General features: G+C 40.7%; 1 protein-coding gene across 3 annotated transcripts; it reads right to left on the reverse strand.

Moving 5' to 3' along the window:
- Positions 1 to 98,499: 98,499 nt before the first annotated feature.
- LOC147440444 (uncharacterized) lies at positions 98,500 to 102,528 on the reverse strand. 3 transcript variants are annotated; one of them, XM_086530180.1, is made up of 2 exons: positions 102,374 to 102,528; positions 98,500 to 101,481 (listed from the first exon to the last, which is right to left on the reverse strand). In XM_086530180.1, the coding sequence occupies exon 2, from the start codon at positions 101,389 to 101,391 to the stop codon at positions 99,232 to 99,234; it is 2,160 nt and encodes a 719-aa protein (XP_086386306.1). In that variant the 5' UTR covers positions 101,392 to 101,481; positions 102,374 to 102,528; the 3' UTR covers positions 98,500 to 99,231. The 3 variants fall into 3 exon arrangements, with proteins under 3 accessions (XP_086386306.1, XP_086386308.1, XP_086386307.1); XM_086530182.1 differs by having other exon boundaries at positions 102,329 to 102,475; XM_086530181.1 differs by having other exon boundaries at positions 101,738 to 102,465.
- Between the last annotated feature and the right edge of the window lie 41,651 nt (positions 102,529 to 144,179).

Consider the following 144,179-nt stretch of genomic DNA (forward strand, 5'->3'; position numbering starts at 1 on the left):
ATTATTCTTATCATAGACTCTGAAGTTTAAGGTCTTAGCACTATTTATTTTGTAGTGCTTGGCACAAAAGTCGCTTTTGTGCTGAAACTCGATGAGTGTCAAATAGTGAAAGGCCGAAGGTTAGAGAGGCTAAGTGTCACTCTAATGAACGAGGCCCTTCTGCAAACCAAGCGAAGGGATTCAGTCGAGCCATCTCCCACCCCATCTTTTAGCGTGCAATCAGAGAAAGACATTTGGTGGTTGGGTGCTATTGAGGTGCCCAAAGAGACCAATGGAGTACTTTCATGGATTTTTGAGAGAACTCCATGGATCACAGAAGTAATACACTCCCAAATTGCAGGTCAGAAGTTGGAGATTGAGGGTTTTGGTAGTTATGATGTGGAGTGGCACTTAGGTGGGGATTTGAAGACCATAAAGTGTTTGCTTGGCTGCAAACAAGGGGCTTCTTCTCTCATGCCTTGTCCATTTTGCACTCGAGGGTACAAACCTAATGGAAAAAAATCACATAAGAGCACTGCAAAGGCCGGTTCCATGCTTCCATGGCAAGGGCATGGAGAACAAGGGTTAGATTGTCGTGATGTCAGAGATGAAGGTAGATAATGGGAAGCGTCTATTCCGAGATGTCCCATGCTCAATGCCCCAAACCGTGATCAAAAGGACCACGCTTGGAATCCAATCTTTCGATTTCCTCTATCGCATGTATATTTTTGTACATTACACGCATTCATGCGCATTTTTGATAGGCTATTGAAGCTCCACATTGACTATGCTTTCACAATGAAACCGTTGGAAAATTCCGAGGAAGCGATCAAAAGAGTGGAGGTACTCTTGAATTCCATTGGCTGTACGTTGGAAATGTGTCTATCGTTGCTGCAAAGAACACAGGGGAGGGCCATGAAATTGCTCAACAAGTGTCAATGAGTGGACAAAAAGCTAGACACTTTTTGAAGAAAGTTTCCCAAGGGAAGCCAAGTCGATATGATGCTCAAAACAGCTCCAACCAGCAGGCAGGTAACCTTTGGGAGCTTTGGAAGGAGTTATGCAAAGCTACTACCGACAATGATTCAAATGGCGAGCTTGCAAACAAGCGCAAGCAAGTTTGGGCACATTTTGATAAAATGGTCAAGCTTATGGGCCTTAACAGCACAACAGAAGAACAACGCCAATCATTTCAAGAAGCCTTGGCGGATTTTACCAAGGTCTTCACCCTTTCTTGGGGTGAAAATAACATCACACATTACATGGTAAGTCATTTTATATGGTGTATTCATTACAAGGGATTGTTTTTATTTAATAATGTGGATCGTTTACTCATGTAAACAACATATCTTGTTTGCGCATGGTGCATTTTTTATGCACAAGTATGGATCGCTTGAAATTTTTAGCACTCAAGGCATGGAGAAGTCCCATTATCGAGCAAGGGGAGTGTACTTAAAAAATACTCGACATGGTGGTGGAATGGTACAATCCAATTATTTGGAGGAGATGTTCAATTGGTTTTTTCGCACAGCATTTTCTCGTAAGCTCACAATGGAGCGTGCGCGAAAATCCAAGATTTCTATTGAAGTGCGGAAATGGAGTCATCAAGAGAATAGCAACAAGTGGCAAATGTCGCAAGCTCCCACCAAGCATGCTGCATGGCGACCATGCAGAGTGCTACAAGGATCAAAGAGGATACTGCGCGAGTCACTAAACGTGAACGCAGGGTCCAACTCTTAGCGACATGTTTATTTAAAAAATAATACTTTTTAAAAAAAAATTAGTGTGAACAGGGCCCTTTTTAAATGGGCCCTTATAAATATTGCATACTCTCATAAACCACTCATTTCTTAAGAACAGGTGAGCTCTTACCAACGAAATGGCGTGCACCAAACAAACTGTGAAAGAGCATCTACCTGCCAACAAAAACACCCTCCAAGGATGTGAGAAGCCGTCATGGCTTAAAGGCACAAGAAAACGGCCACGAACGCCTGGCTGTTCCAGGAACTCATCTGGTAGTGGGCATGGTGGTAGGGCACGAGAGTCATCGAGGATTGTTGAATCTCCACCTCCTCAAGATATAACACCTAGAAGGAGAATGAAGCAACGTGCCCAGCACTGGAGAGAAGAAGAGGGCCAACAAACAACAGGGTCGGATAGGGAGCAGCCATCGCGCCACCAATCACAAGCAGGACCATCCAGGACTCGGGTGGTCCATACAGACACTGAATCAGAGAGTGAGACACCATGGCTACGAGATAAAATACCGTGCACACACCGGGTGGCCATTGGGGGAAAGACATTGCCTGGAGGCCAGGGAGCTCTCCCCACACGACAAGATTGGCAGCCTAGGGAAGAGGAAGAATCAGAAGAGGCTGCAGAACCAGCCCCTAAGCATCTAAACAGGCGCAAGTCTAAGTTTTTCAAGAAGCCTAAACGCCGCCCGCCAGCAAATGTGCAAGTGCCCCCAAGACAACTGCAGCGGCGCCGAAAAATAGCAAGGGCATTTGCAGAAATCTGCCACTACCAGAAGACGACGGAGCTTTTGATTCGACGCGCCCCCTTTGCTCGCACTGTGAAGGAGGTGCTTCAAAGCTATGGAAATCAGTATAGAATGCAAGCAATAGCGTTAGAGGCTATTCAAGAAGCTGCAGAGGCCCACATCATTTCGGTGTTGGAAGATACCAACCTATGCGCCATACATGCAAAGCGAGTGACAATACAGCCAAAAGATATGCAGCTTGCACGTCTATTGCGACGAGACTTTGAGCATTAGCCGAAGTTACGCCTCTTTTTGTATTGCACACCCTTATCTTTGTAATGATTTGACTTTCCAATGACAATATGATCAACAGTTGTGTCTACTGTGTCTATTATCTTTGTAATGAATTGACTTTGTAATTTCAAGTTCTGTATGTAATTTCAGTCAATTTCGGTAAATTTGTGCTTTTTAAGTACCCTTGGGGGTAGATAAGCCTACAAGGGGCAAAAAAAAGCCTGGCCACAAGGGCGCGCAAATGGCCCATCCATAGTTTTGGATGGGCCATTTGCGCGCCGTTGTGGCCAGGCTTTTTTTTTCCCTTGTAGGCTTATCTACCCCCAAGGGTACTTAAAAAGCACAAATTTACTAAAACCTATTGGTTTTGCAACATTATTTTACATGGATCCTTGTGGACACCCTTTTTTGGCCATTTCAAGCTTTGAATTCCCTATAGGATATAAATAAAAATAAAAAATTGTGAAACCAAGTGTCTATGCAACATTAATTTGGATTTTTCAAATGTCGAATGTAATTGGACTTTTTGGTGCAGGGGTGTACTAGGTAGAGCTAAAGCAGGTGATAGTGTGCTGGAAACTTCATTTCATAATTGACTTCACCTTTTCTAGTGTCCTTGAGTGTGAACATATGCTGGAATTTCCATAGAAAGGGTGCATCTAAATTAATGATGCAAAACCAATTCATTTCAATAAATTTGTGCTTTGTAAGTATCCTAGGGGGTAGATAAGCCTACCAGGGGCAAAATAAAGCCTGGCCACAAGGGCGCGCAAATGGCCCATCCAAAACTGATGGATGGGCCATTTGCGCGCCCTTGTGGCCAGGCTTTTTTTGGCCCTTGGTAGGCTTATCTACCCCCTAGGGAACATAAAATACCTAAATGTACTGAAATTGACTGAAATTACATACAGAACTTGAAATTACAAAGTCACTAATCAAAACAATTTTCATATCACCAATTGAAACAATTTTCAAGATTGACAAATCACATTCAAAATAATTTGCAAGATAGAGAGACAATTTCAAATATTCTTATTACTTCCAAAACGGTGATTTTACATCATGTATCTGAGGAGTTCATAATTTTTTTGACCATTTCCTGGTGCCTATTTTGCGCGTAAGGCAACTCCCCAGTCAAGAGGGACTGTGCTATGGCCTTTGGGTCAGTTGAGCCAATGGAAGCATGTATCCCTATCTGGGCAAGCACTTTACCACGAAAGCCAGTGCCAAACGCTGTGCATACAAGGATCTACGCACTAGGAACACTTGATGCACAGTTTGAGCAATGGTGCTCAAACACAAAAACTTGCTCAAAGCTTTTAATGACCAAGTCATAAAATGGGCTTGGGGAGTAAATTCATTATGGATAATGGCCACATCGCCAGGGGGGAGTTGTCCTAGGTAATGCGCAAGGGAAGCTTGAGGTCCAAAGCCCGTCCGCTTGCCACCCATCCTTGCAGCAAAATCATCAACCTCCATGACATCCTATCATAAACCGATGAAGGTTGAGAAAAAAGACAATGAAGGATAAAATAGTAACATGAAATTTAGGATACAGTTTACCTCCTGCTCCTTGTCGTCCTCCTCCCTGTTGCCCTTTGCATCCAAGTCAATGCTCCCATGCACCACAGATACGACCTTTGGATCATCAGATGGGAGGTTGCATAATGGCATAGGCATCCTAGCAGCCTCAACCTTGGCTTGCGTGGCTTGGAATTCTTCATCAGCCACGTGCAACTGCTCTGCTGCCAGGACCTCCGCACATAAAACTGCAATAGTGTCAACAACAGAGTCCCCATCTGGTAAGAGCTTGCTTTCTAGGGCATCTGGCGTATTGTCTAAGGGACATTTGGTGCTGTTGCATAGCATGCTCAAGCATTCATCCATGCACAAGCCAAATGATTTCTCCAAATCATGCAGGAACACATACTCCTCCCCATCCACTAACACTGAGGAGAAGCGGCTGATTTCTACCTCTGGGATAGCCACATCCGTCAGTGGTAGTGGCACTAGAGTGTCACTAGGGCCAGCCGCAACTATGGATTTCTCAACCACTTCCTCAAGACCCCTAGGGTACTCAAGCAGGTGTGCCTTTCCTTCCGCTACAGGGTTCATGGGGATAACCTGCTGCTCCTTGGTGTCCTTGATAAAGGACCCAACCTGAAGGTGTGGTAAGCGAAGCTTCTCCAAATCAAGTTCCTCGCTCACCAAGAAGATAAATGTTGCGAGCCGAGAAAGGTACTCCACCCCCAACTTGCGCTTCTTGAGCGCTGACACCCCTGGGGCTTGCTCGTCTAAGTAATGGCCTGCATCGGTTGCAATTTCTTGGAATCGTTGCAACTGCTTGGAGAATGGGCGATCACCTTTGTGTATATAGCGCAAAAGATCGCAAGGCACCCAGATCCCTACATGTGGGGGGATAGATATAGAATATTTTATGATGTGCTCCTCCATGAACGCAAAAATCTCGGCAAATGAATCCATGTGAAGGGCAACTGTGGCATCAAGGTTAGGGAGACGAGTAAAAAAGGTATGGGGGTCCAACTTCCCTTTGTATTTGGTGTCCTTGAGGAAGAGGATGAAGCGTGACAAAGGGGTGGATGTGGCTGCAGATGCAGAGGCTGTGGAAGCATCCATGTCTAGCCTGGGGTGTAGATAGAGAGTGGAGGAGCTCAAGAGTTGCAAAAGTGAAAATAGTGAATGAGTTAGGTGGCCCCCTTTTATAATGGACCCTTTTTTTAAGACATTAAAAAAAGGGCACTTTCACCAAAAAATGATTTCTCATCCCAATGCAAAAAATTATATTCAAAGGCATGATTTGCCGAAGAAAATCATGTTGATTACAGCGGGGATCAGTTTGAAAATTGCAAGAGTTACAAAGTTATAAGTTCGATAGCATAGTTCCATCCATCCCCCAGTCCTCCTGGACCTTCAATTTGTCTTCCATTCTCTTCCCAATCTGCGGACATTCATTACAATAAGCATCCAATGATCGACAAACCATGATGTATTGAAAATGTGGTGGAAGGATTCTCACCTTGTGACCTTGTAAACGAAATTTTGCTTGTTGAAGGGCCTCAAAACCCATAATAACCAAATGTTCTCGAACATTACTGAGAGTCCAATGCTTGTTCACTTGGAGTGCCTCCAAAGCATTGTTGTGCATCTTCACTGCAATGTCAAAGCTTGCAATAGCGCCGTCTACACTCTTTAAGGGAGTCCACACTCCAAGCTTGCATATCCAACATTCATAGTGAAATCGTATGTACAAGGAGGTGCGGGATTTCAAATAGCGCATTCCAATACCTGAAGCTCCAACCTTACAACGGTACCGGTCCCCGTTGTGCATGCCCTCCACAAAACCCCAGTCCTCTTCTAAAAGCCTTCCTAATTCCTCGTAATGCGCATCTTTACATATAAGCATTGTGGTAGTCTCCACAAATCCAAACTCTTTAAAAATGTACACAAAACAATGAATATGCAAACACCAACTCAAGCCCACAGACCTAGAAGCTTTAGAGTATTTCAAAGAGTTTTGGACATCCATTATCATCTTTTTCTTGAAAGATGCTGCCGACCACAAATCTGGCACCGGCCACTCCATACTTAATAAGGAAGTTACTTTGATGGGTTCAAGCGTTCCAAACGCTTGTGTAGAAGTAGGGACAATATAGGAGTGAGAATAGAAGAAAATCCTTCTTTGAACCAGTTTGGTTGGGCAAAGATATGGGAACATTATTGCTCCAATATCCGCATGTATAGCATTGAATGTGCCGGATAGACTATGTAGTGGCTGCTCCTCCACCAACGTGGATGGAAATATGACTATAAATGCATGACAAATCTTAAGTATGAATCCATAATAACATTACATTGTGATTTCACACCTAGCTTTGTATTCTCAAAACATGTACTTACAATGTGTTGGAAATCGAGGTGGTTGTTGCAAATGCATGGTTGACATTGAGAAAACATGTTGCACAATGGCTACGGTCCCCTTGTCTTTGCGGTTCTTGAAGCCAAGGAGCTTTCCTTTCCAATGAAGATCCAAGTTTGCACGATTTCGCACACGATGAGGGCCAATAGCAGATGGTTGCATGTATACCCAAGCACCTTTGGTGAACTCTTGTGGCACCCACTCATCATCTATACCTCTAGTGTTGTGGCATGCAAGTGCTGTGACCTCATCCTTTGGCCATGGTTGAGCAAAGAAAACTAGGAGGAGGAGAAGGACCTTGCTTGTTGCTACAATGTACAGAGGATAAAGTGGTATGAGAAGGTGGATAACCCTTGTGGCAATGGGAGAAGAAGGTGGATAACCCTTGCTTGGTGTGGCAATGGGAGGAGAAGGTGGATAACCTTTGCTTGGTGTGGCAATGGAAGGTGGTAGGGGAGGAGAGAGGATCTTCCTTGCTACAGCAATGGAGATGGTGTAGAGAGAGAGAGAGAGAGAGAGAGAGAGAGTGTTGGAGTAGAGGATGAGTGTGATGGTTGCAACCAAGGAGGGGTTGGAAAAGGGGTTCTAGAGAGAGAAAATCACTTTTTGCCTAAGAACTACTTTTGAGGGAGCTCTGGATAGCAAAAAAAGATTTTTCAAAAGTTTTTTAAAAAATTTAAATTTTAGGGTTTTTGGGTGCACATTTTGACTTTTTGAGGTCAAAAAATGTTTTTTTGACCATAAAATAGTTTTAGGGGGGTTTTAAGAAGATGAAAATTGAGTTTTGAAAATTTTGAAAAATTTCAAATTTTTGGGATTTTTTCAAATCCGGATCAAAAAGGAGGGAAGTTGGAGGTTCCATATGGCCCCCCCCCCCCCTCCCCACCTTCTCACTAGGTAAGAGCCCATTTAAGAAGTGTAAGACTACTTTGTCCCCCTACATTTTTGAGGGCGTAGAGTGTGTCCACCACCCTCTTCTCATTGGCTGGCCTCTAATTAACCTTAATCCCAAAGGTCCCCTAGAGGGTTCATATTTTTCCTAATGATAGGTCCTCGTACTCATGTAGCCCCTACCCCTCCCATTTTTTCAACAACCTATGCTCCACAACCACAACACCCAAGATCTTATTTCAATGGGACCATACCAGCTAGCATTAGCATGTCACATTCGACGTCTGTTATGCCTAAGGGCACATATATGAACTTTGGGCCGCCACATGGCACAACACCATACCAAACGTGGAACCCAAGGGCTTCCTATGTGCCAAGCCCAATGCCAATACCTACTCCACATGTAGTCTCTGAAGCACCTTCACCCACGGTGGCGGCTCACATAGGTGACTTGGAAACATTTGCTCAAGCTATCGGTAGATCTATTGCTGAGAATATGCGTAACAGGCCTGATAGAGAACCTAGAAGTAAGGCAGTACAAATAGCCAAGCTCACACACAAATTTAGTGGAGACAGGGATGTGAGAAAGCATATCAAAGTGTTTGAATAAATATGCGATTCTCTAGGAGAACACAATGACCTGCATAAGAGTAATGCTTTAAGCCTAACCTTAAGTGGGAAGGGAGGGGATTGGTATAGAACCCTAAGGGTGGAAGAAAAAACGATTTACCCTACTCTTAGAGGATTGTTCTTGAAAGAACACATACGAGAGGGAGTGCTTTGGGGTGTAGCCTCTCAGCTCCAGAAAGCCCAAGGAGAGTCAGTGATAGACTTTATTAGTTATTTAAGGCATTTGAATTCTCATTGTAATCCAAATGAGCACTTCAATAATAATCAATTGCTTGATAGATTCATTTGGGGTTTACGACATGAGGATATCTACAATGGCCTAGTCATTAGAGGTATCACCACTTGGGAAGCAGTCACCACCAATGCGATCCAATTGGAGGATAATTTAATGATTCAAGGAGAAAGAGTTTCTGTTGAGCCTAAATCTATTAGTTTGCAAGCATTGTTGGGATCGGAGAGCACACACACAGAGAGCCAACACGAAGAAGGAGATAGACACAGTGTGTGGCGGGGCGGTACTCACACTACAATGTGTAGTTATGAGTATAGTTATTATGAATGAGTAAATGAATGGCTGTACATGGGCGGCTGAACAACGGGCAGCCGGGCACACGGGCCTTTAACCCAACAATCTCCCACTTAAAGGCAGTGTGCCTTTAAAGTGGCCAAAGTACAGCAAAAGAAGTCAAGCCATACCCATGAGCGATCTACAGTGTGCAAACCGCTGTGAGGCTAACGACTTCGTGAGTAGATCAGCAGGGTTATCGTCAGTGTGTACCTTGACAAGCTCTATGCGCTTGTCCTCTAGCACCTCTCGTATGAAGTGATACCTCACCTCAATGTGCTTTGTCTTCGCATGGAAGACAGGATTCCGTGCCAACGCTATGGCACTCTGGCTATCACAATGTAGAATCGGAGCATCACAAGCCATACCAAGATCTCCCACTAGTCGTGAGAGCCATACGGCCTCCTTGGCAGCCTCAGTGGCAGCCATATATTCAGCCTCTGTAGTGCTCAAAGCAACGCATGGCTGTAAACGTGATGCCCACGAAACCGGTCCACCTGCAACTGTGAACACATAGCTGCTAGTAGACTTCCTCGAGTCCACTGACCCTGCATAGTCTGAATCTGTATATCCGCAAACAGACATATCCTTCTCACCATAACATAGGGACAACTCTGAAGTCCCTCTCAAGTATCTGAGAATACCTCTCATTGCATCCCAATGACGCTTGCCCGGGTTAGACATGTACCTGCTAACCACACCAACTGCATGAGCAAGATCTGGATGCGTAGCCACCATGGCATACATCAAGGAACCAACAGCTGACGCATAGGGAATCTGAGACATCTCTGTAGTCTCCAAATCTGTCTGAGGGCAGTCATCATGGCTGAGTTTTACATATGGAGGCAACGGGGTACTAATGGCCTTCCCCCCTTCCATATGAAAACGCTCAAGCACCCTGTCAATGTACTCTTTCTGACTAAGAAAGAGCATCTTGCGAGAACGATCACGAGTGATCCGCATACCCAAAATATGACTGGCATCCCCAAGATCCTTCATGGAAAAGGTCTCATGTAGCCTATGTTTCAAGGCATCCACATCAGAAATACACTTCTTTGCGATCAGCATGTCATCCACATACAAAACCAAAACAATAAGACTACCATCTGCAGCCTTGCTAGTATAGAGGCATGGGTCGTCATAACTGCGTACATAGCCCAATGAACTCATGAATGCATCAAACTTACGATACCATTCACGAGATGATTGCTTCAGCCCATACAAGGTCTTAAGAAGCCGGCATACCATCTTCTTTGAACCATGAATAACAAACCCACTTGGTTGCTCCATGTACAAATCCTCGTGCAAGTCCGGATGTAAGAAAGCTGTTTTTACATCCATTTGCTTCAACTCCATGTCTTCTGTAGCTACCAAAGCAAACAACATACGCAAAGTAGACATCTTCACCACTGGGGAGAAGATCTCGTCAAAATCAATGCCCTTCTATTGCTTGAATCCTTTAGCCACAAGCCTTGCTTTGTACCTAGGCTTTGCATCCATTGAACACAGTTTTATCTTGTAAACCCACTTGCATGGTAGTGCCTTCTTACCCTTTGGCAAAGGAGTAAGCTCCCACGTTTCATTTTGGATCAACGAATCCATCTCTGACTGCATAGCCTGCTCCCACTTGAGCTTGTCAACACTAGACATGGCCTCATCATAACATGATGGCTCCCCGCAATCAGTCAACAATACATAATCCATAGAAGGCACAAAACGCTGAGGCTGTCTTGCACGCCGCTCTGAACGCCTCAAAGACTGTGCAGGAGGTGCATCTGGCTGTCCCACATCTACATGATCTCCCAACAAGGGCTGATCTCCCACTTGAGGGTCAATGGGCTGCCCACGAGCAGCCATGGGACCATCATACCGATGTCCATCCTCCTCAAATATCACACGCCGAACCTCAACCGTTCGCGGTGATGCTCTATACATAGAGTCCTCATGAAAAACAACATCATGGCTGTGCACAATCTTCCTGTCAATAGGATCCCACAATCGATAACCCATCTCACCAGAGCTACCATAACCCAAGAAGATACATCTCTTGCTCTTTGGATCCAATTTGCTGCGTTTTGCCTTAGGTACATGTACATAAGCTTCACAGCCAAAAACACGAAGGTGACCATACGAAGGTGTCAAACCTATCCATACCTCTTCAGGCACTTTGAAGCCCAAAGGAACACTAGGTGAACGATTTATCAAATGCACAGAAGTGGCAACAGCTTCAGCCCAAAATCCATTTGACAAACCAGCCATAGAAAGCATACTACGGACTTTTTCCTGTATAGTCCTGTTCATGCGCTCTGCCACACCATTTTGAGGAGGTGTATAGGGAGCACTAAGCTCGCGCCGTATACCCTTCTCAACACATAATGTTGTGAAAGCATGAGACATAAATTCACCCCCATTGTCCGTACGTAAGCACTTCAACTTACAACCTGATTGGTTCTCAACAAGAGCCAACCATTGCTTAAATATATCAAACACCATATCCTTCTTACGAATGGGGTATGCCCATACCTTCCTGCTAGCATCATCAATGAACGTAACAAAGTACATAGCACCTCCAAGAGAAGCATTGGGCATCGGCCCACATACATCACTATGCACCAAAGCTAGCTTTTCCAAAGATCTGTGTGGAACACTTTTCTTATGAGAAGACCGAGCATGTCGACCATAAAGGCAATGCTCACAAAACTCAAAACCACCAAAATCTGAAACGGGAATGTAATCCGCATGTGCCAACAACTTCAAACCTTTTAGTGACATATGCCCCAAACGCTGATGCCATAAAGAAGCAGGAGGTTGCTTAGTGATCCCCACAATGTGATCAGCCACACTAGCTACACAAAGGGAATACAACGTATTCCTGTTAGCACCTTTAACCAAAACAAGGCTGCCCTTAGTGATCTTCCAACCTCCATCACCAAAAGATACATTGAAACCAAGTGAATCCAACTGACCCACACTAATCAAGCTTTTTGCAAGAGCCGGCACATGACGCACACGCTGCAAGACAAACGTAGTAGAGTTTGGCATAGCCAAATGAATATCCCCAATGCCATGAATCTGCATAGAACGCCCATCGGCAATCCTGACAATACCTGTGCTCGAAGCATCGTAGTCATGAAACCACGACCTATGAGGCGTAACGTGAAAAGAAGCACCACTGTCAATGACCCAATCCATAGGCATACTACGCTCATGAGTGAGAAGAAAAGCGTCATCAAAATAGGATGCAAGCAACACATCACCAAGCTCTTCACTAGTAGCACTAGTCGGAGCACATACATGGTCATCTTGAGAGCTACACTCTCCCTGTGTTGCATTTAACTCCTCAATCTTGACGTTGGATTTAGGCTTGTCCTTAGCATCATGGTCTTTCTTCTTACCATCTCCATTTTCCCTTTTCCACTTGTAACAATCCTTTTTGAAATGGCCTTTTCTACCACAATGAAAACATTCCACATCCTTTTTACTTGTGCCTGCACGGGACTTGCTTCTAGATTTACCCCTGTTGGACTTATACTTGTCCATAGTCCTACCTCTGACAACCATTGCACTAGAAGACTTACTACCTGCATTATTCTTTCGATTAATCTCTTCCGTGAGAAGACTAGACTCCACATTAGTACTTGTCAACTCATTCGCAGGAACCGAGTTACTTATGGCTGTCCTAAATGTGTCCCATGACTCAGGCAACGTGACAAGTAAAAACATAGCTTTTACATTTTCCTCAAACGTAATTTCCTGCGTAGCAAGTTGGCTGAAAATTGTATTGAACTCATTCAAATGCGCATTCATGGAAGCACCTTCCTCCATTCGCAAATCAATAAGCTTTTTAATCCAATACACCATAGAAGCAGCCGAATGCTTATCATACATATCGCAAATCCGCTGCCATAGCTCATAAGCTCCACCCTGTGCATCTTTCACATTGTAATAAACAGACTTTGAAAGGGAAAGCCTAATGGTAGACCTGCACATCTCATCCAACTCCTCCCAATCATCCCTCTCCATGTTCTCTGGCTTAACTCCCTGCAACTTTAGAGGTCGAATCTGTTTCTTCTGCACCAAGACATCCCAAATCTGATCTTTCCAATATGGGAAGTTAGCACCATCCAACTTCTCAATATTGAAAACTGTGTCCTCTTTAGTGCCCATTACAACAAGAATGCAACAATGAGAAACCTGTAACCAACCAACAAACTGCCACAACAAAGTAGTGTTGCAAATCTGACAACACCTGCTGCTCAATCAAAGAGCAAACGCATAGAGTATAAATCAGCCCATAATATGGTCAAAAAACGTACGTAGAAATCCACAAACAAATGCATAAACCCGTGACACCTGTAACTCAATTGGCCTAGGCAAACTGTGCCACAAAATGCATCAACAATGAGCTGTCATAGAGGCATAAACATACTCCATGTCTGAATAACCACAATAGAGACATAAGCTGACCAAGCTTACACAAATCCGTGAGCATAAATGGATCCAAGTGAGCATATAACCAATGCACAAGCTCAGCGAAGTCCAATCTCTACTGTCAACCAAGTACCTGTCCGTACTCAAACCGCAACACTGCAAGCAAGAGCAAACCCGCTCTATGTATAAGTGAACCAAATCTCCACAATATCATGCATAAAGAGTGTCTGTCAAACTGCCATATCCACATCCATCAACATACATAGATGATGTAAACCTGTAGCTCAAGAACACGCATAAACAGACTGTCGAGAAGAGTAGAAGCTCCCACTCAAAACCACAACCATATACATGGCTGTCCCACAGTCAAAATACATGTTTTGTAACCACAGAAGAGACGTGTATCCAAAGCTCCTTGTAACCTGTAACCTGTACCCGTACCTGTACCTGTACCTGTACCTGTAGTCGAAGAAGACAATGTCGCCAAAACTCCCACTCTTTCTGTGTGTATGAGGCCACTCCAAGAAGAGGCTACACACTCTCAAATGAGCTGTGGGCTCACGTAAGTGGAAGACACTACAACAATGGCACCTGTAATGGCTATGGAAGCTCTGGCAGCAGAAAACTACCAAAGAGAGATGAAAAACGTAGCTCCTAGTCTGTAGCTCGGATGGGATTTCTAATGGCACGAATGGCTCCGAAAGGGGGGTTAAACCCTAGGACGCCTGATGAAAATACTCGCAGAGTGCTGAACCTTCCAATGCCAAGCTCAGAAAAACCTTCTGCTCTTTGAAAATGCGCGCGTGCGCGAAACCGAAAAACGGCAATGAAACAGCAGCAAGTTTCAACACACTCAACAATGATGATGAAGCGCTCAATGCTCTCACTACCAAGCTCTGATACCACTTGTTGGGATCGGAGAGCACACACACAGATAGCCAACACGAAGAAGGAGATAGACACAGTGTGTGGCGGGGCGGTACTCACACTACAATGTGTAGTTATGAGTATAGTTATTATGAATGAGTAAATGAATGGCTGTACATGGGCGGCTGAACAACGGGCAGCCGGGCACACGGGCCTTTAACCGAACAAGCATTAGAGCTTCAAGAAATGACCCTAAAGCCTATTGCTAAGGAGCCAAAGATATCTAAGATGACTTTAGCAGATCTCACCAAGGCCATTCAAGAGAGTCTTAGAGACAACTGTGCTCCACAAAACAATCATATGTGTCCAAGAAGGGAGCAACAATGGTGCTCAGTATTCTATGGTCCGCATAGTGCCAGTGAATGCCCTACTTTTAGAGTAAAATTCAATGGGAATTGCAATGCCTGTGGGAGGTATGGTCATCAAGCTAAGGATTGCATACTATTTAAGCATGCAATGGAAAATAGACCAACCTTAGCATGGACAGAGACACCTCGAGTGCGTGCATTGATGCCGGCCCCACCTCTTGAATGAACAAACATCACAACACATGGTCCCTAGAGCCCAAAATGTTGTTCAGAAAACACCCTTACCACCTTTAGTGCTGGGACCGCAACCACCACATCCAAGAATCAGGTCTATGAATCAAGTGGGTTGTGAGTCATCTATTGCTTGTTTGGAAGGCTGTGAGGAAGATATAGACCCTAATTTTGCCTATGGGATTGATGCGCTTGAAGAAAGTCCAGAATACTATATGGAGTACTATTGGAGACAAATCAAACCCATCTATCAAGTAGCTGCTCTTGCTGCAAGAGGCCAAAATATCACTTACACTACTAAGAGACCACCTGTTCAATGCTACGAGTGTGGAGGTCCACATCGTGTGGCCGAGTGTCCTATTAGGCTACAAAAGAACGCCATACTAATGCAAACCAATCAAGCGAGCACGTCTACAATGCCGATACTCATGTGTAATCAATGTGGCATAGATCATTTGATTGCCCAATGTCCAAATAATCCAAATGCACCAAAGATCACGCCATTAAACTTGATTGAGGTTATCGAGGAGCCATCACAAAGTACACATGTGGTACCAGTAAACGTACTCACACGATCAATGCTCCAAAAACAAAATTATATTCTTGAAGAAAGAGACACGGAATCAATTTCCCAATCTCAGAAGAAGAAGAAAACACGAAGGAAGAGATCTCAAAAAGCAGCAAAGTCATACCCCAGTTCAAAGACCAACATAGGAACTGGTGATGATCCCGTATATATGAATGATGCTGAACAGGATTGTAATTCAGGTGAAACCATGGAGACCAAAATGACCACTAAGAAAGAAACCAACAAGGAAGATCTTCATGAGCCACAATGGCCAGGATCCAAGAAAAAGATAGGAACTTATCCAAACCCTACAGAGGAGATCGAGCGATTCAAGCAATTAATGAGTTTGGTAGAAGAAACCCAAAGGGATCTAGAGCCAACACCTAGGCAGATCCAAATTACAGACACATTGTTCCTTACACAACAACAACCTCACAAAATCCATAGACCCTTAGCCATACCTAGTGTCATCCAAGAAGAAAGTGACTTAAAGTCATGGGAAAGTGGGCGTACTCACTTCTTGTTGAAAAGAATGTTTACAGAGAGTCTACCTGATCCTATCGAAGAAACGGAGATCTCATCTTCCCCACGTCAAGGGACTGAAGCCCAAAAGGTGCCGTTAAATATTGCCAAATTGATGGACTTCATGGCTTCAAAAGTTAGGACCACCATCATGTCCAAACTATATGGAGACCCTGAGCTATTCTTAGCTCTTCGAGCTTTCCTCAATGGAGAACTGAAGGTCGGGCTACCACAATTTTCACAGATGAATGGAGCTAGGGAGATGTCAATAGAGGAGGAACACTTAGATCTACAACCCAACCTAGATGAGAACCTTGTTGTAGAAATACCTGTTAACAAGTTGGGACAATACTTTCAGGGCGATGAATTCAATACGACCATACCAATCACTACTAAGGGATTAATTGTGAAGGGAATCAATCCTTGATGGTGGCGCTGGGGTTAGCATTGTGACCAAAAGTTGTTGGGAAACTATGGGAAGACCTCACCTTGGGACCACAACCATAGTAGTAAAGATGGCCAATGGGTCTATTGTTAAACCTATTGGGATGCTAGAAGATCTTAAGGTCAAGGTATTTGGACATAAAATAAGAATTACCTTCATTGTTATGGATTTCTCCAAGCACACTATGGCATCTGAGATGATCTTAGGATGTCCTTTCATGAGGGAAGCAAAAATGGTGCATGACTGGTCTAAAAACCATGTCTACTTGCAGTTTCAAGATTCTGTTATTCGAGTAGATGTTGTAAAAGGTCGAGCACATCCTCTAGGAAACAGGTTTATAATTGATCATAGATCTGACACCACAGTTCACTCAACCCCATCGCAATATTGCTACATGTGTAAAGCGGACACTGATGTTGGGGAAGATTCTCCTTATATGGATGTACTACCTGGGATGACTGAGTTGGACAATGTGGGGTGGGTCCACCTAGCAGCAACCATAGACACTTGGGGAAATAGGGAGATAACCTAGGTAACACCTGAGGGGGATGAAATGCTACCACTTGTACCGTTAAATATGCCAGAAGCTATGCATATAGCTTCTGATGACCTACAAGATGAAGGTTTGACTGACATTGGAACCAATAGCGTCTCACAAGACTATATCCCACACGATTTGGGGTCAGAATCATCAATTGAAATTGACTCTGAAGATGAGGAATCTTAGTTAAATCTTAGTAAAAATGTGGAGACAAACCATTCAAGGCCCAGTGGTACCCTAGATGACAATCTATCCAAGGGAGCAGAAGACACAAGTAACAATTAATCTAGTGAATCTTCACTAGAGATCGACCGTAATAAAAAAATTAGACAAGAAGAGTAAGAGATATAAGAGGCGACAATATCGAGCAAATGTGCATGCTAGAATAAATGAAAAGAGATCTACCACAAAATGGATTAATTACATAGGGGCATGTGATGCTCATCGGAAGTTGTTAGATAACTGGGGTGAATACCTTCAAAGCGTTATGTGGTGTAGTCCACAACCCATTCACATTGCACAACTAGAGGCTACAGAGAAGCCAAAGTTGAGCCGTACCGTAAGGAGACAATAAAATCAAGAGTTAGCTCAATAACAAAAGAAATCAGAAGTGAAATCACAGTCCACAGAACAATAGGACCCCATGGACTTACACACTGCACCTGAACATTTTAAATCCTATACCACAGAGGAACGTAAGGTTGTGTATACAAAGGCTCAAAGGTTGTATACAAAGGCTCAAAGAAAACCTATCAATGGAAGCAATGGAGTCTATGATGGTCCAGTGATAGTTAAGGAAATAGAGTTAGCAGACCCAGGAGAAGAGTCTAAACCTGTTTTCATTGCCCAAGATCTGACAAAGACTGAAGAGTGTGTACTTAGAGAACTTCTCAAGGAATTCAGGGATATATTTTCTTGGACATATCATGATATGAAAGGTGTTCCACCTTCTATGGTGCAACAGACAATCCCCATGAATATCATGGCTAAACCAGTTCAGCAATGACCCTACCCAATGAATCCTAAATATGCAAAGATCGTTCAAGAAGAGATTGAAAAGCTTGTGAAATGCGGATTCGTATACCCTATTGAGCACTCAAAATGGGTGTCTCCAATAGTGATTGTGTGAAAAAAGAATGGGAAACTTAGAGTGTGCATGGATCTCAAGAAGATCAATGCCGCCACTAGGAGGGACCATTACCCCTTTCCATATTCAGAACATGTGCTTGAAAGAGTTGCAAGGAAGGAAGCTTATAGCTTTTTAGATGGGTACTCTGGCTACAATTAAATCACAATTGCGCTAGAGGACCAAGCTAAAACAACCCTAACCGAATTTGGAGTGTTCGCATTTTATGTTATGGCTTTTGGCTTAACCAATGCCCCTTCTACCTTTTAAAAATTAATAAACACTGCTTTTAGAGAATATTTGAGAGAGTTTTGCAAAGCTTTCTTAGATGACCTTTGTGTTTATTTACCTCTTGGAAAGAACATCTATCATGCTTACAAAAAGTGTTTGAAAAGTGCAAATTGTATCGCATCTCCTTAAACCCTTTCAAATGCCAATTTTGGGTTAAACATGGAGTCATTTTAGGGCATATAGTGTCCAAAAATGGGATTTTCAGATATGAGAGTAAAATTAAAGCCATTCCTGAATTGCCACCACCTACAAACTATAAAGGAGTTCAAAGGTTCCATGTTGGTTATTACCGACGCTTTATTTTAAACTTTACCGAGATAGCTTGTCCTTTGTACAAGCTTCTTATTGAGTTCCACTGGACCGCGAAGTGTGACTATGCTTATGAGTCATCGAAAAAGACCTTGACTAGCGCTCTTATTCTATGAGTCCCCAATTGGAATGTAATTTTCCATGTACATATTGATGCATCAAACTTTGCTATTGGGTGTGTTCTAGCTCAACCAGGAGAACATAAATTGGAGTACCCCATTAGATTTGCAAGTCGTCAATTGAATGACGCCAAGAGAAACTACACAACTACAAAGCGAGAAGGTTTATGTATGATTTATGTAGTGAAGGAATTTTTCTGCTACCTTCTGGCCAACAAGTTTGTTTTCTATGTTGATCATCGATCCTTGTTGTATCTAGTAAATAAACCTTGTTCCATGGAAAGAATTACACGATGGTTGTTTATTCTCCTTGAGTTTGATTTTATTGTTGTGGTGAGACCTGGTAAAAGACATGTCATGGCAGATCATTTGTCTCGCATACCCAATGGTGAAGCCCCTATTGGAGTTGATTATGAGTTGCTTGATACTTCTCTATTCCTAGTCAAAACCATACCTGAATGGAGTGAAAAGATTGTGAACTTTCTAGTTAATGGTTTTCCACACAAAGAGCTTCATAAGGACATAGCTTGATAAATGTTAATAGAATGTGAACCTTACTCTCTCATTGCAGGAACTCTCTACAGGCTAGGAAAGGATGGTATTCTTAGACATTGTGCCCGTGAGGATGAGTATTCATACATATTGCAAGAAGCCCACATGGGTATAGCCGGAGGACATTTCTCAGGGGAAATAACATCTAGAAAGGTGTTGCAATCAGGCTATTGGTGGCCTACCTTATTCAAGGATGTATCACTTTTTGCAAAAGGATGTGATGAATGTCAACGTTACAAGATCACACAACGAAAGGATAGGATGCCCTTACATCCTGTTAAAGTGACTTGACCATTTGAAAAATGGGGTTTGGACTTTGTAGGCCCAAATAGTCCGGCAGCTTGTAGCACTCAATCTCAATATATTATCATTGCCACTGACTATGAAACAAAGTGGGCGGAAGCCAAGGAGACACGCAAGGATGATGCAAGGTCAACTGCCAAGTTTCTCTTTGAGAACATTATTACAAGATTTAGTTGTCCCTTTGAGATTGTGAGTGACAATGGTACTCATTTTATAAACCGAATGATAAAAGAACTCACTACCAACTTCATGATAGCTCACCATAAGTCCACACCTTATTATCCACAAGAAAATGGCCAAGCTGAGAGTACCAACAAAACTCTCATCTCCATTTTGACAAAGACAATTGAAGCTCATCGCACAGATTGGGATTTAAAGCTGACTTCATCTTTCTAGGCTTATCATACTCTGTACAAAGTTGCCATTAGCTGCACACCGTTTAAGATGGTGTATGGCCAAGAAGCGGTTATGCCATGGGAGTTTGTCATTCCTAGTCTTCAAGTAGAATCTCAAGAAGGTTGGGATGGTAACCCCTTAGTTGAGCGATTATATATCCTTGAAAGGCTACATGAAGAGAGGCAATTAGTTGTGCAAAATGCACTTGTGGAGAAAGATAGAAGGAAGAAATGGTTTGATCGTCATCTAAAGAACAAAGATATCAACGTTGGTGATAAAGTCCTCATGTATGGAGTGCATACTAAAAAGAAAAATTTGAAATATACAGGAAAAGGACCATATAGAGTATGTGAAATCACCCCACAAGGAACCATTTGTGTTGAAACTCTCAATGGAGATAAAACCATTGGATTCCTCAATGGTAGCAAATTCAAAAGATATTATGATCGTTTAAGCCAAGAGGATCTACATGCCATCCATAAAAAAAAGGCAGCCAAGGTACAAAAAGAATTGAAAATGATACAAGCTCAAGCTGAGGTGAAAAAGCAACAACAACGCATAAGACGCCAACAAGATGCCAACCTTGGAGTTACAGATGCATTCCACATTGACAAAGAGGATGATTAGTTGGACTCTGGCCCACCTTATGATACCTTATTGAGCTAAATAGTGCCTATGGAAAAGTGCTATATAACACCTTATTGGACACGCGTGCTAAGTATAATCTACTATCATATGGGATGTGATGTCAGTTGGGAAAGCCACCTCTATCTGAGAGTATTATCCAAGTCAAGGGTGTCAACAAGAAAAAACCTGTGACTTTTGGAATTTGGCACACTTTGTCAATTATGACAATGGGGTTGTAGCTCAAGGCTTTTCAGACATGCCTACTGGACCTATGGAGGTTAATATAAACCTAAGACGCACGTGGATGATAGCCAACAAATGCACTATTGATTGGGGGACAGGGGGTGTCACAACACATAAACCAACTCTTAGCCTTGCCACTCAAGCCATAGTCCCTGAGATATTGCCTCTTAAGGAAATAAAAACCAAAACATTGCATGTCCAAGAGGCAGAACCATATGTCCCCATAGCCCAACTCTCTAGAGCTTCAACTGATGTAGTTGAACTAAATCTTGAGACACACAAGACCCATCCCAATATAACAAAGAAAACATACAAGTGGATCCCTAAAGCTTCTTTAGTAACCATAGCTAGTGCTAAAAGATAGGAGCCTGGTAAGAGACGTCCCACTCGCCCCAAGAAATGTAAAGAAACGTTGTGTTGGATTCCTAAAAAACTATTGGAAGCCCAAGGTTTCTATGAAGGAAATGATCAAATCCGGGTGCTAAAACGTAAATTGTGCTCTTACTTGACACTTGGCCCTTGTGAGTCCAATCCTGTGGCTCCAAAACAAATTGAAGAATGTGGAAAGGAAAAAATCACGGATTGCTACACACTCCCTCCAGAGCTGGTTTGGGTACCAAAGAAAGAACGGTTTGTTCCACCTAGCTCAGAAACAGGGAAGTCAAATGAAGCTTCTTGCTCTTCATGTAGTTCCTATACAAAATCAACACAACCTCCACCTACCATTATACATATCCATACAAAACAAGGAAGAGTTTCCACCTCCCGTTGTAAGTTCACCACCTACAACAACGTTGCAAATAAAATCATGGGAGAGTACCTTACCACCCTTGTAACTAGATGAAATGCATAGGGCGGTCGAAAACTATTGGTTAAAGCCTTTACCCATAGCAACTTGGAACAATTGGTTTCAAAAGGTGATGACATCATTCCTAAAGGTATGATCTACCCAAGGAAGAGGGGAGTGTTTGCTGACAATCATCATTCACTCACTCCCCGCTCAACCTTCCTCCGTGACCTCTCAATCTCCCAATCTTAAGGAATGTATATATAAAGCCTTATACTCACAAAAAACAAAAATGGTAGAGAGCAAGAGCAATTAACAAATGAGTATGCACAATAAAAGTCAAAACGTTGACCCAGACCTACACATTCACATTCGGTACACTGAAACAGAAACCTACGTCATCAAACACCTTTGATCCTCATCACTCGAGTGATGGAGGGTAGGTAGGATTAGTACGATAGGAGTGTTTTTGTTTTAGAGTTTAGTGATTCGCAAAGTTCTTTCTTTCCACTGATGTGCCTCCTAAAGGTATTCTTTGTGGTTCATAGTGTGCACAGGAATGTGTTGCTGTTGTTAGGATTTGGACCTTCATGGAATCTTATCTTGACTCACTCTTTAAATCAAGAGCAATCATCAACACAAACACGTGTTTCTAATCCATTAGAATTGCCCCTTATCTTTTTGGCATCCATGTTTGTCTGCTTTAATTGTGATTGGTAGCATAATATTCTGCGCATTTTCTTAGTATCAAACATTAAATTCAATGTAATTTTTTGTCATATCACTTGTCTAGGTTTAAAAATCAAGTAGTCCGACTAAGCTAGTTTGACCAAGCTAGGCGTTAGAGATCTTATCTTAATACCATGGGGAATGCCTTATTAATAATCAATGGTTACTTAGGTTCTTAATCCGATTTAGGTAGCATTGTGTGCGATGTAGTAGGGCTTTCTAGTGAGCTTAGTCCCTATTGACCTTTAGCTTAAGTATTATAAAGGGTGTTTACTAGTGTGATGAGCATGGGGAGGGTAACAATGTTACATGACCCCCCGAGTTACAAAATTAAAATGCTGTAAACGAATAAACAAAAAAATCAAAGTGCCACAATGTAAAATCTTAAGCTGGAAGAGCAATCTCAGCTTGATTTGGTACTTCACTCACATGTATCACCTATAGTACTAGAGCCCTAGAGGTTCCCAGTGTGGGCGCTTTTCCTTGAAAATCAAAAAACCCCAAGGCATACAAAATAAACACACATCAAAATTGAATCATTGTGAAAAGACTTTGGGGGGTCAAAGAAAAGAAAATACATCAAGCCATGATTTCATGAGCAATTCCTTTTATCATAGCTTAACTACAAGGTCTTCTAGGTATAGCCTCTAGTCAGCCCTCGGACATGAAATACTTGGCTCTCGTGATTAAACAACTTAATTGACGAGTTGAGAAGCTTTCCCATGGTATTAATAGTGGACCTCTAGTGCCTTTCGACCGTTAAATTAGTGACCCCAGCCTTGTTTAGCTTTTGACCTTTACAGTTGTTTATGCGTTTGATTATATTACAATTTAATGTTTATTGTGCTGACAAATGGTTTAAAATTCTGTTACCAATCAATTTGTCTGCCTACAACTGTATATGCTTTTTAATTGTATATGAGAATGCAATTACTGTGCCAATTTTATTTGATTTTGCAGTGACTGAAGAAGGCTAAGGACATTCATCTCAAATGCGCTTCCACCTCCATGAATGAGCTTCAACTCAATAGCTTCCAAGGATGGAATCTACATCAGGAAGGGGGGGCATGTTAACCCTCATGCACATTACTGTCACCTACGATGGACGCCGTATTATTTCACGTTTTTTGCTAATCGGTGGAAGATCCACTTTAGCTTTACCTTTGTCTACAAGATTTATCTTCTTTACCTCTGGTCTCGGTGGCATTCTCTGCTCAATAGCTTTCATGGTTGTTCTTTGCTCTATTTGATATGCAGTTCTTATTGCTTGATTTTCTTTAAGCCCTTATAAAGTTCTGAATGATGGAGATGAATCATCCTCAATAAGATTTGCTTTGATATAAGTATCCATTTTAACTGTGCTTGAGGACTTTGAGCTGTCGTCCGCGGGTGACCAGTCTTGGTCTTCATTCTTTGTTGTCTCTGAAGACTGCATCTTCATTGAACTCTGTATCTCTAGGACCTTTTGGGCCAATGGCATTCCCATTATGATGTTGTCTGCCATATCCTTTACTGTGATCACATGGAATTGAGCTATGATGATTTGTGAACTTACTTCAATGGTGGTGGAGATGTTTCCCTAGCATTCTGCTCGTTTGTTTCTTGATATGCTCACAAATTCAGGAGCATCTTCCAGCTGTGGTTGGCCACATCTTTTCCAAGTGCGAAAAGAAATGAGGTTCTTCTTTAACTAAAAATCTAGCTTTACTTCTCTTGACAGCTTTTCGTTCTCACCAACAATGTTGCACTTGATCATCTCAAGATTTCTTTCTGTTTTGATTGCTTTTGCTATGGAAGCATCCTTTGGTTGAGCTTTATCTGCATTTTCTTTGCTTTGACCACCTGCTTCAATCAATGTTGACTCCATTGGCTATGATATTGCACTTTTTTGCAATTGTTGAGCATTGTCTACCTGCATCTGAGTAACCTTTGATCTTAATAGATCCATGGTACTATCTGGCATAATCTGTCTCTGCGGAGGAGATTTTGGTGGTGATCTTTGTATATCCTTCTGGAATTTAGCTTTCATCGACTTTGACTTATTTTTTTCTTGTTCTGGAAGCTTAAGGTTTTGCATCATCTTTAGATAGTCTTTGACTTTAGTCGAGACTTCAGTCGGGCCATCCATAGGGGTTTGTACAAGGTCACAACCTTGCTGATATTTGTTACCATGTGCATCTTGATATGCATATGTGAGCTTGATCACATGTAACTGTTTGAACACTATTGGATTTGTCGGCTTTTGACTTTGACTTGTGGAGATCAGCTGAAAACTTTTGTCTCTAATAATCTTCATAAAGGCATTTATCTGTAGACTTTGATGCAATCTGGGTCAATTGGAAACTTTCAATGGTTTCTGCTTTGAAGGGGTCTGCTGGCTAGAAGCCCTAGGGCTTCTACTTGGTGTAGCATTTCCTGGTACATAAGCTGAGCTTGATGGATTTACAGCTCCCCCCTTCCTAGGGTGATCACTATAGCCTGCTTCATTATAAGAGTTCAAAACTGTTTGGCTCTGATTTAATCTCACCTTTTGGGACTGTGAAGGTACCCTTTGGGTAGCACTGTTGGCATTTGCCATCCGTAAGCCTTTTGCATAGTTTCCTATGTATCTCCGTGAAACATGACAAATTATTCCCTAAGTCAAGCTGTAGATATAATTATCTTTGCCTTGATATTGTCTATCCCATGGGTCTCCTATGATATGAGCTTCTGTGGTTTTAGGACACAAGGCATCATAGATTCTAGACTCTCGTCTATATCTCCGACTGTTTTGGTCAAAGTATATACTTGTTTGGTCACAACATCGAAGTTTGCTTTTCGATGGAGGAGAGTTTGGCTCTGAAAAGATTTCTGGGTTCACTCGAGTAATATCCTTCAGCTCTAGAGAGGATGGGCTATAATAGATTCTTTCCTCTGACATGAACCATCCTTTCTGATCTATCACTAGATGCACTTCTATGAGCTGGTATGTGGGCCGTTCAAACATTGGTTGATCCTTTTTGTACAATTTTCCTTTTTGGTCTGCATATTGTGCATATGAATTATGTGGACCATACAAAGCTAACAACATTCTGTTTGATGTGTCTCTTAGACTCGTGAATGATTGCACACTTGTGGAAGTGGATGCAAAATCATTTGCGAATCTAACATTCCTTTCAACCTTTGGTGATATCTCGACACCTTGACTAAATTCATGCAAGAATTTATTGTTCAAAGAATCAATTTTAAGCTTTTCAGGTGCCTTTGCATCTTTATACTGATTTTGAACTTGCAGTGCTTCTAATGGTAATGCAGAATCATCCGATTGCATTAAAAGTGACGAGTTAGATGCACTTACATTGAGATTCACATTTCCAATTTGCTATGTAACTTGCTTAGCAGTTGATGTACCATGTTGTCTGGATTTCTTGGACATTCTTTAGAAAAATGTCCACCTTTTCGTCCACAATCTGAGCAATACGCCATGACTGGTGGTAATTCATCTGGTTCTATCATGTCAGGCTCTAGCTGAGAAGTTTCTGCTTTTGTGCTTGTCAAGTTGTCGGCATCTTCTTTCAAAACACTGAGCATCAAGCAGTAGATTGCTCCGTCTTGACCTTTGTACCGTCTTTGGCTCGGTTCTCCAATTAGACTGGCTTCAATTGGTTAATCTGTTGGATCTTGCAATTCTGGCTCTCGATTATAGATCTAACCCATTGTAATCCATGTACAATGACCCTGATTGCATATGCACTAAATGTATGTTTTGCGGACTTGTGTAGGTCTCTGGATAAATGCTTGGGTTGACTTTTTGAACTTCTATCTGCACTTCATCTTTGAGCTTGCAGTACCTGGCTCCATTGAAGTCTCTGAACATCTGGGAATTCTCTGAATCTGGCTTTACCCGGATCAATAGGATCTTGGCTTCTGTGTTGCTTTTGCTGCTCATCAAGTATCTATGGCCTTCTGAATCTGTATATAAGACTTTATCTCCGTTGTAGCCATAAAGCTGTAAAATTTGCTGTATTGCACTGGAACTCTCCGCTCCATTTGAGTCCATGTTGACTGGTTTGTAGAAACTGTCTCCTAGCAGATTTTCGTATTGATTAGCAGAATTTATGCTGCTAGTACGAGCCTAATCTGCAATCACATGTGAGTTGTGTCCTTGTTCGTCCGATTGGAGTCTAATTTTCACTGCTACACTTGCACCTGCTCTGTTCTCGCATGCAAAATTTTTGAATTTTATTTGCCCTTCTACTGCTTCCAATTGGTCATTTTGCTCGCTTTTTTCGGTTGGTTTGATTCGCTTTGCTCGGTGTACGATACTCTTTTCGGATTTTCTTTTTGCTTTTCTGACGCTTTTTGGCTTTTTGTGGCTTTTTGTCTTTTTCTGGCACTTTCGGCGACTTTCTTTTTATTTTTCTCTTTTTTTAAAAAATTTTGAGTTTTCTATTTTTTAAGTATTTTTATCATTTTTTTGGGAAAGTTTTTATTTTTACAAAATTTTTTGTGAATTTTCTAATTTTTCTTTGATTTTTTTGATTTATTGGGTTCTCTCCAACCAGTTTTTATTTTTTTAATGATTTTTTTGTGACTTTTAGAAGAATCACTTATGTTCTTTTTGTGAACTTTTTAAGTTTACTATTATTTTTGTGATTTTTTTTTATTTTAAGGTGATTTTTTTGTGATTTTTCTTTATTTTTTTGGCAATTTTTAATTCTTTTTATGGTTTTTTACTATTTTTTTTGTTTTTCTATGTTTTTGTGTTTTTTTTAATTTTTTATTTAAGTGGAATTTTCTATTTAGTTTTATTTTTTATTTTTTATTTTTTCTTTTCTTTTCTTTACTAATAATAATATATATTTAAAAAGAAACTTACCTGCCTACCTGGTATATATTTAAGTGCTGCCTACCTGGCGCGTTGACTACGGTTGTTGACGAGTCCGAAATCTGCAGGCGCAGGCACCGTTGATTGCAGTAGTTGGCAACTTGGCACTGATAGGAGCGGACTAGCACAAGCGCCGAAAGGTAACACGAGACGTCTGGCGCACAAGAGGAGATGAAGAGAGAGAGAGAGGGACCCGCTGACAGCCGGTTTGCAGAACACGACAAGGCGGAGAGAAGAGAGAGAGAGAGAGAGAGAGAGAGAGAGAGAGAGAGAGAGAGAAGAGAGAGAGTAGAGAGAGAGAGAGAGAGAGAGAGTGAAAGGAAGGGAGGGAGTGAGAAAAAGGAGAGAGAGAGAGAATAAGAGTGTGTGTGAGTGGTGGTGTGTGGAGATGGCGTTCAGTGAGAGAGAGAAGAGAGAGAGAGAGAGAGGGGGGGGGGGGGGGGGGGGGGGGGGGGGGGGGGTAGGGGGGGGGGGGGGGGGGGGGGGGGGGGGGGGGGGGGGGGGGGGGGGGGGGGGGGGGGGGGGGTGGGGGGCGGGGGGGGGAGAGGGGGGAGGGAGAGGGGGGGGGGTGGGGGGGGGGGGGGAGAGAGGGAGGGGGAAGGGCGGAGGGGGTAGAAATACCTCGAGAAAATGTGTGTCAGCTTAATATCATGCCGTTTTCAATTTCAAAAACGCCGGTTGAAGGCAAGGGGGAGAGGAGAAATTCCCTGCCAAAATAGAGGAAATTAGTGGAAAAACCCAAAAAATAAACCTAATTTTTTAAACTTTCCTCTCGGAAATTTCAAAAATGGTTTGTCAAATGAATTTTCCCGAACACTGGGTAAGAGAGAGAGAGAGAGAGAGAGAGAGAGAGAGAGAGAGAGAGAGAGAGAGAGAGAGAGAGAGAGAGAGAGAGAGAGAGAGAGAGAGGGCTAAAGAAGAAAGTGAGAGGTGAGAGTGTGAGTGTGAGGTGGATTCACCTGGAGCGGGAAAAATAATGTCGGCGAGAATTATTTTAGCAGACCGTAAAGGTCTAGTCGACGATTATTTATGCGCCGCAAGGCACGGTACCGAAGCCTGAAACCAATTTTATTAATTTTTTATTTCCAAATATCCAAAAAATACCAAAATTAGGTCGAAAATTAGTCGAAAACTCCAAAATCGCCAAAAAATCCCAAAATTTGGCAAAAAAATCCAAGAAACCTTAGAAAATTATAGTCATTCAGAACCGAACATTTTCAACACGCAAAAGCACACCGAAAATAGTAGATATTTCAAAAACGCCAATTTTGACAAAATTGTCCAACCAGCCCTCGGAAACAGTAAAATGCCCAAAACTCAACCACGGAGGGCACGAATGTAAACAAAATGATGCCGCAAATACGCACACACAAAATAGCTCATAAAGATTGCAAAATATCAAGTTCTATGGAATTAATCGAAAATTAATGCAAAAATTAGCAAAAAATTACCAAAATTTTGTAAAACTTCTCCGTAAAATACCAAAAATTTTCTACAAATTCTCCACACATTGGGGAATAGTGCAGCCAAATAAAATTACACAAATCACATGGATTCAAATGCCAAACAATTTTATCAATAAAATTAAGACTAGACAATTAAACCAGCAAAATTATTGACAAATTTAGGTCAAAATTTGATGCAATTGAAATGTGTAAATCCCTGTTTTGAGCACAAAAATGCAGCATTTAATCATTACACACATCAATCATGCAATCAAAACATTGAATCAATCATGCAAATTAAACACTTTTTAGGCACACACAACACTTAAAAATTGGCAGTTTTTACCAATCTTTAGGTGCGTATACAAAAAGGTTAAACTTGTCCGAGTTGCAATGTGGCTTCAGAAATCATTAGTTGGGCATGAGCACAACACATCAATCATCACAATTGAAAAATCGTAACGCACACATTGATTTTTAGGTGCACAAACATGGGCAAAATAGTGCACACACACCTAAAATTAGCATACACACACTCAATTAGAATGCGCACACACTTGATTTTAGTGCACACACACTTGAAATTAACCATCCAAACATGCAATTAACTCAATTAGGCACCCAATTAGCAACACACATTCACCAATTAGCAATTGAAACTTGTCAAATCATACGCCACAAAATCTTTAAAAATTTCGGCATTACGACAGCATGAAAATGAATAATCGTAAAATTTTCAATCCATAACATCAACATTGCATTGCATCAACATAGCATAGCATTACATTGCATCATGGTGGGATTTCTACACAATTCTACACATCCTTAGATTCTAGGGAGGTTGAGAATACCACCTTAATTACCTTCCCGTTGAAGATCAATGAATGGTCGAATGCTCCAATCCTTCATAGCACATTAGTAAGTTAGCAAAAATTAGTCAAATTAGCAAGGGGTTAGTGTGAAATTAGAGTGTGTAAACACACAATTGGCAAGATACGATTACACATTAGGGAATTATGAACACAATGCTCCATGCACACACATCCAAAATCCACAAAAACATAAACACATAAGTGAAATTAGTGAGGGACGGCCACAATTACACTAGCGTAGGCCATTGGCCCCGGCAATGGCGCCAAATGTTTGGGGTCCCATCGTTCCAATAGCTCCAATGACAAACAAAATTGTCAATAGGGAGGGATGAGCTACCCAGCTAGAGCATGGAAACACTCACACGGTTAGTGAGCTAATCGTGGAAACACAAATGGTTAACTCTATGAGGTGAGCTTCTTGGCCTATGGAGGAGCTAAGCCGCAATGAAGGGCAATCTATATATCCACTTCTCTTCACCTCTAATCAACCCGATCACACACACTACGATTGCAGAACGCTCACAACACTAAGCCTATTATGTAACACACTAATCGCAAGCACACACACATAGATCTATTAGGCACCACACTCCAATCAAACCTACATGCACACACAAGAAAAAGAGGGCAATCACACAAGATTAGAGAGGGATTAACCACTAATTAGTGTAGATCTATCTAATAAAAGCATCATAGGCAATCATAAGAAGCATAAGAGAGGCATAGTGAGAGAGATTGAATCATTGATTAGTGTTAATCAAGTCTCATGAGCAAGGAGAAGCTCAAGGAATCCATAGCCACACACCTCAAGAGCTCTCACCAAAGAGTGCTCTCAACAAATGAGCTTGAGAACCCTAATTTGTTTTACACACTGCCTTATGTACCTAGGGTAAAAATATGCAATGTCCGGGCGCCCAAGGCCTTTAGGGCTCCACCATTTACTGAATCTGCAACCTAGGCATAGTAACTGACCTATTCTTTACAACTTGGAACTCCCATTGAGCACGTAACACATTAAAATATTACAATGGCTTGAAATAATTCGGGATTTACAATACGTGACCATTTTGGGAAAATGTGAAAAATGTAACTCCAATATTTACTGCTTCTTCACTTTGATCTTTGATGTGCATTCGTACATCTTTGGTCTTTAGCAGCTTCTGTTAGCTGACATTGACTTAGTTAACACGTCTTTGTTCGTATTCGTCGCAAAGTTGTCGCCTACACGCAGAGCATCACTAATCGCATCATGATGTCCACCATACATAGGCAAATCTGATCCTTCATCATCACTTGAATGATCACTTTCTTTATCATTGTTGTCCAAGGGTTCGATGGTGATATACTGCCAGTTTTCGACATGTGTGTTGTTAAGGCATCACCTCCAACGTTGTGACATAAAAACTGACAAAAACATGAGAGCTCTGTAGCGAAGTGCACACTTGTCAAATCCTAGAGTGTCCATTCACACAATTCAAAGAGCATGACCCTTCACTCGCTTGCAATTCCATTTCCTCTCCCTCGTCACAGCTGCTGCTTCGATGTCCCAAAAAATTAGAGTCACCTCTGACCGGGTGTTCTCATCATGAAATTTATGTTTCAAGAAACTCACCACATCCTTGGCACACTTCATGTGCCATGCATCAGGTTTCAATTTCTCACGTGTCAAAGCCTTTTTGACAATTGCACCCACCCATCATGCTCTCCTTTGCCATGGCCCGATGCAAAGAAACTCCATAGCATCTCAATGCCAGTCAAAGAGTAGTACCTAGATCAATGACACGTCTCAAAGGTTAGGAGAAAACAAGAAACTGGATATCATGTTCAAGAGATCAGAGAAGCTAGAATACCTTGACACAAAGAAAAATGGCATGGATGCCTTGAATTGAGCAGCACACCCGTTTGACCAGACCCAGTTCCGCTTCAAGGAGTTGAATCCTTGCTCTTGTAGCCACACACTGTGCAACTGCATGCAATGTTTCACAAACAATGTGTCATGCTCTTTGTCATCAGAGATGTAAAAATGTATATACTTCAACACCCTGTTTGCCTCGTCTTGAACATAGGTGATGTGCACCAAGATTGTGACTTTTGAAGAGTACCAATGCGTTGATTGGATTTCATTTTGCTCCTTGAAAGAGTGATTCTCAACAAAGTCTATAATAGAGACTACCATGTCTCTAGGAAACCAAAACCTTTAAATGCAGTCTTTGAATTGCTAAGATTGCCACGCGGCAATAAAATTGTGTCTGATGTAGGTGGTTAGCTGCTTTTTAAGGAAGGATGTAAAATCTGCACATCCCATTTCCTTGACTAGTAAATCCTTGCGCTTCTTGCCTTCTTGATGGGCTGATGCAATGTCTTCAAACACCTTTACTGAAATCTGGAATGCATTTTGAGATTCTTCTTTTGGACAGAGCACTAATCATTGCGATCCACATTGATCACATTCTCCCTTCAAGCAAGAGAGCTTATGAAACGTAGACTCATCTGGCTTCGGACATAATACCATCTCAGCCAATTTGTTGATGCTATTGTGCATGTACACAATAGCTCCACACTTTCCTAGATCCTCTTCTATGAAGCATACTTGACACTTGCAGCCACACCCTTCACTATGCACTCCTGTCTTGCTTTGTCTCATCTGGTTGAATGCATCCTTGAGGTATATCATTTGTATGTGAGCAATGCAACAACAGGTGTACATGTCCTTCAACTTGCGAACAAACCAAGGATTCAATCCCTCAAAACATCTGAGAGAGATCTTGATGTGTGAATATTGCATTTGGAATCTCCTATAAAATTCCACCTGTCCAATGAAAAGAAAATCTCATCAAAACTGAGTCTGTGAAGAGAAGGTTAAAGTCATTGCAACTTGAATATGGTACCTAACATGGTACTTTAAACACTTTGTTAGGTACTAAAGTACCTAGGCCAATGTAAATGGTACTTTATGAAGTACTAGGTTTTGCAAAGTACTTAAATCCTTGAAATTGATAATTTAATGAGTACCACAAAGAGTACATTTAAAGTACCTATATACCTAGAGTTTGTACTCCAAAAGTACATGTTGGTGGTCGCATGATAGATTCTACCTAGTCTCAAGGTACTTCGGAAGCTTCCAAGTAGCCCAAGAGAGCCTATTGGTATGTACTTTCATAGTTGTAAAGGACCTATGAGTTTACAAAGGTAGTTTTAAACTACCATTAAATGTACATTCGTTGTCCAAGAGGACCCTAATAGAACTTATGAGTCTACATTGGTGCTTTTGAGCACCAACCCCTTTGACATGGTAGTATTAGTAGCATCTACATGTAGGTACTCTAGGTAATCTTCAATGTAGTATATTTCTACAGGTACATGTAGCAAAATTAGTAGTGCTGAAGTACCTAGTCTATGCACTTTGGCACAATGCACCTTTTTTTTGCCTTTATGTATACTTGAAGTACTTGTTTGACCTCATGCTAGCTTCTACTGAGGGTGAAGGTATTTCTCATGGTTCTAAGTATTTTAGGAGATCCATGAGTATATATTGGTGGTTGAAGAGTTTGTGTACACTATACCTATGGTGCTTGCTATGGTGATAATAAAATATATATGAGTTTATATTGGTGCTCCAAGAGTACCAAAGGAATTCCTTTTGGAGCGTACACACCTCTAAGGATTCACAGACATCATTATACATGATGTAATACTACCTAAATGCAGTTACTACCTACAAGCATGGTACCTATAGTAGAGCATGCAAGAGAGAGCATGCAAGAGAGAAAAATAATTCAAGCACTTTTAAAGAATACCTAGGACTCGTCAAGAAAATGTATTGGATGCTTTATGTAAGATTTTTACCCCAGACGCTTTTGACACAAATCCTTTTTGTTTGGGGACACTCGCGTCTCCGTCTGCCAAAAAGAAAACACAATGTCTCTTATCTCTTGCGTGATGCAATGACTTTGGGGCTGTTGATGTTGGCATAATTGCAATGCAAATGCTCCTGCCTCAGCCTGCTGTATTCGTAAATTAGCTTGCTGCAAAATTTCGTCGATGCAGACCTCGCCATCTCCGAATTGCTTATAGACCTTGATGGATCCCCTTTGCTATTCACCAACATCATGCATAAAGATCTTTTTAGCTTCAACTTCTCCTCAGACAAGGATGCTTTGACTTTGGTTACTTTGCATTGTATGTTCAAAAGTATAGACTTCTCTAATCCACAGTGCAGCCATAAAAAATCTAGCTTCTCTAGAAGCAATCAAAAGGTGGCTTTCTTAGCTTCACACTTCATGCCTTTTGTAGCTTCTTGCCAGCAAAGCACCATTGTTTTGCAAATTGTACTCATATCTTCAGGCGTTGACAAGCATGATGCATCTCGTTCTCTTTTTCTTTGACGACTCTCTCATTTCATCATGGCTTGAATACTGTCGCATCCTATGTGTGGCTTCCTTGTGAATCGTGGTTGAGTAATAAGTGCGGCCATGAGGGGACATCCCATCATTTCTTGGATTGTCCTCGACATGATCCTGAGATGAGTGAGACCACCCCATTGGATTTGAAGCTTGGTGATGGTAACCAAAGCCATTGTTTGCAATTATTGGCTGCCCGATAATGTGGCGATCATTTTGAGGATGTTGTTAGTGTCCAATTGCTGCTTCCACAGACATGGACTGCAATCCAAGCTGAAGGATCTGCCAATGCTGCTGGTGCAACACAACCCCCTCTTCCAAGGTGCTCTCACCCACACAAAAATGCTGCTACTAAATTTCCTCTCCCAACCTGCTGATGCTTCCATCCACGGGTAGCCATCCACCTTGAGTGTAGTGAGAAGGCTGCTGTTGTTGAATTTTGTGCTGCCACTTTTGAGGCACATCAACGTGGGGTAGAGTATACAAGAGCCTTGCCCTTTTGAAGGTTGGAGCACGCTGGTTGCAACTATCTGTTTGAGTGCATTTGCATCAAGCTAGGACGTAGACATCATTCAGGCGGATGGTTGTGCAAGCCATGCTTGCTTGCTTCAAGAGAAGGAGAGATGAGGGTAGATTGTTGAATAGCATGCAAGTAGAGAGAGAGAGAGAGAGAGAGAGAGAGAGAGAGGCACTCAGCTCTACAGCAGCACGCATGAAAGTAGACAGATAGACATTTCAAGAAAATTGTTAAAGTGATTGGAGCGAGCGTTTCAAAAAAAAAACATAAAGAAAAGTCTCACAAGAACATCTCAAAAGTGTGCTAAAGCACCATCCATAAATGCCTCACAAAGAAGTGTCAAGGACACTATTTTTTGCACCACCTTTTCATGTTATTACCCTGATGCAACTATAAGTGGATTCTTACAGTTAGCTCTTCTTGTTTAAGATGCTTATCATTTATTTTGTTCTCTTATATTTATATCTTACATTTACAGATATTTATCCTTCCTCATATGAGGAAGGGGAGCTTGTGGAGTGCATTATAGACCTCATCTCTCTAACTCATTCTCACATTGGTGTCTTATAGTATGCTGGAAGAACTAGCAAGAACCTTGCATATGAAGACATATTCTTCTATGACCATTTCTACGAACTCAACCAAAGGAATAAAGAGGAACATTAATAAAGGTTTTTCTACCAACTATTTGGAACACCATGAACTGGCAAACTCCAACACAACACTCAGTGAGGCATTGCAAAGTAAGATTTGGTGAGTCTCTTCAAAACTTTGTACCCATTAAATTGGTGAAGCTTGCAACTTTTGGTCCTATTGGTATATTCACTGATATTTTTCACTCCTCCCATCCAGATGTCACTAAGACTATGCTAGTATGCAAATCCCTTGATTATTTATTCTATGAAAAGCTTCTCAATCGAGGTTGATATGTGAAAGAGGTGGATGGAATATGCTGCCATATTGAACTTGGAACTCTGGTTGTCAACTATATGATTGCCACAGGGTTTCTTATCATCTTCTTTTGGTACAAGAGTTCTCACTTCATCGGAGGTTGATATGTGCCTATTGATCAAAAGTCAATAGGTTTGGAGAAAAATATCGTCATAGATGTGGAAGTGATGGATAAAGACCTAAAAATTGTGACAATGATAACAATAAGGGAGCATTGTAATCTACTATAGATCCAACATGACATTGTAGAGGAGATGGGGGACAATGACTCTTGAATTATTTTATGGCAGATGCACAGTAATGCAACAAAGGGAAAAACAATGGCTGTTACCATATACATGTGGTAGTGATCTGTGTGAACACACTAGGTCCATTGCACACTAAGTAATATACTCTCAGTTGTGTGCCTCGAGCTTCCTTCGTCTTCTCCAAGTTGTGTGGATTTCTCTACAATCCTAATTCCAACAATTGGTATCAGAGCAGGTTGCATCCTCCCGGGCTGTCACTAGTAGCTCCAACACATGCCTGCTCACTTTCTTCGATTTTTGTGAGCTTTGGCAAGCGTTTGTAGGTCCACAAAAATTTCAAGAAAGCTCGTGGAGCTTAGTTTGCTCAGATTTTTGCTTCGAGCTCATTTCGGCCTCCGTTTCCACTATAGGCAGGCCTGCACAAGCAATTTTGTCATTTTGTGTAGAATTTTTATCAGTTCCGTTTCTGCATAACAGTCCCATACAGTCTACTGCGAGTTGTGCTATATAGCACGTGCTGGTCTCACTCAATTTCTCCTCATTTAGGGCAGTTTTCATATCAGGTGCAGACATTTTCCATGGCTGACAACAATAGAGATGTGTTCAAGATGTTTGTTGCTGAGGACAAGCTGGATGGCGACAATTACCCTATGTGGGCTTACATGATGCAACATGTTCTTGTGTCAAAGGGTGTTTGGAATATTGTGCAGATCATTGATATACGTCCTGGTTTTGAGGATGTAGGTAATATTGAGGATGTTGCAGGTCTTGCTTCAAGGATTGTTGCTGTTAGAGTTATTATGCCTACGATAAAACAAGCTCGTTGGGATGTAAAGGATGCACGGGCTCATGCGTTGATTGCGTTGTCTGTAAAGTGCACCACTACTCCTCACATTCATTCAATGAAATTTGCAAAACATGCTTGGGATATTCTGGCTGGTCTTTATGCAAGCCGCAATGAGGCAAAAATTTCTTTGTTGCGTAAAGAGATGGAATCGAAGATTATGCATGAGGAAGATGATATGGGCACTTTCCTTGCTGGTGTCAAGGATATCAATGAGAAACTTATTGATGCAGGTGAAGTCATTTCAGACAGTTCCCTTGTGCAGACCGTTCTTGATGCCTTACCAGATTCTTACCAGACTTTTGCTAGTGTACTTGGAGACTTATGACCCAAGGAAATCCTGAAGTTGTCAAGTTTGATGCATTATGCACATTGCTATTGCAAGAGTCACTTTCCAGAAAAAACAGGACTAGGCAGCGTGCAGTTAAATAGGCTTTTATTGCTTCTCAAAGAAAGGGTGGTAACAGCAATGCAGCCACTTCTTATGGTTCTACCGCGAGTGGTAAAACTTCTGTTCCTAATGCTTCTGCTGGTAGCAACTCGTCTGGAAATTTTGGTGATAAGGGCAAAAAGAAGATGCTAACAATACCTTTATCCGCCTCGGTCTTGACATCGTTCGTTGAAATCGGAGAGTCTCATTGTCTTTGCTCGAGTTGCACCAAGAGGATTGCATGCTTTGCCAATCCTATCTGATCTTCCCGATATCGGATCTTCCCGAAAACTGTATGCTTACCTACATGTCCTTGCGGGAATTCCATCATAGGAGTTTTTTTGAATGCAGCTTCTGCTGCTGGGACGTCGTCATGAAACTCGAAAGCTCCTCGGCCTCGGATCTCTGAGCTGGGCAAAGCAAGCGGTCAAACTCTGGAGGGGTGTGTGCCCGGGGTGGGCATGCCCCCTTCACTGTTTTAATTTTCAAATGGCCCCCCCTTGGGTGGCCGCATGTGAAAGAAGCACAGACGAAAACGAAGGCGAGCAATGGCGATGGAGTTTGGCAGTGCAGGAGGCAAAGCTCGCCCTGCCCGCTCTACAAGGCTCAGTTTGCAGAGCTCCATGAATCGCAAAATCTCCAGCCCGCCTACGCGAACACTTTTGGATGCATCTGCGTTGCAAACAACCAACCCCTGCCGAGCTCCTCCCTCCTTGTAAGGATTTGCTCCCATGGCTATGTCGACCTCATCTTCTTCGGGTAAGTAGTCACTCCCACGGCTGCTTGTGTCGACCTTACTCCTTATCGGCTTGTGTCTTCAAGGTGCCATGCCCACAGGCTGTGTCTTCCCACGGCCTCCACGAGCTCCAAGCCCTCCAAGAGAGAGAGAGAGAGAGAGAGAGAGAGAGAGAGAGAGAGAGTTGGGAAGAGAAAGAGAGAGAGACCATGCATGCAACCATCGAATCTCATGCAAACTTCCCCCCTCCTCCATGGCTCCTTCTCCCCTATCTCTGATACCAGTGTAAGACAAGGGAAGCTAGAGCCTAAGAGTCCACCACCCAACCACCCATTATATAGCAAAGCCCCTGGCCCTTTGCCCTAATTGGACTCCCTGTTCCACACCGCCTAGCCCGGCCCTACCCTTGTCTAGTCCGGCCTTGCCAGTGTCCTGACTGGCTATGTATCTTTCCATTGCACACTAAGTAATATACTCTCAGTTGTGTGCCTCGAGCTTCCTTTGTCTTCTCCAAGCTGTGTGCGTTTCTCTGCAACCCTAATTTCAACAGTGGTTTTTTGTAGAGATTTTTGTGTCCGAGTTCAGATTGTTTCATTGTATCTTGGATGTCTTCCAAAAAAATGTATCTTTTGGATATATACAAATCTTTATTTCAAATGTGCATTAATAGTGTTAAGTGTTTGAATCTCTTTCTCTCTCTCTTTCTCTCTCTCTCTCTCTCTCTCTCTCTCTCTCTCTCTCTCTCTCTCTCTCTCTCTCTCTCTCTCTCTCGCAAAGCATTGGCACCAATTTGATAGGTACGAAGGATCCTTTTAATGTGTATAATCAGCCCAACACAGTGCATTTGAAAGTATAAATTTAAAGGAAGAAAAGGGGCCTAAATACAATTGTTGCAAGTATGGGATCAAAATGTCCTCTAGGTAAAAATCATGAATATGTACTTTCAATGAGGACAGGCAGAGAGTTGTGCTAGGTGGAGTAAGCAAGCCTTTGTGTTGTATGTCATCTATCAATAAAGTGGTCTGAGCATCAAAGGGCACAGGCATTTGGTAAAAAGGTTTGTAAAATAGATGCACATTGGATTTTTTATTGTTGTAGTGGCCATCAATCACAACACAATGTTTTTGGCTGTACACAAAATTTAATTATGATTTTTGATCCGGATTTGGTACAAACAATCCCCATTAGCGGTTGGCTGAAGGTTTTGGGATGCATTGATGACTAAATGGTAACCTTGAACTATGAAAGAAGAAAACTCAAAAAGTCCTTGATGCTTGATTGAATGGTAACACTCTGATTGCCCACCCAAAAAGTGTTAAAGCCCATGTTTTCTACATCTTGTATATATGGCTCTCACAAAAACAACACTCCATTGAGGTCCATAATAATCAGTCTTTTTCAGGATAAAATTTAACAAAAACATCTACATGCACCACAGGAGGGAAGGTAGGAAGGAAAGCAAGTAGTAGTTTATTTTCCTCCTACGGTGCATGTGCATGTGGATGTATCAACAAATAAAGAAATCCTCTTTGCATGCTATAGGAGGAAAAGAATATATATCTACTTACATATTAGATAGAGAGATATATTATGCATTGTTTTTTATTCATATAGCCTGTTAATGTAGATATATGTAAAATACGTAAGCATAGTTGTTAGTTGTGTGTGGCAATAGATAGATAGATTGTAAGATTTTGATAGTGAATTTGAATGTATGTGCCTTGAATTTCTCTACGAGGTATTGTTTATTCACAATATATTTGATTTATTAAGAAACAATGCTTTTTCTTGGGCTAGTAGTGATTGTTTAATATGTGTTTATTGTATTTCTAGTAGGATTAAGAGACAACAGAAGGAAGAGGCAAAAGATAGAGCGAGATTGTGTATCTGGGTACCAACATCATGCAGAAGAGGATCCTCCTCAATTGTTAAAAGCTTCCATTAAGAGAAATGTTGACTTCACCTAGCCTATGGATATTATTGGTGGAGATGACCTTATATTTGAGTCTTAAGGGTACAACAAATATTGTGGGGGGCAGAGGACCTTGTCGGGAGTTTAGATGTGGATGTCCCTGAGGTCGACTTAGAATTCCTGCAAAATTGAGGGACATGCATTTCTCTATTATTTCTAGGGGGTCAATGGCAAAAGTTATGGTAGAAAAGGAGGGAAAAAAAGAGGTAGTTGTTGTAGAAGATCCCATAGTCATTGATGAACGACTTTTTGACTTTGCAATGTCTTTGAGAGTTGCTAAAATTTTTACAAGGTAAACCCTATCTTTAATGCACCGTTCACTCTTAATGATCTTCTACCTCAGCACAATGAGCCTAAAAGAGAGAAGTTTGAGGTGGAGGTTCCAAAGGGTTGAGTCATCATTGATGACATAATTGTGGTCCATTTAAAAGATTGTGATGGTAAATGATGGTCATACAGGAAGTACCATCAGCTACCACTTTCATACAGACCCATATGGTGCCTTATGCATGAAGAGATTGCAAGGTAGTCCAAAAATCCTTTGGCTTTATTTTATACATCAATTGCATATTTGCTAATCTTGCAAAGAAGCCCGAGGAAGTTATGGAGGAAGAGAATCTTCCATCGTATGGATAAGTGGATTCAAACAACAAGGAATATAATGAAGTGGCCAAGATTGAGGAGGTCATTAACCTTGAGAAAGAAACAAAATAGGTGTAACAAAGTAAAATGCTATCGATCAAAACATCAAAAATCAAGCTACCTTTAGATGATCTCGGTTCAATGAGAGACAATCTGTGTTAATGATACCTGATGTGCAAGATTTTGAAAACGGAGAGAAGTAGATTTTTTTTTGAAGATAGTAGTGAGGTGGAGAGGCAATGGAAAGCTTCAAAAATCCACTGGAGTGCCTCAAATTCTCCTTTGAGAAGTCATAAAATTATAAAGAGATGATCCTTGATGAGACCACATTCCAAGCAATCCAAAATAAACTAACGCCCTCAAGAAGCAATCAAGAAGTAGAGGAATGGCTTAAGCATCCATCAATGGGGTCAAGTGGGTCACTAGACCTATGAAAGGATGGATTTGGGATGTAAGATGAGAGCTTCATTCTATGGAGCAACCCCCCCACCCCCCACCCCACCCCACCCCCCGCGCTTCTCTCACTCTCTAACTTGTGTTTGTGTCTAGATAGTCGTAGATTCCTAGGAAGGATGACTTTTCTCATTGTCAAACCACGGAGTATTGTGGAAGGGATATAGTTATAGCATATTATCTTGAAAAAATTAGCGAGGCACCAGTCCTAGTCTTTCACAATGGAATGTCACAAGAGGGGACTATCACACCATTTGCCTTAGACCCTCTCACACTTCCTAAGTGGACCAACATTTTTGCCAATTGCAGACAAAGTAATCCTCATCGACAAAGCGTTTGTGAGAGAATGGTTTGGAGACTGTCTTGGGTATATGGTTGGTTGTGCAACCTATTACTATACATACATAGCAATGAAACTCTCATTAGGAAAACACAACCCAAATGAGTGCTTAGAGTATGAAAAACACATAATGATCCGATACAAGGGCAAAGTGCCAAAAGATATATGTAAATCGTCAACAAGTTGAAACACAAATTAGCAATTTTGTAATAGTTCTACTTGTACATGTTGTGTTAAACACTTAGAGTCTCTTGCTACACCTATCATCCACATATTCTATTGTCTCCCTCCACTTTCTTTGGCCTTTACGAGCATTTGAGTTGCCAAATGCCTTTGATCATTTAATCCTTTTTTGTTGTAAATGCTTGATTACATGTGCTATTATTGAAGAGGCTAATAATTTGTTTTGTTGCATGCAGTTAAGTATTTTGCGATAGAGCCATTAGAATACCTCTTTTAACTTTTTTTCCTTGTCTTGAGAACAACCATGCTGTGTGTGTCTAAGGTAGGCATTCCTGGCCATGTAACGAGACTTTTCCAACCCTTCGGTATTCCATTTGCCTAGGTTTCTATACCTTTGAATAAAGTATGATAAATGATTAAAAATGATGTACTACAAATTAAGCAAGTTGTTAAGCAAAGTCAACACTCACATAGTTCTTTCTAATTACAAGAGTTCTTGAAGAATTACAAGAGTGCTTGAAGAATACCATGTTAATGAGTAATCTAAGTGTTAGTCCATGCTAACTTCAATGATTTTTGGTAGCTAAAGGTTCTCCTTAAACTTGTTTAGATGGTCTTGTAACCAATCATCTTTGTCACACATCAAAAAGACATGTGTATAGAATTTCACACACCTCATCGTTGGCGTTGCAAGTAGCTAGTTCCTAATCCATCACTACCATATGAAGTTTTTTCCATTGTAGATACTCAACCTTGCTAACATAGTTGGAGTGATATATCCTCCCACATTTTATTAGATTCACATTATTTATGCCTAGTGGTTTAGATAAAAATTGATGCGTCTTGACCCCATCGATGGATGGTTTGCAAGGTACGTCCTAGTGATTGGCTTTTCTTGCTAGATTTTGATGTTTCCCCCATGGAAACCCATATCTGACAATACTAGTTCAAGGGCATAGAGCCAGCTGTGCAGCTCACTTGACATCTTAATTTTCCAAGAAAAACCAATGTAGAATTATACTAACTTCTACAAAATTTGTCAAAGGGAATGCATGTACAAATGTGGACATTAACAAGTGGAATATCCAGAACTAAATGAAAATTAGAGTCTCATTGTTAGGAGCCTTTCTCCACCACTTTGGGTCCATCACCTTTGTAGACTCCATGTAGAACAAGCATGAAGACCTAGCTATGGCACAAATTTCACAATTTTACATATACTCCAATGTTTTGAGGTTACCTGCAAGATTCCATTGGACTTGAAAGTCTCTCCTACCATGCACATGCAACACCTCTCCCCAATTCATTTGTCTATCAATTCTATGAGGAATCAGGGTTTGATGGAAGACCCAAAACAAAATGTCACAGTCATCTTTCTTTATTTCCAAGAATAATCCTTATGTAGTGTGAAAAATAAAGTAGTTGTTGAGTAAAAAAATAGGCTCACTGAAGCTACATATTTGGCTGAAAATGAATTACCTCAATGGTAACAATCCACCATTTATTTATGTCTAACTGAATGCTGAAACATAAAGGATCCTTCATGGGATATTTCAAAAGTACCCTATTCATTGATGTGATTGTGACTTGCTCTATCTCCTTCTCTTTAATAATCTCACACTCATCTAGCTTCAAAACAAAATGAAGCATCCCACTAGCCTCTGTGAATGTTACATTCTAGAACTGCTCCATTTGAGTTTCAACATAGCAATGTCCATGAAAATATCGTTGTACTTATTATAAGTTAAAGTTTCTCCTTGGGATTTGTAACTACCTTGAATATGAAAGGGACATCTAATAAAGTTAGTCTATGCATGGTTGACCTGAAGTCGCTCTTTCTAGACACTTGCTATTGTTGGTGATCGCTTAGACTTAAACCCCTTCTTCACAAATATGGAGAAGATAGACTATTAAACCCTCTCTTACTCATGCCAAGGGAGTCAAGTGTGCCTTATATTTCAATAGCAGACACTGCATTCTTTGAAATATAATGGTCCACCACATCTCATTGCAATATCTTATTTTTTCGTCATGAATTATATCCTTTGCAAGACAACTACTTATCAAGGGCTTCAACTACTACATTGGATTTGGGATCATTGTTTTCTTCGTCTGGATAGATAGCATGTCTAATACATAAGAAACACATAATTTTGTTCAAATAATCTAGAGTGTTTAGAATCCTTACCTCAATGCTTGGATTCTTTTCTTAAGATTACCAGAGCTAGCCTTCAAGGTTTCAAGATTCCATAGTTTCTTCTTTTGCACACAAGTACCTAAGCTCGTATCTTTCTTTTGTAAGGTCCATACCTTATCTCAAAGGATCTATAATTCATGAGTGTGCTACAATATGGTTTTCTGGTCTCATTAGCATGCAAACAAGAGAGTTGTACAATCTCATTTTCTTGTTGATGCACCATGCATTTATGAATTTCATTAGCTTGGACATTTAGAGATTTGCAATAGCCAAGTAAACCATTTTCTCCATCACTAGAAAAGATGAGAAAACCAGTAGGATTTTGAAAATGCAGGAGAGGCATTAGCCATAGGATTGAAAGGATAGAGTGAGCCATGGGACCAAGTATCTGCATGTTTTTCTCCCTTTGATTTGAGATTTTCTCTACGAGTGTCACTTGTGTGTTAGTTTTGTTTTGCTTATATAATGGATCATATTGAGGATCCAAATCAATGCGTGGATGATATTATGACGTTTGGCCCAAGGAGGTATATGGGTGTGGATGAAAAAGTTACTATTACTAAATGCAAGAAAACTAGGAGAACAACGTTGTGGAGATGTTGCAAATAAAGTGATAAAGCCATGGAGTCCTTGGATATCTTTGCATGACAACAAGGTTCCTTCATTGTAATTGAAATGAGACATTCTTCAATCATCATGGCTATTACGACACTATGGAAAAAATCTACTTGTAAGTACTCTTTTCCAATGGATATACTGAGCAATCCTCTTCTTTTACCCGACCTATTTTCTAGAGAGAAAAGTGTTTTTTTAGAAGGCCCTCTCCAAATGACATCCAAAATTTCCTAATGCCTCACAACGGGAAACATTATACTCTTATACTATGCAATGCATGTATACACATATGCTCCCACATTTACAACCCTTGTAAAGGATTAGACAATTCCCGTTTACACATTGGGTAAGACCTTCCTCATACCCCTCACACATGCATTCAAGTGCACCATTATGGGAGGGGATAAAGGCACATATTGTTAAGAAACATGACGTAGCTAAGTAGATAATTGAGTAGATTACTTAATGGAGAGAGATAATTTTCACACACAAGAGATTATAGAGTAGAGAGAGAGAGAGAGAGAGAGAGTACACACGATATATCTGGTTCACCCAATGTGGGCTACGTCCAGGGGAGAGCAGCCACTCAATGGCTTTAGTACTTCAAAACAAGAAGTAGGTTACAAAGAGATTATACCCTTTTGGAGCTCCCACCTTGCTTCAGTCTCACCACCTCACACCCACCTTGTTGCATCAACTTCACACTATGAAATTTATGTAGAAATGGCCTCCTTTTATAGGCCAAAAGGGCTGCTAAGATGATGAAATTCCCGTCTCCCAAATTCTTTGTGTAGACGCAATGATTTGAATTTCATCTTTTGAATCCATGATCTAACATCCATCGATCGAACTTCAAGTACCATTGTCTTGATGCTTGATTCAAACCATACAAGCTCTTCTTTAATCTGCAAACCATTTTCTCCTTACCTTTTACTTCATACCCTTTTGGTTGAAGCATGTAAATTTTCCCCTCTAAGTCACTGTGAGGGAATGCCGTATTTACATCCATTTGTTCAAGATTTAGATCATGAGCACCCACAAGGCTTAAGACAAGCATAATTGAGTTCATTTTTACAACAGGAGAAAATATTTCATTGAAGTCAATACCTTTCTTTTGAGAAAACCCTTTTACCACAAGCCTAAACTTGTACTTTTTCTTCCCACCTTCTTCTTCTTTCAACTTATACACCCATTTGTTCTAAAGTGCCCGCTTACCTTTAGGAAACTCAACCAACTCTTATGTTTGGTTGTGATGTAGTGAGTCCATCTCCACTTGCATGTTCTTCATCCAATCTTCTTTGGATTTGTGATGCATAGCTTCTTCCTATGATTCTAGCTCTCCAGAATCTGAGATCAAGAGATGATTGAAGGATGGAACGAACCTTTCTGGAGGTCCACTTGCTCTTGTAGATCTTTGGGAAATAGGTTGAGGCTCCTCATTTGGTTGACGTTGTTGCACATTATCACCGTTTGCTGTCCTTGAGTCTTCACTGTCCTCAAGCTCCATGTACTCATCACCTATTTCTTTTGTTTGTTTTCTTTCTAAGTAATCTTTGTACATATTTTGTTCGTTAAAAATTACATCCCTACTCCTAAAGATTTTACCATCTTCAAGATTCCATAGGTGATACCCAAAGTCACCTTCTCCATAGCCAATGAAGAAACACTTTTTGGACTTTGCATTTAGCTTTGATCTTAGGCTTCTATCTATGTGCACAAAAGCCTCACACCCAAACTCTTTGAGGAATGCATAGTTCACCGGTTTACTTGTCCATGTTTCTTCTGGAACTCCCCCATCCAATGCCATTGAGGGTGACCGATTGATTAAGTACACATATGTACTTACAGCTTATGCCCAAAGCCCAAGCGATAAGCCTGCATGTAGCCGTATGCTTCATGCTCGCTCCATGATTGTTATGTTCATCCTTTCGGAAATGCCATTTTGTTGAGGTGTCCTTGGGGTTGTTCGATAAAGAATGCCATTGCTAGCACAAAAGCTTTCAAAAGCTTGGCTGCAATATTCGCCTCAATTGTAGGATTTGAGGCATTTAACCTTAATACCTGTTTCATTCTCCACAAAGGCTTTCCACCTTTGAAATATGGAAAACACATCGGATTTATTCTTCATTACATAAACCCATGTTTTCCTAGTCGCATCGTCTATGAATGTTACATAGTACAATGAGCCACCAAGTGATGGTGTACTTGTAGGACCCCAAACGTCAGAATGAACCAACTCAAGTTTTTTAGTTTTTCTTTCATTTCTAGATTTTTGAAATTTTACCCTCTTTTGTTTACCATAAACACAATCGTCACAAAACTCTAAGTCCACTTCTTTCAAACCTGGTAGAAGCTTCTTTCTTTGAAGGATTTGCATTCCTTTGGCACTCATATGCCCAAGCCGATAGTGCTACACCGCACTGTTCACTTCCATAGCTATTGCACAAGTTGAAGATTGTGTGCTAATAGTACACAAGTAAAGTGTACCGACCTTTTCTCCCTTGGCAACCACCAAAGATTCCTTTGAGATCTTTCACCATTTGCTTCCGAATGCAATGTTGTGACCTTTATCATCCAATTGTCTTGTAGAGATCAAATTTTGCAAAGAGAAGGAACATGCCTAACATCTTTAAGCTTCCATTCATTTCCGTTAGTAGTTTTGACACAAATTGTACCTTTGCCGACAATTTCACAAACTTCATCATCTCCCAAGTATACATACCCAAAATTACCTTTGGTGTAATCTTGGAAATGTTTCTTGTGTGGTGTCGCATGGAATGAAGCCCCGGAAACTACTATCCAGGAATTAGACACATTGTCTAATGAGAGAATTAGAGCATCTTGCTCTACTTTACCTGCCACATTGGCCTCCGATGTTGGCTTGTTGTTGTCTTGAGACTCCGACTCCTTCTTCTTCTTGGACCATCAATCCTTCTTGACGTGGCCCTTCCTACCGGAGTTTCAACATTCAAGAACTGACTTTGTGCGTGACTTGCTCCATCTTGAGTGATCATGACCCTTTTTGTTTTTGAACCTCTCCTTAGGCCTTCCTCTTGTTTCCATTGATAGTGCAGCACTTGATGATTCTCCTATGCTTCTCCTTCACATTTCCTCACTTAGGAGAACACCCACAACATCCATTAGGAAAATTTTGAACTCATTTTTGGGCCTTTTAAGAGTGCCACATCATCAAAGTTGTACAAAAGAAAGCAACCCGGTAGACCCCTCTAAATATTGCTTAGAACCCCATGATATGACCTATCATTGGAAAGTTCTTGAAAAATGGATTCTAAAGAGCCAAGGTCCAAAAAGTTTGGATGACTTCTATGAAAGTTATGCCATTTTTTTTCAATCAGCCAGGTTTTGTTACCGTTACGATAATCTAAAATCACCTTTTTCTAGATCTACATGAAGGCAATGTCCGATACATGCATGCTATATATCAATAGATAGCATTTGAAGAGTAGATTCTAAATATCCAACCTCCAACAAGTTTGGATCTTATTTGCAAAAAATTTACCGATCCCCACTTTTTGAAAGCTATGCCACATCAACAATTCTTACAATGCCCATTTTTTAGTCCAAACTTAAGAGTACTTGTGCCAAAGATAGAATTACTTACAGCCATAACAAGGTTGTCCCAACAATTTGGTAGAGATGATAGTATAAGGAGAGTTCGCACTTCATCATCGAAATTGATTTTCACCGATCAAAGTTTACTTATGTTTGTGTTAAAGTCATTTAGGTGTTCTTCAATTGAACCATTCTCTACCATCTTTAGATTGAATAAGCGCTTCATGAGAAATACCTTATTGGATGCCGATGGTTTCTCATAGAAGTCGTCAAGTGACTTCATCAAGTCCTCTGTGGTCTTCATCTTCGAAACGTTGAAGACCACCATTGACGCCAAGCTTAACCGGATTGTTCCCAGTGCCTTTCAATCAAGGACAATCCACGCTTCATCTTCCATCATTGCGGGCTTCTTTGCAAGACCGCCTAGTGGCAAATAAAGGTCCTTCTGGTAGAGATAGTCTTCAATCTGCATCTTCCAATGTTGGTAGTTTTTACCGTTGAACTTCTTGATCTTGAGCTTTCCTTCCTCCTCCATTACTCCCACTCAATTCAAGGAATCCTTTCCTTGAGATAATTTAGCTACGAGAAAACCTTGCTCTGATACCAGTTGTTAGGAAATATGACGTAGCTAAGTAGATAATTGAGTAGATTACTTAATGGAGAGATATAATTTTCACACACAAGAGATTATAGAGTAGAGAGAGAGAGAGAGAGAGAGAGAGAGTACACACGATATACGTGGTTCACCCAATGTGGACTACGTCCACGGAAAAGCAGTCACTCAATGGATTTAGTACATTAAAACAAGAAGTAGGTTACAAAGGGATGATACCCTTTTGGAGCTCCTGCCTTGCTTCACTCTCACCACCTCACACCCACCTTGTTGCATCAACTTCACACTATGAAATGTATGTAGAAATGGCCTCCTTTTATAGTCCAAAAGGCTACCCTCTCTCATGAGAGGCAGCCATGTGTAGCCACCCTTGTGTAGATAAGTCCAAATCAGACCCTCCAATCCGCCCATGTGTGGCCGCCCTTGAGAAGACAAGTCCTCCTTTGAAATCGGCCATTGGCCATTAATTCGGCTACCGGCCACCGGCCATTGACTTCCGACCACCAGCCACTCGGCCATTGACTATCGGCCAAACCGGCCAATTGATCGATCATTTTACGACCACTTTTCGATCGCCGTCCGGCCATAATATTCCGGCAAAAAGGAATATTCCAATGAGTGAAAATTTTGGTTTTCGACAAGTGATTTTTAGCGAAGTGATTTTTTTGGCGGTGATTTTTCTTCACGCACGATGGCTTCTCCTCATAATGGGGTCCTTACAAATGTATGTTTTCAACACAAAAAATTACAAGGGCTAAATCAGGCTCCATACTTAACACATATAATTTTAATGGTTTGGGCTTCCACACATGGCAAGCCAAGACCAAAGGATATTTAATATAAAAAAAAATGTGGTCTATAGTCAAACCATTGCAGGAGAGTGAGAGAATAGAGACCGGATAGAGCATTGTTCAATTTCACACCAAAGACGAGCAAGCTTTAGGCATCCTCCTCACCTCACATGATGACAATTTTGTGCACTATCTAGATAGTGGAAAAACCTCTTATAAATGAATCTTACATCACACTAGAGAACTGATTTGGAAACAAAGCCAAACACTCAAAAAATTCTCTAAAAATGGAACTCTATAGCCTAATCATGGAACCTGATGAAGATATAGCCTCACTAGTGAACCGGCTTAAAAGCATTTGCACACATTTGCACAAAAGTCACATACATTTAGTGCACTCTAGATGAGGATGATCGACGAGTGTCAATGCTTCTCAAAGCACTCCCAGATGTTGTGTATGGACAAATTGTGTCATAAACTCTTTACATGATTTGAGAAGAAGATAAAAGACAACAAAAACAATGGAGAAGCATTTAAAATGACCAACTATTACGCCACTAAAATAAAAATCAACCTCAAGTGCACACACTATGGCCATACAAATCATTTGTCAAAGGGATGTTATTATGAAGTGAACCCATACAAAAATTGTGGCAAAAACTATTGGAATTAGGGTTGCACAGAAATGCATACAGCTTGGAGAAGAGAAAGGAAGCACAAGGCACACAATAGAGAGTGTGTTACTTAGTGTGCAATGGAAAGATAGATAGCTCGGCATATATACAATGCACAGGGGAAAAAACTTCCTAAAGAGGGAAAAAATGCCCCAGCGGTCCTAGTGTGTTCACACACATCACTACCACATGTATATGGTAACAAATCCCCCCTCGAGTGATGTGGTGAATGAGAGCTGACACATGAGTAAAGGGAAGTTCCATGCCCTGAGGACATGATCAGTCCACAAAGGGGGGCTTATGATCAGTCCACAAAGGGGAGTAAGCCCAAAGCTTTGCAAAAAGCTTCAAGCTTCTCACAAGACAATGCCTTTGTGAAAATATCTGCAAGGTTGTCCTGTGTTGGCACATAAGCCAAGCTGATCTCTCCTGCTGAGAGCCTCTCCCTGACATAGTGGTAATGCACCTCAATGTGCTTTGTGCGAGCATAAAAAATTGGGTTCCTCGCAACTGCCAATGCACTCTGACTGTCAATGTAGATAGTGTTGGCAGTGTCCTGTCCAACACCCAAATCAGCCATAAGGCGTCTGAACCATACACACTCAACCGTAGCTGTGAAGACTTCCCTGTACAACCTCACAACTTTAAGTGTCCACAGTAGGTTTCTTCTTGCTCAACCATGATATACATGAGCTGCCAAGCATGAAACAAAAACCACTTGTGGACACTCGCGTGTCAAAACAACCAATCCAATCTGAGTCCAAAAAAGCATGTAAGTCTAGCGACAATGATCCCCCATTGGGATAAAACAAGCCAAGATATAAGGTGCCACTAAGGTTTCAAAAAATTCTCTTGACAGCCTACCAATGCTTAGACCCTGGACTATGCATAAATCTGCTAACCTGTGAGACTACAAGCTGAATATCGGGCCTTGTGCTGCATACATAAATGAGGCAGCCAACAGCAGTTTGGTAAAGAGTGACATCAGGAGGATCACCAGGATCATGTAGACTTAACTTCAAACATGTTTCCATGGGCGTGGCAATAGGTTTGCAATCCTCAAGTCCAAACTTACATAGCAATGTTTTTATGTAACTTTTCAGACACAAGGCAATACCACCATCACACTCCTTAAATTGATTCCCAAGTAATGATGCAACCACCCCAGATCTTTCATCTTGAAAGTAGCATTCAAATCAGCCTTAAATTCAAAAATACGTCTCTCATTTGGTCCAGTAATGATCAAATCATCTACATAAAGAACCACAATGAGAAGTACATCACCTCATGCTTTACACACAATGTGCTTTCTATTGGACTGTTACAAAATCCTCATTTGACCAAATGAGTGTCAGCCTTCTCATACCAAGCACGAGGAGATTGCTTCAACCCATACAAAGCCTTCTTCCATCTGCACACTTTGTCCTCTTGTCCTTTCTTGACAAAACCGCGAGGCTGCGTTACATAAACTTCCTCAAATATGTCACCATTCAAGAAAGCAATAACAATGTCTGATTGATGTACATCCCAACCAAAATGAGTTGCCAATGCAGATAAAAAATGCACAGTATTCATACGACAAGTGGGAGCAAGATTCTCTTTATAATCTATGTCTTTTTTCTGTCATAATCCTTTGCAACAAGTTGAGCCTTATGGCGATCGATCTCACCATCCAGCTTGCATTTCACCTTGTAAACCCACTTCGTATCAATGGCCTTTTCTCCAGGAGGCAAATCAGATAAAGTCCATGTGTCATTTTCTATAAGTGCATCATATTCTGATTGCATGGCAGCCATCCAATTTTCTAAATTTTGTGCTTCATCAAAAGATAGAGGTTCCTCAACATCATGTAAGCTAGACACAGCCAAAGCATAACAATCTGATGCATAGCTTGAATGAGTATGACTAGACAAAGGTGCATCCAATTTACTGTCACGCAACGTGTGCACCAGCCATTTTGGCATAACTCTAGCCTGCTCATTTTCAGGCCTTTCCTCATCAAATACATCATATACATCTGCATCAATAATAGGCAGATCTATAACACTTTTGGAAATCCCCATAGGCTGTATATTTGCCTCATTGGAATTTACATTCGAACTTCCACCACTAAAAAGAGGTAACAAAGTGTCATAAATGTCCTGTGAGCTTACATTACTGTCTGTAGTACATGACAGCAGGGGTTGAACAGATTCCTCCACAAACACTACATCCCGTGAAATCAGAATACACTTTGTTTGTGGATGATATAACATGTAACCTTTGCTTTCAGCACTATAACCAACAAAAATACATTTGATAGCCTTATCATCCAATTTTTTGCGTTGTGTTTGTGGCATCAAAGCATATGCCAAACAGCCAAAAACAAGCATGTGCTCAATAGAAGGCTTTCTATCATGTCATGCCTCATATGGAGTAATAGACTGCAAAGCTTTCGTAGGACACCTATTAAGTACATAAGTGACACACATGATGGCCTCAAGCCAAAAAGAATGCAGCAAAGCTTGACTTTTGATCATACATCGTGCCATTTTCATAAGTGACATGTTTTTCCTCTCAGCTACACCATTTTGCTGAGGCGTATAAGGCACTACAGATTGGTGTTTTATCCCACGACTAGCCAGAAATGCATTAAATTCATGAGACATATACTCCCCCCCTTTAGAATGAAGGGTGCCCATAGTACATTTTGAGACATTCTCAGCCATAGCCAGAAATTGTTTGAAGCACATAAAAAAACTTCGGACTTCGCTTTAAGCGGAAATACCCATGCATGCCTGGAGTAATCATCAATGAACGTCACGAAGTAAAGATAATTGCCCAAGCACGAAGTTTGCATGAGCCCACAAGCATCACTATGCACAAGCTGCCACTTGCATGTGGCCCTAACTGAACCATCCTTTGGAAACTTTGAATGCTACATCTTATCCAAAATACAGCCTTCACAAACATGTTTGATAAGTGCTTCAAGAGGCGGCAAAGAAGCAACCATATCAGATTTTTGCAAACGCAGCAAACTGGCAAAATTCAGATGCCCAAAACGTGCATGCCAAAGTTTAGTATTTGAAATAGCCCTTGAATCTGCAACTGCATTTGCAAAAAAAATTCCACACTTGTCATACAAAGTGATCTTATACGATTCACGACACAAAAGGCCAGATGAAACAATTTCATCACCCAAACTGAGATCATGAACTGTACATCTGTCATCCACAAATTTGACTACAAGTTCAAGTCTAGCAAGTTCAAGTCTAGCAAGTGCAGATACAGACAAAAGATTCTTCTTGATCCCAGGTACATAAAGTGCATCAACAAGTATGAAAGAACTGCCATTTGTAGCAGTAAGCACAATATTTCCAACTCTCTGAACCGGATAAGAGGCATTGTTGGCACAAGTGACTGAATTTCCATGAGGGACAAACTCAAGAGAGGTGAAAAATTCACGATGTGAGGTAATGTGCTTTGTAGCACCACTATTGAAATATCATACATGTGAATCTACACCAAAATTTGACAAGCATGCATCATGGACAACAGGATTGTAAGTGCACTCTCCACTAAAATCCCATTCTACATCAACATCAGCATCACAGTCTCCTTTCACAGAAGACTCAACAATTATGGATGCATTTGTAGTGGAACTAGCATTTGCAGTGGAACCACCCTCTTTATTCTTAGCCTCTTTGGCCTTCAACTTAGGATACTGCTTGATCAAGTGATCATTTGCTTTACAATAATGGAAACACATCTTCTTTTTTCCCTTATCATCATAATTTCCAGACAAATTGTTGCCAGCAAAAGCATTAGGAACAGAATTTTTTCCACTCGCGGTAGAACCATAAGAAGTAGCTACATTGCTGTTACCATCCTTTATTTAAGAAGTAATAAAAGCCTCTTCAACTGACCGATGTCTAATCCTGTTTTTTTTGGAAAGTGACTCTTGCAACAGCAATGTGCATAATGCATAAAACATGACAACTTCAGGATTTCCTTGGGTCATAAGTCTCCAAGTACTAGCAAAATTCTGGTAAGAATCTAGTAAGGCATCAAGAATAGTCTGCACAAGGGAACTATTTGAAATGACTTCACCTGTAGAAATAAGTTTCTCATTGATATCCTTGACACCAGCAAGGAAAATGTCCATATCATCTTCCTCATGCATAATCTTTGATTCCAGCTCTTTACGCAGCAAAGCAATTTTTGCCTCATTGCGGCTTGCATAAAGACCTGCTAGAATATCCCAAGCCTCTTTTGCAGATTCTGTTGAACGAATGTGAGGAACAATGGTGCGCTTCACAGACAACACAATCACTACATGAGCCTACCCATCCTTTACATCCCAACAAGCTTGTTCTGCCATAGGCAAAACAACTCTAATAGGAGAAATCCTTGCAGCAAGACCTGCAACATCCTCAACATCGCCTACATCCTCAGAACCAGGATGTACATCAATGCCCTGCACAATATTCCGAATGCCCTTTGACACAAGAACATGTTGCATCATGTAAGCCCACATAGGGTAATTGTCCCCATCCAATCTGTCCTCATCAACAAACATCTTGAACACATCAGTGTTGTTGTCAGCCATGGAAATTGCGTGCACTTCATGTGAAAACTACCCAAAATGAATACAAACTGAGTGAGACCAACACGTGCTATATAACACAACCCGTAGTAGACTGTATGGGACCCGTTATGCAGTATTTGGCACTGACAAAAATTTTGCACAGAATGACAAAATTGCCTGTGCAGACCTCGGTGTAGTGGAAACGGAGACCGAAATGAGCCCGAATCAAAAATCTGATAAAGTGAGTAGGCGTGTGCTGGAGCTGCTAGCGACTAAGCCAGGAGGATGCAACCTGCTCGATACCAATTGTTGGAATTAGGGTTGTATAGAAACGCACACAGGTTGGAGAAGACGAAGAAGGCACAATTCACACAATAGAGAGTGTGTTACTTACTGTGCAATGGAAAGATAGATAGCCCTAGAGTGATGGGCGTATATATAATGCACGGGGGAAAAAACCTCCTAAAGAGGGAAAAAATTCCCCGGTGGTCCTAGTGTGTTCACACACATCACTACCACATGTATATGGTAACAAAAACAATCACCCATCCAAGTATTGAAGATGCAAAGATAACTATCAATGCTTTAGGATTTCACCGAAGAAATGTCATTGCTACCAGTTTTTGGTTGCAACATGATGTGGAGGAGGGGGCACTTCCCTTAGACACTTGTCACCATCAACTGCATAGAGGAAGCATCTTAACGACCAAAATGAGAGAAAATGTGTTTCAATATTTGTCGGTGGAAACCCGCATCATCTCACCAAACAAAAAAGATGTTGTTCGAAAGAGATTAAGCAAGAGTGCGCATCTACTGCATCTACTCGATTTGCCTTAGGTATATAATCCTGAACATCTCGGGAGTGTGTCAGAATGCTTTACAATTAGGAAGAAGATGGGGTCTAGGAGGGCCTCTTTATTTTCCATGAGATTATGGAGGTGATTAACACTTTGACAAAGATGCATGCCATGTATGCAAGAATGGTGGGTGTGTAAGAGAGGTGTAAGAGTGGTCAAAGGATGCACTTTTCCCCCCAAAAGAGGGTGGAAAATTTATAATTTTTGGCCTTCCATAACTCCTACATATGATCTCCAATTTGAGCGAGGATTATAGATTTGGAATCTATGCCTTGAACTCATTCCATAGATATGCTACATGATATACTTTTGCTCACTAGATTTTAAATTTCATTTTGGAGGGGAAATTTGAATTCAAATAAACTAGCCATTTTACCTGTTTGAATTCAAAAGCTATCCTTTGATTTCTTTCTTATTTCTAAAGGTTTGACTCCCTTAAACTACCAAATAAAGACGCCCTCCTAGACTCCATTCTCTTCCTAATGCTTAGTGTTATTTAAGTGCTTTACTATGTGATTGTAATCTTTTCAAAATGCATTTATAGCTTGAAGGTTCCTCCAATGTTTTCATGTGTATGGTAGTCCATTATAGTACTTAACCGTGCTATATAGTGCTTGACTGAGATTGATAAATTATTCGAACTGCTCATAATTGCCTATTAGTGCATCCAAGTGCTTCCAAATGTCCCAAAATGATTCCAACTGCTTCAGGGTCTTCCAAGTGCTTGACAATCCATTCTTGTGCATTACCATGCCAAGTGCTTTTGAGTACCTCCATGCGCTGATTAGTGATGATGACTGCTTCTTAGTGATTTAAAAAAAATTTAGAGTCTTCCTAGTGCTTGGAATTTCTTTCGAAGACTTTTGAGTGATTTCAAAAGCTTCTTTCTAAGTGTTTCCAAATAATTTTTAATGCTTCTAAGTGCTTCTAATAGCTTCCAAAAACTTCAGAGTGCTTTCAAGATCTCAATACAAACTTCAAGTGCTTCAAAGTGCTTTTGAAAAAGTCCTTTGAGTGCTATCATGTACTTCCCAGTGCTTCTTGACAGTGATTCCAAGTTCATCCCAGTGATTCCAAATGCTTCTGAGTGCTTTCAAATTCTTACATATGCTTCCAAGTTCTTCCTAGTGTCTCCAAGTGATTCCTAGTGCTTTTGAATGCTTTTGAGTGCTTTCAAATTCTTCCAAAATATTTTGAATGCTTCCAAGTTCTTCCCAGTGCTTTTGAATGCTTTTGAGTGCTTTCAAATGCTTCTACAATATTTTGAATACTTCCAAGTGCTTCCCAATGCTTTTGAATGCTTCTGAAAGCTTTCAAATGCTTCCAAGCTCATCCAAAATGCTTCTTAGTGCTTCCAAAGCTTCCTAATACCTCAGAGTGATCTAGGGAGTAAATAAAAGACTCCAAGTGCTTCAAAGTGCTTTTGAAGGTAGTCCCTTGAGTGCTCTTGTGTGCTTCCAAATGCTTCCTTGTGTTGCTGAATGAATTTTAGTGCTTACCAATGTTTTTGAAGGTTTTTGAGTGGTTGCAAATTATTCTCAATTCTTGAAAGTTCTTTAAAGATCTTTTCAATTGCTTTGAGGTGCTGTCAAAAGCTTTCAATTGCGTCTTAGTGCTTCCAAGTGCTCCTGACTGATTCCAAGTGCTTATAAGTGCATCTCAGATCTAGTGCTATGTGTTTTATTGTGATTTCAAGTAGTGTCTACTACTTAATAATGTGTCTTATATTTCACAGAGAGGCTCATCCTAACATTAGCATCTCCCTTAGATGCTTTGAGGGTCTGAAGCCATACTTCATACGCAAGTTGAAGGACCGCAACACTTGCTACTGTGAATACCATGTTCAGCTTGTATGCTTCAACGAAGCCTTCAATTAGATGTGCCAGGGAACATAAGGGCTACATGGAAGTTCAGGCTTTTGTAGGTGTGTTGTTTGCAATTCCGATGATGGAACAACACATTGAACAACATTGACTGCCACAGTTCCATGCTTCACACATCTATGGGAGTCTGTATTGTGTCCAAAGCCCATTGACAATGCTTATCACCACAAAAAATGTCTTTTGGGAATATGAAAAAATTGTGGCGTTGATAGGCTATCATTGTGTCTAGGCAAACAAAGTGATGATATCTCTAGGCTGATTGTGAAGCTTTTTTATGAGGTTCCTATGCAGGAAGTGGATGAGAAAGGTAACTCAAAATATCAAATGACCTCATTGTTTGACAGGTCAGTTCAATGTTTTTTTTTTCCTTGCTTCAAAGAAAATTAATGAACTTCATCAAACACAACTACGTGTAGATATACAAAGCTCAACAATTCAAGGAATGTTTGTATAACTTTCCTGATATGTAGTGGTGTCTGTAGTGGATTTTGTAGAGAACCTCCTTCAAGGTGCATAATGAGATTCATGCAATGCATTGGTATTCACAAATTTGGTTCACATTTCATAGTTATGTGATGCCCTTGGTGCCATTCAAAAGACGAGTCACTTCTACATCTTTGATGACAAAACACATGACACTTTGTTTGTGCATCACTATTTTCTTTTGTACACTGAATGGATGAAATTTCAAGGCTATAGTGTCAAGCGACACTGGGTGTGGTTTGACATTGATGCTTCACAATTCAAAGCAAAGTAACCATTCTATTTTGTAGTCCGACTCTTCGATATGATCGATATCGAGATGATGCACAATTTATTTGCTTCTAGCCATGGAAAGGGTGAACAAGATGGGGTTGGTGTAATGCTCAAAAGAGCTCTCACACATGAGCAATTGAACTCTAGTGGATGGGTGATTCATAACGCTTCAAGTGATGCTGCATTCCTCAATGCAACCCTTAGAAAAGAATGTCCATAGACAAGCAAGAAAGTCCTTAAGAAAAGAATGTCCACATACAAGCAAGACGGTCGATCATTTATTTTGGGAGGTCAATCTCAATGATGTCGACAGAGACATATTGTGGGATTGCATGTGCATCAAAGGGCCTTGATCCTTTTAGTGACTTAATGGCTATATACAAACAAACATTAGGAAGAGAATGGGGTCTAGGAGGGCCTCTTTATTTGGAAGTTTAAGGAAGTCAAACCTTTAGTGTTAAAAAAGTAATCAAAGGATAGCTTTTGAATTCAAACTGACAAAATGGCTAGTTGATTAAATTCAACATTTTCCCCCAAAATGGGATTTAAAATCTAGCAGGTAAAACCATATCATGTAGCATATCCATGGAAAGAGCTCAATGGGTAGATTGCAAATTTACGATCTCCGCTCAAATTGGAGATCATATGTGGGAGTTATAGAAGGCCAAAAATCATAAAAATTTCCACCTCCTTTTGGGGCGGAAAGTGCATTCTTTGACCACTATTACACATCTCTTACACACCCACCATTCTTGCACACATGGTGTATACCTATTTGTCAAAATGCTAATCACCTCCATAAGCTCATGGAAACCCCATCCTCCTCTTAATGTATGCACGTGCTAAGGTAGATACTCTTGTCTTGGTTTTGCCATGCGGGAGATGCACAAACAAAGAGCACATGGAGGGGTGGGAGTACTTGCAAACATAGTCAACAATTAGGGATGAAAGGGATGGACAAGTGTCAAGCAAGGATGAGGATGAATATGCCTCCATATATGTTGGCCACCACGAAGACTAGAGCGATACCTTGATGGTTGGTCAAAATTTTGTAGTGACTGTAGAGGAGCCAGGGGTAGACTTATACATCCTCAAATGCACTAAGACAAAGCGCTTGACCATAAACTTTGAAAGGGATGAATGGCACAACCATATTAAGAAAAAATTGTTTGTCGTTGAGAGGCTATTTTGTGACAAGGTAAACGGGCGAGATGATACCTATGCCCTTTTGAATAACAAGCCCACTGCTCTTATCTACTCCCACCTAATGCGATGCATTAGGTCTCTAATGTGCCGGAGGGAAGGTGAACCTAGTAAACATGATATGTCAAATGATGTTTTTGAACAAATTTGATGCCCCCAAAGTAGAACTTGTAAGTTCTATGTATGTGATCATTCACAGTTTGCCCACAATTTGTACTCAATCAACAAGAGTAATTTAACCAAGTAACAACATTTTTTCGAAACTTCACCACCACAAAAGCACCACTTTGACAGCACTTTAGAGGACCTCACCACAACTAAGCACTACTTTTCCAGCACTTCACCACAACAAAACACTCCTTGATAACACTTTTCTAGCACTTCACCACCAATAAGCACTAGTTGATAGCACATTTCTAGCAATTTATCACCACAAAAGCACCACTTGACAACACTTTACAGGACCTCACCACCATTGAGCACTACTTTTTCACCACTTCACCAAAACACAACACTCCTTGATAGCACTTTCCAGCACTTCACCACCAATAAGCACTACTTGATAGCACATTTCCATCACTTTACTACCACTTAGCACCACTTGACAACAATTATCAGCACTAATAACAGACACACTCTATCACTTATCAGCACATTCTGTCTGATAACCACTTCACAACACTTTATAGGACCTCACCATTACTAAGCACTACTTTTTCACCACTTCACCAAAACACAACACTCCTTGCTAGCACTTTCCATCACTTCACCACCAATAAGCACTACTTGATAGCACATTTCCATCACTTTACCACCACTTAGCACCACTTGACAACAATTATCAGCACTAAAAATAGACACACTCTAGCACTTATTAGAACATCCTGTCTAATAACCACTTGAAAGCATTAACTATACACTTTGTACTACTTGAAAGTATGTTCACACTACTTGACTAGCACTTTACATCACACTCAAGCTAAGAATAAAGTAGACACCAACACAAAATAATTCCTATATAAGCATGGATTCATTATATTTGGTATGAACCAATGCTAACATATAAATAATATGGAAATTTTCCCATCTTTGGTTGCTTATATGGGGCTTTTGGAGTATGGTTGGGGGGCACTTTTGGGAGGGATAGAGATGTAATTTTATGCTGGGAGCATACCTTATAATGCACAATATCCCAATTCCATTGTGCAAGAGTTTCCTTCTTGGCATCAAATGGACACTAACGATTTTTTCTCTATTAGCACTCTTAGCCCATTGTAACACAAATTTGGCTACATCCTGATTTAGGAAATGTTTCCACTGCCTCTCATTTTGTTGCTCCAACCCTGGAAGAATCACATAGTAGGAAGTATCATTCAAGTACATTTTATACAAGGAGTCATCTAGCACTAATGTGTTTGACTTATTGAACTTAGGGAAAAGATACCAAAAAGATTCTAGCTTTTTGAAGAACATTGGATTCAGAGGGTTCTCAAAAAACCAACTGCTAACATGGCAGCTATTCTGGCAAAGCTAGCCACTCAAGCAACACTTGGTCTGATTTAGGCACATGTTAATAACATGTTCCAACTTCTGTTGAGCGTGAGAGGGCCATAGAAACACCCCTGCTTCTTGACTTAGTGCAAGTAAGAAAATATCTACATCCTACGGTAAGTAGTAGGTAATGTTCTCATCCCCTATTATTTTGGTAAAGTAGAGCATTGATACATCCGTGGGAAACCTTGTTGTGTGCTTATCGTGCACGTACACAACAAGTACATTATTGAAGTCAACAATGACTGCCAAATCCCTATTGACATTGAGGTGACCAATGATGCAAGAAGGAGCTTTGCAATCAATGTGTTGTACCGCATCAGTGGGTGGTGGACATTTTGAACCATCGACATGAATTTTAACTACAAAACAAATGAACAAAATATGAGAGAAAACACTTATATATTATATTGTTTGGAGACCATACAATAGCATGAAAAAAAATACAAATATGCAAGAAGATAAGTATGTTAGTACTTTTTTGGGTTCACGAACTAGCCCATGTCCACCTGCTTTTTTCTTTTCTTCCGCAGATCCCCTGCAACAAATTGCAAGGTTGCATCCATTCAACTCAACAACCATTTTGACCTTACCAATATCAATACTTGGGTTTTCAAGGAGAAAAGGGTGACCTCTTTCTTGCATTTTTCTTCCTTCATTTCCTCTCTTCCCTTTTGGAGTGACAAGGAGAAGGACTATGGGTTGACCGTTTCCACTTGGGAGGAGTTGGCGACCAACTAGACCGCCGTCTTCATGGAGCCACATCTTCAAAGGAACTTAGTGATTCACTTATTTCTTGTTCTTTGGATTCCTCCTCTCTTATGGGAGAGAGTCTTCTTTTGGGAGTCTCATCAAGAGGCCTCCTAAGCTCTCTCTCCTCTTGGAGAGGAAGGGAGATCCCATAAGCACGAAGTTTTTGAGTAACTTTGTCTTGCAAAGCAGAGTTACCCAAAGCTTGTTGCAACCTAGTAACGAGATAAGTAACAACTTGTCACACAAAAGATCTGTAAAGTTTTATTGGGTGACTTTGTTTAAAAAAAGGGCATTTAAAAATTGATGCTCTCTGATAAATTTCACCACATGGGTTGCATCCAGTAGAGTTTTTTTTATGCAAGATATTTTAACAGTCTTTTAATAGAAAATTAAGAGTATGCATTGCACATGCCACCCAAGTAATCTCTGGGTACTTAAATTGGATAGCCCTTCCTTGCAGCCTTGTAGTTGGATGCATTATCTATGACGATTGGAGTCACATGTTTTGGCCCACCTGCAGTTGCTATTGCATGCTCGTATACCCTTTCTCGATAGTCGCTTGTCTTCTCTTTCAATGAGGTATCAATAGATTCTATAAACATGGAACCTCTAGGGTTGATAAGAATCACATTGATCAACGACTTCTTCTGATAGTCAATCTATTCATCTCATTCTATGGTGAAACCATATGGAGAAACAAAGTCTACCATCGTATGCATAGGATGGCTTCAGTATTGTCTTTCACTTCATCTAAATACTCAGTGTACATCTTATTGTAATCAGGAAGCACAAACCCTTTTTCGGTTGTGCTCATCAAAGTATCTTGAAATATGGGATTGCGCATAGCATTGAATGGTATACCACACACCACAAAAGCTTATGTCCATTTCAAGTGCAACTCAAGCAACCATTGCTTATCTAATGCTTCATACAGTGTTTGTTCATTAGATGATGCTTTGCAAGATTTAGTTGTGCTAGGGCTCGCATTTGACATTGAAGCATGCCCATCAACTGGATTTGGCTAAGAAGTACAATCACTTGCGTGTGTAAACACATGATCCATCTCCTCATTGGCAACATACATTTCAACATCCGCTAACACTTCTTTAGGAGAACCACCTTATTTTTAGCTGCAATAATGTTCCTTGCTATGCCATGTACTTTAAAAATCTAACACGAATATCTCTTGGTGGGGTTGAATACTCTTCCACATTGCCAGGGCTTTAAAAAAATTCTCTTTGATTCTAGTTGCATTACCATTGAACCCGTGGCCACATGACTTGCATTTCAACCGAGATGAATGAGATGCATTCTTCTCAGCACGTAGCTCATGCACATAACTCCACTCGTGTCCTTTCACCATGATGCACAAGGATAATCTATTGATAGAAAAATAATTTGGATATCAATTTTGAGGTCAAAAACTATTTAAGCATTAACCACACAAGCAATGCCCTAATCAATCTAGTGATAAAAAATATGCCTACATTATCAATTAGACTCATGCTCTATCTATTTGTCTTATGGTCAAAATCAATATACAATGCTACATTATCAATTTACAATAAGCAATGATTGTATGTCATTCTCTATGTATCAGCTCATGACAATCAATCCACATCACTCCAAACAAAAAATGACATACTGATTTAAAACAAACCATTTTAATCATAGTGTTCTCGTTTTACTACATCGATTTATCTAAAGTGTAAGCTTTTGGCTTTCACATATTATGATAATCGATAATCTTAATCACTTATAAAAAATAATACATATAAATCACATCATTTCACAATGCACTATATCAATCTATCTAAAGTACAAGCTTACGACTTTCACACAGTACGATAATCGATAATATTAATAAAGCGTTGGAGCTGATTATCATTACAAAATGCACAAACTGCAAAAGCTACAAGTGACATTGTTAATTGATAATCAATTGTAGACCTTGATGATTACCATATCTATCTAAAGTGCGAACATGAAGTTCTCACACTCCACGATAAGCGCTTATCTATCTGTTATTCAAGCAGGTGTATGGTCACAATACGATAGATCTTGCAATCCAAATGAAGATAATTAAATATTAATATAGTTTGAGATAATATTCCTAAATTTTAGTTCTAGTGAGAGCATAGAGTGATATCAGGCTCTACACATGATAGAAAAATGTCTACTTATGTTCACTTTCAAGTGAGAAAATCTCTACTTGTGAAAATCGAACGCTGAACTAAATAAAACTAACCTTTATCATATTATATTTCGTAAATTGATTACCTCATGTGAGAGTAAATTGTGCACACAATGACAATGTACCTAAATTATATCACTAATTCACTTCCAAGTGTCAATTAACATAGCATGTGACTCCTATAAAACAAACACCTTGCAAAGAGTGAGAGTATGAGCTTTACACAACATACAAGGTTTATACTATTTGACCCTAAAAATAATTTCACTTCCAAGTGTCAGTTAGTTAACTGAGCACATGGCAAGTGACTCCTATAAAACAAACACTTTGCAAAGAGTGAGAGTCTGAGCTCTACACACCATACAAGGCTTATACTATTTGATCATAAAAATAAATTTTTTGGTCAAATTTTGATCAACAATTTATTTATTTTTTTCAAATTTATTTTAAAACAATTTGACTAAATTTCAATGAATTTGAAAGGTCAAAGATTGCCACATCGCACATGGATTACCTTTTATGTTGTCAAATGTGCCCAAAAGGGCATATTGCCTCCTTACATATAATTCTTTTTAATCAAAATATTTTTCAATCGAAAATCTAAGAAGTTATACATGATCCCGATTTTGCTGACATGGCACCGTATAAAACGAACATATAATTTCAACCAACGAATAATACGTCTATTATTTGTGTATTATTTGTCTCTTGAAATAACAAGTAATGCTACTTTGTCAATCATCAAAGATAAATTTTCATAATAGGCCATGCGGCTTAAGATATGAGCATTACCTATTCCTTAGAATGACAACCCTTTTGAGGAGATCATATGATCCTAGCACGTTTTTGCCAATGACTCTCTAGAGATTAGTTAGAGGCAGACATAGCTACCTTGCAATTAGCCTTAATTAGGGGCTTTGATCTGTTGGGGCTATATCCTACGTGTGCAAGTGAGTTCAAGAGAGACTTTTTATCGGCCTATTATGGCTTCTTTTACGATATCACCCTACAAAGTCTGCATCAAACTGGTGGTACATCATAGAGGTAGCCCCTTGTAGTGCACGGACGTATGAGGGCTACCATGTGCCAATCACGGTGGCATCAATGGAGGAGATCGGAGAAGATGCTTAGTCAAAAGCCACTGAGGTGGTGCCAGACGACCATCAAGCTGTTACTCTCTATAAGACATATTTAGGAATTTTGGAAAAAATGCTCAAATTTGGGACAAATCTTATGTCTTGAAGCTATTCCAAAAGCAAGCTATTCCAAAAGCTTTAGGTTTTAGGACCAAGAAAAAGTAAAAGGAGACTTAAGCCCGGTTCACAAATAGGTGGTCATGTCAAAGATGATATGGAATATCCTACATCAAGTATACATGCCATATACAAGTTTGGCCTATAATCCTCTATGTTCTTAAGGTTTACCTCAACATGTTACTCAATAGCTTGGCTACATGCCATCAAGATGAAGATACCCAATTTGAGCACCAAGAGAAATTATTAACATGAAGCTTAAACGTGTTATGTAGCTAGGTAGGCATGTTAGAGATGCCATGGAATGTCCAAGTCGAGTTTAGATGACATAGGCAAGTTTGGCCAATATGTTCTCAAGCTTTACGTCAATGTGAAGACCACCCAATATGTTACTAAATAGTTTTGGTTGCGTTTCATCAATATGAAGGCAACCAATTTCGCATATTTTAAATGGAAAGTCCTTTAAGTCAACTTGGGCCTTTGATTGAGGTGAAACCACATGAACACTCCACAAGAAGGACTTGCAAAAGCAAAATATAACTTGATTTTGACCTCAAGCAAGCCTCAAAAATTGTGGTGAAAACTTACATTTAAATTTGACTACTCCACAACAATGGCTTACAAAAAAAACCCCTTAGATGACCTTGAGCTCAAGAAAACGTCAGGTCTTGCAATGTGAGGTGACATTCACTAAGACCAAAATTTCAAACCAGATCATAACACAACTACATCCATAAGCTTTGAGGACTTCATACCAATAGGCTACAAGACCAAGTCATCGACCAAAAATGAATATCTACCTAGCCTAAACAAATTGTAGTCCCTATTTCAATGTGACTAATACTACAAACTTGAACTTGAGTGCAATATTTTCACATTCATAACACAATACCACAATAGATTCCAGTGTGAGCATGCTCCCATACCATCATACATTTGTTAAATGTGAGTTGCAAGTGAGAACTTGACCACAATGCAGTAAAACAAAAGCTATTATATTCAATGCAAGCAATGCACATTCATACCAAGTCATTGAGAAACATGCTAGAAACTCAATCAAAACTCCTCATTCAAATTGCAACTCTATCCTTAGACTATAATGCTAGAACCGATGTTCCAAAAAAATGTGTCTCAAGTTAATATCGTGTTGTTTTCAATTCAAAAAATGCCGGTTGAGAGCACAAGGAAGAGGAGAAATTCCGCCCCACAAGAGAGAAAAATAGTGCAAAACTCCAAAAAAACAACCTCATTTTTGAACATTTCATCTTGGCCAATTCCAGGAAGTTAGCTTCAAACTCTTATTTGGGGCTTGAACCAACAAGGCAAAGAACTCGAACCTGAGTTTGAGGCTGAACCAAGGTTCCCTTTGGTTAAGAAATGCAAGAGTGACATCGCATTTAAAGGACGATGTCCAGCTGTAAGCCAACTCAAGATTGAATTTGAAATTTGAAAGTGATCGGTGGCCTCTATCAACCAGTTTAAAATCGAATTTGAAATTTGAAATTGACGGCCGTCAAGTTGGCCGTCAATCATGCCGGCCTCAAGCCTTCTACTACCTGTAGAAGCTCGCTTGTTGTCTGCAACCAAGTACTCTGTGTGAGTGACGGCCATTGTTAAGAGCTTCCCTGAAGTTCAATACTACACCAGATTCAACACACCCAACAAGGTGAATGACAGGAAGACGGCACTGAAATTTTCTTGGACCTAGAGTTGGAGACGAAGGAGGGATGCTCAAAAACAAGGGGAGGTGAAGTTTCTGAGAAGGTGAGTTATTGCTTCCAATGCAAAGAGGAACTCGTCATCTGCTGAAAAACATAAGCAACACCTGATAAGGGGCACTGACGAGAAACTACATACCTTCTCACAGGCAAATAAATAGCTGGTTACAAGCTGCAGGGATAAGAAAATCTAGGAGTGGCGTACATTAGTATTGCTGTCGTTTCTGCTACAATAGTGGCATTGTCTACAGTATTACTATTGCTGTCGTTTCTGCTACCGTATCGTTGCTTCCATTTTTTTTACTATCATGTTGCTCTAGTTGGGGGATTGTTGCATGGCCCACTAGTGGGGTGTTGCCTCTCAGCTTTGCACGTCACTTCGCACAACCATCTGGCATCATAAGGCTCATAGGCGCGTTGCTTCAATGCCAAATCTCATGATGGTGCATGTATTACAACCAGCATGTGAGCCTCTCATGGCGCTATCATTCCAGGCCACTATTGGGCCACGGCCACCCAATTGGCCCTCATCAACCCTGAAGTGATCAAGAGAATAGCTTAATGCCCCCTTTGCCCTACTTTAGAAAATGTCTAAAGCTATGGGTGCATTGCAAGGAGCTCACACATTTTTATTTGAGGGGCATGATGTCGAGGTCCATCTTGGTGCTGGTATGCGTACATTCCTCCATGCCTTGTATCTATGCTTGCATGTTGTACTATGAATTTCCAATAATCTATGGTCGTTTAGTATGGTTAGAAATACCAAGGTTTTCTCAATGAGTCAATATCCTTAGCCTCATTTCGAGGATAAGGTTGGCGTGATTTGATCTGATTTTGAATTTGTACGTTTACTCTTCATTGAATTTTTTTATGGAGTTTCTAATAAGGTTGATTTATGTGGATGGAGAGAGAGAAAGAGAGAGAGAGAGAGGGAGAGATCAGCTTGGACAACTATATAATGTATGTTTGTGTCATAATTAGAAAAAAACAACTTTAGAGTGAAGGATTAAGACAAGGTCAAAGGCACACGAAGGGTTGATCTTAAGTTCAAGCCTCCGTGTACCTCCACCTAGTTAGGTAGGAATCGTCATGAGGCTCGAACTTAAGTTTGAGCCTGAGCCATGATTTTGATCTACCTACTAAGACAAGGAATGCAAGTTTGGGCCTCTAAATACCTATACCCACTCATATAGGAAACATTGTGAGGCGCGAACTCCTTTATGTACCTCCGCCCACTTAGGTAGGAATCATCATGAAATTTGAGAGTCCGTGTACCTCTACTCACATAGCTAGGCACCACCTTGAGGTTTGAACTTAAGCTCGAGCCTTAAAGTGTTTGATCTACCTACTACGATAGGGAATGCATCTTTGAGCTTCTAGGCAATGACCCATAAGTGCAAGCCTCTAATTGGGTGGAGGTTTGCACTAATGTTTGAATCTCCGTGATTGATTGACCCTCTAAATTTGGTCCTGAGCACATGATTTTTTGTTCAAAATGGGTTGGAGGCTCGAACTTTAGTTGGAGCCTCAAATACTTGTTGATCTACCCCCTTGGATCAGTGGAGCCACATAATTGTTTTCTCAAATAGGGTGGAGGTTCAAACTTAATGGAGCCACATAATTGTTTTCTTGAATAGGGTGAAGGTCCGAACTTAAGTTCGAGCCTCAAGTGCTTGACATATGCTCCTTGGCATAGGTGGAGCCATTGATTCTTTTGTTATAGTTGAGGAAGAGGCTCGTACTTAAGTTCGAGCCATTGCTTGGCCCTCGAATTAAGATGGAACCTAACAATGTTTTTCTTCTAAATAGGATAGAGGACCCAAATTTATGGTTGATCATTTGCTGCTTAACCTTCCAAAGGATTCCAAAAATGAAATTGCAATCTCGGGTAAAGTTTGAGCCTTAAGGCTTGAGTATTGCATCTCTTACCCACAAGTGTGAGCCTCTAATGGGGTGGAGGCTTGCACTGTTGTTTGTGTCTCCATGCTTGGTTGGTCCCCTGTGTTTGGTCCAGAGCCACATGAGTTTTTTGCCAAAATAGGTTGGAGGCTCAAACTTAAGTTTGAGCCTCCAATACTGATCTACCCCTATGATTAGTGGAGCACATTATTTTTTTCTTTAATAGGGTGGAGGCTGGAACCTAAGTTTAAGTTTGAGCTTCTAGTACTTGATATATGTTGCTTGGCATCAATGAAGCCATCAATGTTTTCGCTATGAATGGGGCAAAGGCTCAAACTTAATTTCAAGCCATTGGTTGGCCCTCCACTTAATGGGTCGAGGAACCAAAATTAAACTTGATCCTTCACTGCTTGATCTTCCCTTGGGATCGGTGATCTTCCCTTGGGATCAGAGGAGGCCCAAAATGAAATTAGAATCACATGTGAATTTTGAGTCTTAACGCTTGATTATTGCCTCTCTTACCCATAAGTGCGAGCCTTGAATGGGGTTGAGGACTGCACTAATGTTTGAGCCTCCATGATCGATTGGCCCCCTAAGTTTTGTCCAGAACACATGATGTTTTTGTCAAAATGCGTTGGAGGTGTGAACTTAAGTTGCAACATCCAACACTCGTTAATCTACCCCCTAGGATCAATGGAGCCACATCTTTTTTTTCTTGAACAGGGTGGAGGCCCTCAAACTTAAGTTTGAGCCTCGAGTGCTTGACATGTGCTCCTTGGGATCGGTGGAGCCATCAAAATTATTGTTATGAATGGGGCAATGGCTCGCACTTATGTTCAAGCCATTTCTTGGCGATCAACTCTGAGATGAAAACCTAACAATAATTTTCTCGTGAATGGGGTGGAGGGCCCAAAATTAAGTTTGATCCTTGAGTGCTTGACCTTTCCTTGGAGTAAGAGGAGGCTCAAAGTGTACAAGAGCTACAGAGGCCCTAGAATGGGAAGAGGAGCAAGGTTCTTCCAAAATCATTGGTCCCCTTGGCTCTCTAAATTTGGAAGTATCTAGCTTAACACATTTTGGAGAAAAAATGGCTAAAAATATTAACAACAAAGGACTCTGACATTTGGGCCATTTCTTGGACAACATTAATAGGAGCTAAAAAGGGGTAGACCACCTAGCCACACGATTCCACCTCAATGGGATTGAAGGATACTAGCCAACAGAGTTTTGGATGGGCTAGAAAATTATTGTATGCCAATGTGTGAGTTTGTGTTCAAATGAAAGGCATGGCGGTGGCCCAAGGATAGACATTTTTGCAATTTAACCAAAGACCAAAGACATCTACCACTATTTTTTGGTCTCATCTTATTGGTTATGTCCCCTAAACAAGCTCTAGGGAAAATAATGGCCAAAGGCAAGGTGAATGGTCGTAATAAATAACATTCGGAAGACACACTGACCTCTGACGATGAAGATCTTTCTATGGAAAGTGCTATAGGGGGGCCTTTCCATCGGGAGTGAAGATCTCTACCAGAGGGACTGGATCTAATAGTTGTTTGGCATTATACAAAAAGGCTAGTGAGAACCTTGTTCACCTCTTCAAGAATTGCCCGACTATAAGTGGGCTAGCTAGGAAGACGTGCAAATGGGTACAAAAGACCTAGAAGATAGGGTTCTTTAAGAACAACCTACTCCTTGGAGGGATGGGGATGAAAAGCCAAGTGCTAGTGATTTGCATGAAAATTGTTAGATCTTTCTATATCAAGCAAGTATGGAAGGGCATGAATTGTTGGGTCTTCAAGAATTGTCTCTCTTGTGGTAATTTTTTGAGATCATGCAAGAAAGTAGGGAATTGATTGTATCAATTGGTTGACAAATGGTATTGTGGCATCAATGTTGTTTCGTTAGTTTAGGGCTAATCTAAGTCTATGGATTTCTTTGTTGGCTTCTCTTTGAACCCTATGATGTCTCATGTATCTCTATGGTCCTATGGGTGCCTTGGATTGGACTGTGAGTAGGTATAGTATTGTGATGTTTTGATATGTTTAATATAGCATCACTCACTTTTGTGGTTTTTGCAAAAAAAAAAAAAATGGAATGTCAGGTTATGTCCAGCTCGTAAATGTAATTGTGGCCCTTTTTAGGCTACAGGTTATTGGATCTAGGGATCAAGGTTGATGGGGCTCTAGATTTGGACTAAGTTTTGATTGATACGGAAGTCATGAAAGGGATGAGAACTTGTATGTTAATGCAAAGATTTATTGTAAATGCTTAAATTTTCACCACTATATCCAATGTAATTTGCTCAAATTCTCCACAAGTTGGAGATAAATATGCTCTAAAATGACCTTTACTTTAATGAATAATAAGTGAGCTTACATAGACCAATGGTTTAAAAATGCACCTGATTGAAATCCAACATACCCCAATATGCTTAACACTGCTAAGATTCAAGTTGCACTTTTGTAAAATGGGACTTGAATGATTCCCAAAATTCCTAAATTGGTGTTCTATGGGGTGCATGCAGAGGATCTGCAAAATGACACAGAGGACATCTTTCTAAACAGAGAGCTCTATATAGACATAGGGAGTTATGCTATGCAAGGATGAGAGAAAGACCTCTTAAAGCCAGAAACATTGTATTTGAACAATTTTGCTCCATTTTTTAATATATATTGTATTCACATGGATTTTTGTCCATTCCTGTCTATATGCTATACTTGAGAAATTTAAATTTTGTTTAACCCTCATTGCTTCCACTCCAGGTATGCTCCTTCCCACTCCTCCCTCTCATGTCTGTCTTGTTGGGGCGAGCAATATCACTCATACTGATGGAGTCCGCAGATCTTCAATTCCCCAAGAATATAGAAACTTGCATATACAAAATAAATTAGACATACCGCTCTCTCTCTCTCTCTCTCTCTCTCTCTCTCTCTCTCTCTCTCTCTCTCTCTCTCTCTCTCTCTCTCTCTCTCTCTCTCTCTCTCTCTCTCTCTCTCTCGTGATAGATAAAGATCTGTTGCAAGTAATCGAGAAACTATGGCAAATAGAAAAGAAAATTAATTTATGACCAGAGTGTCTTGTCAATGCTACATATAAAAGGCATGTTGTCCAAGACATAGCTTTTACAAGATACGTAGAATGCACACTGGAGACAAATTCACAAGAACTTCACAGGAATCTCTCTACATAGGAATCCCTCCCCCTTTATGAGTCTCCTCTCTCTCTCTCTCTCTCTCTCTCTCTCTCTCTCTCTCTCTCTCTCTCTCTCTCTACACAGGGATCCCTCTCCCTATTATCTATAGTATAGATTATAACTTGTCCATGTTTTCTTCTCCATTCAATAGTAAGATTAAATGTCTGTGTGTTTAATGCAGGTATGGATAATGATGAGTTTCTTTCTTCTTTGTCACCCCAGTAGAGGAGGTGGTACAAGGAGCGTCATCGCTCTTGAGCACCATCACGTCGTTCCACTCCTTCAGCATCTCCCTATGTTTTGGAGCATTCAGCACGCTCCAAAGCTTCAATGTTGACGAGACGATCTTCATACTTGTCTAGGCACTGATGCTTTAGTGGTGGAAGCGGCGGTTGCTGTGGGGATGCCGCCGCTGATGCCTCAACACCGCCTCATGTTCGAAGAGGCTCCTTACCTTCCCCTTCTTTGCACGCCCCCACACCAGCCACAACATCGCCATCTATGCCAGGTTTTGAGTGGCTATCGCCGTTCCTGGCTACACACCACTAGCTACTCCTCCGGGAGTCACCCCAATCGACACTCCTCACTTCAGGGCCCAGACTCCACTGGAGACACTTGACATCTGTAACCCCATCTAGACACCGCTAGAGACCCCTGTCAAGACACCGAGGTTCACGCGTCACAGGCGAGAGGACTTGCCGTACTCGGTCAACATCAACGGCGGCATCATCTTGGATGACGAAGGCAAGAAGGTGATCTCGCGCATGTGCGGTCTTTGCTCTCAGGTGTTTAGACACTACATACTAAACACCTGGAGTGAAGTGCCAAATGAAATAAAAGACAAAGTCATTAGCATGTTGCAGGACGAGTTTCCCATGTCAAGTCAGGATGAGTGCTTCTATGAAGACATGATGAAGGTTCGAATGCACGAATACTGAAAGCACAAGCATTCTGAAGTACAAAAATCAATAAAGCATGGGTGGAACAGACCAGATTGGTTGGCCAAAGAAGATTGGAAGAATGCGAAGCGAGCAGCGCATGAGAATCCTGACAAGTGGAAGCAACAAAAGGAGGCAGCCAAAGCACGAGTAGAGGCAGGGAGCTCGCACCACTTGGGGAGCAGTGGGTGGCCACCATTTGAGGCCAATTTTGTAAGTGTTTTTGCATTGATCTTTAGGTTTGGTAGTTACATCTATTTGTACTTTTAAATTCTAACGTAATGGATTCTTTGTATGTTTTGAACAGTGGTCGATGACAAGAAGTGACCCCACACCGTACAAGCGTGAGTACGTAGGCAAAAAGGGCTTAAACGCCCTGATGGACATTCTGAGTTCTCACGGCGGCATGGTTAGTATTTCACTTTACTCTTTTACATTTGTTGTATTTTAATGATAAGCTAAGAAAATAGATTTTTTTGTAATTATATGTTTATACTTACACAAAGTCTTATTGTTTTTTTCTGCAGAATTTGACAGATACACCGCTTGGACGCGATGAGACGTCTGATTAGACGACGTCAGTCTAGCCGTAGCCAGATAGCATTAGTTTCCTTTTGTCATAGCATGTATAATGAGATGACGTGTATACGTCTTTTTGTAACTATTGGAAAATCATGTATTTTCTCAATAATAACAATGTGTTGTAACTATTACATTTGCAAAGCTTAACAATCAAGTGATTTTGCATATGATTTACTTTTGTCAATTTATTTTCGTCCAATTACTTTTGTCAGTTTTGTATTTTTATTCTATAAACGATACTATGCATGATGGAGTTAATGGTTATATTGTCTTATGGGTGACTACTTTGGGTCTATATCTTGCACTTTCTTTCAAAGGTGAATCTGGGCTTATCTTGGATTCATTTAGGTTTATTCTATTCTGGAAACATTCAATATGGTTGATGGGTGGCAGGGCATCCACCCAAAAAAATTTCCTCTCGGGCGTCGCTATAAGCATCTCTATATAAGGTTCTGCTACGTCACTATAAGCGTCACTACAGAAGGATTGTAACTATCACTATAACCGTTGCTATATGCGTTGCTATATAGTGACATATATAGCAACGGGTAGCGATGCTGTTAGTGATGGTCTTAGCGACGTCGGGGAGTATAAAAACCCAATGTATTTCCGTCGCTAAAAGCATTACAAGTGCACATAACCTCTTGTAGTGTGGGTATTCATTGAAATTCCAAAAGAATACTTTCAATTGTAGCTCGGCCTCATAGATTGCGCATTCCTATTTTCTTGAGGGACTTGCATCCTCCTTGGGTACATTTTCTTCATGAGAGATCTCCTTGTTTTTCTTATTCTTCTCCTCATATGCCTTGTGACGCATATTTTTTTGCTTAATAGTGCAATCTTCACATACAAAAGATTTTGTATCCCTTAAATAGGTCCAACTATATCACGATAATCTTTTGTTTGGTCTCATCTGGCATGGTGCATACAATTGGCCATTCTCCCGAGCGAGGAGCTCCTTGCTTACCCACTCTATGTGTTCCATAAACCATAACCCCTGACATGTCAAAGTGGGTTTTGAAGAAATCTTTGATAACAATGGCAAGAGAAGGAGGTGTCTCTAACTTCTCTTCAAAAATTCCAGGAATAACAATGTTCTTGGAACGTCGTTCCCATTCCTTCAACTCCTCTACATCCACATTCTCAACATTATTTGTTTGGGCCATAGCTTGTATGAGGGAGGAATTAGGAACCACATCAGTGCTTCCACATACATAAGACCAAGACTCGTTTGTGTATACATTTTTCATGTCACATACATCTCTGCTCATGGTGTCATATTTCTGCTCTTTCACTACATGGTCATGCTCTACTTTGCTCATGCGCTCCTTCAAAGCATTCAAGTCCACAAGAGCGTTTACATTCCATGACTTCCTCTTCAAGTTGCATCAAACGTGTTTTTTTAATCTCAAGTTTCCTCTTAAGATTTGTGTTCTCAACCACAAGAACCCTTAGTGTGCCATTCTCCATTGCATGTGCCCGTAAGTCTTCACCTTGTTTGTTTATGGTCTCTTGCAACAATACCAAGTATGCCATGATAATGGTTTTTGATGTCATTGGTTGAGCGGTTGTACTCATTTTCTACAATGGTTGTGGACCTTTTTGAAGAAGAAGAACCCTTGCAAGTGCCGAAAGACATTGTATGTAAAATAAGAGATGAGAGTCAATTTTCCCAAACCTGTTCACTTCAAAAATGTTGTTGCAAAAATGCATTCCATAACTGTAAAAATTTCTATTCTAAATTCAATGCGTAGAGGGAATTGTGCTCTTTGATTGAAGCTATAGATCACCCAAATTGGAGTTCGGATGAAGAAGTTAAGATCACAAAAGAAGAAGAATGAGATGTTGCAACAATTGTGGAAAGATGTCTCAAAAGGGATAGGGAGCTAGAGTAGGAAAGTTGATGCTGCTTATCAAAAAGAGGTTATGGAACTTGAAAGAGAGATGCTAGCTTGGAAAGAGAGCAAAAGTGGGCTAGGGAACCTTGATCAATGAAGGAGATGTTGGAGCTATGGAGAAAGAGGTTGCAGAGCTAGAAGGAGATGTTGGAGCTATAGACAAAGAGGTTGCACATCTGGAAGGAGATGCTAGAGCTATGGAGAAAGAGGTTGCAGATCTAGAAGGGGATGTTGGAGCTATGGAGAAAGAGGTTGCAAATCTAGAAGGAGATGTTGTAGCTATGGAGAAAGAGGTTGCAGGTAGGAGATGTTTTAGCTATGGATAAAGAGGTTGAAAATCTAGAAGGATATGTTGCACAACTAAACTAATGTTGGTAGGCTACTTTAAAAAAAGGTGCCCTAGCATGAGAATAGGATGTGAGAGATATTTGGGTGTTTTAGAAAGAGAGAGTGAGGATAAAGATTGTAGATTACACTTTTCAGGGGAGAGAAGGAGAGTTTGGGACACTTTTGGGGTGGAGTAAATCCAACCACATCTAGTAAAATCTGCATATATTATTCAAGAAAAAAAGAAAAATTATATTTATATAGGCATGTGTAAGCTATCCCACAATTCTAGCCTTTGGTCAAAGATTGATTAAGTTTTAAGTATGTCCTTAAACTTCCAAATATAGAGGCCCTACTATACCCCATTCTTTTCCTAGAATCAACTGCCTTGTCCACCACTCTGTATAAGATAAATAAATTTAGTTGAAGAAGATAAAGCTATAAAACCCAACAAAAGAACGACAACGCATACCCAACAAAACCACCCCAATGGAGGAATGCTTGAAAAAGTTGTAGCACCTTGAATAGAGTAAGACCACATAAGGGGAAATGCCACGCTCAAAAAAGAAATAGAACTAAGCCACTATTAGACCAAGACTCATGCTTTGGTGGAGAGCCTAGCACCAACATCCAAACCAAGTACAAGCAAGCTAATAGGGGGCCAGTCCCGTTCCCCTAGTACAACAAATTACTACCATCAAGGAGATGTGCCTACCACTTTCCATCACCTTGCCAAAACACCGCACAAATGATGCACAAATCCAACTTTCCTCCCAAATAGGGAGGTGGGAGGGAGGCTTCTCCCATGACCAAAAGAAGGGAGTAAGGAGCATGCTTTGATCAGTGGGGTTGAGTCAATCAGGAGCTCCCTTCTTAGAGAAAACCTTCAATCATGGACCATGCCATTGTTGATCCATAGGCGCACATCGTCACCTCCTATCACATGCAATCACTAACATACTACGAGCCTCCTTGTTCACGACCCCTTGCAGGCAAGGTACTTGCATGCCCAATTGGCCACAAGACCTTCTTATATTTCTAAGACAACACATAAGGCCATAGGTACAATTTCCCTACATTGACCATCAAAATAATGAAATTCACTATCTTGTCTTGCTCACAAGGGAAGGTAAAGAGGTGAGGGGATGTGTGTGGGTGGGGAGGTCAAGAGGTGAGGGGACGCATGTGGGTGGGGACCATGATCAATTCCATTTGAAGGGAGGATGGTAGTACTTTGAACCTCGTCTTTGTGGCACTTGCCCCCACATCAGAGATTCTCTCTAGGGTTGGAGGGTCTGGTTGGCAGCACTGCTACTGGATCTCTCCCTCTCAAACCCTTTCATTTTTAGAATGCAAGGCCTAGTAGTGGCCCGCTCATGTGTTCACAAGAATGGAAGCCCACCCTACATTATCGTGGATGGTTTGGATGTTGTTGTGGTGGCTTCTCAGTTTTTCTTGGCCATGGCAGATGGGCATTCTTCATAGGCGCATAGGCCCACCTTACGTGATCGTGGATGGTTTGGATGTTGTTGAGGTGGCTTCTCAATTTTGCTTGGCCATAGGGGGCAACTTTCAAGCTAGATGAGCTCCCCTATTAGCCTTGTCTGATGGAGCTAAAGACTCAGTGGTAGATGTAGACAGTGGTGATGGATGTGAAGCTCTTCTCCTCTTGTAGGATTTCTGGAGGTTTGGGCTCATCTACAAGGTGATGGAGCTTGCAAGCTCCTCCTTATGCGGCTCCTATTTGGTATGTGAAGCATTTTGCAGGGTGGATCCCTTATTAATGAATTGTAGTTCTTTATCTCTAAATTTTTCTTGTGCTACTCAAATCTTGGATATGGAGGGTATGCCTTGTGACAAGAGGTTTGCCCTGAGTGGCAACCATTCAGGGTCTGGAAGTTTTTGTGGAACTGTTGGTGTTCTGGCTTGTTTGAGTGGTACCTATATTGTAATTATTTTTCAATATTTAATACAACCTTAACTCACAATTGTGAGTATTGAAACAAAAAAACGAAATATCTATCTTACCTCAAGGTGATACATTGTATTTTGCATCAACTTGAATCGTAAATAACCTTGTTTGATGTATTTTATTTTACCATAAAGTCTCGAGGGTTCACTCAAAAATATGTAGAATAGCATGTGCGATCAATAGAAGGGATTAATTTCTCTTATGAACTTACATAAAATATATATACAAAAGGGTGTTTTACATTGAAAAAGGGAAAATTTTGGTACATGAGGGGTATTTTATCGATAAAAGTGGTAGATAAGGGGTCTTTATATGCCTCAAAAAATGTAGAATAGGGGGTTTTATAAATGCCTCTTGAACGCACGTGCTATACACAATCTCTCTAAAATGAACCCCCCCCCCCCCCCCCCCCCCCCACCCCCCCGAGCCATAAGTGTGCACGGAGTATATTAAGATAAAAAAAATTACAACTATTATCCAATGGATTTGATCCTATTAGCAAAGCTAGATAAGTTGTGACTCCATATCAAAACAAGTGCATGCCACTTTCCCACATAATCAAGCATTCCTAGGAAGTCCAGCTAAACCTAAACCTAAACCTTGGTAAAGAGAATACAAGATCTTTCAAGAGAAAATTCACTTTCTCTTTCTCCTTTTGCCTAACTACATAGATCTGGGAGACATTGTTATGCTTGATCCCCATCTTTGAGAATTCCTCAATGAACTCTCGGAGAAGTTGCTCAATACTTGGGAATTCCAAGTTGTTTAATGGTTGGAATCAAGTCAAAGCGCTCCCTTCTAATGTCAACCCAAAACCTTCATATTGAGTATGGAAACCAGCTACCTGTGTTCCGCTCTCAACACTTGTTTGAAGATCAAAACATGGGCATACGGATCTTCTAATCCATTATAGTTTTTGGGCATGCATTTTGCCACCTGAGATGGTCGCATACGTTTGGCCTCTACAACCATTCTAACAACACTTGGTCCGCCTGGTGTGGCTTCTCTAGGTTCATAATCTCCTCTTGATACTACCAATGGTATCCTATCCGCTATACGTTTGTCAAGTTGATCTCGTGTAATAGTCAGAGGGATTCTAGTGGTGTAAGTGTCATCAAGAACTGTATTGCCCCTATGTGTGTTCATGGAAGCCCTAGACCCCGTTGGTCCTAAAGGCCCTGTGTTTGGGACTCGCTCATGTCCAAAAGACTCCTCCACCCTGGTTCTCACTGGGCTCACTTGTAAAATCTCAAGTCTTGTGTGAGTAGTCGTGATTTTTACCTCTTCCAGATTTACATAGTATTGGTGGAGTCGTACCCCAAAATATGTATATCTCTCTAATTCCTTACGATCCATTGGAGAGTACTTTCAGCCATACTTGTCTATTATGACCACCTAAATACTTCTCCCCTCCATGTACATGTAAACATACAGGGTTTTTTGGTCAGTCAATTCCTTGATGCGGGGCTTGTCACATCTATAATAGAGTGTTTGTTCTCCATTATTGAACTTCTATAGTCCTTAATACGTGTTGTCTGTATAAGGTGCTTTGTCTCATTCGTGTGTCTGAGTACCATGTTTTGTTTCTCCATTTTGGGCGGTTCATCGGCCAGCTCATTATCTACCTTGTCCTTGGTGCCAGTCATTCCCCATTTATCCACAATAAAAGGGTTATGAACCACTAGGTACATCATTTTCTCTTGGTTGAAATATTTATCCCCGTCATAATCAACATCTACAAAATCTTTGAACTCACTCACCTTATTTTCCAACTTAACACAGTAGCGGTCCATTCCATCCTTATAGATTTTGGCCTTAAGCACATTTTCAAATTGAAACTTCAAATACAGCAATTTTACATCAGATGCAAGCTAAGAAGGACCTGGACCCATCGAAGTTGTTTCCTTAGGGTTTGACTTGTTAGAATCCTCAGTCATGAGGCTGTATGATCTCTCTAACGAAGTGTCAGAGAATCTCTCCTCTAAAATGGTTCTAAAGGCGGCAGTGGTCTCTGATTCACACTTTCTTCCGTAGAGTGATTGCTCCCTTGGTCAAAGATGGTCGGATTCTTATTCTGGTACAATCTTCCTAATCGCAAATACATGAAGAATTGGTAATTCAAAATTCAAACCGAGTTACCTCATTAGATAGTTTGAATCCCATATTTGACCTTGCTTGCTAGGTACTATCCTCTAGTACCTGCAACCTGTCAAAATTTTGCTTGATAGCTATGAGCTTACAGCCGTTCTTTTTAGTTCTTGCTTTTAATCAACAAAATTTAGCTAGGTTTTTCAATAGCACACAATTCCTCACACAAACTCAACAACTTAGGTCCAATTTCAATTTTGAAAGAACCACCAGGATATTGTGGACTAGCTCTTTGTGTGGTAAAATTTTGTTTTTGTTCTGACTCAGAGGTACATGGATTGCGATCCATGTTGGGAAGCCAAATGAACTTTTGTTGATACCATCAGGTTCAACATGATTAGGAGGTCTTATGGTATCAAAATTTTTAGAAATGAATCTCTGAATTGGAAGCTAGGTTAATTTTGTCACTTTGCCAGAGCTCCTACCAGTTTTGGGCTTTTGGGATGGTTTTTTTGCATCCGAATTCAATTTTGGAAGGACCTCTAGACTCTCTTTGATGCCCTCTAGCTATGGTGCTAGTTTGGTATCAAAATGTGTCAGGGGAACATGGATCGTGATCCATGTTCCTTAGTGTCAGTATGCACTGAAACTTGACCCGAAGCTAGTCCTTGGCCTATTGATGCTGGCTATATGGTTTTTGAATGTTTTGGAGTTTTTTAGGTCAGCCAAAAGTCAATTTTAGGGTTTGTTCCAGTGGTTTCCCCCTTGATCTAATTTTTGCCTCCTTTTGACCTCTTTTTGAAATTTTTTGATAAGGGTCCCTTGGGAGAAAGTGCTTCAATTGTTATCACTTTTCTACTTGCCCATTATTAGCTCAAAATTCCAAAAAGGTACATGGATCGCGATCCATGTTTGGCAAGATTTTGGACTGGTGTCCCCCTAGTAATCAGGAGTACAGTGGTCAAATCTTACTGTCAGATGTCTACCTGGAACATGGATCGTGATCCATGGTTGGAAGCATCTGGTCATGATTTTTGGTTATATTGGTTCCCTACTTCTACTTGATCCCAATTCTCTTCCCTTTTTTAATTTGGACAAGTAAAAGTTTAGTTTTTCCCTATTTTCCTCAATTCCCAAGGTTTTGCTTTGCTCACCCCAATTTCTTGATTTTAGTGATCTTCTAGCACTCTATTTTTGACCAAACTCAAGGTTCATGATGCTTGAGAGCCTATTCTAAGCAAGGGAAATAGTTTTAGCACATTTTTCCAAAAAGGTACATGGATGACGATCCATGTTGGACAGGCAAATTGGAAGTTTTCTGCACAATCTGTTTTTAGCAAGTGTTTTTATTCCCTTTTTGAAGGTTTGCTGGATTTGGTTCAGTTTTGAAGCTCTGACCACCATCAATTCGTCAACTTTTCACAGTTATGGTCTTCAACACCAAAATAAGGTTTCTGACAGTTTTTTCCTCAATCCTTTTGGCCCCAAATGATAGGTGTAATTTGTTTCCTAACCTACTCCTATAAACTGAAATAAAATCTGCAAACATAAATGAACTTAACAGTACAAAAATGACAACGAAGTGTGTGGTGGAACAGTCCTTTCCAAGCATGGGAAAATCAAAGAACGAAATACTATCTTGTACTTCACTCACAACTTTCTTTGCTCTTAAGGAGTAGCACTGGCTATTCTCGGACTCCAGTCTCTACCAACCACTAAACCTACGTCTCGCTGCTTCACTATCTATGTGTAAGCAGAACGGGTGTCAAAAGCTTTGAAGGGACATTGTTTTGTACACTGAGTCACTCTCCACCTAAGGATCGGTTTCCCCGGCAGTGGCACCAATGTTAGTGGGTCGCCGCGATGGACGTCTACAGCATAGCTCTTTTGTACTAACATATTGTCAATATGCAAGGAAGCGACTCGGGATGGGGCACGGAGACTTAATGAGAGTGTCGATCTCACCAAAGTGAACTCAGAGGGCTACTCATTCTACAAAAAAAAGCAAATCAACCACTTCCTAGTCAGAAAATCAGAATGCGTCCAATCTCATCGCTCTAGGTCATCACGTCTTTTTGGCATCCAAACAAATTTAGAATGCCACAAAACTTAAGGAGAGGTATCACAATACCTAGTGGCACAATCATACCAAGTTCTATCGCCATCTGGGACGGTACATAAATCACGATCTATCATAAAAAATGTGCAGAAAGCTGAAACAGAACTACTCAAAAAGGTCCCCCTTAAGCATAGAAACACTTATCCATGGTCAAAACATCAAAACCACCATTTTAACCTTCCAATCAATACATTTAGCTCACAAGCAAAGCGTCGCGAACCACATCAGAATTGAAAATAACTATACTTAGATTGTAGAGCAAGAGACAAGGACACAATGTGCTATTAGAAAATGAATTCCGATTACCATTCCAGGAGAAAAGAAGATTACAATTTGTAGCAGCAAGAAGCTCTCACAGTGAACGCTTTTCAAATCCTCCAAGCTAATGATATCTCTTTTGTTCAAACTAAGGGTTTTGACTTGAAGGTTAAGGGAGCTTTCCCATGGCCATTCGGCCACTTACAAGGGTGTAGACTCAGAGAGGTTGAGAGGGTATGTCAAATTACATTACAATTACAAATCATCATAGGCTAAATTACACGGCTTCCTTTCAAAAAATTGAGTGAGTATTTACAGGGTTTTTTGTGCATCCGCTTGTATCCACCAAACACTTAGTGGTACTACAGCCAGGGGCAATTGCTGGCTAAATGAAGAATGATTGGATACATCAATGCCAATAGATTTAATGGCGAGCGATAGGCACCTTGTTATTTTGGATGTCAATGGAGTGCTCTTGAAGGATTGTGTTGAAGAACCCAAAAGTTTGTGGAATATCCCATTCCTAGGGGGATGTAGGCCTCAAGGTGTGCAAGTCTCCCGATACAAATATTGTGTGGTCCGACCTGATGTGGTCAAACTTTGGTATTGTGTACTGAATTTTATATTGTTTTGTACTTTGGTACTTTGGTTTGTTTCTTTAGTACTCTTATTTTTATAGATGTTCTAATTGCTTAGTTTCTTGATCACATATATTTTTTATCAATCTCAATGTGAGATGTGGGCTCCCACACTCAAAGATGTGCCAGCAATTTTGGAGGAGTTCGATGACAAGCCTATTTTTCTAAAGCTCCTACAAAGAGTGTGGTGCAAGCATCTTCAATTCAATGAAGCCAAACACCCTCCTTGTGGATGACAGGAGATACAAGTCCTTGAAGAATGATTACGATTCGTGTTGTTGCATTCGGTCATATGAGCCAAAAGATTATGACTCAAAATCAAAGCATCTTATGGAGGTCACTTTTCCATGGATCTCTGGGTAGCTAGATAAGAAGTTCCCCACTACTTACAGCCACCACCACACCCTTGTTTAATGTCGAGGGTGACATTTCCTTGTATGCTTTGACCCCTCTGATGTGTAAAGGATTTTGTAAGCTTGAACATTGCCTCTGGCATTTTCATGAAAATTATCATTGCACGTGTATCTTGGCCCTTTTACTAGTGCACTTTATCTTTTTGTACACGTATTTTTTCTTGCTACTGCTTTGGTACTTTTCTGCTACTACTTGGTGACAAGGGTGACTTTGAAGTTAGTGACAAGTGGGATTTGCAAGTTTAGTAGTTCCTCTTCAAGGTTGGATAAGAGGGAGGAGGAGGATCACAGGAAGCTAGGGGAGAGAGATGATAAGAGCAAGGGAGGGGAGAATGAGAAAGAGGAAGGGGATAGTTATTGCAGAGTACTAGAAAGGGTTCTTATTACACAATAAGAATGGGCTCTATAATTGTGCCTCCAACAAAGCATTCAGCTAAAACCATTTAGCACAGTACCAAGATTTGATACTATTGTACCAAATTTGGTGGCATATTACCACCAAAGATTGGTATTGTATAAGACAGTAGTAATTGAATGATTGTAAAGGTAACAGATAGTACCAAAGGTGGGTAGTATAGAGTATCAAATTAGGTACTACATTACTATAGAGTATCAAATATGTCTTGGTAACATAGAGTGTCAAATTTGGTACTACATCAATCAACTGAACACAAAAAAACGCATTACCAATATTTAGTGCTACAATAACATAGCATTCAGCTAAAAAATATGAAGCACAACACCAAAGTTTTATATTGTAGAGTACCGGCCTTGGTACTGTGGAGTACCAAAGTTTCGTATTGAGTACCAGATTGATAACACAGCAATGGCATTAGACAATGCTAATCTCAAGTAAGATTTTATCCAAGAGAATTACAATTGTTGATTGTGGTTAGAATTGTAGTTGGAGTAAACATTGTATGGCTCCCCTTTTGCCCACTTTCTTCTTCATATGGCATACTATTGTAGATTTTTTCATATATCTCTAAGGATAGGTTGAATTGGTTATGCATGCCAGGGTTAAACTCCATGGGGAATTGTATGGCTCTAACTAGATAGTAGTAGATCATCATCGGTGGTTTTTTATTCAATAGGGTATAGGTATCAACTTTGCCCTCAACCTCGGCATAGTACAAACCTTCAACTAGAACTCCACCTTTTACGATCTTGTTATGCCAAAGGTCCTTCAGAACTCTTGGTGCTTGGTGCCTAGTACATGGTTTTTGGGCACTTTAGAAGGTAGAAGTCCTCTTTCTCCTCGGCTACCTTCACTATAAAGTTATCCCCAATGGACAGTAATTGGCTCAACACCTCATACATAGGCATGCTTAAATCCTGACTCATTCGGGAGGAAAACAGATAATTGTAGTTCTGCTCATCATCCTCATCCTCGTCACTATCTGCTTGTAACGACTACGTTAATGGCTCGATGGAGACATATTTCCATTCTTCAATGTGTTGCTTATTATTGCATCTCCTCCACTTCCCACTCACACATGGATCACAAAATCATGACAGCATCCAAAAACGCACATTGCATGGATTATGCGTTGAGTAGCCGTCAACACAATGGAATGAGTGAGAGCTTGCAATTGGTTTACATTCCCATAGTGGAGAACGCAGCACCTCATTCATTGCAACCAACCTAAATACCCTCTTTGTGCTGACACTCCCATCTTCTCTTGTTGGCTAAAACCTTGCATTCCAAAAATTGACTACATTAGCCGCACACTTCATCGGCCAGCCATCGGGTTTCACCTCTTCATGCGTAAGTTCTCTTGATAATAGCACATGCATCATCATGCTCTCCTTTTCCATGTCCTAAAGCGGAGAAGTTATGCATCACATGCAATCCTGTCACAACTGATAATACCTAGCTACAAAATAGTGTGGTCGTTGTTCCTTAAATTGTGAAGCGGAACCATCTGACCATACCCACTGATAATGCAAACTGTGTCCTTGTTGTTTCATCCAATTGTCATGCAGCATAAAACAATGCTGAACAAAGAGCATGTTATGGAGTTTACCATCTGATGTGTAAAAATGCAAAGTCTTCTCAAAAACTCCTACTGAATTCCTAATATAAGAGATGTGCACCTGTGTTGACCTCCAATACATGGATTGGATTCTCTACAAAATCAACAACAAAAACCACAACATCTTTGGGAAACTTAAGCAAGCAATCTTTAAATTGTTGGGCCTGCCACCTAAACACAAAGTTATGCTTGACAAAGCTTTTCAAATGATCTGAAAAAAGATGAATGAAAGTTTCACTTTTCATCCTTTCCCTGACCAAGTCCTTTCTCTTCTTCTCTTTTCCTTTGGCATTAACCTTTCCAATACCCACATCCTTAAATATTTTAACAATCACCTCCCTACTATCTGTTGGAATCTCGTATGGGCAAAATGACAACTTTCTTACGCCACATCTAGGGCACTCTCCAAGAAAGCACCTCTTTGCATGATATTCATGATCATAGGGTGAGGGCACAATATGGAATCCTGAAAAACTTCTTAGTTTGCAAAACACTGACCTGTGGCACTATGTGTATCACAAATGGAGCATATACATGGATGTTCTTTTTCATGATACTTAAACTTGTTATGGCACATTTTATTGAAAGCATCCTTGAAGTATACCATCTAAATATGGTAAACACAGTAGCAAGTATAGTGCTCTTTCAATTTTTGGACAAAGAATGGTTTGAGTGTCTCAAAGGACCTAACTGACAACTTCACCACATGATATGTGCTCTTGAATCTTTTGTAGAGCTCCACCTACAAACAAAAAATAATCCACGTTAGAGCTCTTAATATTAAAAAAAAAAAAAGTAAAGCACCAAAGCATTGCAATACCAATTTAGTACTGTAAAACACCAACTCATTTTAAAATACCAAATTTAGCATTGTACTGCCAAAAATCAGACTATAGGTCTCTTGAGTGTCTCAAAGGACCTAACTGACAACTTCACCATAGGATATGTGCTCTTGAATCTTTTGCAGGGCTCCACCTATAAACAAAAAATAATCCACGTTAGAGCTCCTAATATTACAAAAAAAGAGTAAAGCACCAAAGCAATTTACAGTACCAATTTGGTACTGTAAAACACCAACTCATTCTAAAACACCAAATTTGGCATTGTACTTCCAAAAAGCAGACTATAGGTCTTTAACTAACAACTTCACCATAGGGTATGTGCTCTTGAATATTTTGTAGAGCTCCACCTATAAACAAAAAATAATCCACGTTAGAGCTCATAATATTACAAAAAAAGAGTAAAGCACCAAGCAATTTACAGTACCAGTTTGGTACTATAAAACACCAACTCATTCTAAAATACCAAATTTGGCATTGTATTGTCAAAAATCAGACTATAGTACCAAAACGGGTGCAGAAAAGCACCAAAGTTGGTTCTAAATAACCTATGCAAGTCCCCTAAAAGCAGATACTTTGTTTTTAGAACTATACTACCTACAGTAACTGATGCCCAAAAAAATTAAATTGCATATAATCTTTGGTACTATGCTGCTTAAAAGCACCAAATTTGGTACTATGGATCCCCTAAGGTAACATGCACGCACCCTACATAGTACCCAATTTTGTACTTTTCTGTAAACTGCATAGTACCAAGTTGGATCCCTAGTACCAAGATGGATTTTTTGGGTAGAGAAATGTGCCAATGTTGGTACTATAAATCCAATTTGGTATTTTGCAAGATACTCTGAAGGCACCAAATGTGTTTCCAAATTTTGGTATTATACTACCAAGCGTGAATGACGCCATAAAGTACCAAATTGAGACTGTGAATCTCTAAGGTGCTATGCACGAAAACTCAAAGCACTTTGCATAGTACCAAATTGGGTACATTTCTTTACACTTCATAGTACCAAACTAAATTCATAGCACCAAACAAAAACATTTCTGCATACTGCATAGTGTCGATCTTATTCAGTAGTACCAAATGGGTAGTTTCCATTTTTCCAAGAAGCTTTATAATTGGTATTATGCATCTTGTTTGTTACTTTGTAGGTAACATTAAAAGCACCCAAAATCCAATTTGGTACTATACATTTGAGTGCAAGAAGCTCCCAAAAGTATCAAATCTTTATTGTGGATCCCTTTAGGTAGTATGCAGGCAAACCTAAAGTAACCTGCATAGTACCAAATTGGGTACTTTTCTGTATATTGCATAATTACAAACTCATATAGAGTACCAAATTGGGAAACTTTTTAGATACAAAAAAGAGACAAAATTGATACAATTTCTCTAGTTTGGTACTTTGTAGGATACACTGAAGGCACCAAATTTGTTTCCAAAACCTGATTCGGTATTACACGACCAAGTGTGGGTGGAAATCAAAAGTACCAAATTGTGAATGTGCATCCATACCTTCGGGCATTGCAACCAAAATATTGTATTGTGCATCCTCTTGGGAACCATGCAAAATCCAAAGAAGCACCAAATTGGTACTATGGAGCTAGGAAATGGTACCTACAATGGTTGTTGCCCAAAAAGTACCAAACTAGTACTATTTGACCTAGAGTGATTGTTGGCAAAAAAGCTACCAATTTGGTATTGTATAGCCAAACCTGAATGCCACCTAAAGACTAAAAAATTTGTGAGCACTATTCCACCAGAAACCAAGGCCACCAGAATTGCATTGTAGGAAAAACATATTACCTGAGAGTCATCTAGAAGATCTATGGAATGTTTGTGATGACACATTTTGCCTCGATCTTGTGCTTGCAAATATCTTTTTTGTTAGGTGAAACTCTCGTCTCACATTTCCAAAAAGCGGTCACCAAATCTTAGTTTCACTTGTGATACTTGTATGCAGAGGCAATTGTTTGTGAAAAATAGTAAGTGGAAACACTTCATCCTCATCTTTCATTTCAAGTTGACTGCTTGTTGTCGCTAAATTACGTCAATGAACACCCAAGATAGCATCAATTTTGGTCTAGTTCATTGATGTTGTCCTCTAATTACCACTGTTCATTATCATCTCAAAGAGGTTCTCTTCACAAAAGAGCTCACTTGAAGAGTGGGGTACTTTCAGCTGAGTCAATGTGTTGTGAATGCCGGAAAGAAGACTCGATTGCACATCTGAAATCCTCAACTTGAAAAATGGTTGATGATGCATGAGTTGGCCTAGAATTTCCTCTTGTTGTACTATTGTTAGGCCTTGGGTCTGCCGACGCCAACATCTAGCCATAGCTTTGCATATATTGTTCCTTGACCTGTTTGTAGAAAGCTCAGATATTTTAGCAGGGTTGTGATCCTTGCATCGTTGCTCATGCTTCTTTTGCGCCCAATAGCCCTGTAAAGATTCTTGGTTTCTAGTAGGTTCATGAATGCTCATGGTTCCCATTACAGTACCCTCTGTAAATGCACGTGTCCCTAACTCGAGACTGCTGAAGGGATCACGCTCAAATTCCAACATCGTCTCTGTAGATATGGTACTGGCCTAAGCTGCCATAGAGAGAGAGAGAGAGAGAGAGAGAGAGAGAGAGAAAGTGGTGGAATTTGAATCCCACCCACATCTTCCACCCACGTCAATATGTTTTGGGACATTTCAAAAAAGAAGACTAAAGTAAAAAACCTCCGAAAATTTTACATTTGATTTTTCTTTTTTGTTTCCATTTTGCCCTCTTTTACTTAGTCTTGTTCTACTAAGGAACCCACCAAGTCTAGGTGGTGTCAAGGACAACCATTGTACCACCATCCCTTGCTTTCTATTACCATATACATGTGGTAGTGATCTGTGTGAACACACTAGGACCGCCGGGGCATTTTTTCCCTCTTTAGGAGGTTTTTTCCCCCGAGCATTGTATATACGCCCATCAGTCTAGGGCTATCTATCTTTCCATTGACACTAAGTAACATACTCTCTATTGTGTGCCTTGAGCTTCCTTCGTCTTCTCCAAGCTGTGTGCGTTTCTTTGCAACCCTAATTCCAACAATTGGTATCAAAGCAGGTTGCGTCCTCCGAGGCTTAGTCGCCAACTACTCCAGTACATGCCTGCTCACTTTCTCTGATTTCAGTGAGCTTGGCGAGCGTTCGCAGGTCGACAAATACTTCGGGAAAGCTCGTAGAGCTTGATCTACTCAGATTTTTTATTTCAGTGCCGTTTTCTACATAACAGGTGCCTTATAGTCTTCTACGGTTTGTGCTATATAGCACGTATTGTTCCAACTACGTTTCTCCTATTTTCGGGCAGTTTTCACATCAGGTGCAGCATTTACCATGGCTGACAACAACAACACAGATGTGTTCAAGATGTTTGCTGTTGAGGACAGGTTGGATGGGGACAACTACCCTATCTGGGCTTATATGATGCAACATGTTCTTGTGTCAAAGGGCGTCTGGAACATTGTGCAAGGCATTGATGTACGTCCTGGTTCTGAGCATGTAGGCGATGTTGAGGACGTTGCAGGTCTTGCTGCAAGGATTGCAGCTGTTAGAGTTGTTTTGCCTACGGCAGAACAAGCTCGTTGGGATGTTAAGGATGCGCAGGCTCATGCATTGATTGATTTGTCTGTGAAGCGCATCATTGTTCCTCACATCCATTCAGCAAAATCTGCAAAACAGGCTTGGGATATTCTAGAAGGTCTTTATGCAAGCCGCAATAAGGCTAAAATTGCTTTGTTGCATAAAGAGCTGGAGTTGAAGATTATGCATGAGGAAGATGATATGGACACTTTCCTTGCTAGTGCCAAGGATATCAATGAGCAACTTATTTCTGCAGGTGAAGTTATTTCAGACAGTTCCCTTGTGCAGACTGTTCTTGATGCCTTACCGGATTCATACCAGACTTTCGCTAGTACTTGGAAACTTATGACCCAAGGAAATCCAGAAGTTTTCAAGCTTGATGCACTATGCACATTGCTATTCCAAGAGTCGCTTTCCAGAAAAAACAGAACTAGACAGCGTGCAGTTGAACAGGCTTTTATTGCTTCTCAAAGAAAGGGTGGTAACAGCAATGCAGCCACTTCTTATGGTTCTGCTGCGAGTGGCAAAAATTCTGTTTCTAATGCTTCTGTTGGCAGCAATTCGTGTGGAAATTCTGGTGATAAAGGCAAAAAGAAGATGCGTTGCCATTATTGTAAAGCTAATGATCACTTGATCAAGCACTGTCCTAAGTTGAAGGCAAAAGAGGCTAAGAAGAAAGAGGGTGGTTCCACTGCAAATGTTGGTTCCACTACAAATGCAGCCATTGTTGAGTCTTCTGTAAAAGGAGACTGTAATGCTGATGTTGATGCAGAATGGGCTTTTAGTGTAGAGTGCACTTACAATCTTGTTGTCCATGATGCATGCTTGTCAGTTGCTACAGATTCACATGTGTGGTATTTCGACAGTGGTGCCACAAAGCACATTACCTCACATCGTGAATTGTTTACCTCTCTCGAGTCTGTCCCTCGTGGGAATTCAGTCGCCTGTGCCAACAATGCCTCTTATCCAGTTCAAGGAGTTGGAAAGATTGTGCTTACTGCTGCTAATGGCAGTTCTTTCACACTTGTTGATGCACTTTATGTACCTTGGATCAAGAAGAATCTCTTGTCTGTATCTGCACTTGCTAGACTTGGACTTGTAGTCAAATTTGTGGATGACAGATGTATAGTTCATGATCTCAGTTTTGGTGATGAAATTGTTGCATCTGGCCTTTTGTGTCGTGTGTTGTATAAGCTCACTTTGTATGACAAGTGTGGAAAAAAATTTTCAAATGCTGTTGCAGATTCAAGGGCTATTTCAGATGCAAAACTTTGGCATGCACGTTTTGGTCATCTGAATTTTTCCAGTTTGCTGCGTTTGCAGAAATCTGATATGGTTGCTTCTTTGCTGCCTCTTGAAGCACCTGTTAAACATGTTTTTGAATTCTGTATTTTGGGTAAGATGCAGCGTTCTAAGTTTCCAAAGGATGGTTCAGTTCGGGCCACATGCAGGTTGCAGCTTGTGCATAGTGATGTTTGTGGGCCCATGCAAACTCCGTCCTTGGGCACTTACCTGTACTTCTTGACTTTCATTGATGATTACTCCAGGCATGCATGGGTATTTCCGCTTAAAGCGAAGTCCGAAGTTTATATGTGCTTCAAACAATTTTTGGCTATGGCTAAAAATATGTCGAAATGTACTATGGGCACCCTCCGTTCCGATCAAGGGGGGGGGTATATGTATCATGAATTTAATGCATTTATGGCTAGTTGTGGGATAAAACACCAATGTACAGTGCCTTATACACCTCAGCAAAATGGTGTTGCTGAGAGGAAAAACAGGTCACTGACGGAAATGGCACGATGTATGGTCAAAAGTCAAGCTTTGCCGCATTCTTTTTGGCTTGAGGCCATCATGTGTGCCACTTATGTACTTAACAAGTGTGTCCTACGAAAGCTTTGCAGTCTATTACTCCAGATGAAGCATGGCATCATAGAAAGCCTTCTATTGAGCACATGCGTGTTTTTGGTTGTTTGGCATATGCTTTGGTGCCACAAGTGCAGCGCAGAAAATTGGATGATAAGGCTGTCAAATGTATTTTTGTTGGTTATACTGCTGAAAGCAAAGGTTACAGATTGTATCATCCGCAAACAAAGCGTATTCTCGTTTCACGGGATGTAGTGTTTGTGGAAGATTCTGTTCAGCCCTTGATGTACTAGAGACAGTAATGTAAGCTCACAGGACATTTATGACACTTTGTTGCCTCTTTTCAGTGGTGGAAATACGAATGTAAGTTCCAATGAGGAAAATGTACAACCTATGGGGGTTTCTGAAAATGTTTTAGATCAACCTATTACTGATGCAGATGTACATGATGTACTTGATGAGGAAAGGGCTGAAAATGAGCAGGCTAGAGGTATGCCAAAATGGCTGGTGCACACTTTGTGTGACAGTAAATTGGATGCACCTTTGTCTAGTCGTACTCGTTCAGGCTCTCGCCATGCATCTTATGCATCAGATTGTTATGCTTTGGCTGTGTCTAGCTTACATGATGTTGAGGAGCCTTTGTCTTTTGATGAAGCACAAAATTCAAAAAATTGGATGGCTGCCATGCAATCAGAATATGATGCACTTATAGAAAATGACACATGGACTTTATGTGATTTGCCTTCTGGCAAAAAGGCCATTGGTACGAAGTGGGTTTACAAGTTGAAACGCAAGCCGGATGGTGAGATTGATCGCAATAAGGCTCGACTTGTTGCAAAGGGTTATGCACAGCAAAAAGGCATAGATTATGAAGAGACTTTTTCTCCCACTTGTCGTATGACTACTGTGCGTTTTCTATGTGCATTGGCAGCTCATTTTGGTTGGGATGTACATCAATCAGACATTGTTACTGCTTTCTTGAATGGTGACATATTTGAGGAAGTTTATGTAACGCAACCTCGCGGTTTTGTCATAAAAGGACAAGAGGACGAAGTGTGCAAATGTAACAAGGCTTTGTATGGGTTGAAGCAATCTCCTCGTGCTTGGTATGAGAAAGTTGACACTCATTTGGTCAAACAAGGCTTTCGTAACAGTCCAACAGAAAGCACATTGTATGTAAAGTGTGAGGGTGATGTACTTCTCATTGTGGTTCTTTATGTCGATGATTTGCTGATCACTTGACCAAATGAGAGACATATTGCTGAATTTAAGGCTGATTTGAATGCTACTTTCAAAATGAAAGATTTGGGGCTGTTGCATCATTACTTGGGTATACAATTTAAGCAGTGTGATGGTGGTATTGCCTTGTGTTAGAAAAGTTACATAGAGACATTGCTATGTAAGTTTGGACTTGAGGATTGCAAACCTATTGCCACTCCCATGGAAACAGGTTTGAAGTTGAGTCTACATGATGCTGGTGATCCTACTGATGTCACTCTTTACCAAACTGTTGTTGGCTGCCTCATTTATGTATGCAACACGAGGCCGGATATTCAGTTTGCAGTCTCACAGGTCAGCAGATTTATGCATAGCCCAGGGTCTAAGCATTGGCAGGCTGTCAAGAGGATTTTCCGCTACCTTAGTGGCACTTTACATCTTGGCTTGTTTTATCCCAAGGGGGGATCATTGCCGCCAGACTTATATGCTTTTTCGGACTTAGATTGGGTTGGTTGTTTTGACACGCGAGTGTCCATGAGTGGTTTTTGATTAATGCTTGGCAGTTCATGTATATCATGGTTGAGCAAGAAGCAACCTACTGTGGCCACTTCGAGTTGTGAGACTCAGTACAGGGTAGTCTTCACAGCTACGGTTAAGTGTGTATGGCTCAGACGCCTTATGGCTGATTTGGGTGTTAGACAGGACACTGCCAACACTATCTACACTGACATTCAGAGCGCATTGGCAGTTGCGAGAAACCGTGTTTTTCATGCTCGCACAAAGCACATTGAGGTGAATTACCACTATGTCAGGGAGAGGCTCTCAGCAGGAGAGATCAGCTTGGCTTATGTGCCAACATAGGACAACCTTGCAGATCTTTTCACAAAGGCATTGTCTTGTGAGACACTTGAAGCTTTCCGCAAAGCTTTGGGCTTACTCCCCTTTGTGGACTGATCGTGTCCTTAGGGCATGGCACTTCCCTTTACTCATGTGCCAGCTCTCGTTCACCGCATCATTCCAGGGGGGATTTGTTACCATATACATGTGGTAGTGATGTGTGTGAACACACTAGGACCGCCGGGGCATTTTTTCCCTCTTTAGGAGGTTTTTTCCCCCGAGCATTGTATATACGCCCATCAGTCTAGGGCTATCTATCTTTCCATTGACACTAAGTAACATACTCTCTATTGTGTGCCTTGAGCTTCCTTCGTCTTCTCCAAGCTGTGTGCGTTTCTTTGCAACCCTAATTCCAACACTTTCGACCAAGTATCCTAGAAGATTCCTAGATAAGCAATACAAGAGCACTTGTAGAGCCAAGAATCTACTTTATAAAAGACACTTTTTTAAGGTATGCAAAAGGTATACCTGGAAAAAAACAATAGTAGGTGTGTGTGAGTATTAAGTCCAACCAAGTTAAGTCACTAGCAATAGGGTGAGGAGGAAATCTAGCAACCTATGGATTGTAAAGTTTTTAGAAACCATTGAGCAATAGAGACACTCATGAGACCATTGGTCAAGCCTCATGACTATGAGAATAAGGCAAAAAGAGACTAGGAGTCCGAAATAAGCAATAAATGCCACTTTATTCCCCAAGGCACCCAAAGAGGAGCAACCCATAAAACCAATCAAAGAAGTATTAAGAGGGTAAACCCACCAAGACAAGTAAGTCGTAATACAGAGATAGAGGGAGAATCAATGCCAAGAACAGCTACAAGTTAGTAGGTTGAAGTAGCTACTAGCAGAAGTAAAATAACAAAAGAGTGTGTGTTTCCTTAAAGAAACCATGCAATAGCTACCAAAATATTGTAGCTAGATGAAGTAATCACAACAAACTAAAACAACTCTGTGTGTGTGTGTGTGTGTGTGTGTGTGTGTGTGTGTGTGTGTGTGTGTGTGTGTTTGTTTTTAAGTAAGTAAGTAAGTAAGTGAGTAAGTATAATTATATAGAAACAATATAATCCCATGGATTGTTAACGACTAGACAAAATATTGTACCTTGAATTTATACATTGTTGGCCATTGGATAGACAATTTTATGTTGAACTCAGTTGTTTTGGTATAAATTGTAGCATGTTTACAATCATCCACATATAATTTGTCCCCTTGATAAATTTTTTAATGCACTTATGTTGGCAAAGAGGATTTGATCAACATTTCTAGGTTGAAGGAGGATGAGACAAGTCTCCAAGGGGAAACCTTAAGCTTGAAGAAATGTAAGAAACTATGCCCAAACCATGTTGTTTTGGGGTACCTTGTTTTGAAAAGTGGATGAGCCAAGGATTCTACACCCTTGAAGCTATTAGATTTTATGCACATTGGCTTCGCAAGAGGGTTGTTTGAATGTCCAACAACAACCAAGTCACAATATACTTTGTGAAGAATTGTAAACATGCTAACTGGGATGATTGCCCAAGAAATGTCAATGTTGGCAAGGGATGTTGTGGTGACAAAGTACTTGCTTGTAGAGATATTGTTCCACCACATCCAAGGAAACAACCCATGGTCCCATTATATAATAAGAAGGATATAATTGTGAAAATGCCAATCTAAGGGGTGTATCTAGCTAACCAAGGCCAAAGTGTATTGGGGCTTAGGGATTGTGTACATGAGCTAGAGGATAAGGTGGAGTAGCTAGAGCTCAAGTTGGCTACATACACCACATTTTTGGAGAACTTTTTGGTAAAGAGAACACTACTAGCACTTGAAGATGGCCTAATTCTTGTTGCTAAAGAATCCACTTCAAGAATAAACATTGTACATTGAAACATTGATTCCTAGCCATAAATTAGTTGTATCTGCTTTCCTTAATGTTGGCAATCCACTTTTGTAAGCACATCTACAAAATTTAATAAACAATTTCAAGCAGTCCCAAAATAAAGCTTGATTGTAATGTGTCAAGTTTGATCGGTACTTATAATTATACATTGGATCTACGTATCAAAAGATTCCCCTGTGGTAGTGAATGACAAAAATTATCTATCACAAAGCTTTCAAAATAACCCCCAATATAGGATCTAGACCTCCTAATCCTCAATTTTTTGTCAAACACTAATACCCCGCACATCGTCCATGTTGAAGCACTATGAGGCTATCTTCCACCCCATCTCATCATCACTTTGACACTTGTCTGTAATTGCCTCATGTGTTTAGTATGTTTCAAAGCATTCTTCGACAGCTGAGTAGCTAGTGTGTGTGCATGTGGTTAGTGCATGTTACAAAATACATATACCAATTCAACCACATGACGAGGATTCATTATTATTTTTTTCTTTGGGTGTACAAAACTGAGGGTAGAAAAATTATGCTCACAACAACCACTTGATGTGGCTATGGACAATGCGCACACTGCAACATCTTGGGGCTCCACTTCCTCTCCACCATATACCTTCCACCATGAAGGGGCACTTACTTTTTTGATGGCATCACTTTTCCACGGATCTTTAGAATTTTATTTGCAGAGTGTGCTTACTAATGAAAGGCCACTTTACCCTTGTCCACTAGCAAGATTTGCATACACACCTTTTTTAAGTTGTCCAAATTTTATTGATTATTGCCTTGTGCAGTGTTGTATGCATTTGCACCTATAGTGTGAATTGGCCATTGCAAGTAAGGCATACTTTTTCTTAGCAATGTAGCCATCATAGCCCACCTTTTAAATTGTCTCATACATATACCAATACATCTTGTTGGTCTCTACATTTTGTGAGAAGATGGGGAATAGCATTGGTTGTTCGCATCTACTAAAACCATCTTGTTAGCTACGATATCTCTCTAGACATGTCCCAATGTGCCTAGTGGTGTAGTCTATCAAAGAGCTAGTCACAATTACTACAATATGGATAGAACATAATAAGGTGTAGCAAAGGAGGCAACACAAAATCTTTGAGGAGTCTTTGTTGGTAACTTTGTTTGAGAAAGAGGAGTATATTATTGCTCTTATATGATATTGACCTTTGGTTAGCCCTTCTTTTCAATTCTCCCTTAAGCCTTGAGTTTGGTCACATGCTAAGGGAATCGATTTCAAATTTCAACCGGAGGACATTTACACGGACCACCATCTCTTAAGCATATGCTCCTTTATTCTACTTGCATTGCCTATGTGCCCACATATATGTTGTATTTTATATGTGAGATAGTTTTGCTCCCCACCAAGATTTCCTCCACATAAAACACTCAGTGCCACAAACTAGTTTTCAAGGAAATCCTAAAAGTAACACACTCCAATGCTCTCGTGCAAAACATATTCCTACACCTTTAACGCTAGGGTTGTGTGAACACAAGCCACTTTTATGACTACAAAGCAATTTTTTTGTAAATTCTTGTTCTCATCAACTACAAAAAAAAACTCATCAAAACCATTAAAGGGTTTTTTTCCCAAGGCATATAGGGAGTTGAAAAAAATAGAAATAAATAATTCCATATAAAATTAGTATTTTTCAAGAGCCATCTTTTACATAAAATCAAACAAAAATTTCTCTAAAGATTTCATATTTTTGGGATAAGTGGTATACTAAATTGTTCCCCTACGCATTAGGACCTCAATGATATCTTATGCTCATTGTTTCTTGAAAATAGTCAGTTTTAGAGCCAATTTTGTAGAATGAGTAGCTAAGCCACGTAAGTGGCTCAACTACAAACCTAGTGTTGAGACAAAGAAATAAATCAAATCCAACCTAGTGTTAAGACAAAGACATAAATCAAATGATAAAAGTGACATACAATCAATGGGACACAAAATTGACACAAGTTTTTGACTTGAACAAAACTCAAAACCAATAAAGACCATTATTCATTCATAAGCATTTCATGGAAGAAGCTACATACGTGACTAGAGAAGATATCAACTTTCTCAAGATGGCCAAAAACAGTCATTAGAATCCATAAGAGAATGATGATCATTGGTCTTGCCTTCAATGTAAAAAAACAAAAACATTATTGATGCTATATTCCCATAGTAAAGTGTTTCCTTCCAAAATATACGTCAATGACTCATAATAGAAAGATTTCGTAACACTTCTTCCAAACAACCTTAATTTGCACTTTTCTTTTATCATGAAATCAACACACTTCCAATATGGTCAATCACTAATTTAATACATACTAGTGGTTCCATATCAGCCGATAGGCCGGTTCGGCGCCCACTAACCCCTTTGGCAGAAGAGTGTGGATATAAGGAAATACATCATCATCATCATCATCATCTCTCTCTCTCTCTCTCTCTCTCTCTCTCTCTCTGCAATCTAAACATGTTTACTTATGGACACAACTCTACTCCAAAAACACCCCCCAATGTGCTCATCACTTTCAAAGCAGGTGGAGCTAACAAAGCACTCTAGCTGCATGTGTGCACAATCTTTTTCAATTTTTGCATGTACACATTCTATCTCAATTGTTGCTTTAGAATGTTTTTGCTTTTGTGTCATGCATGGTTTCTCATCAGCATCAATACAGGTGGGAGCTAGAGACAAACATCGATCCCAATAGTTTCCCCTCCCCTTGAGCACAAACAATAACCACTACATCATTCCTCTTTAAGCAACATTGTACATTTGACCAACCTTCTTTCGTGTCCATTGCAAATAAAGGCATCATTCCTCTTTATGCAACATTGTATATTTGACGAAGCCTCTTTTGTGTAGATTGAGTTATCTAGCTCATGTCATTAATTCTGGCCCCACAACTTTAACCTCTTTTGAACAATACTCCCTTTGCCACACTTGTGCGGACATCCCCCAATCCAATCTTTTAGGTGAGTGCAAATGCCTTATTGTAGGATTCTCTTACAATCTTGTGCATCAACCAACAATGATGCACATTCATAGACACCCTTACAAAGTGCCAACACATTAGTAAAGCAAAACTCACATTCTTCCAAACTCGAATACATCCATATGAATTCGCTTTTCAATCTTGATCTATGTGTGTTCGGGTGATGATAACAAGGCAACAATTAACATGATCCACAATAAAAAGCACAGTATTATAGTCCCAATAGTCACAATTCATGTCAAGGCGAGCCTCAAAGTTAGATAACTTACCCACAGCACATGCAACAGAGTTTTTGGACTAATGTTGGAGGATGGCTCAACCTAGCCTATGCTTCCAATGCTCGAAAGTAAGATTTCTGGCCTCGTACACGAGGATTTATGTACTCTACATGAAAGCAAAGCCCAGAAGCATAAAAAAATAAGGCAGACTATGGTATCTCTCCATAAACCCACAAGCTCTCCCTTTCAGTTGAGTTTGTCCAAAAATATAAATATATCTTCGCAATAGAGAAATTCCCTTGCCCAACAGCCCAACACTGTCACAATGACTATTTAGCCGACTCCATTATGAGCCAAAAGGCATCCAACACAAAGCCCAACATTCTCTAAGAATCATTCGTGACCAATTATTATTGGGGTATTGACAGAATGAGGATATGGCTTCTCATTTACTGTGTCAATATGCGACAGACTAAGCCTCTGACCTTGTGTTAGACACCAAGGACAGAAACTGGTTACAAATGTGGCATGAAGTCCTCTCTACAAAACTTCACAGGCATTAAACTTATCGCTTTTAATATATTATTGATAACTATAACTTAATTGCAGGCTCTTGAGCACCTATAGTGGGGGAATTTTCAACATGACTAAACAACATTGACGGTGACAGACTTCCAAGTGTTATAAGGACTATGATGAGTCCTTCATGATAACCATTTGCATTTCCGTCCAAACACGTAAAGCTCAAACAAGGGACTGGTCTCCACCTGATTAAGAAGTAGTTTTCCTGTAGAGAGCTTTGGGACTTCCGAAAATGCTTGCATTGAAAGGTACGTCTGTTCAAAGTAAAGCAGACTTACAGAGTCATTACTTGTGTTATCACTTTGTAAGACACGCCTGGTCCAATGTATCATCACAAAATTGGAAGCGAACTATGCCTTTGCTTGTATATTTGGGTAGGGCACCCGAGCTAGCCAGCATTTTGCCAGAATCTTCAGCAAGAATTATGCTACTTGAAAGCAGCAGTATCAAGATCCACACATTCCTCAGCAGGCAAATTACTTACCTCGTTACCTACAAGATAATGAGCAGGTATTTGATGAGAAAACCTTAAAAGCTCCGATGCTGGTATATTCCGAAAACCCTCTGTCCCTTTTCTGCAGAAAATAGATTTGTACCCATTCACCTTGAACAGAGTAGCTACTTGTACTCCCAGTTCTTTGCTGTAATGTGAAAGCACCACAACTGCTTCGCATTTCCGTGTCCTACCCTTGCAAGGTTTCCAAACCTTATACAAGGCCCATACATCTCCTTTTTGAGGGTAAATACGTATAGTATGAGGGACCTCTCTAGTTTCATGCGCCATTATGTGCGAAAACATACATACTTCCTTTCTGGAAAATTTTCTTCCAAGAGTGAACTCACCGCATGTATATGCAAACCCTGCATCGATCCATGCCTTTACTTCTTCGCAGACTGTCTTTGCAGGAAACAACCACCTCATGCTCACATGAAATGGACGCACAGAAATAACCTCAGTGATGTGTGCGTAGAAGCGGGGAAACCCATCATCGTCATCATAAATGGCCCATATTTGGCCAGCCTCAAAGTGGTCTTCCTGTCTTCCAATGTCAAAATTAAATACATCACTGTCAGGCACTTCACACTGAATACTTTCTTCCTCTTCCTCCCAGATTTCTGAGCCCCCAACCATGCAATCCTCCGATATCGCTGGATGCACACATGCACTGGTTGCAGCATGAGTAAAACTCACATCCATCTTTAAGTGAAAAACCTTGTCATTTGGACCAATACCATGTTCTGCATCAAGAGCAGACCCAGACAAGTTATCTTGCCTAACTTTAACAACCTGAAACTCACCGCCTTTGAACTCATTCATTAAGGCAGACTTAAGCTTTTGAAAAAATAGCACCTTTGGATGCACATCTTTCTTGGCATCGTCCTTGACATTCTCGTATTCATGATGGTGACTGCAATCTCCCAAATGAACCTCTGCACCCTGCACGCATTCAGATTCTTTCATTCTTTTGTGGCTAGTTTCTACGACATGAGCAGCCACACCTTGCATACATCCAGTTTCTTTCATTCTATTTTCTACAACATGTACATCTGCACCCTGCATATCCCCCATTTCTTGCATATGATGGTCACTAGTTTCTTCAGCTTGACCATCTTTACCATTCAGACCATCTTCCGTCTTACTCTGGCTCGTAAAGTCTGTGTGACAATTCTTTGGAGAAGTTTCACAGCTATGATCAGTATCTGAATCCACCAGGCAGGTCACTCTTCTCCGTGTTCGAGATGAAACCCCTGCCTGTGTATCCTTCTCCATGGGCACTTTGCCCTTCGCTGGCCCTTGCTTGCTTTTCCGTCTTATCCTCTTTTCAGATCCATCAGGCGATGTTGACGGGGATAGTTTCGCCTTCCTCTTCAATCCAACATTCCTTCTTCTTATCCTCCTCCTTTCAAAGTCCTCAAATGATGATGATGACGATGACAACGGCTCGCCTTTTGTCTTTAGTTCGTCTTCCATTCCTACATCCACATTGGACTCTTGCTGAGTAGGACATTGGAAATCGCTATTGAACGCCTCCTTGCTCTTAGTTTGAGAAGTTTCTTTACTTTGTGCAAACCTAACGGCCAAGAAAGACCGCAAGCACTGAGGGCACTGCACAAATTGATACTCCATGCTCTCCAAGTGCTCAGATTGGGCCTTGCACTCAGTGCAGAGAGCCCAAAAGCGCCGAATGACACCAACATCGACACTTGCTTTGGCAAGTTCCTTCCCTTTTTCAAAAGCTTCATGTGCACTTTGCACCAGTTTGAAAGCTGATTCAGCCCCTGGATATTTGTTTTTATCAGGATGCAACAACAGCAAGAGCTTTCTGTATTGCTTGCGTACAGTCTCTTCATCTGCACATTCTTCAACCTGTAAAATCTGGTGCCAATTGACAGAGAGTTCATCGCCTGCTTGACCAGCACTAATATGAACATCCACCAATGCTAACATTTGAGTTAATCCTCCCAACATTGGAAAAAGGCGCTGCGATTTCAAAATGAACTTTTTGGCCCCTAGGTAGTCTTCTGATAGCATTTTTCCTTCTGCCACATCCCGTGCTTTGATAGCATCTTCTTTGTTGCAATCCATTGTGATGGAGTGAAAATCTATCCACTTTAGAAGGATCTTGGAAGAAAAATTGACTTCTCCTTTACTACATTATTTTTTCAACAACACTTCCTGCAATAATAAAGTCATGAAACTGAACATTCCACGACGTTTCCTCTTACCAGAACAGAAAAATGAGCTTGATGTGTGTGTGTGTGTGTGTGTGTGTGTGTGTGTGTGTGTGTGTGAGAGAGAGAGAGAGAGAGAGAGAGATGGATCATTTAAACCCCTCATGCAGATCCCTGCATGATAAATTCAGAAGCAAACCATGTGCATGCGCATGTTCATGTGTGTTGCAACCATGCAAGGTTCTGACAAAGAGAATGACCTGAGGCTTATCTCAACAGTAGACTGACACTATCTTTCACAGAAAAAGCAGCAAGTGATGGGAAAGGATGCAGAAAGAAGAAAGAGGGCTCATGTTCGAGTCTTTGCCAAAAGATCCTCATTCTTGAAGCTACAAGTTTTGCAGGAAACGATGACACGATGATGCAAAGATGAAGGGCTCTCGTCACAACAACACATAAGGAGCGCTTGGAAAAACCATAAAGATGCACACAAATGCACATGACACAGAGAGATGGGGGGAAAATGACAACCCACTCATATTAACAAAGACATTCACGAATCACACAGTTCATGACACAATGCACAGCCACAAACAACTCTCTCTCTCTCTCTCTCTCTCTCTCTCTCTCACTCAAAAAGAGCTGCAAAATTTACCAAACATTTGATAAGGAAGTGCATAACAAACGCATGGGTTGCCCGCAAACATACAAAACGTCATGCAGAGAACACAAAATGTAGCATTGCAAGCCTGCATGCAGACGAGAAGCCTCTCTCTCTCTCTCTCTCTCTCTCTCTCTCTCTCTCTCATGTTGATGTGCGCGCGCGCGCTCGCGCACACACATGCACGTACACAAATCTTGAAGCGAACAGCTAAAGGAAGAGAGCACCATGGAACCTGCGGGATGAGACTTGGCTATCTGCAGCACTTGTTGTTGCCCGAGTGGAGCTGGTGCAGTCCTTGAACACGAAACATTCGCTCATGCGATGGTAGTACCATTCATAGTTGCTTCATAAAAATTAGTGCTATGCAAAGCATTTATCTCCCACATTAGCCATCTTGGACCAATGACATTGGTTCTTCTGCCATAAAAGCATGGGCAATTATGGTACCCCCACACACAGGGGAGTAATCGTAAACCAACGGCGAAGTGACTCATTTGATGTGATTTATGTCATGGACACACGTAGAGCACCGGTGGGGGGGGGGGGTAAAAAGCTTGTTTTGCAACTGCTTTGAGGTGCAGTTGGTGAAGGGGGGGGGCTCTTGGTGGAGGGGGGAGGCCCCCCCTCAAATGGGGGTACACCATATTATAAGAGAGCCTAAATGTACATATTGGGAGCCCATGCGCTAAGCCCACTTCCTTAGCTACACAAATTTTCAAAATTTTACAATCAATCCTTTCTCGAGGAGTAGATATATTCTAGCACTCAGACATCTTCACCCACAGGAGAGGGAGACAATCCCGCCTCGCACACTGTGTAAAAATGCTTGGCCTTCCTCGATATGATTCTTTGAATATCTTCTTTAATCTCCCTGGTCCAGTATTGCGGATGAGCATAATTGCCTTCTTCAATTTTTGTAGCCCTTCCTTGCTCTTCAAGATGATCATTTTGAGAATGGCCATGTCTTCCAAGATGACACATCTTTTCTGCCATATTCTAATTTGGTTGAGACAAAGTTGCTTGTCTTATAGACGAACATCATCAAATAGCATTCTAGTAAGCCCTTCAATACGTTTAAAAAAAATGCCTTCGAATTATCCACAAGAATTCACACCGAGTTCCAAAAGGCAAATAGTATTCCCACACTTTCCCCTTACAGTGGTTGTTGCTAGGAGGGAAAGAAAAACTAGTATTCAGTAGCAACTCTCTTGAGTTCAAACCCATTCCTATCACATTAAAGAATAACCCATAAGCAAACCTAAAAGGTTAGCTTAAAATTTCTTTAATCCACATGCTATAATACAAGGAAACTACACATAGTAATTGAGGTTTTTGTTTGAGGACAGAAGACAACCCTATGACAAGGTCGTGTCAAGGGACGACACGATTTAGGAAGGGAGGAATGTTTGAGGACAGATCAAGCAGGCACCCAATTGGTCGGACACATAGCCGGACACCACATTTGTAGTCAATTATTTTGCCGAGCTAGCGTAATGATACTCTGTGTAAATCCTGATTCCAGAGTAGTGGATCAATTCCCTGAGTTATAATGTTGTAATGATATTTGTAAAGGTCCGTGTGAGCTGGTCACTGGCCATTTAGAAAGCCCTAGGTATAGGTCAATAACTTTAATGTGAAAGGAGGCTTATCTTTAGAGAAGAAAAGATCTCTATTGTACGTACGCTCAAGCTACGAGCTACTCCAAATTGTAATCATCGCAGCTAATGAACACGTAATCAGTTTTCAATTTCGAAACTTGCATCGTGTTCCTCTCTCTTTGCTCTTTAATTCAAGTGTAAGCATTGTCAGTTTTGCTGTGGTTTGCGACTACGCGTCTATGAGCTATAATTGCATATTTGAGTGCTTAAATCATTGTTTTTAGTCGTTTTCACCATAGGAGAGTGTTTCTAGACCATAGGGTGACCTTTCTAGATAGTTTTGTTGCAGTATTCAGGACCTTTTTCGTGATGGATCATGATTTTGGTACCTTGTCGGATTGCGACCAGACTTGCTAGGATAGTGTCCCCCAGGTGTCCTAGACCTCCTCCTAAAGTTTCGTTGCATTTCAAGTCCGTTCGAGCGCCGAAATGGCGTGATGACCTAGAGTTGTGAGAAAGGACATAGGCAGGTTTTCTTGATCTTTGAGTGTTGGTTTGCTTGTTGAGTTAGTGTGTTTGCTTGTTAAGGTTCACTTCTTGAAATTGACGATCTCAAAGAGTCTCCGTGCCCCATCCGAGTCACTTCCTTGAGTATTGACATTATGTTAGTACCGAAAAACTATGTTGTAGACGTCCATCGCGGTAATCCGCTAACAGTTTTGTATAAATATACAAGAAAAACCAAATACTAGTTGCTTTCACAATTGTTTGCACTTATCGTAGTTCATAATCACATAGTGGGTCACCATAGGCCTACTGCATACAACACCTCTTTAGCTGTGGTTTTATTATCAAAATGCCCTACCCCAAAGGTTCATGACCTTTGCTTATTAATTATAACTAACAAAGAGATACTTGATGGGTCATATTTTTGCGATGTTGCTCTACCACTAAAGCATGCATTTGGTCAAATCCCATTGCAAAAAGGTTGCAACTTGCAAGTAGCCCACTTAAAACCATCCTTGATAAACTTAAAGCGCTACATTTGGCTACGATATAGCCTTTTCATGCATCTTTAGATGTTGCATCAAGATGAGGCAACAAAGCAATCATAATAACTTTTTAAGTTGGCAAATTTTAGATAACCAAAGTGTGTGTGCCAAAGTTTTGCATCTAAAATAGCTTCCAAATCAAAAACTACCCATGTGAAATCTTCCATATCTTTGTCATATTCATTTTGCTTATACTACCCACAAAATAAATTGCTAGATGCTCCCATTACACATTGTAACTAACATAATGAAAAACGCATCTATCATCCACAATTTCGACAGCAAGATAAATCCTCAATCGTGCAAAGACACACAACAACTTCTTCTTGATCCTTGGGAGACATACAATGCATTAGGAAGTGTGAAAGAGCTACAACTCACAGTAATAAGAAAAAAGTTATGAACTCCACTGTTGCATTCCAAACTCTTATTTCTCATTCTTCTCATATTGTACGATAAATACACGTACTTGTATCAGTACTTAACGTATTAGTTGTTAGATATGTGCACTCATATGTACGCATAGATGCATGTATGCATGCATGTATACTACATATGTATGTATATATGCATACATGTGCATGTATGTCGGTGTGTATGCATGCATATTTACATGTATAGAACCATGCATAAGTAGACCTATACATCTATTTGTAATCAATACTTAAAGTATTTATTATAATGGTAGTGATTACCCATATTGTTCAACGTCTTTTATTGTTCTTTTGTACTGTATTTATCGTACAAATCCACCTTGACCAACTCCATTGAGTGCATAAGAGGCCGTATTGCCACAAGTGATAGTACTTTCATAAGGGACAATCTCAATAACAGTTGGCCATCATGGTGAGAGATAATGTGCTTTGTAACACCAATGCCAAAGTATCATACATGAGAATCTTTGGTAAGTGTCAAACGTATATAATGAACAAGAGGGTTATATTAACAATGCATACTAACAAATGTCTTTTGTATAATGCGCAACATAAGTAGAATCTTAGTACACTAGCAACATTTTCCTCTTCTTACGAGCCTCTAGTTCCTTTAGCTTAGGACATTGCTTAATCATTGATTACTTGTCTTAAAAGGATTTTTTGTCATCTTTGTCATTAGATCTATTGTGTCGTTTGTGAAAGGTATAACCGTATAATTGCTACTTACAAAAGGAACATTCAAGTGGCAACATCCTCCCTCAGTCAAATCTCCAAGTGGAAGATGAAGTTTGAAATGAATTTGGCAATGCATCAAGACGGCATGTACAAGGGAACTGTTAAAAACTAGTACAGCCAGCGGGCTTCGCCCGCCTCTCTCTCTCTCTCTCTTTTTGTGTGTATGTGTGTGCGCACGCGCACGTCATTGTGCTCCTAGAGCTGTAGGCCACACCCGTCGCTTGAAGGACGTTCTGACGCGTGGCAGGTAGGGGGAACCGGAATTCCCTCCCCCATTATCCTTAGTATAGATGACCTCGTCTAGAACAATAAAATTTTCATCAAAACTTTAATCTTGCAAGAAAAGCATACATTCTATGTTCCTTTAGCTCTAGAAATTTATGAAAACAAGTAATGTTTGCCTCATTATGGACTCTATACAATCCAGCTAGATTCTGTTGAGCTCCCCAATCTCTACAACCCCAACGAGGTTGCTTGGTAGTCGGTAAAACTAATGTAGCATTGGATATATGAAAAGATCAAGAACACACAATGGTAAATTGGATTACTTAGTGTGCAACCAAAAAAAGTGCCCCAAACATCATAATTTTAGACACACACATATTGTTACCAAAATTAGCAACATTTTTATCTTCCCCCTCTTAGCTTTTTTCAAGGAAAGCTCTTGTATAGCTCTTTACTTGTATACCATTTTTTTACTATTTGCATGAAGAGCTTTTCATGTCACTAGCTTGTTGTTTCTCCCTAAAACTACTCTACAACTAGAGCATTTCAATGCATCATGGCCTTTTCTCATAGATGGTCAATACTACATAAGAGTCATATCATAATTTGGAAATTTGAGAGCGGTACAACTTCAACATATGCAATAAAGTAAGAAGCACAATGTTGGTGACAAGGTGCACAAGGAAGGGTTTAGGGCAAAATTATTTTAGTGGGAGGCAATGGAAAAGTTGTAGGCTAGAAATAAGCATTGTGTTTTCATGGGGCTTTACACAAGCACATGGTAGTAGCCGTGACAAACATTTGTGTAGAGAATATAGTTCGCATAATGGGATGGGGGGGGAGGGAGGGAGGGAGAGAGAGAGAGAGAGAGAGAGAGAGAGACTAATTTTTCTCTCTTGCACACATTGCTGGTACATAACATAGAGAAAGAATTCTTATATGTAGTCACAAAGAGAACATCTCCATGGAGCCAATGGATTCAATATATAATAGGCAAACTAGAGGAAGAGATATAAGCACATACCCCCTTATTAGCACATAAGCACAAACTAGAGGAAGAGATTTAAACTAGAGGGAGAGAAAATCTCCATGGAGTCATGGCTTCGACATATAATAGGCAAAATAGAGGAAGAGATATAAGCACATACCCCCTTATTAAGCACATAAGCACAAACAAGAGGAAGAGATATAAGCACATATCCTCCTATTAAGCTATACAAAATGCATTGCACCATAAATCATTTACATAAATTAGCATGGCACTGATTGATTTGGAATGTACTTTAGAATTTTCTTGTGTAACACATGTTAATCACTTGACAAAGTCGGTTGAAGCTAACATCAAATGCAAGGTTCAGTGAATTGTATCGCACAAGTTGAGCCTTTAAACAAGGAGTTACAGTCCAATCACTTGAAGTCAAACCGCATGAAAAAGAGATTTTTGTTGTCTCTATACAGTCAGAACTCTGTTTGCTTGACTACCTCTCTTCCAACTACTTCCCCATGAGTTGCTGACCAACATTTTCTCCATATCATGGTATTACCACAATGACTAGCAAATTGGGTAGGGGGCTACAGAGCAGCATCATGCAACCAGGCTGAGAGCCTAGTCATGGTGGTGGCTATTATCTTGCCCTATAGTAAATTAATTTTTGGTAACATACTAATAAGATTGGATGCCCCAATCAAATGACCTCAAAAGATAATCCTTCTTATCTTCATTTTGTCAAAATTTGTGAAATTTGATTTGATATTTTCTAATTATAAATTAGAAACAGTGGCCGCCTTTCTCTTTGGACTACCTTAGTTTTCATCTCCCTCCCTTCTGAGTTGTGACTAGAAATTTCTTCACAATCATTGTGTGCAACCATAATCAATAAACTCAATCAAAGAGTTGTAGAGCAGCATTGCACATTCAAGCTTGTATGTTTTGAAAACAATGATTAAACATCTTGATCCGTTGTATAAAACTTCCTTTTTGACAAGACTTGGTTGTAATTTTAAAGGCCATAACATTTGAAAGTTCATGATTTGGCATTTTAGTTATCAATGTCACAAAATACTTGAAATTTATATGTAAATCTCAATTCGTCCTAGTAATCTACCTTACAAAGAGTTTGTAAATATGAGAGGGGGTTTGCATTTATGTGTTTAAGGAGCCATAAGTTAAAAAGAATATTTTCTTATGGGATTATTCACTAAAAGCCCCTCACTTATTTGAAAGTTGAAGGCATAAGGATTCTAGAGCATGCTTATGTCAGTTAGGTACTTCCCACACGCATGGGGTTGTCGTAACTATTCTTTTCAGATTTGATTGATGGATTGTATCTCTCACCACATGGGCAAGGGGGATTGGGGGGGATAGGTGCCCCCTCATCATGTGGACATCCCCTTATATGTCATGTTAACATTTATCACTAAGATTGTGGCCTTGTCTAATTATGTGGACAAAGATACCATAATATCTAATGATGGTTCATATAAAATGGAATGATGGCTACATGGTGTTGAGGCTGAGGAATGTTGAGGGCTCATAGTACCAAAATATCTAATGATGGCTTGCTACATGGTTGTGAGGCTTAGGAATGTTGAGGGCTCAATAGACTGTAACAAAAACCTCAAATCTTCATGATTGATCAAAAACGCTCTTTAAAGGTACCAAAATTAAAGTCTACTACTTTCTTAGAGTGCAATCATAAAATATGTATTCAATCATGGTTCTAATTGACATCACCATTCACCACTTGAAATGCTTGTAATATGTGTCTGAGTTTGTAATCGGAAATGAGAGTTTTCTCATTAAATTAAATCTATCCTATTATTAAAGGGGGAGGGATTCCGGGGCCCCTCCCCCCACATGGTAGTAGCTCCTTGATTCGTCATGTTTGCCCTAAAGCTCCCTGACCACATAGGTGACACAGCGAGAGAGAGAGAGAGAGAGAGAGAGAGAGAGAGAGAGAGAGAGAGAGTTGAAGGCGACCGGCCAAACTATTCTCTCTAAGTTTTTGGGGCACACTTGTTCTAGGGTTTCTTGTATGTCCCTTATCTCATGAGTTGGGAGGCTCTTTGGAGGAGGGTTGTGCAAGTAAAACTCTATGCATGCTCGTCATGGTGGTCTGGTGTTGTGGGTGTCGAGGCGCACATGATAGGAATTGGTCCCACCACCAGGGCACCCTAATTGCCTCTATGCTAGATCTCTCTCTCTTTTTAAGATGGTGGAGGGACCCTCTACCTAGGGTTTCTCTTGCAAAATGACGCCAATCCGGTGTAGTTCATGAGGTGGCCTACAAGGGGAGAGGGCAGCATTTGGCAAGTGCAACCCTTTTTGTAAGACCTGACATGCATCCAAATATTAGTTAACGTATGGTGGGTTCCGGACTGGCTAGCTAAATGTGCCTAATGAGATTTAGAACATTCCAAAATTGCTAGAATTCTCTTTAGGGATTCCAACACAAGAACAAAAGATTGTCAAAATGACATTAGAATGACCGTTTATACACACACACGCGTACATATACACACACACACATACACACTCTCTCTCTTTCTTTCTCTCTCTCTCTCTCTCTCTCTCTCTCTCTCTCTCTCTCTCTCTCTCTCTCTCTCTCTCTCTCTCTCTCTCTCTCTCTCAGCCCAACGAACATTGGCCCACCAACCATCTCAAAGAGCTTGAAGCGGCAACTATTCCTGCTAGTTCAAGGGTGTACTTGAAGGTGGATATATACTTTTTTTCTCTCTTGCCGAAAGAGAGAAAATTGCTTGTCAAGTCTTAAACTTGAATTTTGATCACAAAAACATATTTGAATTACCAAAATGCTATTCTGTGGATTAAAAGAGTAATTTAGATTACCTTGTATCATACTTGACCTCAACTATGACTTGATTAAGGGAGGAGAGTATTCATGTTGCATGGTGGACCCACTATAAGTGGACTAAACACAACTATAAGATAGTTGGCTAGAGTATCGAATTTTTGATAGAATATTATCGTCACAAACATGCTATTAAAATACTTAATCATTCATAGTTGTGCAATAGAATGCTAATTTATCTGATGCTTGAGGAGTCAGAACTTGTCGTAAGCATGTAAACATTGTATGATTTTGAAGAAATCAAGTTAATAAAGGCGTGCGCATGTGCACGATGCGCGCGCACACACACACACACACACACACATGGATTCTTCATTGAACATGTGTATATGTTGGAATTAGGGTTGTAGAGAAACACACACAGCTTGGAGAAGACGAAGGAAGCTCAAGGCACACAATAGAGAGTGTATTACTTAGTGTGCAATGGAAAGATAGATAGCCCTAGAGTGATGGGCGTATATACAATGCTCGGGGGAAAAAACCTTCTAAAGAGGGAAAAAATGCCTCGGGCGGTCCTAGTGTGTTCACACACATCACTACCACATGTATATGGTAACAAATCCCCCCTAGAGTGATGTGGTGAATGAGAGCTAGCACATGAGTAAAGGGAAGTGCCATGCCCTAAGGACATGATCAGTCCACAAAGGGGAGTAAGCCCAAAGCTTTGCAGAAAGCTTCAAGCTTCTCACGAGACAATGCCTTTGTGAAAAGATCTACAAGGTTTTCCTGTGTTGGCACATAAGCCAAGCTGATCTCTCCTGCTGAGAGCCTCTCCGTGACATAGTGGTAATGCACCTCAATGTGATTTGTGCGAGCATGAAAAACTAGGTTCCTCACAATTGCCAATGCGCTCTCACTGTCAGCGTAGATAGTGTTGACAGTGTCTTGTCCAACACCCAAATCAGCCATAAGGCGTCTGAGCCATACACACTCAACCGTAGCTGTGAAGACTGCCCTATACTCAGCCTCACAACTCGAAGTGGCCACAGTAGGTTGCTTCTTGCTCAACCATGATATACATGAACTGCCAAGCATGAAACAAAAACCACTTGTGGACACTCGCGTGTCAAAACAACCAGCCCAGTCTGAGTCAGGAAAAGCATGTAAGTCTGGCGGCAATGATCCCCCCTTGGGATAAAACAAGCCAAGATGTAAACTCGATGTAAAGTGCCACTAAAGTAGCGGAAAATCCTCTTGACAGCCTGCCAATGCTTAGACCCTGGGCTATGCATAAATCTGCTGACCTATGAGACTGCAAACTGAATATCTAGCCTTGTGTTGCATACATAAATGAGGCAAACAAAAGCAGTTTGGTAAAGAGTGACATCAGCAGGATTGCCAGCGTCATGTAGACTCAACTTCAAACCTGTTTCCATGGGAGTGGCAATAGGTTTGCAATCCTCAAGTCCAAACTTACATAGCAATGTCTCTATGTAACTTTTCTGACACAAGGCAATACCACCATCACACTGCTTAAATTGGATACCCAAGTAATGATGCAACAACCCCAAATCTTTCATTTTGAAAGTAGCATTCAAATCAGCCTTAAATTCAACAATATGTCTCTCCTTTGGTCCAGTGATCAGAAAATCATCGACATAAAGAACCACAATGAGAAGTACATCACCCTCACGCTTTACATACAATGTGCTTTCTGTTAGACTGTTACGAAAACCTTGTTTGACCAAATGAGTGTCAGCTTTCTCATACCAAGCACGAGGAGATTGCTTCAACCCATACAAAGCCTTCTTACATCTGCACACTTTGTCCTCTTGTCCTTTTATGACAAAACCGCGAGGCTCCGTTACATAAACTTCCTCAAATATGTCACCATTCAAGAAAGCAGTAACAATGTCTGATTGATGTACATCCCAACCAGAATGAGCTGCCAATGCACATAGAAAACGCACAATAGTCATACGACAAGTGGGAGCAAAAGTCTCTTCATAATCTATGTCTTTTTGTTGTGCATAACCCTTTGCAACAAGTCGAGCCTTATGGCGATCGCAACAAGAGAAGCCATCTCCTCATCCATAGCCTGCCACCATTTTGCATCCTTAACGGCAACCTCAAAACACGTGGGTTCTATCTCATCTGTAATGTTTGCCATATATGCACAATGGTGAGCCACATAACTATCATAAGTCAATCTTTGCACAAGATTTTCTACTCTCTCATGTTTGTGTGGTCCAAAATCACTTCCATGTGCCATATTCCTTGCTTGCATCTTTCTTGCACCCAAAGTATTCACAAAGGGTATGCCAAACTCCTCATTCAAAGTCTACTTTGAACCACTGCTACTACCACCATTGTCATGACCTACACTCAAATTTGGAAACTTAGGGTCCTCATCAACTTTTTCATGTCCTTTTCTTGATGCTTTTGATGAGCTAGCATGACTAACTTTTTCACACAACTAGCCACACCATGGATTCTCACCATAACTTGCACAAGGTTACCCTTGCAGCCAACTCAAAACCTATAATTGTGCATCTGTATTTTCTATGATTACATTCTCTCTTATATTGGCCCCTAAATCATCCTTCACATAAGCATACCAACTTTCCATTTCATAAAAAATAACCTCTCTGTTAACCCTTACTTCACTTGTTGTGAAAGGATTGTAACACTTATACCCTTTCTACTCAATGGAATAACTAGTGGAATCACTTTTTTTTAGAGGTTTGGGTCAAGCTTGCTTCTCAACTCATCTCGAACATGCACATAAGCAATACAACCAAACACTTTGAAACCTGACACATTAGGTCTTTGACCACTAAATTGAAGATCATGCCAATGTGAAAGTTGTGTGGTGCACGTGCATGATGCGAGTGTAGAGTGATAAACTATTTGTGGTGGAGTACTCACTACCAAATGAGGCTTATTATTTTTTGTAGAAAGAATAAGGTTAGTGGTCAGTGAAATCAATGAGTGGCCAGCGGACACCGGATGTCCAACCCTAGGGCAAGGCACATGCTATCTTTACCCCAACATACTCCCACTTAAAGATGAATGTGCTGATAAGTGGGTCCTACTATCTAAACTACTAGTGTGTACAAGAAATAGGTGAAAGACTCTCTCACCCTACATCCACTAGCTCACTCACTTGATATACATGCATCTGTATTGGCTCCAATGATAGGCGAGTGTGAAAATCCATGCTAAAGTCTGCATGCAAACGTAGAGATCTCTGTATGGTCTACATAGCTCCACAATGCATCATGCTAGTGTCAATCATCATACAACTGAAAATCCTTGTTGCAAATGCTCCCACTGCTAGGTTGGACCTTGAAACTAGTAGGTCATACATGAAATACCCAAATGTTGCCAAAATCTATGCAAATCGGGTTGTACTAGCCTCCTCAATGCTATCTACATACACTGTATCATTAGGACCACTCATCACGTATGGATGTGTCATTGCCAACATTGGGGTGGTTATGTCCCTCTCATTCATAGGGGGAACTATGTATCCTGGCATCAACTGATTAGTCTCTAGCATGAGCAGATAAAAAAACTTCATGTTTGTCCTCTCTATCTGTATCTCTATGGAGCACTCCTACTCTACCTATGTCTGCATAGACTTTGATGACACTTACTATGTCTCGTTGGAGCAATCCCACTCCACCTCTCTCTCTACAAAGTCCACTAACATGTCCTGCATAGCTACGTGCTCTGTCTCTTAAGCATAATGGAGCTCAGTTATGAATGATACATGTCTTGTCTCTCACATACCACATATCAATGATGCAATCAAGACCAAACTGTATCATGTAAAGTGTGAGCTTTGTTTTAGAGTACAAGAGTATGAGTCAAGGAGAAGAAAGGTGAAATTATCCCACATGCAGTGGTGCAAGGTTGTAGAGCTACTTAAAGCTCATTTCATGAATAAATAAACACAAGTCAATTTTGCATTACCTATCCCTTGTTTATGGTGAGCTTGTGATGGCTTAGCAAATCCTCAAGATCGTGTTTATGAGTCCAAGTTAATTGATCTTGGAACCTAATTCGCTTGAGCGATAACCTAGCCAACACACACTCACTTGTGTGCATGATGTTTCTCTTTCATCCACCCTAGCTAGCACGATCACATTCCCACCAAGTGGTATCAGAGCTTTAGGTTATGCTAGCTAGGTTTGTCGTTATGTATTGGTGTGTTAGTGATTAGCATCTCCATTAGATTGATTAGCATTTCTTTATTATCATTACGATCCATTGAAATTTTCCATAACTAGCTAACATCTCTCACTAATTAAGCCCTAATCTAGCTATGTGTGGGCATGTCCTTGGCACATCCAAGAGGCCACTACCCTCCATGGCTAGATAGGCTTGATTAGGGAGAGGATTAGTATCCAATTTTTTGTAATTTTTTAGTCATTTTTGGTGTCGATTTTCTCCTAGTTTGCATCTCCACTTAACCTCTCCGAATTTGCAATCACCATGCATTGCTCACCTCATTGCAAAGTGCTCCTTGCAAGGTTTCCATCATAGAACCTTCAAGCGCTCCATTCTGAGCCCGGGAGCCACTTCATCTCCATCCCCAAATCTTTACTAAAATTAGGTGTGTGTGTGTACTTATGTGTGTGTGCATTCCCTGCTAAGCTTGGTATATAGCCCAATTTTTTGGGGACTTTACACAACCAAAGCCACGTGTGTGTGTACTTATGTGTGTGTGCATTCCCTGCTAAGCTTGGTATATAGCCCAATTTTTTGGGGACTTTACACAACCAAGGCCATGAGGTTCTTTGGCTAGTGACTTGACTCCTATTCTTGGAGAGGTGGTTGGGTCATGAGCTCACAGCGAGAAATCTAAATTGGGCATCTTGGCTGGACACCAAACCTTATTGAATCAAAGTTTTGGAAAGACTGGCAGGTCTGCAGAAGGAAATTCCCACGGTGTGCTATGCAAACGGATGCCATTGACGGCAGTTAACTTTATTGCAAGGGAATTTCGGGTATGGAGCCCTTGTTCTCACGCGGGTGCTCTTGTTTATGTCATATGGACGCTCAACCGCTTTTGATAATTCACTTCGGGTCCACCTTAGCCAGGCCCTTGTTCCCGCGGCCGACCTTGACACACAAGGCCTAAAGCGTCTAAAGATTCAAGCCTCAAAAGGGGTAGTTCCCACGAAGTTTTCTGCATCAAAATTTGAAGCATCAAGCTTCTCTACAAAAGGTTATTCCTGCCATAGCAAGCAAACTTTCAAAGCTATCAAGAGCTTCAAGAAATCTCAAAGAGGAGCTACATCAAGCATATGAAGTGATTTTCCAAGCTTCAAAGTGACCTCGACCAAGGGCCTCAAGCAGAATCTTCAAGACACTAATCCTCTAGTGTGAAGAGGGGCTTCACACTAAGGAATTCTCTCTCTCTCTCTCTCTCTCTCTCTCTCTCTCTCTCTCTCTCTCTCTCATTAAAATCTTGCAGCCAAGCACAATACCTTGCAAATAATTTATTTTATTTTTTTCATCTCCTAAGGGGAATTTGTGCTTGTGTAAAGGGGTAGATAGTGGCTGGAAGAGTCTCCTAAGTTAAGACCCCTCTATTAGTGCAATGGAAGAGAAAGGGCTTGGGAAATTTAATGGGGAGTGTTTTCATACTTGGCAAACCAAGTTGAAGGGATACTTAAAGTAATTGTGGGGAATAGTCAAGCCAACGCTCATTGATTCGACATCCACTGTTGTTGCACATGTATTGACACAAGCCATGAGTGCACAAAGTCAAGCCAAGGATGAGCAGGCATTAGGAATCATAATCATTGCACTACATGACAATTATGTACACTTTATTGATGATTGTGATACCACATCAGTTGCACGGGAATCACTAGAAAAAAATTTGGAGCTAGGAAAAAAGAAGAGCAAAGTGAGCTTAAAGAAAGATCTATACAAATTACAAATGGAACATAACGAATACATTGCAAGCTTGGTCGATCACCTCAAAAGCATGACCACACAACTAGCTTATGTAAACAGTGCAGTACCAGAGGAGGAAAAAATCGCAGTTCTTCTAGCAGCCTTACCACCTAGCTTTGACTAGATCATGACCATCATTGAGGAGAAAGATCCAAAACCAAATTTTTAGGATGTCATCAACTCGTTAATGTCCGAGGAGAAGAAGAAAGGGAGGAATGCTACTTCAGGGGGAGGAGATTTTGCAGTTGGCAATGGTAACAAGACTTGTTTCAAGTGTGGCAAAGAAGGGCACATAGCAAAGGACTATCTAGCATTGAAGACTTGCAGCATTTGCAGAAAGAAGGGTCATCTTCTTTCCAAGTGTTTCAAAAGGGACAGAGGCAACACCAGCAGAAATCCAAGGCCCAAAGTGCATTTGGCAGAAGAAGACAAAGATGAAGATGAAGAAGAAGGCGGTAGTAGCCTTCTAGTCTACGATGACATTCTCTAGCATTTTTTTGCCTTCTCTTTTAGTTGTATTTGTTTGGAGATAGCTTGGATTAGCTTTTTGGTCTCAGTTTTATACATATGTTTGAGGGGAGGTGTTTGAGTATCTCTTGGATTAGAGATAGTTTGTCTCCTGGATTGGGGATGGTCTCCTGGACAAAGCTCACACTTTACTATTGTAAAGTGTGAGCTTTGTCCTAGAGTACATGAGTATCAGTCAAGTAGAAGAAAGGTGGAATTATCCCACATGCAGTGGTGCAAGGTTGTAGAGCTACTTAAAGTTCATTTCATGAATGAATTAACACAAGTCTATTTTGCATTACATCTCCCTTGTTTATGGTGAGCTTGTGATGGCTTAGCAAATACTCAAGATTGTATTTATGAGTCCGAGTTAATTGATCTTGGAACCTAATTTGCTTGAGTGATAACCTAGCCAACACACATTGACTTGTGTGCATGATGTTTCTTATTCATCCACCCTAGCTAGCACGATCCCATTCCCATCATATCGAACCCTTCAATACATCCAATGGAGCACATAGCTTCTCTTGCAATAACAAGCGATTTGCAATGCATGCGGAAAGACTTCTCCCAAAATAGTATAGGACCACAATCTAATAGTTGTCTCATTGAGATCAAACTATACGTGATCTCAGGAACAAAATGCACATGCCATAGCATAAAAGATGCACCACTAGGTAATGACAAGCATACATCGTGTGGTCTTGCAATGTCAAACGTTGAACCATCGACCAAGTGCACACAACCAAGACTGCCACTAGAGAAAGTGCTATACCACGCATGACATGGTGCGATGTGGAAAACTAAGTCTTGATCTGGCAATCAACGGGAAGAAATTTGTGGCCAGACATATAAGCATGAGGAACACTAGAGGTAAACATAATATCACTATCACTGGCATAGTGAGCCACATCTCTAGCATGTGTCAAAACCATCTCTACATCTTGCATACATTGTTGCCACTACCTCATATGTCAAAAACAACGACGCCTAATGTGCCGCGTGTGACCACAATTCCAACAATGCAAATATTGGAATGAATGAGATCTCCATCTTTTAGAGTCATGTCTGTATACTCTGAAATGACACACATATCTACAAAATGGATGTCAAGAAACCAAAATCCACATATGCATCAAAAGGTATATGGCAAGAAATCCTGGGAGAAATGCGGCAGTATCCCTTGTAAACTGACCAAAATCTCAAGAAAAATCCCAATCATAAACCACAACGAAGATGCCAAAGTGGGAGATCACCTCGACCGCTACTCAATCATAACCATGATCTATATATATGCAACTTGTAGTTCAACATAGATCTACCAAAGAAACATGTGGCTACCTATAACCTGTAAGGAGTAGACTCATGATTGAAATATCTATCCATCTAGAATTGTGCATAACCTACAACCTGTAGCCACAATGAGCGTACACAAATCTCACTCCTGTGAGAGTAGATACAAGAATACTAATGTGTGTCCAAAAGTGACAGAAAACCTATTCAAGTGAGAGTCAATCACTATCAAAGTGGGAGTCACACTCAACTATGAAAGCATTAGAGAGTAAACTGCAAATACATAGAGCCTATGGCAAGAATTTGAGAAAAGTCTGATAGAGTTTTCATTGTGATTTGAGCAAAATTTCAAAAAGTCTCACCAAAACCAACATGCATAAAACTTGTGAAGCTAACTAAGCTATGTGCATGAACATAGATCAAATCTCTCACCACAATCTATCATACAACAAGTCAAGCTGATTAAAAGATCTACAAATACGATGGTAGGGTGATAGCATGAAAAGGTGGTGCAAAGAGTAGTGTCCTTGACACTTCTTTGTGAGGCATTTATGGATGGTGCTTTAGCACACTTTTGAAGATGTTCTTGTGAAACTACGCTTTATGTTTATTTTTTTGAAACGTTGGCTCCAACCACTTTAACGATTTCTTGAAATGTATGTCCGTCTACCTCTCATGCGTGCTGTTGTAGCTGGGCGCCTCTCTCTCTCTCTCTATACTTGCATGTTGTTCAACAATCTACCCTCATCTCTCCTTGTCTTGAAGCAAGCAAGCATGGCTTGCACATCCATCTACCTCAATGACGTCTATGTCCTGGCTTGATGAGAATGCACTCAAAAACTACAACCAACGTGCTCCAACCTTCAAAAGGGCAAGGCCCTTGTCGAATCTGCCCCACGTTGGTGTGGCTCAGATGTGGTAGCAGGACATTCAACAACAACAGCCTTCTCACTACACTCAGGTGGATGGCTACCCGTGGATGGAAGCATCAGTAGGTTGGGAGAGGAAATTCAGCAGCAACATTTTTGTGTGGGTGAGAGCACCTTGAAAGAGGGGGTTGTGCTGCGCCAGCAGCATTTGTAGATCCTTTAGCTTGGATTGCATCCCACATCCATGGAAGCAAAAATTGGACACCAAAAACATCCTCCAAATGATCGCCACATTATCGGGTAGCCAAAATTGTAGACAATGGTTTTGGTTACCATCAGCAAGCTTCAAATCCAATGGGGTGGTCTCACTCATCTCAGGATCACGTCAAGGACAATCCAAGAAGATGGGATGTCCCCTCATGGTCGCATTGATTACTCAACCACGATGCACCAGGAAGCCACACATAGGATGCGATAGTATTGGGCCATGATGAAACGAGACAGTCTCTCGTTAAAAACGAGATGCATCGTGCTTGTCAATGCTTGAAGATATGAGTACAATTTGCAAAACAATGGTGCTTTGCTGGCAAGAAGCTACAAAAGACGTGAATTGCAAAGCTAAGAAAGTCACCTTTTGATTGCTTTTAGAGAAGCCACCTTTCGACGGCTGCACTGTGAATTAGAGAAGTCTATACTCTCCAACATACAAGGCACAATCACCAAAGTCAAAGCATCCTTGTCTGAGGAGGATCTAAAGCTAAAAAGAGCTTTATGCATGATGTTGATGAATAGAAAAGGGGATCCATCAAGGTCTATAAGCAATTATGAGATGGCGAGGTTCACAAGGTTGCATCGATGAAATTTTGCAGCAGCTAATTCACGATTACACCAGGTTGAAGCAAGAGCATGTCCATTGCAATTATGCGATGTCAACAGCCTTAAAGTCATTGCATCACGCACTAGATAAGAGACATTGTGTTTGCTTTTTGGCAGACGGAGGTGCGAGTGTCCCCAAACAAAAATGATGTGTGTCAAAAGCGTTCGGGGCAAAAATCTTACATAAATCATCCAGTACATTTGCTTGACGAGTCCTAGGTATGCTTTAAAAATGCTTGAATTGTTCTAGTATAGGTACCATGCATATAGGTAGTAACTGCATTTAGGTAGTATTACATCATGTATAATGTTGTCTGTGAAGCCCCAAAGGTGTGTACGCTCCAAAAGGCAATCTTTTGGTAAACAAGCACCATAGGTATAGTGTATACAAACTCTTCAACCACCAACATATACTCATGGATCTCCTAAAATACTTAGAACCATGAAGAATACCTTCACCCTGGGTAGAAGCTAGCATGAGGTCAAACAAGTACTTCAAGTATACATAAGGCAAAAAAAAAGTGCATTGGGCCAAAGTGCATGGACTAGGTACTTCAGCACTACGAGTTTTGCTACATGTACCTTGTAGAAATATATTACATTGAAGATTACCTAGAGTACCTACATGTAGATGCTAGTAATACTACCATGTCAAAGGGGTTGGTGCTCAAAAGCACCAATGTCACACTCATAAGTTCTATTAGGGTCCTCTTGGACAACGAATGTACATTTAATGGTAGTTTATAACCACCTTTGTAAACTCATAGGTCCTTTACAATTATGAAAGTACATACCAATAGGCTCTCTTGGACTACTTGGAAGCTTCAAAGTACCTTGAGATTAGGTAGAATCTAGCATGCGACCACCAACATGTACTTTTGGAATACAAACTTTAGGTATATAGGTACTTTGAATATACTCTCTGTGGTACTTATTAAACTATCAATTTCAAGGACTTAGGTACTTTGCAAGAGCTAGTACTTCATAAAAAACCATTTACAGTGGCTTAGCTACTTTAGTACCTAACAAAAGGTTTAAAAAGTACCATGTTAGGTAGCATGTTCAAGTTGCAATGACTTTAACCTTCTCTTCACAGCCTCAAAGTTTTGATGAGATTTTCTTTTCATTGGACAGGTGGAATTTTATAGGAGATTCCAAATGCAATATTCACACGTCAAGATCTCTCTCATATGTTTTGAGGGATGGAAGCCTTGGTTTGTTCGCAAGTTGAAGGATAGGTACACTTGTTGCTGCATTGCTCACATACAGATGATATACCTCAAGGATGCATTCAACCAGATGAGACAAAGCAAGACAGGAGTGCACAGTGAAGGGTGTGGTTGCGAGTGTCAAGTATGCTTCATAGAAGAGGATCTAGGAAAGTGTGGAGTTATTGCGTATACACACAATAGCATCAACAAATTGGCTGAGATGGTATTATGTCCAAAGCCAGATGAGTCTACATTTCATAAGCTCTCTTGCTTGAAGGGAGAATGTGATCAATGCTTCATAGAAGAGGATCTAGGAAAGTGTGGAGTTATTGCGTATACACACAATAGCATTAACAAATTGGCTGAGATGGTATTATGTCCAAAGCCAGATGAGTCTACGTTTCATAAGCTCTCTTGCTTGAAGGGAGAATGTGATCAATGTGGATTGCAATGGTTAGTGCTTAGTCTAAAGCAAGAATCTGAAAATGCATTCTAGATTTCAATATAGGTGTTTGAAGACATTGCATTAGCCCATCAAGAAGGCAAGAAGCACAAGGATCTACTGGTCAAGGAAATGGCATGTAAAAGTGCAGATTTTACATCCTTCATTAAAAAGCATCTAACCACCTACATCAGACACAATTTTATTGCCAGGTAGCAATCTTAGCAATTCAAAGACTGCATTCAAAGGTTTCATAGAGACGTGATAGTCTCTGTTATAGACTTTGCTGAGAATTACTCTTTCAAGGAGAAAAATGAAATCCAATCAATGCATTGGTACTCTTTACAAGTCACAATCTTGGTGCACATCACCTATGTTTGCGGTGAGGCTGATAGGGTGTTGAAGTAGATACATTTTTACATCTCTGATGACAAAGAGCATGACACATTGTTTGTGCAGCATTGCATGCAATTGCATAGTGTGTGGCTACAAGAGCAAGGATTCAACTCTTTGAAGCGGCACTAGGTGTGGTCAAAACGGGTGTGTTGCTCAATTCAAGGCATCCATGCCATTTTTCTTTGTGTCAAGGTATTCTAGCTTCTGTGATCTCTTGAACATGATATCCAGTTTCTTGTTTTCTCCTAGCCTTTGAGACGTGTCATTGATCTAGGTACTACTCTTTGACTGGCATTGAGATGCTATGGAGTTTCTTTGCATCAGGCCATGGCAAAGGAGAGCATGATGGGGCTGGTGCAATTGTCAAAAAGGCTCTGACACATGAGCAATTGAAACGTGATGCATGGCACATGAAGTGTGCCAAGGATGTGGTTAGTTTCTTGAAACATAAATTTCATGATGAAAACACCCGATTAGAGGTGACTAAATTTTTTTGGGATGTCAAAGCGGTCGATGTGATGAGGGAGAGGAAATGGAATTTCAAGCAAGTGGAAGGGTCACGCTCTTTGCATTGTGCGAATGGACACTCTAGGACCGACAAGTGTGCACTTTGCTACAGAGCTCTCTCATGTTTTTTTTAGTTTTGTATGTCACAACATTGGAGGCGATGCCTTAACAACACACATGTTGAAAATTGGCAATATATCGCCATCAAACCCTTGGACAGCAGTGGGATGAAGAAAGTGATCAGTCAAGTGACGTTGAAGGATCATATTTTCCTATGTATGGTGGACATCATGATGCCATTAATGATGCTCTGCGTGTAGGTGACAACTTTGCCACGAATATGAACGAAGACTGATCAGACTTCTACCTCTTGAGGTTCTCAAAGGAGAAATACAAAACAACACGAGTGCTAAGATATTATTGGGACAACTGCATTTTTTTGAATTCCTATTTGGTTAAGGGCTATGACTATGAGCTAGTCGATGGTATCAAGGATGTTTACTACATACCTCCTGACCAGCCAAAAGTGTTATTGGCATCGCACTTGGTTCAATCCATCAAGATACCTTTGGAGCCCTTGCATGGAGAGACACATAAGTTTAGATTATCTCTAGAGGTTTACAAAAATGTGTACAACAGCATGCCAACGGTTTTGTAGGTCTTTGTATCTTTGAGCCTAATAAACAAATGTTTTGGTGCAATTTTTTGTTGTTGTACCTAAGTCCTCCCAAAACACCTAATCACAAATGTAGCCTCCTGGTTCTCTTTTCTCTTTCTACAGTCCATGTGTGGTGTATTTCTCTCTCCCACCACCACTTCTCACATAATATCAGAGTGCTGACAACAAACAGTCTATCTCCCATTTACTATACCAACATGTGTACTTCAAAGTATTTTAAAACTTACTACAGTTCAGGTTTCAAGCATCTGACTGCTTGTTTAGGTACTTAAAGGGGGTATCTAGGTATTCTCAAAGTACCAATGACAGGTTTTTAGTCCATGTTCTACAATGTAGAAGTGTGCAGATTAGGTACTTAAAGTAACATGCATGGAACATATCTGTATATTAGTTACTTTAAGTACCATTGTTGTTATTCTCCTAGCATTCTTCAAATGTATCTGTCTGCAAATAGGATACCCTAAACTACCATTGTGGGTGTTTTAATACCTACCTGCACATCAGGTACACCAAGTACCTTGGTTGGTACCTATATTGTTACTTCCTAGTGCTAGAATGCTAAAACACATGATTGTAATGACAAGAGGCCTCTCCTCCCTCCATGTTGTCTTTCGGTGTTTGAAGCTCAATCAATTGCCCTTGAAGCACTACTGCAGCTGAAGATGTTCCCTCTATCTTCCACATGCTCTGAATTTTCTCTTGTAGTTGCACTTGGGCTACATTTAATGTGCTTTTCACACTCTCCAATGTACTCTTTCTTGCAGCCAACATCTGCTCCACTTCCCCCACGATTTGGAGATTAACAGAGCTACAATTCAAAAATGAGTGAGGGCCCAAACTGCAAGAAATAGAAGTTATCCCCCCATGGTCAATGAGAGCCTTTGGAGTGGATTGTGTGGTCCAAGTCAATGCTCACCATTCTCATTGCAATCAGTCCAGTTCTTGAGCTTTTTGTCCATCCCGCTTGGGAGCTTCTTGTGGTGATCTAGGACCTATTCACCAAAAACAGCCCATGCAACTTTCCGTTGACCCGTTGGACTTTGCATGGCAGCTGGGCATCTCTCATATACAAATAAGGTTGAAAACTTGTGTGTGATTTCTTTGTTGGTTGGTATGGCTTGATATACTTTGTGAAACAAGAAACTACATTCTTCTGCATATTGAGGCCGCACCATATGCAAGAAGACCCTGGCACCCTTCTCCCTTTTCTTTGTGAAGATTGCCAGGCAATCCTCATCAGACAAATGTTGGTACAGCTTGCCTTTGAAACTTAGACCGTACTCGTCCTTAGGTCATGTCGGGTAAAGCAAAATCTGGTCTGCTTGGGATATTGAGACTTTTGAGATGCTACTATTGAGCACAAATATTTAGAGGGAAGGAGATTAGTCAAAACACTTCCACCACCATGTAAAACTATGCATTCAATGTAATAAACTTAATGAAATGTGGACATGGGAAAAACAGTGGCAAACCTTTAACATCTAATTTTTTTACCAAAAAGTACTAATTTAACAAATTCATAGAAGGAAATGGTTGATTACCATTGCTCTTATTAGAAGTAAGAAAGGTGTCCTTTGATGACATACTTGCACCACTCTTGGGCCGTTTGCTACTGCTAGAATGCAAGCTGGTGGATGACACCTCAACTGGTGATTTGTTTGGTAAGGTGCACTTTTGTGGTGTTGTCTTCATTTCTGATGTCCCAATAAAAAAACTATCAAATCACATCCAACAATGAATGCAACACCCTCAACATAGAGAGAGAGAGAGAGAGAGAGAGAGAGAGAGAGAGAGAGAAGAAGAAGAAGAAGAAGAAAATCCATAGTTTCAACAGTCTAGAACTGCAAGGAAATCTGACTCAACAGAGATGAGCAAGCAACAACAGAGGAGAGAGAGAGAGAGAGAGAGAGAGAGAGAGAGAGAGAGAGAGAGAGAGAGCTCACTACCTTGAGGAAGAAATGGTTGTCAGTAGTCTTGTGGCACTAGTGGCACAGCCCAACAGAAAGTGAGCTCCAAAAGATTTGCAAGCAGGAGCAATCCATGCAACACAACCTTGGTGCATGCCGGCATTGAGCAGATTACCTTTTGCTGCATGCTTGTATTTCAAAAAATGATGAAATCTTGAATTGATGTTCTCAAATCTAGACCCTCACACAATATGAAAGTACCAAAGTGATCCACCAATTTTGCTCCAAAACCTGAAAAATCAACACTGAAAATTTCAAAATTTTGATATTGTCAATGCATTTGGAACATAAAGAAAGCCTAGGGTAGACTTTTAGACAATATAGATCCAAATCTGTGTATGAGAGATATGTCAAAAACAATATTTTATGGCCCGAAAGTGAAAATCAAACTGTTGTTGCACCTGCTGTGAATCAAAATAGAATTTCAAACAATAAACATCATCATCACATGAAAAATGTGCCAAAACCCCAACTTAAACTCCTGGATCATTTCCGCCTGACTCCATTTGACGAATATATGCCAAAAACAATGTTTTTGGACCCCCCAAAAGGCAAAAACGAGTTGCAAAAAATCATGTTCCTGCATTTTCTTTGCTCTCTGTGATGCAATGTCAAGGTTGCCATTGCCTCACCCCTTGTGCTCTGATACCACTTGAAGAGCACGCCAATACAAAAGTTGTGTGGTGCAGGTGCTCGATGTGGGAGTGTAGAATGATAGTGGGTAGAGTACTCACTACTAAATGAGTAAGACACCTTATTCTTTTATGTAGAAAGAATAAGGCCGGTGGTTAGAGAAGTTAGTGGGCTGTCAACACTGGACGTCTAGCCCTAGGGCAAGGTACATGCCGCTTTCACCCCAACATGAACTTCTCTTTAGGTGTCATATCATGCACTGCCGTAGTAGTGATCTTATTCATAAAGTAAACACTTGCAGCAATAGCCTCATCCCAAAAACAATGAGGCATGTTCTTCTCATTCATCATTTGTCTAGAAACTTTTGCTTTGTGCATGTTATTTCACTTAGCAACACCATTTTGTTTTGGAGTATACCTGGATGAAAATGGCATCTAAATTCCATGGTTTTTCAAAAAACTATTGAACTCATTTGAGAAGTATTCTCCCTCTCCGTCTGACCTCAACCACTTTACATGTTTCCTAGTCTATTTTTCAACCATAACCTTGAAATTCTGAAAGTGCATAACACCTCACTTTTTTGCTTTATGAAATAGATCCTTACCTTCCTAGTATGGTCATCAATAAAATCTCACATAATATCGGCATCCATGGACCCCATTTATATGTACTAATTTCAATACATGCATGTCATGAGGAAAGGATGCTTTTGCCTATCTTGCAAACTGATAGAATTCACAATTTTCTGCATTTTACCAACTTCAAATAATGGCAAACCTGTAACCATTTCCTTATTTTGCATTATCTCCAACTATTGTAGACTCATATTTCTATATTTGCAACAACTCTTGCACTTGTGCAAACATGACAGCATTCACATTAGGCACATTTACATCTAAAGTAAACATTTTTCCCACTTTCTTTTCTTGTGCAACCAACTTTTTGTGTTGGAAATAGGGTTGCAAGGAAACACACATAGCTTGGAGAAGATGAAGAAGCTCAAGGCACACAATAGAGAGTAGTATTGCTTAGTGTGCAATGGAAAGATAAGTTAGCCCTAGAGTGATGGGCATATATACAATGCACGGGGAAAAACCTCCTAGTGAGGGAAAAAATGCCCTAGTGGTCCTAAGTGTGTTCACACACAGCACTACCACATATGTATGGTAACAAATCCCCCTTAGGAGTGATGCAGTGAACAAGAGCTGGCACATAGTGTATAGGGAAGTGCCATGCCCTGAGTGCATGATCAATTTACAAAGGGGAGTAAGCCCAAAGCTTTTTGGAAAGCTTTGAACTTCTCACGAGGCAATGCCTTTGTGAAAAAATCTGCAAGGTTGTCATGTGTTGGCACATAAGCCAAGTTGATCTCTCCTATTGAGAGTCTCTCCCTGACATAGTGATAATGCACCTCAATGTGCTTTCTACGAGCATGAAAAATCGGGTTCTTGCAACTACCAATGTGCTCTGGCTATCAGTGTAGATATGTTGGCAGTGTCCTCTCCAACACCCAAATCAGCCATAAGGCGTCTAAGCCATACACACTAGGCTGGCTTGTACTCAACCTCCCAACTGGAAGTGTCCACAGTAGGTTGCTTATTGCTCAACCATAATATGCATGAACTATTGATCATGAAACAAAAGCCACTCATGGATACTCGTGTGTCAAAATAGTCAGCCCAATCTGAGTCCGAAAAAGCATGTAAATTTGGCGGCAATGATCCCCCCTTGGGATAAAACAACCCAAGATGCAAAGTGTCACTCAAGTAGCAAAAAAATCTTCTTAACATCCTGCCAATTCTTTGCCCTAGGCTATTCATAAATCTATTGACTTGTGAGATTGCAAACTGAATATCAAGCCTCATGTTGCATACATAAATAAGGCATCCAATAACAATTTGCTAAAGAGTGGCATCAGCAAGATCACCAATATCATTGCAAACGTAGCAAACTAGCAAAATTCAGATGCCCAAAATGTGCATGCCAAAGTTTTGCATCTGAAATAGCGTTCACAACTGCATTTGAAAATTTTTGCCCACACTTATCATACAAGTGAGCTTATACATCCCACGACATAAAATGCCAGATGCAACAATTTTATCACCAAAACTGAGATCATGAATTGTACATCTGTCATCCACAAGTTTGACAACAAGACCAAGTCTAGCAAGTGCATATACAAAAAAATGATTCTTTTTAATCACAAGTACATAAAGTGCACCAACATGTGTGAAATAACATCCATTTGCACCAGTCAACACAATATTTCCAACTCCCTTGATTGGATAAGAGCATTGTTTTCACAAGCGATTGTATTCCCATAAGGGATAGCCTCCAGAGAGGTAAACAACTCACGATGTGATGTAATGTGCTTTGTAGCATCACTGTCAAAGTACCACACATGAGTATCTGTAGCAAAATTGATATACCCGTATCATGGATAGAAGGATCATAAGTGCATTCTGCAGTAAATGTCCAACTATGCATCTAAATCAACATCATAATCTCCTTTGATAGAAGATTCTACAATAGTTGCACTTGTAGTGGAACCAGTCTCTTTCTTCTTGGCCTCTTTTGCCTTCAATTTAGGGCACTATTTAATAAGTGATCATTAGCCTTGCAATAATGGCAACACATCTTATTTTTTCCCTTTTCACCAAAAAACCCACACCAAGTGTTGCCAGCAAAAGCATTAGGAACAAGTGATTTTCCACTCACAAAAGAACCATGAGAAATGGCCACATTGCTGTTACCACTTTTTCTTTGAGCAGCAATAAAGGCATGTTCAATTGCACATTGTTTAGCCTTGTTTTTTCTAGAAAGTGACTCTTGCAACAACAATGTACATAATGCATCAAACTTAATAACTTTAGGATTTCCTTGGGCCATAAGTCTCCGAGTACTAGCAAAAGTCTGATAAAAATCTGACAAAGCATCAAGAATAGGCTGCACAAGGGTACTGTCAAAATGACTTCACTTGCAAAAAATGGGTTGCTCATTTATGTCTTTGATACCTACAAGGAAAGTGTCTATGTCATCTTCCTCATGCATAATCTTTAATTCGAGCTCTTTACGCAACAATGCAATTTTAGACTCATTGCAACTTGCATAAAGACTAGTTAGAATATCCCAAGCTTGTTTAGCTGATTTAGTTGAACGAATGTGAGGAGTAATAGTGTGCTTCATAGATAACACAATCAATGCATGAGCCTGTGCATCTCTAACATCCCAAAAATCTTGCTCAGTCGTAGGCAAACCAGCTCTATCAGCAACAATCCTTCCACCAAAGCTTGCAACATCCTCAGCATTGCATGTATCCACAGAACTAGGACATACATCAATGCCTTGCACAACATTCCAAATGCCATTTGACACAAGAATGCTGCATCATGTAAGCCCACATTGGGTAATTGTCCCCGTCCAATTTATCCTCAGTAGTAGCAAACATCTTGAACACATCTTTGTTGTTGTCAACCATGGTGAGTGCCTACATCTGATGTGAAAACTGCCCAAAAAGAGGAGAAACAAAGCAAGACCAACACGTGCTATATAGCAAAACCTGAAGAATATTGTAAGGGACTTGTTATGCAAAAAATGGCACTGACAAAAATTCTGCATAAGAGGACGAAATTTCCTACACAGTACTATACCTGTAGTGGAAACGGAGGCCGAAATGAGCTTGAATGGAAAATCAGAGCTGTTGAGGCTCACCAAAGCTCATCAAAATTTGAGAAAGTGGGCAGGCATGTGCTATCAATGCTGGCAACTAAGCCTGAAAGGATGCAACTTGCTCTGATACCAGTTGTTGGAAATAGGGTTGTAGGGAAACAAACACATCTTGGAGACGATGAAAAAGCTCAAGGCACAGAATAGAGAGTAGTATTACTTAGTGTGCAATGGAAAGATAAGTTAGCCCTAGAATGATGGGCGTATATACAATGCACGCGGGGAAAACCTCCTAGTGAGGGAAAAAATGCCCCGACGGTCCTAAGCGTGTTCACGCATATCGCTAGTACATATGTATAGGTGACATTCTATTCGTCTTGTACTCTTTGACAAAGAGAGCAAGAAAATTAGACCTGACATGCAAATCTTACTCAACCATTTGCCCAACAAAAGCCAAATTTTTTGTAATATTATGTACATGCAATACATCAGCTAGGTACTTTACTTTACCATCTGTCATAGAAAATGGTACATTTCATGTATGCATAATGGGATGTGCAATATCATCCCCAGTTTCTACATAACCAGTCTCTACAAAATTTTGTATTTCATTGAGCCACTCACCATGACTGGTCATGTAACTTGACACACCTAAATTCACATACTATACATTATCACCAGACTTTGCACATTTGCGGACATAGTATTTAACATGCATTGCACCACAAATAGCTTCTCAATCTCATCTACATTTGTGCTAGTAGTTGGATAATTAACTTTTTGTCTCTTCTCTGGACAATCATGTTCAAAGTCACCATGTCTTTCACAATTCTTGCTTTTAAATCATACTCTCTCACTTTAAAGAAAATTTAATACTTTCGAAGATATCCTTGCCCCCCTCCCCATGCATGCACTATGCCCACTACTTGCACCCTATGGCTCATCTTGGAAGCACACCCTTGTTGGCAACCTCCACTTGCAGACTCATAGCCTTCACGACATCAAGCCCAAATTGCAAATATACCCCTCATCTTGAAAGAGGGATGGAGACCGGGCTTGAGAGAGAGAGAGAGAGAGAGAGAGCTACATGTATAATGTCATTATAAAATAGAATCAACCTTGTAGATCATGTATAGATAATCAACCTTGTTGAATGGTATGTCGTATTGAGAAGTATAAAAGTACCTGCAATTGATGTATATCTTAATTGCACTCACAAAGTGTACCTTAAATTGTCCAATAGTGCCTCATATTAGGTATCCTACAATTAAGGCAAGTATAGTGAGCAAAACTTACCTCAGGTCTCCATGTTTTGATATAATTGATCATGACTGTCTATATGTAGCTCAAAGAAACTTTTCCTAGGAGCCATGCCCTAGCAAAAATTCATACCCCAAACTCAGAGAGAGAGAGAGAGAGAGAGAGAGAGAGAGAGAGAGAGACGTTTGTTGGCTTCTTGAATTGTAAAAAGTCGATCATGCCGAGCATCTTTGCCTCCTTTGTCAAAGCATAGGCATGATAAAGAGAGCTCTCTCTTACCATCAGAAATCCAACCATGTCGAATGACCAAAACACTTTATCAAGTCTATGCATGCATTGGATAAGAGTTAAATCTTGCACCCCTTGCCATTATCTAGTAACAAACCTTTTCTTTGCTTCAAAAATTAACTTTTGGAGAACCCTTTTGCACTATAAAATCATACATAAAGCTAAAAACCCCACGAAAACATGAAATCACAAACCTTATGATTGTACTCAGTGAATGTGCTCTGTCTAACGCTATGCATGGGAGAAGATATTGTGAATAGGGTTGCAGGGAAACACACACAACTTGGAGAAGATGAAGAAGGCAAGGCACACAACAGAGAGCAGTATTAATTAGTGTGCAATGGAAATATGAGATAGCCCTAGAGTGATGGACGTATATTTAATGCACGGGGGGAAAAACCTCCTAGTGTGAGGGAAAAAATGCCGCCCCGACACTCCTAAGTTTAATCACGCACATCACTACCACATATGTATGACAGCAAATCTGAAATTCCCCAAGGAACTGCCTTGGGAATACGTCCTCCCTACCACCCTTTATGTAGGCCCTTGGCCATCCGCATTTGACATTCCCTTGTCCACACCTTGAAAGTCGGGCCCGCTCCTTGACCCCCTAGGGTTGCCCTTGGCATGACATTACTCTCCCCTAGGAGAAGTGTCCTTGAAAACAAAAGTGGGAAACTTCTTCTCAAGAACACTAATGTTTTCCCAAGTGGCACCTTCTTCACGTTGATCTTTCCACTTGACTAAAGCTCGTCGGCATACATGATGATGCATATAGTCTAAGATTTGCTCAATTTCATGTGGTTGGGTAGGAGGTTCAACAAAATCAACCAGAATCTATTGGTCAATGACATTATTGTCCCCATGCGAATGTTTACGTGTCATAAAATCTAATCTCTAACCAACCCAAATGATTTTCTCATATTAAATTGATCACTTAATGTGGGAGAATGAACGGGAACAAGTGTTAAGATATAGATATGTGCTTATAGATCTATCTCAACACAGGGCCAATAGTAAAGGGGCCCAAATGAGAGATGGTCTATCAAAGAGCAAGGCTAACCAATGGAGCATAAGACCTTAGGGTTAGCTTCATTGAAGACCTCCAATAATGTGTGTAAAAGTCCTTTGACCTTAGGTAAGCTAGGTCTGAGCTTCAGGTGGGAACCCGGCCCAAGCTCGAGGTGCTTGTCGTGCTTGAGGTGCTTGATTAAGGTGCTTGAGGTACTTGACCTGCTGCATGATTAAGGTGCTTGAGGTGCTTTGACATGCTTGTGGGAACACCCCTAGTCCAAGTGCTTAGTCATGCTTGATGACTAAGGTGCTTGAGCACCAAAGGCCAAAAAGATCCCTACAAAGACGGGGGCGAGCCCTTTTCTTAGGGGCTAGAGAGAGAACACACACACACACTCTCAAGGAAAGCCCAAGCTTAAAGAGGCAACAGGGACACATGTCAAGCCCTACCCATGTTACCTCCATGAGGTGCTTGAACTCTATTGGCTAGGATTAAAAGGGGTCCAATGATAATTTACAACAATTATCTATTTTTTTTTTCATTTATCAAGTCCCCTCTCTCAAAGGGGAAAGGGGGGCACTTGTCCCAAGACTACACCTATTGCTAGAAATGGCTCGAGCTGGTGATTGGCTAGGCTTGGCATGAGCCAATGAGCTTCAATGATGAGCTAGAAGAGGGGGTCGACCTAGCAAGGAGGGGGGTTGCTTAGGGGGTATACTCACCCACACACACTCACAAACACTCTCATTGTGTGCTATGCAAAGTGCAAGAGCTCCCTCTCCTTCTCCAAGCAAGTAGAGGTTGAGAGCCTACACCAACACTCTTGGATATGGAGTGCAAATCCAACCAAGAGCCATGCTTCAATGCTTAAGCTTGCCATCGCCTTCTTCTTCATTACTATGCTATTATGTATGCTAGCAACAAGAGTTATGATAAGTGAGGAACTAATTATTTCTCCTACGAAATGTTTCTTCTTCCTCTTCCCTATCCTCATTCCCTGCTAGCTCTCTCCACCTTCGAAGGTGTTTGAGGTCTTGGGAATGAGGCTTGGGATAGTTAAAGCTTTCTTCAAGTTTATGTTATGTTTGTGATGCATGAAGCTTTCCATCTTCATTGCATCACCTAGGTCACAAGGAACACAAAGATTGTATTGTAACAAATCTCTCTTAATGGGAGAAATCATAATACAAATGCCTATTGGAGGGGGGACCGGCTCCACATAAATCCGGTCCTCAACTGTTGTCATGTTCTCTAAATTCTCTCTCTTGCAAAAGCATTGTTCATTCCAAGTTAACTAATTGTTATGATTATGTTGCTATCTTCAATTATGTTCACCCGCTATGCTCACAAAGTCATTTCTCAAAAGTACTCTCATTAATTTCCGCTACTCTCAAATTAAATAGGCCAATTCCATTACATTGGTATCAAAGCATTTGGTTTCTCTTTTCTTGCTTAAGAAGAGAGGTCCTTAAGTAGCCTATAAATGGTTGATGTTGTTAATTACATTAGGGTAAGTGGAACTGGGATCTAATATCGGTTTTGTTGAGCCCATTATGTGGGGGATAGTGCACACCTCGGGAGCTTTGGACTTAATAATGGAGTCTTTTTAGACTTGCCTACGGCTTTACCATTATTGAGCCATAAGAAGTCCGAAAGGAGCTAGCCCTTGGCAACTCTGCTATGTTAGACCTACTCCTCTACTCTCTATAATTAAACACTTCGAGCCGTGGGTGAAGATACTTAAGAGCCGATTTTCAAAGGCTAAGAGGAGTGGCAACTAAGGTTTTGAATTGCCAAAGCATACACTAAGTACATACATAAATTTTGTTAACATGGCTAACAATAATCAAGAGAGTAGAATGAACATTGATAGCTTTGATTTTGCACATGAAGGTGCTAATGATGATGCTCGGGTGTTTGTGAATTATCTCGTTACTAGGTTGCAGCAAGCTATGGGCAACCCTGCTTTGCAAGCCGAAGTTATTCAACAACTTCGTGCTTATGGAATTTCCCTTCCTCTCCAAGAGGAGAGAGAGATTAGGAGGCCTCTTGAAGAGACCCCCAAAAGAAGACTCTCTCCCATTCGAGAGGAGGAATCCAAAGAGCAAGAAAGCAATGAAAGTTTAAGTTCCTCTGAAGATGTGGCTCCACGAAGACGGCGGTCTAGACAATCTCCCACTCCTCCCAAGAGGAAAAGATCAACAAATAGTCATTCTCCTCATCACTCTGAAAGGCAAGAGAGGAAACAAAGGAAGAAAAGGGCTAGGAAGAGGTCACTCTCTTCTCCTTCTTCTTCACCTTCCTCCTCTTCCGACGAAATTTATGGCTATTCTCCTAGAGAATACAAGAGGGGAGGACATCGCAAATCATTTCCTGCATGGCGAAGGTCACAAAAGCTAAAGAAGTTCAAGGAGGGAGGAAAGAGTATCTCTTTTCTCACCTATGATGGCACCTTCAGTGCTACCGACAAAGTGTTGGCCTTTATCCAGCAATTTGATGCGGCCTTTGGAGATGAGGGCTTCACAGAGTCCTCTAAGCTACGCCATGTAGCTATGAACTTCCAAAAATCAACTCGTCAATGGTGGGCTAGCCTTCGTGGAAATGGTGAAGCCCCAAAGACATGGAAAACTCTACGAGTTTCCATCATGAATCAATTCCTTGCAAGTGATGCAAAGGACAAAGTGCTTACCGAATGGCGCAGCTTGAAGCTCCTCTCCCATGAGTCTATCCACAAATATGTAGACAAGTTTTGGGATTTACATCTCAAGGCTACTGTCTTTCAAAAGATAGACTTTGCCGAGCAAAGGCAGCAATTCTGCACGGGATTACCTGAAGAGATGGCCGAATACATCAACTCTCAACGGCCTGGTACTATTAGCGAAGTAATCCATCACACCATGGTTTCTTCACGCATCAATTTCCATCAAGGGGCTAGACGTAATGTCAAACCCATGGAAAACAAAGACAAAAATGATGCAAAGGGGAAAACCAATGTTCAAAATACTTCCCAAGTCAATTCCAACAACAACAACAACAATTGGTCCAAGGAGAAGGGATTTTGCAAAGGTAAAAACAAACTCTCTCCTGAAGAGCTTGAAGCTTTTCGCAAAGACCATAAGTGTTTCAAGTGTGGGGAGCAAGGACATGGCTATCGTTCTTGCCCCAAGAAGAATACTCGCAATGAGACTCCTAGGGCTTCCACCATCGAAGCCCCAAAAGAGGATGCTCATTGCAAAGGATCATCACTTTCCTATGCTTGGGGAAAGGTAAGAGAGCATGATGCCTTCATCTTGTTTGACCCTGGCTCTACTCTTAACTTCATATCAATGGAGTTGGCCACCAAGTTGGGCATTCAAGCTTTTGAGATGGGAGATATAGTAGTGGCCGATGCAGCTTTCAAGGGACAACAAGCCTCCGTTACTCCCTTGATTGGGAAGTTGAGGCTTCATGTCCAAAGCTATGTCGACAAGGAAGACTTCTTCATCTCTCCTCTCCAACATGAGGATGTTATCCTAGGGGCACCATGGTTTGATCGCATGGCTGCCAACATGAAGTTCCCTGAAAGGAGAATCTACTTCACCTACAGGGGAAAGAACATGTATATAGATGCTACTGAGCGTGGTCACACTATTCCACTTGTAAATCTTCTTGCTTTTGATAAGTCAATGAAGAGCTCATTTTCTGCGTACATGATTTTTGTCAAAGAGTCTCTAAAAGATACTAATGTTTCATCAAATGTAAATGGTAGGAATCAAGAAGAGTTAGACTTATCTAATTTTCTAAAAGGATTCCAAGATGTGTTCATCGATGATATCCCTATGGACTTACCTCCAAAACGAGGGGATGATGACCATCGTATTGAGCTCCTTCCTGGAAGCTCACCACCTAACAAGCCTCCTTATCGAGTCTCACAAGCTCAACAAGAGGAGATCATGAGGCAAGTACAAGAGCTGGTAGACAAAGGGATGGTGAGGCCTAGTTCCTCTCCCTTTTGTTCTCCAGTCCTTTTAGTGCAAAAGAAAGATGGTACATATCATATGTGTGTGGACTATCGAGCACTAAACCATATCACTATCAAAAACAGATTTCCCGTACCTCGGGTAGAAGATCTGTTTGATAAGCTACAAGGCTCGACCTACTTCAGTAGGATTGACCTTAAGAGTGGCTATCATCAAATAAGGATAGTGGATGAAGATATCTTAAAGACCGCGTTTCGCACAATGTTTGGTCTTTATGAATATCTAGTCATGCCTTTTGGTTTGACTAATGCACCAGCTATGTTCAATCGTTTGATGGAGAAAATTTTTAGACCATACCGCAAATTCACTCGAGTGTTCTTTGATGATATCATCATCTACTCCAAGTCTTTGGAGGAACATAAGCGACATCTCCAAGTGATTTTTCAAGCATTGAGGGAGAACAAGCTTTTTCTTAACCAAAAGAAAAGCGAATTCTTCCTTCAAGAGATTCAATACCTAGGTCATATTATCTCTAAAGATGGTATCCAAATGGATCCATCAAAGTTAGAGGTAATAAAAGCATGGCCTAACCCAAGAAATCTACATGAGCTAAGAAGCTTTGTTGGTATGTGCGCATACTATAGACGCTTCATAGCAAAATTCTCTCAAGTAGCCGGACCACTACACAACTTAACTAAGAAGAACGTTAAGTTTGTATGGACTGCTAAGGAGAAAAATGCTTTTGAAAAGCTCAAAGAGAAGCTTACTTCCCAACCAGTCCTCGTGCTTCCGGATCTCTCAAAGCCATTTGAGGTCCAATGTGATGCTTGTGGTGATTGCCTTGGAGCAGTTTTGCTTCAAGAAGGGCATGCCATAGCATATGAGAGCCGAAGGCTCAATATTGATGAACGAGTCTTGGGCATTTATGAGAAAGAGCTTTTAGCTGTTCTACATGCCCTAGACACATGGAAGCACTACCTATTGGGGACTCCATTTATCCTACGAACCGACCACCAAAGTCTCAAGTATTTCATGAAGCAAACCAAGCTTTCCGACAAACAAATGAGGTGGGAAAATTTTCTTTCACAATTTAATTTCCATATTGCTCACATAGCTGGTAAGCACAATCAAGTGGCTGATGCACTTTCACGATGACCCAAAGTTAATGCGGTGTCTATAGCTACTCACAATGATCTATCCTCTATGATAGATGAGTATGCTACTGACCCGGACTTTAGAGACATAATGTCAGCCCTTGCTTTGGGGAAGAAACAGGAACCATTCACCTTGCAGGATGGTTATCTTCTCCACGGCAATAGGCTATGTGTTACCCATTCCCTTCGTGAGAAAGTTATGTATGAATCCCATGCTCATCCATATGCGGGGCATAGAGGTATTCAACCTACTCTCTGAGGAGTAGAGACGTACTTCTATTGGCCTACCATGAAAGTGTACATACAAGAGTATGTTTCAAAATGTGTAGTATGCCAAAAGACAAAGTATGATAGAGGGAAGAAACCTGGATTACTCCAGCCATTGCCTATTCCAAATTCACCATGGGAGAGTATATCCATGGATTTCATCTTTGGATTACCCAAGTCTATCCATGGGAATACAGGAATATGGACAATAGTTGATAGGTTTAGCAAGCAAGCACATTTTATTCCTGTCAAAAAGACTATTAAGGCACATCAAATGGCAACTCTCTTCATATCTCAGATTTTCAAGCACCATGGATTACCCACATCCATCGTGTCAGGTAGAGATCCTAGAATGACCAGTAATTTCTGGAAAGGTCTCTTTGAAAATCTAAGAACAAGATTGAATTTCTCTTTGGCCTATCACCCACAAACGGATGGCCAAAGTGAGATAGCCAATCTTACGATACTCGATCTACTCAAGACTTATGTTACCGAAGTAGATCAACGCTCACAATGGGAAAAGTACTTACCTCTTGTAGAGTATGCCTACAATAATACTGTACATACTTCTACGGGAAAAGCACCTTTTGAGATCATTGAGGGACGACCTAAAAGTCCCTTGCTACTCAAAGTACATGGGAAGATCTTCGCCGCCGATGAGTATAGCCGTGACCTACAAGAATCTTTTCAAAAGATTAGGGAGGCTATATCCATCTCTCAAAAAAGGCAAAAAGCTGTTGCTGATAAGCACAGAAGAGCCTTAATGTTCAAAGAAAATGATTGGGTCTTACTTAAGTTTCCTAAGGCTCGATCAAGGCAAACGACGGGCAAAAATCCTACGGGCCATCAAAAGTATTATGCTAAAGTAGCAAAAAGATACTATGGTCCTTTCCAAATCTTGAATCCCATCAATGAGATGGCTTATCAACTCAAGTTGCCCAACCATTGGCTCATACACAATGCCTTTCATGTAAGCCTACTTAAGCCCTACAAAGGAGAGCCACCAACTGAACCAATTATTGAAGACCTTCCCGAAGCTGAAGACCAAGAAGAGGTGCTACAACCCGAAGCTGTCCTTCAGCATGAAGACAAGGTACTACGACATGGTAAGATTATCCGACGGTATCTTATTAAGTTCAAAAATTATCCTTTTGAAGATGCTAGATGGATGCAAGGAATACAGCTTAAGGATAGTATGAACCTTGTCAATGCTTACAATGCTACATTAGAGTAAGCAAATGTACAAATTTCTTTTAAATGACTCATGTTTTTGTCTTATAAGACTAGTCCTGTTTTTAATTGTGCACAAATTTAACTAGTATGCATGCTTAGAATCATGTTTGTGATGACGACGTCTCACAAACACCAAGTAGAATTTGTCACTCTACTTTGGGAGAATGAAATGGACTAAAGAGCAGACATGCTTGCGGTAGCTATGTCTCCTAAGCACCAAATGGATTAGTCATCCATCTTGGAAATACGTCGTAGAGTAAAAAGGGATCCTCTACCCGCTAAGTAAAATTGACTAATGCCTAAGGCTTTATCTCTTCTACCTCATAGTCGAGGACGACTATGATTTCAAGAGAGAGGTAATGTCATAAAATCTAATATCTAACCAACCCAAATGATTTTCTCATATTAAATTGATCACTTAATGTGGGAGAATGAACGGGAACAAGTGTTAAGATATAGATATGTGCTTATAGATCTATCTCAACACAGGGCCAATAGTAAAGGGGCCCAAATGAGAGATGGTCTATCAAAGAGCAAGGCTAACCAATGGAGCATAAGACCTTAGGGTTAGCTTCATTGAAGACCTCCAATAATGTGTGTAAAAGTCCTTTGACCTTAGGTAAGCTAGGTCTGAGCTTCAGGTGGGAACCTGGCCCAAGCTCGAGGTGCTTGTTGTGCTTGAGGTGCTTGATTAAGGTGCTTGAGGTACTTGACCTGCTGCATGATTAAGGTGCTTGAGGTGCTTTGACATGCTTGCCTGAGAATGCTTGTGGGAACACCCCTAGTCCAAGTGCTTAGTCATGCTTGATGACTAAGGTGCTTGAGTACCAAAGGTCAAAAAGATCCCTACAAAGAGGGGGGCAAGCCCTTTTCTTAGGGGCTAGAGAGAGAACACACACACATACTCTCAAGGAAAGCCCAAGCTTAAAGAGGCAACAGGGACACATGTCAAGCCCTACCCATGTTACCTCCATGAGGTGCTTGAACTCTATTGGCTAGGATTAAAAGGGGTCCAATGATAATTTACAACAATTATCTAATTGTTTTTGCATTTATCAAGTCCTCTCTCTCAAAGGGGAAAGGGGGGCACTTGTCCCAAGACTACACCTATTGCTAGAAATGGCTCAAGCTGGTGATTGGCTAGGCTTGGCATGAGCCAATGAGCTTCAATGATGAGCTAGAAGAGGGGGTCGACCTAGCAAGGAGGGGGGTTGATTAGGGGGTATACTCACCCACACACACTCACAAACACTCTCATTGTGTGCTATGCAAAGTGCAAGAGCTCCCTCTCTTTCTCCAAGCAAGTAGAGGTTGAGAGCCTACACCAACACTCTTGGATATGGAGTGCAAATCCAACTAAGAGCCATGCTTCAATGCTTAAGCTTTCCATCTCCTTGTTCTTCATTAGTATGCTATTATGTATGCTAGCAACAAGAGTTATGATAAGTGAGGAACTAATTCTTTCTCCTACGAAATGTTTCTTCTTCCTCTTCCATACCCTCATTCCCTGCTAGCTCTCTCCACCTTCGAAGGTGTTTGAGGTCTTGGGACTGAGGCTTGGGATAGTTAAATCTTTCTTCAAGTTTATGTTATGTTTGTGATGCATGAAGCTTTCCATCTTCATTGCATCACCTAGGTCACAAGGAACACAAAGATTGTATTGTAACAAGTCTCTCTTAATGGGAGAAATCATAATACAAATGCCTATTGGAGGGGGGACTGGCTCCACATAAATCCGGTCCTCAACTGTTGTCATGTTCTCTAAATTCTCTCTCTTGCAAAAGTATTGTTCATGCCAAGTTAACTAATTGTTATGATTATGTTGCTATCTTCAATTATGTTCACCCGCTATTCTCACAAAGTCATTTCTCAAAAGTACTCTCATTAATTTCCGCTACTCTCAAATTAAATAGGCCAATTCCATTACATTACGTAAATGACTTACATGAAATACTAGGATGAATACAAGAGTGTGCTGGTAATGAGAGTTTATAGGCTCGATCACAAAGTTTCTTGAGTATCTTGAAAGGCCCAGAGTATCTTGGAGATAATTTAGGTGTTGGCCTAGTCTTCAGACTTTCTGAATGCTCTGGCACACACTAAAATACCTCTTCTCGTTTCGTGAAGGTAGCTTGCCGATGTTTCTCATTAGTGTACTGCTTATATCTATCTCGGGCTTGTAAAACATTTTGACGAGCCAGTTTCAACATATCCATATGCTCTTGGGTAAAATCCTTGACTTGTTGGAGTTTTTCAATTCCCAATCCCACTGTAACTGGTGACCTAGGTTGAAAAGTATACATTAGCATGAAAGGACTAAATCCAATCATTACATGCTTAGCACAGCTGTAAGCAAACTCAAGAAGAGGTAGATAAACTTCCTAGTGTAATTGCTTCTTGCTAATGTATACTCATAGCATATCCTCTAGCACTTGATTGACCCGTTCAATGTGACCATCTATTTTAGCATAATCTATTGTACTTAGGTTGAGTTGTGTACCCAATCATTTAGACACATCCCTCCAAAAATGATTATAAGACTTGGGATCATGATCACTCACAATGTTACTTGGCATTCCATATAACCTGTAAAGATTGTCCACAAATAACTTAGCTAACTCTAGACTTTTAATTGTTGACTTGGTTGGAAAAAACTTGCATAATTTAGTAAACCAGTCTACAACCACCCATACCAAGTCATGACCTCGTACAGTGGTTGGTAAACCCACAATGAAATCCATAGAGATACTTTTCCATTTACCATTAGGAATCTCTAACGGATGCAAGAAACCTCTTGCCTTCAGGAACTATGCTTTATTAACTTGACATTTTTGGCAATGCAAGACATAGTCTTGGACATAGCCATGCAAACTTGGCTAGTAAAAATGTCGTCTTATGAGAGCATCAGTCTTCTCAATGCCTGGCTACCCTGCACTTGGAGTATTGTGACATTCATAAAGAATTTGGCGCCAAATGTCCACGTCCGTTGGTTTCAACAAATCGTCCATCTCCTTTTGGGTGAGAGAGTAGCAACAAAATTGGAGGGGGACCCTATCCCTGCTTGAATCCTTACTCTTGCATGTATATCAGCAGAGCCCTTGGCCTACTGTTGCATATATTGCACTAATAAGGTGGATAATTTAGTAATATTATCATTCAAAGATGCAATTTTTTTCTCCATCATAGACATGTGTGCTTGAAGTGCTCGAAACTCATGAATATCAAGCAATTCATAACTATCATCCCCTCATGTATGATGCTCAAAATCAAACGTCATGTTGATGTCGAAATCCATGGTGACTATATGCAGTCCTAGCAAGAAAAGAAAGAGTATCTTGACTCAAGATGCTCGTGGCCGTAGTAATCACAGCAGGTTCTAGTAATTAGCCATGCTAATTACTTCGTCAATTCGTAAACATTTGCCAAAAAAATTCATAAATTTTTTGAGCAGAAACCAAGAAGTTTGGTAACTATTGTTGTCAATGAACCTCCCTTTGATATTGTTGTTGATGAAGCGATGCTATTGCTTAAATTTTTGTTTAAAGGCGGCCCATCGCGTGGAGCTTGCTCAAAATTATTAGCTATGGCGAGGATTTTGAACCGCAATCCTCCTCTTGAATTCCTGCAAGCCTCCTCTTGAATTCCCACTTACTAGATAATTATTGTGAATCTTTTAAATTTACAAAAATTCAGTACTTGGGAAAATTGATGTTGCCCTTCATCTGCTCACCTCGATACGGCTACTTGCAGTGGTGCAGAGAACAGAGGTCAAAGGGATGGGGGGGGGGGGGTTAGCCCACAAGCACTCTCCCTTGTCTTAATTTGATTTCCCTAAGGCCTTTGACCTTGGGCACCGTATATGAAAAGGAGCTCTTACAGCTATGGCGACGAGCTAATGAGAGAGAGAGAGAGAGAGAGAGAGAGAGAGAGAGAGAGAGAGAGAGAGAGAGAGAGAGAGAGAGAGAGAGAGAGAGAGAGAGAGAGAGAGAGAGAGAGAGAGAGAGAGAGATGTCCATTGTGGTGCTTCTCGGCCTGCATGCTAGTGAGAGAAGTTACTCCCCTCTCCCTTGCAAACCCAGCAAGCCCACTTGCAAAGGATTTGGGCTTTGTCAACTGCGCCTCCCTCCCCTCTGCTAGGGTTGCTCCAAGTAGCCCTCTTCGACTTCGTCTCCACCACTCTATTGCATGAGCATGCAAAAGCATGCAGACTTGAGAGACCATGACCTTGACCACTCTATTGCATGAGCATGCAAAAGCATGCACACTTGAGAGACCATGACCCTGACCACTCTATTGCATGAGCATGCAAAAGCATGCACACTTGAGAGACCATGACCCTTTTGCCCAAAAATCTTAATGCTCCAATACCAATGAAATGCCCGATGGAACTGCCTTGGGAATACGTCTTCCCTACCATCCTTTATGTAGGCCCTTGGCCATCTGCATATGGTATTCCCGTGTCCACACCTTGGTAGTCAGCCCTTGGACCGGTCTGTGACCCCCTAGGGTTGCCCTTTGCATGAAAAAATCCCCCCTGGGAGTGATGCGGTTAACAAGAGCTGGCACATAGAGTATAGGGAAGTGCCATGCCATGAGGACATGATCAATCCACAAAGGGGAGTAAGCCCAAATCATTGCAGAAAGCTTTGAACTTCTTACTAGACAATGCCTTTGTGAAAATATTTCCAAGGTTCTCATGTGCTGGCACATAAGCCAAGCTGAGCTCTCCTGCTGAGAGTCTCTCTCTAACATGGTGGTAATGCACCTCAATATCGTTTGTGCAAGAATGGAAAATTGGGTTCCTCACAACTGCCAATGCACTCTTAGTGTCAATGTAGTATCCTGTCAAATGCTTAGATCAACCATAAAGGGTCTGAGCCATACACACTCAACCATAGTTGTGAAGACTGCCATGTACTCATCCTCACAACTGGAAGTGGCCACAGTAGTAGGTTTCTTCTTGCTCAACCATGTTATGCATGAATTGTCAAGCATGAAACAAAACCACTTCTGGACACTCGTGTGTCAAAACAACGAGCCCAATCTGAGTCCAAAAAAACATGTAAAACCAGCAGCAATGATCTCCCCTTGGGATAAAACAACCCAAGATGTAAAGTGCCACTCAAGTAGCAAAAGATCCCAATGCTTAGACCCTGGGCTATGCATAAATCTACTGACCTGTGAGACTGCACATTAAAGAGTCCGGCCTCATGTTGCATACATAAATAAGGCATCCAACATCAGTTTCATAAAGAGTGACATCAACAGGATCACCAACATCATGAAGATTCAATTGCAAACGTGTTTCCATGGGAGTGGCAATAGGTTTGCAATCCTCAAGTCCAAACTTGCATAGCAATATCTATATGTAGCTTGTTTGACAAAAGGCAATACCACCATCACACTGCTTAAACTGTATACCCACGTAATGATGCAACAACCCCAAATCTTTCATCTTAAATGTAGCATTCAAATCAGCCTTGAATTCAGCAATAGTGCTGCATTCGGACCTGTGATCAACAAATCCAAATATAGTACAACATGGAGAAGTACTTCGCCCTCACGCTTTACATACAAGGTGCTTTCTGTTGGATTGTTACGAAAGCCTCGTTTGACCAAATCAGTGTCAGCTTTCTCATACCAAGCACGAGGAGACTGACTCAACCCATACAAAGATTTATTACATTTTTCACACTTTATCTTCTTGCCCTTTAATGAGAAAACCTCAAGGTTACATTACATAAACTTCCTCAAATATGTCACCATTGAAGTAAGCAGTAAAATGTCTAATTGATGTACATCCCATCCAAAATGAGCTGCCAATGCACATAGAAAATGCATAGTAGTCATATGACAAGTGGAAGCAAAAGTCTCTTCATAATCCATGCTTTTTTGCTGTGGGTCATCTTAATCCATGCTTTTTTGCTGTGGGTCATCTTTTGAAATAAGTTGAGCCTTAAAGCGATCAATCTCACCATTTGGCTTGC

The sequence above is a fragment of the Adiantum capillus-veneris genome, chromosome 15 (assembly GCF_014529385.1).
Source record: "Adiantum capillus-veneris isolate H3 chromosome 15, ASM1452938v2, whole genome shotgun sequence".
Lineage (NCBI taxonomy): Eukaryota > Viridiplantae > Streptophyta > Polypodiopsida > Polypodiales > Pteridaceae > Adiantum > Adiantum capillus-veneris.

Bases quoted from the DNA above. Each gene is read 5' to 3' on its own strand.
- LOC147440444 (XM_086530180.1), bottom strand. From the start codon at position 101,391: ATGGATTGCAACAAAGAAGATGCTATCAAAGCACGGGATGTGGCAGAA.